Raw genomic sequence first — 138,856 nt, 5'->3', positions numbered from 1 at the left:
CTTAGCCTGCATCCCATCATGTGTCCCACACCCCTAGGCAATACCCCCCCACTTCCCTCACCCCAAGTCCAAAAGATGAACCAGAGAGCCACTTCCACTGCTGATGGGTCTCACCCCCAACCCATGAGAATAATAGCCGTCCTTTGACAACCCTGGGAGGACGTGGGTCAGGGGTTTATTCTCCTGACAGGTTTACTGGGGTTCCCTCATGTGCCATTGTGCCTCTGTGTTCCTTCCTGTGTGTGGACATGATCTTTTTACGGCCTGATTGCTCTGCTGTGATGGCCTGTCGTGGTCCTTGGAGGAGCTGTGTCAGGATATTATTCACATTCTGCCACCTGCCACTGTTCTCCGTGTATGTGAAAATGAGCTTCTTATCACCTAAACTAACAATTGTTATCCAGAAATTACATAGAATGATTGCTTGTTCACTATTCTCCAGCTATGTTATTTATACTGCTTTTTCCTCAATTGTTTTGTTCAGGGCCATAAACATGATTAACGGTTTGGAGTACATGTCATATAGGGAGAGGCCAAATGAGCTGGGACTATTCGGCCTAGAGAAGAGAAGGTTCAAGGGGATCTTAGCAATGTGTATAAATACCTAATGGGGGAGAGTGTGTGTGTGTCAAAAACACAGCCACACTGAGTACAAGAGGCAACGGACACAAATTTGAAGACAACAGAGTTTGTCTGCATTTTAACTTTTTTGCCTCAGGTAAAAACTGACCAGTGCATCCCATATGTTTTCTTTCCACTCATCAGTGGTTAGGGCTTGCTTAGAATCATACAGCAACTTTCTCAATCCCCAGGAATCAAAATGTCTTCAAAAACATACAACTGAAACAAATTAATTTCAGTGTTTTCTATGGAGAACACTTTGGGATGACATTCCAAAAAAAAAAATTTTTTTCAGTGTAAATGCAAACCATTTTGAATATTGTATGCTTCAAAGAGAATACAGTAACTCTGTTTTTTTATATGTCCTTTCAGTTACCCACTTCTGACCTGTATTTCCTGACTGCAGACCTTAAGCAAGGGAGAACATATGGTAGATATTTGCTTCACTGTAATTATCTTCCAGGGAAGTTCTCCTCAAAAAAACTTCTTCCTTTGTTTTTCCCTGTAGAACAAGGATGGGTGGACCCAAGTGAACAATTTGTTTCTGTTTACCTCTGTACAGACATAGCAGCAACTCTCTATAGGAGATTGACAGTATGGTAACTTTTGCTGAAAAGCATAATTCAGAGAGGGAAACTACTTCTGTAATATTTCTTGTATATAACATCAGCTGGCCATAATAACAAAGTAGGTCATTACCCCAAGGTCAAGTCTTTTTTCCAACCCCAGCCACCCATTTGGGAAGAACACGATTCAACATTGCAAACTTTATTCTTAACTTGGAATGGCCCTTTGGACATAAAGGCCCAGAAGTTCACAAATCTTTATATATGGATCAATGTGTCCTCCTCCCCAACATAAGTTTTGAGACAAAGAAAGGCCATGAATCCATCTTGAAACACAGGACTTATTCAGTCACAACAATATGCAAGTATTAAATACACAGGCTTTGCTCATGATGAACTTCCCTCTTTAGGTCTGCATAAGTACATGCTTAAGTACAAACACAGGGCTTTTGTCTTATACAATCAAAGAACAACACTACCGGACGTTTTTTTTTCTTTTCTTCAGATGCATGCAAGCTTATTTCTGATAAAGTCTAGTAATTATCTTTAGCAGCAAAAATGTTTTTTTTAAGAGCTTTTGCCAACTTACATGATTTTGCATTATGCTGAACCTAGAACAAGGCTGGTACTTTTAATTTAAGAAGGTGAAATGTTCAAATTTTCCATGAGAATATTTAGGACTTACTTAGGATTCTTCAAATTTCCTTTCACATGTTCTGTCTTGAAATACATCTGATTGATTGTTTCTTTTTATAAAGGTTATCAAACCACAACAAAGGATGAGTATGTCATCCCGCTTGGGTATGTGAATATTATTACTTTATTTTATGTAATTTAGCATCAAACTGTCATCTCATAAGACTGTATTTTTCCTTCAAGTGCAATTATATTTCACAGTATGTCTGCTTGTTAGGCAGAAATAGAAATAATTAATCAGAAAATTACAAAAATAATTAATCAGCACCAACATCTAGAATAAAAATTACAATATTCAGCAGACGCTAAATAATTAAACACATTATTTTGCAAATGTATTCACCAAAGCTTAACAGCAAGCAAGGAAGTAAGCACCAATAAAGAACAGAGATCATGTAATCACTCATTCAGGGTTTCAATATTGAATTGTGCAAGAAAGATGCGTAATTTTTTGCTTGTTTCTTTAAAAGTGTTTTAATTGATGGTGTAGAAGACAGCCTTCTGTAATATAAATTTGTTTCTTAATGTAAACTCTGTCTCAGCTCACAATACTAAAATTCTAAAATGGAAAAATTAAGACAGTATTAAAACACAGATGACTCTTCTTACAGCCTCTGTAACAGATCCATAGAACAGCAGAGTTTCAAACAATTCTTCAGAAGCTGAAGGCCTGATCTTGCAAGCATATGCACATATACACATATGTACTAGCTCCCATTACACTGCTCAGTGTGTGAAGTTAATCATACACAGAGACATCTGCAGGATTTAGGTCTAAAGCCTAAAGGCTCCAGGTCATCATGTCACTTAGATGCTAAAAAGACTGCACTCACAGCAAAGGGTCTATAAATTAGGGGATGACGTCCCTATTAGAAAGGGCAAAGAAAAACTACCACTGCAAGACACTGAAGAGTTCATTTAGCTTTCTAAATAAATGTCAGATTCCTAACAGTTTGATAAGATTCATTTCAACATACATAAGTTTAAATGTCTTCAGGCATCCAGAGGTTCATCACAGGTGTGATTCAGTTGCTCTACAGTAACTTAGATATCCACAGAAGATTGGCAAATGAGACTCAGGAACTCCACAAGGTATCTACATAGATATCCTCACAGAACTGGCTTAGGACAAAAGGACCTTGTTCTTCTGCATCTCTAACTGGAGGGTAGGTAAAATATCCTGGAGAATTTCAACTGACACTAGATTCACATTTACAAAAGTGAATCAGCTTTGGTACATGAGCTGCTGTTAACAGTCAGCAGCTGTTAAAAGTAAGTAAACCTACTGACTGAATGTCCACTGAAAATAATTGAACTTGAATAGCTACTGGACAAATAGTTACCTACATGTATACACATATATTTAGGTGATGCTTAGTGCTGAATTATGGCTCAATATATAGTTCAGCACCAAAATGCTAATGCTCAGCACCATGTCAGCTGTGCCTTCCATTCAAGAATCTCAGGGTAATTTTGCACACACACTGGTATTATCTTTATACCTTTTGCAGGTGAGTGAAGGAATGCAAATGAAGTCGGGAGTTGAACCAAAAGTTGAAACCAAATCTCTAGAGTTCCGATTCCCAATACTTATCACTAAGCACTGCTTACTGTAATCATGTCTCAAGGTATCTAGGAGTACATAGCTATGAAAAAGTTCACATCACCCTCTTATTCATATCAGCAGAATATCATCTTATATGCTGCAACATGAAGTATCGCAGGCAGATACAAGTAATCTTTTTAAAAAAAAAGTCATGTAAGTTTAAATAGATGACGACTATTATCCATAAAAGGTATAAAGCTAGCTTTCAAATTCTATGTGAATTCTGAATATTAGAAGATTAGCAAAAAGCATCAAGACCAGAATGCTTTAAAACTACCATGAAATATTTTAGTAGAATTATGTGTATTTTTCTATCTCATCCCTAGGTACAGCATTAGAGAACCATTCACGTGGCTCATGCCATTGGCTCTGTTTCAACAGGGAAAGTGGGTTTTGTTTTGACTAATTTTCACCCATTTAAATATTTAACATTTGTTCATCTAAGCTTTTTCTAGACTTAATTAGAGAGAGGCATTTCCAGAAACAGATTTGCCCCATTTTAATGTGGGAATCTAAAAGAGATAGGATTTAGTGTCTACACAGAGAATGTAGGAAACAAGCTTAAGTCAATACTTAGCCTAGAGACTATCAATTCTCTCCGTATCAGAGACAAATTCCAGGCATTTTCTGTTTTGCTTGTTTTGTTTTGTAGTAGAGAGACACAGTATTTTTCCTTTTAAAATCCAAGCTGTCACCCAAATCCAGGTTATCTTACAAACAGGAAAGAAGAAACATAGAGGAAAAAAAATGTATTCATCAACATCCAGTCCTACCTGTATAGTAAAGGAAGACACAGAATTTGACATCACTTTAGCTGTCTTCTTCATCTTCAGGTTCTTGTTCTTTTTTTTTCAGTTTGACCTTTGTCATTTGACAGAAAAGCTGTAAAATAAGTCTCTCTCATGCCTTTTTATAGTAGAGCGATTTTAATATAGCAAGCCATTTTCTCCCTGTTCATGGTTCTCCTTATTCATATTCATCCATATGCATAGTATTCACAAATTATTATCTAAAATAAATTTGGGTTTGTGATGTTTTTTGAAGTATTACCTCTTATTTCATTTTAAGTTAGTAAACAGCTTTACTAAAAGCAAAAACTGGAGATAAAAAAAAAGGAGCATTAGGTTTCACTGAGACTACACATATAGTAAGAGTGGAAAACACGACTGGGAAAACTTCTTTTTACTTCTGTTCCTCTCAGAGTAGGAGGGAAGTATGAGCTGGGAAAAAAAGGCTGGCTCTAGCCCATTCTCCTGCAGTTAACTAAAAAGCATTTGAAACTTCTTCAGAAAAGCCAGTCATAAATCAGTATGCTGCAGGATCTCTGTGCTTCCAAAAATGAGAGGGTACCTGGGTCTCCACAGCTCTCCAAGACTGGTAATGCCTAAGCACATATTCCACAGAGCAATATGCAAAGTCAATAAAACTGTGAGTCCAAATTTCAGTAATATATAAATAACTTAGAAGTTAGAGTTATGAAGCACCATTGTGATCTCATTATAGCTGTCTGTTCCCTTTCCTTTGTATTACATTTCTGTAACTCCAAGGACAATTAGCTGTCCTCAGATTCAATAAAAGCTCTGTTAGAATATTGTATAGAACCAGAATATATGCAACCATTTACAGAATGGGTGACCTTCTGCAGGTCTGTGACCTTCTGAAGGCCTTCTGTCTTCTGTCTCTGTTCAAGGGATTTTTCCTGTAAGCTACTTCTCCATTAAATAGTAGAGAGAATTTGTGTGTTCTGTGCTATGACAAAATGGTAGAAGTATTTTTCTTCCCTACAACAAAAGAGTTGTTAAGTCAACAACTAAGAATATTCAACACAATTAATACCCATTAAAATGATTCATTTGGGTGCTTGGACTGTAGGTAATTTCAGTGAACAAACAAAAAAAAAAAGGCATGCCAGGTAACAGCTGTTAAAAACACTCTCAATATAAAGATAAACTAAATGAGAAATTTAAAAATATACAATCATAATTGATACAAATCACAGGCAGTGGTTTGCATACAGAGTTTTTATGCATAAATACATGTATATATAGTCTGGTCATATTCTGCTTGGTTATATGACTCTGCTTCCTTGGTAAGAAATCAATGAAAATGCACTATTACTATCTTCTTGGCATGATTCTCTCATCAGTTTTTTATCTACAACCAAACACTGAAGATCTATGAAATCTACATTTGAGAAGAACAGCACAGACTGGCAGATATAGGTAAGGCAAACAATATCCTTAGAAACTCTAATGCAAATGTTCACTAGTGACATTGGATGTCCTGAGCATACAAAAGCTGCTTCTCTGAGTGCCTGTTCAGACTCCAGAGGAGAAAATAGCAATGAAGACATAGTGATAATTGAAATTCCCATCACAACTTACTGATACTGCAATATAAATGAAAGGTACAAATGAATTATGTCAAATACCTAAATTAAGTCATTTCCATGTCTAACCTCATTTACAGTACTACTGGTATGAACTATGAATTTCTTCCTTTTGAATAATCTCAGCTGGAAACTGCATATACAAAAACCAAATTAGTTCTTCCTAATTTACAGAGTTCATATACATTAAAACTTCCCTTATACTAGTTTCATTCTAACATTTACCATTATTTTAATCTTAACTTTTGCTTGCTTACTTTTAACTAATATTCAGTGCTAACATACAAGGAACTAAATGCTGATTTTTAATTTGTGCATCAAAAAATACAAAATAAACATTTACATATATATTAAGTAACAGAAGGTCTGATCTGAAGACATTACTCACATCAAAACTTTTGCTTCAGGTATAAGTATGCACTTCGGCAAAGTTTCTGCTTATGCAAGGGCGGGAGAATTTGGCTTAAAGTAGTAAAATAATGAAATATCCTAATTTTATATGGTTGTGGGTTAAGCCTGGCAGGCAGCTAAGCACCACACAGCTGCTCACTCACTTCCCACTCTGTGTAAATGTAAATTTGTACAAGGGTGGAGGCGAGAATCGGAAGGCTAGAAGTGAGAAAACTTCTGGATTGTCAAAAAGACAGTTTATTAAGTAAAACAAAAGCTGCATGTACAAGCAAAGCAAAACAAGGAATTCATTCACTACTTCCCATCAGTAGTCAGGTGTTTAGCCAGGAACAGGAAAGCAGGGCTTCATCACGCATAATCATTACAAGGCAAATGGCATAACTCTGAATGTCCCCCCCTTCCTTCTTCTCCCAGCTTTTATTGGTGAGCATGATGTCATATGGTATGGAATATCCCTTTGGTCAGTTGGGGGTCAGCTGTCCTGGCTGTGTTCCCTCACAACTTCTTGTGCACACCCAGCCTGCTCACTGTCAGGGAAGTGTGAGAAACAGAAAAAGCCTTCATGCCGTGCAAATACTTCTCAGTGGTCACAAACTGAAAATACAGTAACACACAGGCTGCTACTAAGAAAATTCACTCAATCCCAGCCAAAGCCAATACATATATTCACAAACAAATTAAACTCTTAATAACTTAACCAAATCAAAATTAATGATAGTGCATGGAAGTTATTAGAACTATAGGGAACAAAAGTGTCACAATACTAAAGCCATTATGACTTTATACTGGTAAATTGAAAAGGCTAATATTTACCCTACTCTTATTTTAAAGAAGCAAGTAATTTGAATACTTTTTTTTGATCTTGCTCAAATTTTCATTAATTTAAAAACACATTGTCTTGGATTTATGATATTTTTACTGATGAAAAAACAGACATATTTTCTCCATTTTTTTTTGTCACTTGTTGTTCTTGTGACACATAGACTAAATATGCTGAGCCACAATCAGTTCATACTTTTAACATGCAGTCAGTGTGACTTCACTGCAACTAGCAGAATAAAATCATCAGGAGCCTTTGGTCTGTTGTCCAAATACTTAATTTCCTTTTCAGTATTGTAATAAATTTTTGGGAACTTTTCAAAGACAAATACAGATATGCTGGATTTTATCAAGAGGGATTACACACAAACATCCATGGAACACACTCTGTAAAAGAAATAAACGGCATAGAAGAAAGAACTAGCTAGAAGGCTTTGTTAGGAAGGGATGTTGCAATGCTTACAGAAAATTACAGGAATCTTACTAGGTGAATATATAAATTTGTGGAAACTACCCAACTAAATGCATTCCAAGGAAAGTATAATTAAAAGCAAAGGTGTTATGTTCTAGCAATGCAAAATAGCTCTTCCAGAAGATTGGCCTTATCCGTGATGATTCACCAAGCAAAGAAAAATATTGATACAGACCCACAGCTGCTTACATTGTAACAAAGAAAAATGAGTCATGATTTTGTATAACAAGTGCATAGCTTCATCCAACAAAAGGAATATTTCAAGAACTTGTTGCTTCTCTAAGTATTATCAGAAAAAAGAAAATAAGGGTTAGTATATAAAATAGGCTTTTCATGACTAAAAGTTAGTCTTCAAGCATTTAATATTAAAACCAATGCTTCTGTCTTCCACAAGGGAACTGAATTTATTGTATTTTGGCTGGAAAATTTACAGATTAAGCTGAAAGTTTCAGGTAATTTACATATAAAATAGAGTGCTTGTCACTCTTTAAATGTATGTTTTGCTTTTTGAAATGTCAGAAACAGCTTAGGTTAATAATAAACTTCAAAGGAGCATTAATTAACAGGGGAAGGTATTAGTTTTAAGATACATCTATCTAAGAGCAATTAAGCAGGCATGGAAGCTGCTGTGATTCAATAATCCTGATTTTGCTACAGCTTCGAGCTCATGAAAACAGAGAAAAGGAGCCTTTGAAACAACTGAACAGATGGATCTATAATCTACAGTTAAAAACATAGTGAATTCCATATGGTAATCTTTATGAAAATGACTTTGCAAAGAGAGCACTGTTTATTGTTTGCTACGGATGGGGAATTTGATGCAGGGTTTTAAAGGGCATTCTGGATAGATACCAGCCCAGTATTCTTCATGAGTAACCTTCTTTTTATCAGTAATATGACTTGGATAAACAAGAATGTAATATATAGTTCTACTTTATGGTCATGTTGGTACATTTCTTGACTCTGGAGTGCCTTGAATTTGAGAGACTGAGGTTTGGTTTAACCTTATTGAATATTTTTATCTGTGTTCCAGATGGTGTTATAAACTTCGATGGCAAAATTTGTAGGAAGCACAAACCTTACTTGAATAGCAACTATGAGGAGGACAGGATACTGTTTCAGAATAGCTGCAGTTAATTTAAGTGTCATGAGGTACGTTTTAATACAGCCAAATTTGATTAAATATAACGCTGAACAAAGAGTTTTGTCTAAAAATAAAGACATTCTTGATTAGAAAGACGTAAATACAAGGAGGAAATTACTGTAGTTACCCACCTCATTAAAAGCTCTCAATTCTCTAGTGGCAAATATAGTTAAATATTGAAACAGACAAAGCAAGATCTCTTTCTAAAAGTTTCTAGTGAAAAATGTACTGTATGTATGCACTGTAAATCAGATGGAATGACCAAGGATTAACAGAATTCTTTATAAAGTATGGGAAGGAAATGGACACAACATCTATCACTTTCTCCAAGCAGATTCAACCCTAACAAAATATTTGCTGACAGATAGCTGTGAGGTTCTGATTTATAAAATGTCTAAAGACGTTAACGTGCAACTTTCTCCATAATCTGTTCCAGGATTTAGTTATCCTTACAGCCAGACAGTCTGTCTTTCTCTGAAAGTTGATCTAAGTATTTCCTAGTAAATTTACTACTTTGTAGATCCTTATCCTTCTGAATATGAAGAATTTACCTTCCTACTTCTTTGCACCTTCACATAATTTGTCTTATTAACTTTACAATATAAGAATAATTATAATTGCCTCATTATTATTAACACCTGAAGCATTGTAGGTACTTCCCAGGCATTTAATCAGCTGATCTCATTAGTTATTATTTGTATCATGACAATATCAACAAATTAATCGATATACATTGTGTGTTTCACAATCTAACCCAAAGACAGAAAGATCTGTGTGTTGCTTACATTCAAAGCCTAAAGAAATGTGTTTTGGTTTAGCCCCAGTCAGCAACCAAGCACCACAGAGTTGCTCACTCATTCCCTCCCAGTGGGATGGGGGAAGAGAACCTGAAGAGCAAAAGTAAGAAGACTAGTGGTTTGAGATAAGAACAGTTTAATAATTGAAATAAAAGAAAATAAAGTAATAATAATAAATTTTAATAAAAATTAAAGCAATGAGAGAGAGAGGAAAAAAAAAAACCAGGAAAAAACAAGTGATACGACCGCTCACCACCCACCAACTGATGCCCAGCCAGTCCCCAAGCAGTATTAACAATATGGTGCTAATTCATACCATAGAAGCAATGCAACAGTGTGCAAATAATAATAATAACACTTCTGCAAAAGCATGTTGCTCTGCACAAACTAAAAACTGACCTGAAAAAAAATAAGCATAAGTCTTAATCTTCTAGAAAAATATTGTCTGAATCATAGAATCATAGAATGTCCTGAGTTGGAAGGGACACACAAGGATCATCAAGTCCAACTCCTGTCCCTACACAGGACAACCCCAAAAATCATACCATATGTCTGAGGGCATTGTCCAAATGCTTCTTGAATGTTGTCAGGCTTGGTGCCGTGACTACCTCCCAGGGGAGCCTGTTCCAGTGCTCCACCACCCTTTGGGTGAAGAACCTTTTCCTAATATCCAACCTAAACGTCCCCTGGCATATCTTCCTGCCATTCCCTCGGGTCCTGTCATTGGTCATCAGGGAGAAGAGATTGTAATATGACATATTGTAATATGACATCTGAATAATACTTACAGCAGCCAAAGCAACTAGTTTTAGAACTGTCAGCCTGACCTGAACACGCTTCTGGAATAACCTACCAAAAGCACAACTAAGTGCAATCATGCCTGATCCAAGACATCTACAGTATCTAGTAGATCCATTCTCATTTGATTGGAATCACATATTTTTCTTTAGTTGATTTTATTTATTTTATTTCAAGGTGCTGAAATCCCAGATTGGATTCATATGCAATGTATGGGTTATGGCAGTAGATTCTCCAGTTTCTTTTCTAATCTACCTCAATTCCTATCACAAGTGTAGGGTCACGTCTAACTGGATAACCCCATATATATTCCTGCACTTCAAACTGCAGGAAACCAAAACTAGCAGTGGCAGCAGGGGCAGCAGCAGTTCCTGCATGCTGAGAGGAGTGTGAGGCTTGTGACATCCCCAGCGTTGTCTGATGGGGTTTCTGGGCCCCTGGCAACCTTGGGCTGTGTGTGTTGAGGTAGCCTTGAGCTGATTGACACAAGTAACTCACTAGATGGAAGAGACTGGACCCTTGTCTCTGTGCAGTGCAGAAGAAGGAACCTTGCCCCTTGCAGTGACCTTGCAGTGACCTTATGTAAGAAACACAGTGCTTTGGGGTTGCAGAATGAAGAGCACATGAGTAATGGACAGGATCCAGGAAAAGCCAACCATTCAAAGCTAATCCGACCACCTGCATTAGAAGGAGTGCCACCAGAAAAGCATGTGAAGTGTTAGTAATTGGAGATTACTGACTGAGAGGCATCGAAGTACTCATTTGCCCAATGAGACAATTTCTTTAGAGAAGTTTGCTGCCTACCAGGAGCTCACATTCCCAACATCACTGAGAGGCTGCTGAGCCTAGTGAACCCTACAGATTATCATCTGCTCCTACTACTCCACATAGTGTCTAATGATACTGCAACAAGGCAACTTAGAACAAACAAAAGAGACTGTATGTCCCTCAAAGCAATATTAAAGGATCTGGAGCACAGGTGGTGTTCTCCTCTGTCCTTCCAGTCAGAGGAAGGCATTCAGGAAGGAGGAGACAAATTGAACAGGTGAATGGTTGGCTCTGTGGCTGGTGCCATACTCAAGGTATTGGCTTCTACAACCATGAATTTACCTTTGAGAAGCCGGGTGTGTTATGAGCTTATGGGACTCACCTGCCCAAGTGGGGCAAGATGGTCTTTGCTAACAGGAGCTAGACTAGACTTAGCGGGGAAGGGCCATGGAGTTTTGACCAACAGAGAAGAGCCAGGGGCTGTTGATGTATTTGGAACCAACTGGGAAACACCTGTGAAGTGCTTCAAAGGAATTAGGGCGTCTTCATCTAAAAAGGTAAAATGGTTGATAGCCCAGGTGAAGTGCCACTGTACCAATGCACATAGCATGCATAACAAACAGGAAGAGCTGGAAGCCACTGTGCAGCTAGAAGACTGGTTATCAACACCACAAGTTCAGGGCCCTGAGAGCACTATTAAGCCTTAATTGTCCCAAGTGGCCTCCAAGGGGAACTTCAGTCATGCACCCTCTGTCCAGGGGCCCCATTTAAGCTCAGCCCTGAACACCCAGTCCTGCCCTGAGTTATGGAGAAGGTATGCCTGTCTCCAGTCCTGTTGCCTGCTGTTCCTGATTGGATGTGCTGGATGGACCTTGCACCTGACCCCTTAGCTTGCTTTGTCTGGGGCTGTCAATGGACGCACCAACGCTGCCCTGCTCAGGTGCTATGGCACTGCCCTTTGCAGGAAATGGTGCTGCCTGTGCTGTGGTCACCCTTGGCTCCCAGTTTGTTGCCCCTTGTAGAGCAGCCCTGTTCTTGCTACTCCCTGATGGCCAATTGCTCCTTTCTTGCCATTTGTACTTTATATTTTACATTTGCTTTGTTCTCTCTTTGTTATCATGGAATCATAGAATCGATAAGGTTGGAAAAGACCCTTAAGATCATCGAGTCCAACCATTAACCTATCACTGCCAAGTCCATCACTATACTATGTCCTCAACCACCACGTCTATCCATTCTTTCAATACCTCCAGGGATCGAGACTCAACCACGTCCCTGGGCAGCCTGTTCCAATGCTTGACTACTCTGTCGGTGAAGAATTTTTTTCTACTATCCAACCTAAACTTCCCCTGGTGCAGCTTGAAGCTGTTTCCTCTCGTCCTATCACTTGTTACTAGGGAGAAGAGACCGACCCCCACCTCGCTACAACCTCCTTGCGGGTAGTTGTACAGAGCAATAAGGTCTCCCCTCAGCCTCCTCTTCTCCAGGCTAAACAACCCCAGTTCCCTCAGCCTCTCCTCATAAGACTTGTGCTCCAGACCCTTCACCAACTTTGTTGCCCTCCTCTGGACACGCTCCAGCACCTCAATGTCCTTGTTGTAGTGAGGGGCCCAAAACTGAACACAGTACTCAAGGTGCAGCCTCACCAGTGCTGAGTACAGGGACACTACCACCTCCCTGGTCCTGCTGGCCACACTATTCTTGATACAAGCCAGGATGCCATTGGCCCTCTTGGCCACCTGAGCACACTGCTGGTTCATGTTCAGGCGGCTGTCAACCAACACCCCCAGGTCCCTTTCCGCCAGGCAGTTCTCCAGCCACTCCTCCCCCAGCCTGTAGCGTTGCATGGGGTTGTTGTGACCCAAGTGCAGGACTCGGCACTTAGCCTTGTTGAACCTCATGCAGTTGTCCCCGGCCCAACGATCCAGCCTGTCCAGGTCCCTCTGCAGGGCCTTCCTACCCTCCAGCAGATTGACACTTCCACCCAACTTGGTGTCATTTGCAAACTTACTGAGGGTGTACTCGGTCCCCTCAGCCAGATCATCAGTGAAGATGTTGAACAGGACCGGTCCCAGTACTGAGCCCTGGGGAACACCACTCGAGACCAGCCGCCAACTGGATTTGACTCCATTTACCACCACTCTCTGGGCTCGGCCGTCCAGCCAGTTTTTAACCCAGCGTAGAGTGCACCCATCCAAGCTGTGTGCAGCCAGCTTCTCCAGGAGAATGCTGTGGGAGACTGTGTCAAAGGCCTTACTAAAGTCCAAGTAGATAACATCCACAGCCTTCCCCTCTTCCACCAAGCGGGTCACCTTGTCATAGAAGGAGACTGGGTTAGTGAAACAGGACCTCCCTTTCATAAACCCATGCTGGCTGGGCCTGATCCCTTGGTTGTCCCGCACTTGCTGCATAATGGCACTCAAGATGATCTGCTCCATGACCTTCGCCGGCACCGAGGTCAGGCTGACAGGCCTGTAGTTCCCCGGGTCCTCCTTCCAACCCTTCTTGTAGAGGGGCGTTATATCCCACTGTTGGTCATAAGGGTCTAAGAATTGATGTGATGCTCTTCAGTGGCTGTTCTTCTAGCAAAATCCCAGAGCAGAGTTTCACATGACTGCAAGCATTTTGGGAATGTGGGTAAATAGCAAGGTGGGGTGCAGGAAATATTTTTTTTAATAAGTCTTGCTGTCCATGCAGGATATTCAATGTATTGCTGGATAGCCTTTGTTGGAGATAGGTATTTTGCAGAAAGAAGCTCAGGCTTTTAACACTTGTTAAAAGTATTAAAACTTGGGAAGAGGACAGATTTGGTTTCCATCCTCTTTTCTTCTCTCTGGAGTTGGGACTCTGGGTAAAGGTGTAGAGCGGTCCAAACAATGCATAGAAGCTGTGCCTTCTAAAAGTCAGTAGCCCTGTGTTGTGTACTGCATTAGTTTTGCACACTAGCAAGTTTCTGGGGATCTTTCAGCTGCCCCAGTTCTTTGGCACTGTAAGAAGAATTGTAGAATCAATGGTATGTTCTTAATGGATTTTTTTTTTCCTTTTCTTGGAAAAGTCCATGCAAACCATCATAGGTGGCCTCCAAGGAGCTTTCTGTGCACACCAGAGGCCTCCATTAAATTTTTTTCGTGCCCCAGGGCTCTCTGAATGCCTTTATTTGTGGCCAAGGAGCATCTGAGTGCCTTTCTACTTGACCCAGGGGCCTCTGACGGCCTTTCTTTGCAGCTGGTGTCCTCCAAAGGCATTTCTGTGTGCCCTGGGTGGCTCTGAGGGCTGTCCAGTGCATCCCAGAGTCCTTGGAGTGCCTTTCTGTGCTCCAGGGGCCTCCTTGTGCTTTTCTGTGCACACCACACACTACCAAGTGCCTCCAGGTGAGCCCCAGGGGGATTCCAGGTGCTTTCTCTGAGGCCCCTGGGCCTCAGACATCATTTTGGCAAGGCCACAGCACCTTCTGGCAAGCTTTCTGTGTGTGTGCGCCTATGTGTCCCTAAGGGTGAAACCACAGCAGGGAGTTGGCTATTGGAGGGAGCAGCGGAATCCTGGTCAGGGCTGTATGTGCACGCACACGCACGTGTGCGTGTGTGTGTCTGTGTGTGCGCGAGCGGGCGCACAAATGAGGGGGTCTGTACCAGCAGCTGGAGTGGCACAGCAGGTCACTTGGGTGGGCTCATATATCCAGGTACCAGCAACTGGGAAGACCGGGATCTGGAGGCCACCTACAGGGCAGACCGAGTGCAGCAAGAATCAGCTAAAGAACAAAAAGCCCTGGACAGTAGTGTCAAGGGTGTTTCCTTTCTTTATTACAGACCTGAATGATTGCTACTGCTGGAATGACTGCTCAGGCAAGAAGAGGCACAACCACATGTCATTGCTTGCTTTCACCTGCTGGTCTAGCATGGAACAAATTCATATGTCCAATAGTATCAGAGAAGTGCAACTTTACAGACTGTCTTCTAAGCTTACATAAAACTTGTCAGCTACTATGGCCTTGGTGTTTCTTGGAACTGTCTGTAGTGTCAGTGAGAAAAAGAAATAGGAATACAGAAGCCTACATTCCTTTGTCTCTGGATCAATGGCAGGGGGTGGAAACCTTTCAAAACTACAAAGAGCCTCTGGAAAAATCCAACACAAATCAAAACCATCTCAGAACTCACTGTCATCAGAGCTAACACCGGAAAATGTTGAGGCTGATAGAGTTAATGCATTTCTAATGCAACTGCTACACTGTAAGAAAAAGTTTACCTTATGTTGACCAAAGAACATGCCATTATTCATGCCTTCATTATCTTCCACTCCTCCCCAAGTTTTATTAGACAGTTTCACTATTTTTTTCAGCTTCAGAAGTACACAGCAGTGCCTGTTACAAACAAAACTATGGACAGACAAAAAAAAAAAAAAAAGTCTTACAGAAAGAAGAAATGGGTTATAAATTCAATATGTGCTTGAAGTTAGTTTCCCAGGCTACTGAGCTGACTAGGACACAAGCATCTTTGGAGTCAGCCATAACCTCTAATTGCTGGAAACCAAGAAAGTTGGTCAAGGAAAAAAAAAGACTCTGTATGAGCTCATCTTCTTTTACAGGTTCCCTAACCCTTGTATATAGGGTGCTATTGAAGCCAGGACACTGGAGCAGTGGATCCACGATGGCTGTCATGTGCTACAGGAACTGTCTTGTGCACACCTTCAGACCCTTCTCAGGAAGGACTTTACACCCTCCTTTACAGACCGTGGTGAGGAGTCATGTGCCAGATGGAGATAGGTCTCTATAGGACAGATGATCCAAAACATTTGGGCTCTTTGTAGTAGTGGGAATGCAACAAGCCTGGAGAAAGCACTGGGGTGTGGGATGGGAGATCCTGGCCACCTGGTTTCTCTGAGAAGTGGAGGACACAAGGGTTGAGGACTTCCAAAAGAGGGTGGTGTTGCTGGACACTGTGGTTTCTTTCCTGGCAGGAATATTAAGGAATAAGAGTTTGGGGGAAGGGCATCCCAGCACTTGAGTTCTCTCCCAGTGCTAGGTGGGCAGCAGGGTCTAGGGCTGGTGCCAATTATTTGGCACTCATATTTGAGCTTTTCCTGTTGGTGGCAAAAGGTGGAGGAATGGGAAATTAAGGTGAAGGAAAGGAGAAATGCAGCTGGAGAGACAAACTGCAAAAACTGAAATGACCACAAGCAGGCTAAACACAGTTTTCGTTTTCCTTGTTGCTCTTGTTGAAATAATCAAAATGCTAGGATTCGGTAACAAGAAAACTCAATAGGAAGAAAAAACTGGAATATGATGAACATTAAGTTAACATTAAGCTTAAATTAAAAAAAAAAAATCGCAATAGTCCCCACTATAATTGCTCTGGGCTTGGTTATTGGGGCTTTTCTTTAAAAGCAGGGAAACTTCGTTTTGCACATGAACCAGCCGCTGGGCGGCACACGGCTTTAAATGGAAGAAATGCAAACAGTGAAGAAAGGATGCACACATGAGCAGCCAGCGGCTCCACGTTGAAAAAAACACAGCAGCTCCGCAGCTTTGGCGATCCCAGAATGGCGTCACAATGTGCATTTTCAGGCAGGCTTTGGGCTTTGCAGAATGTTAAGAAAATGAAGGTAGCTAGAGCTGCGTCTAGAACACCATGAACCAGTTTGCAGCATGTCTGATGGTGTGAGGAACTGCTTTGTCCTGCAGCTGAGATGGTGATTGATGCTGCCCCACCATGGCAGAGGATTGTGGTGACCAAGAGGGAGAACATCCACAGGCCATTCATTTCTCTTGCTCTTTCACGCCAGTCTTTCTTCCACATCTGCTACAGCAGCACGTGATATGTCATGTGTCACACTGCTGTGACAAGCAGTAAATTAATAGCAAACCAAGAATATTCTCCATGTGTGGACACAATAGACAGATGGGAAAATCTTACACACTACCTTACAGGTAGCAAAAACTATAGTCTTGGATCTTCTGGTAGCATTCTTATTGTTACTAAGTTTGTAAATCAGATCTTGACCAGAAATGTGTTTGGAAAGCCACTTAAGTTCAATTTAATAGCAAAGGCATTCCTTCTTAAGATTCACATTGGCCACAAAGTGGTAACTAGTGACTGTGGCTGTAGGGCTAGAGCCTTCCTATAGCAAAGACAAGCACTTTCATATTTTTAACCCCTGTTTTGACAGATTCTGTGTTTGTTTTGCTGCTTTGGTCTATTAAGCTAGAGCTATTGTTTTGCTCTGCTTGCCTTAGTGTGCTGCAAAGGAGTGAAAGCATACATAAGAATCTCTTCTAACAGCTGCTCCTCTGTTAAACATAAAATTTGGATGTAGTTGGGAACATGTTCACCTGGATAAAGCACAAATCTGTAGTTTGTACAGAACATGTCTTTCAGCTTTGTCCTATTACAGGTAGTCTCATAGGCTTGTCTACAGCTCTATATCCAAGCACCTGTAGAGCTATCCCAGTGGCAATATAGAGGGTGATATGGATAGGGAGGACTGTAGTGACTGTGGCATGCCCTGAATTCCAAGATCTTGTTATGTGTACCAGAACATGGTAGTTCTACTTCATCTTGAAAATGTGTTACACATAGACTTTGCTGAGGAAGGGTCCTCTCCTTTTTCAGAAAACCTTTGTGTTCTGTTTTAATTTGGGGAAGCATATAACTGTGGTACAGAAGATGAAGCCAATTCACTTCCCAGTGAAATGTGTTCACATTAATGATGTTTATTTTCTTTATTTTCTAGTGTAAGAGCAGATAACCAGTTTTGTTTATTTACTTTCCATATGCTTACTTAAGTATTTCAGTTTTTTCTTCAGCTATTATGGAACTAACTAAAATTTTTTAGCAGATAGGTGTGTCCTTTCTCACTCCAGTGTCTGTTAGCAGACACTGTCTGCTAATATAATCTGAAAATAAATGGAAATGTTGAGTAAAACAAATGTTTTGTTTTGCATTCCTCTCAGTATGATTATTACCTCAGTGAACACTCGATGTTTCCAAGAAAATGAACAGTATAACCAAATCACCACCAGCAGCAGAGAAAAGAAAGAGTTAATTGCATCCTTTGTTGTTTTGTTGGCTTGTGACAGACACACTCCGTGCCCCCCCACCCCCCACCCCCGGGCCTCTACCCCGCCCCCGATGAAGATCGAGGCTTTTAACATGGCGAGCACCGGCTTTTTGCGCCTCATTTTCGCGCCTTTTGTGCTCTGCCGTACCTGCGGGCACGTGGTCAAGCGCCGACCATCAGGCACCCCCCAGGGCGCCGTGCCGCGTCGTCGGCAGAGGGAGCAGGAGGGGCGGGGCCTCCCGGTCACCAGGCAGGGCCCACAGCCAATGAGGCGCCTTGGCTCGGGGAAGCTTCTGGGTCACGACCAGTGATGGCCACAGCTCAGATCCGAGCCAAGGTATAAACGGGGCACCGCCGGAGACCCCCTTTGAGCGGTCTGCTCAGGGTGGTGGGTCTGTGTTTGAAATGTCCCCCCCTCAGGATGCGATGCCACGCCACCTGAGGAAACTTCCTGGGATTGAGTGCCCTCACCTCCTTTGGGTGAGTGATTTCTTCTGAATATCCTTGAGTGAGCCCTCACCCCCCCTGCCCTTGGTGAGCAGTTGCATCTTCTGGCTACCCACAAGAAAGAGGGTTTCCCCACCTTGTGAGTGAGCATGTGTGCACTTTGGATCACCATTCTTGTGTGTATTGATGTGCCGTAACAATACCCTGACTGACACTTTGAACCTGTTACGTGTCACGTGTTGTTGGAGTGTTGATTGATTTCAGTTTACCCCTGTTTCTCATTGTTTTCTGTGGTGTGGTTTTGGCTGTTTTGTGAAATAAAGTTGTTTGAGCCTTGTCCTTCATTTGAGTTAGTTTTAGCATACCTCCATGACAGGCTCTGTCATTGACCTGCTATATGACTTTAGGTCAAATAATTTCTTCATTTGTCTCTCTCCAAGCCTTCCTATCTCCTTCTGCTGAGATTTCACAATCTATTTAAGTTTTCTCTTGAAGGCTTTCTATGCAATGGTTGTCTAAAATGGACTCTTCTCTCAGCAGTAGCCTGAAAATTTCCCTAAAATTAATAATGTGAGAAAACTGGGAGAAGAGTATACTGTTTTTAACTCTTTTCCTACATGGTAGATTCTTAATTCAGCTTCTTCCCTAGCTGAATGTACAGTGTATTTTCTCCCTTTGTTAATTTAGAATTTTCAAAATAGTTAAAGCACTAATAGGTAAGATAAACAATGTACAGCATCGCACCCTGTTTTGCCCCACTCCCATTTCCCCAGATCAGTGAGCAGTATGTAAAAGCACAAAAAGGCAGCTGGCTCATTCAAGATCCCGTAGCACAGCATTCTAGAGTGCTTTCATGGGTATGTTGCTTTAAAGGCATTTAGCCAACAAAATACACTATATAAGCAATTCAAATTAGTCAGGAGTTACAATGCTTTGACTCTTAGTTTTAAGATTGCTAGAAATTAATATATTGAGGCTTTTAATAGAAATTTATTCCTGTGAAAGCATACCCTTATGAAGCATACAGCTACCTCACACAATGGAATGATAAGACTGTGCAGCTAGGTTTTCAAAATTTTCTTAAGGACTTTACATGCTTCAGTCTGGATGCCCAACTTGAAACATCCTTTTGGCCAAGTCATGAGCACTACAGCACACTCCAGAGTTTCTAGGAGCTGTGAGATGCTGTATTTATCACCTGATCACACTGTTACTCCTAGCTGGTTTTTACATCGTTATATATGGTTCATGATAGGCTTTGGCTAAATGCTTTCCTTCTTTAAGATCCTATTTGCCAGTTCATCTGCTTTTAGCTTATCTATTACTTCCAGCATCAGCTGGGAAGAGGTGAGAATCAGCTATCCTTCAGTGTCTGCATGCAATCACAGTCACTCTCTTCTGGTGGAGAAGTGGTCTGCCACTAACAAGTAAAGGTAGGTAGCCAGTACAGAAACTTACAGCCAGTCATAGCCAGTTCTTATTTGTATGCCCTGGAGAAAGAAAATTGCTAACAATTAAGGAGAAGTGAGGAACTGCTCCTTGACAGTATCTGATACCTGGCACTTCCTATGAAGTTCAGGGTCCCAGAGTTTGAGAAATACTACTGTACACAGCAATATCTTTCTTTACATTTAATAAGATGAAAATTTTACAGCCAATTAAACCTCCTAATAGTACTTTATGGGAGGACTAGAAAATATATTACTCACTGTCTGTACAAATAGGCCTGTTGACAGCTGTTGTTTCTGCTTGGCCATTGGCAATTTGGTCTGCCAATTCTGAATGAATACCATTGCCAAAGTGCTTAATGCAGCTTAGGTGCCACATTAGTGCTGTAGAGCTGACTGTCTTGAGGCAGTATTCTCCCACTGCTTCCCAGCCCCAGCCTGACTTATTTAGGATCAGCTCAGATTTCTCTGCATGTAAATGCCTTGCGCTATGTGGGTGTGCTCAGAAGCCTTTGCTATAGAAAGAGTCTGTGTGAGGTAATGCTGTTATTATATACTAGCGTCCTTTGGGAACACACTCACCTTGCACAATTTTTTTGTTAAAATATGGAAGCAACACCTTGTCTGTGGCTTATGGAGATAATTTTTCTTTTAGTAGCCTTCTCAAGTTAATGTGGCTGGTTTTGTTTGTAGTTTGGCTTCTCACTTGGCAGTCTTAAAGCATTATCTATGCTTGAAACATACTGCTGTGTATGAGTACTTAGTGAGTCAAGGCAGTTGTTGAATGTGCAGTTGACTACCTCTGACATTGTTACGTGGTGATTATATTACATCTTTCTAGTATTATATCACCTCACAGCACACTGATGTTTCAAAATACATACTCTGCATTCCAGCCAGACACCCTACCAAGCATTGCTCTGTTCCAATACTGTGTGCAGCTGGTGATACTTATTGTTTTGTAAGATCCCCTCTGGACGTGAAAAGTACTTAAAAAGTTTCAGCTACAACATAGTGTTATCAGCCTTCTTTAGCCTATACTCTGTTTTTCTTCGAGAGTGCCATTTTTCAATGCCCAGACAAGGTAGCACTGGTGAGTGCTAAAGTTCTCATAACAGTGAGTACAAACGGGCTGCTGCACACACAACCAAAGTCATGTGAATTCTTCAGAAACAGGATAAGACTCTTAAATGTTATTCACAACCTTACATTTTATTTTAAATAGATATGCACTTCCTAAGACTGTTGAAGTAACTGTAATGTTCCTGGCATCATGCTATTTTGTCATTGTTGCTGATGTGTCACTGAAGAAAACTAGAGGTTAGTGTGGAAAGTGCAAAGCTGTGTGCTTCAGGTGAGCTCTTTTCCATTCCCCATTCTCAGGAGCTTGGTCCAAGGCTTCTGAACTATCCCTTAGGTTCTCTGCCTAGGTTTCTTACACTAACAAGGGTAATGAGGGTGGAGAGAGTAGGATAAAAAGAATGGCATTTTAATTATGATGGGGACTGATAAGTGCCAGACATGCTGTGGGTATTGTGGGAAGCTAGCTAGGATGTTGCAACAACAGGCCAGTAATTGCATATGCATACTTGCAGTTGGTTATTCCAGAGAGTATTTTTTTCCTCCCCCCCCTGCCCCCTTCTGGAAACTGAGTTGGAAATGTGCTGTTGCAGTGGGGTACCCTTGTTCACCAAATCATGACAACTAAAATTACTGTGAAATACAGAGCTCTGTTTCTCTTCTGCCTAGCTGGCAACTGTCATATGTGATGGAGAGATTTTATTGCATCATAATGGTGATGATTCTACACTTGGCTAGAAATCACCAGTGTGAGAACAGAACACATTCTTGCGATTAGTGTGCAGGTATGTGTATATCATTTCCATGGTTTCATTTCCAGCGAAGATAGCAATTTTTTTATTTATCCATACCAGTCTATGGGAAAATTAATCTTCAGTCTAGAAACTACAGATGTAAATCCTTAGCTTTTGTAACTCATTGTAAAACTACTAAAGTCCAATAGAACTATGTCAGTCTAACCATTCATATCAGCAGGGTGGCCCATTAACACAATATATAGTATTCAGAGAGTCTTGAAAATGGGGGGCTATCTAAAAAGTTTTTGAAAATTGGTGCATTTAAAACATTGCAATAAAAGAATAAAAATAGAACTGGTTAACTCTGAGCCGTTGGAACTGACATTTTATGTTATTTGATTCTCAAATAAGTTACACTTTCTTTCTCGTTGAGTCCTGTGACAATATCTTGTTTCGCTATATGACTCAGTCTTGAAGGAACTACTAGAATGGAAAGTGCCAAGACAAAAATGGAGCACGAGCCATTTTATAGGAGCATGAGATCTTCAGATAAATCAGCTCAGGAAAGCTGAACCACAAAATGACTTGGCTTTTAGTGCAAGGGTTTGTCAATACATCATACAATCTTATCCCCAATTGAGAACCATTTGTGTCTGGAAGAAGGAAGAATATAGATCAGATAATCCCCACATAGCAGACCCCTGAGCAATGGGCTGGCAGCTGTTTGTAGGCGGTATGTCCACAGATCCAATAATGGCCCTTTTTGGCTTTAGCACTGGTGGCAAATGACCCTGCTGCACTCTTTGGGAATTGGAAATACATTGTATTGTCATCACCCAGTGGGCTAAAAAAGGTGGTTGGGTTATTTGTTCGGCTGGTGCAATACCAGGCACCAAAATTGTTCTTCCATTCACAGGTTTGATTATAGATGTGGTCCCCCAATCGTCGGAAAATTAATGTTTCATTCTTGTTTCACCAATACCCCTTAAACCCTCAACTGTGCCTGGCATTATCCAGCCCTATCCGTATGTGGACTCCCCTGTTTTTGTCTACCAACTTATTTGTAAGTGTCCACTGATATTTGCTTTCCCCTACATAAACCCCTCCCCCCGGGTGCGATTTAGACAGTATCGCCCCACAGTAGGAAACTGAATTGGCCATGTTCCACTATCATCCCAAGTTATGTTGGCAGTTTCACTGTAGTTGCTTACAACTTGTGCAGGAGTGAGGGGTGTAGAGGTCCATGGCCGGCTTGGCAGCCCTAGAGGTCCCCCACAAACCCAACAGTGGTTCAGGTTAAAAGCTTGACTCACAGCTTTTGCTAATAATACGAATTCATTATCTTTAAAAGGATCATATGGGTCGGGAGGTGGTGGGGGAATTGTTTTCCCGTCGCCCTTATAGATGAGTCCCCAAAATAGCATAATTAAAAATGGCATATACATTTAAATTATGTTAAAACTGGCATCTGCTTCACCTCTTCTGGGGGCATGTCTGGGTCGGTTGCTCCTCTCCCCCTGGAAAATAAAATGAAAGACAAACTTCCTTCTCGAGTTAGATAGGGGGAGCCATTCATTTAGTGCGGGTCTCATGAGTTTTCCCCTTTTTTGGTTAACATTCAGGGAGCCGAAGCTTCTCCAGGGACTAAGGGTGAGGAGAATGGTTGCCCAAAGCAATTTCTTCGATGGTATGCTATGCATCCTAGGAAGATTAATAAGCTAATAAGCATCAGTATTATACAAAAAATCAGAATCCACATGAGGGTCCTCAGTTGTGGTTCAGAGTACTATTATTCTTTTTTTTCCAAGGTTTGCCTACGAAAAAAAAGAAAACATCCTCGGTTCGGTCAGGGAACCAGAGGTAAAAGTTACTATTAAAAAGATGGGACAATCCATTGTGTATTGATTTTATGCTCCTTTCCGTGAGCATCCTTTGCCTTCCAGGTATATTTGTTCAACGGGGTTTCAAGCACTAATGGGACATTTCCCACAGTGGGAAGGTCCACTAAAACAGGTTGGCTGGGAAGATGGGATGAGTTTTTAGGGTAATCAGGATTATGTGGGGCTGGTACGGTCGTGGGAGCTTTTGGACAAAATGCTGTGATTTTTGGACACCTGTTTGTTCCCCAGTGGTTGTTAACGCTGGTCACTGCATCCCACACCTGCTTAGCTCACCCTGGCTTGTGTGGTTTGAGCAATTGTTTTAGTAGGCCATTTGTTCTTTCTACAATTCCGTTTGCTTGTGGGCAATATGGAGTGTGGAACACCCACAAAATTTCCTCTTGGGCTGCCCACTCTTGGACCACCTTGGCTGTGAAATGTGACCTGTTGTCTGATTGAATTGATCGTGATTTGGGGAAGATTCCAAACCATTCTTTCAGAGCTTTTACTGTGTTTTCTCCCGTTGCCTTCGCACACGCTTTAGCTTGCATTAGTCCGGATACTATTCCCATGCCTACTAATATGTAACTTTTCCCCTTTGACCTTTGAAAAGGACCAATATAATCAACTTGCCAGGCCTCCCATAGGAGGCCTCTCTTAAATGCAAGGGGTTACTCCCTAGGGGGTGCCTGTCCAGGTGGACACAGCACTGCTCACAGGCTGAAAAGCAAGTTTTGCAGTTTTCTTGGGTAACTGGCCAGCTTCTGGCCTGAGCCTCTTGGTAGAGGTCTTGGGCTCCAGTGTGCCCTCTCTTAAGGTGCAACCATTCCAGGAGTCGTTCCCAATCCTCTGCTACTGGATTGCTTTGGAAGGGGGCGAGGTGAGCCAGCTCGTCAACCCTATTGTTCCAATGACCGGACGGATTTTCCTCTGTCTGATGGGAGGCTACCCACCCTACCGCAAAGTTCCCCTGTTTGGCAATGGTTAAAATATCTTGCCACTTTTTGTTTTGCCATATGGGTGTTCTGTTAACCTCCCACCCATTTGGTTCCTAAAAGGGGAGCCACTCTTACACTCTTTAAAGACAGCAAAGGAGTTGGTGTAGATATAGATTGGAGAGGCAGATTGGGCTTCATGTTGAAAAACACTCCATATAGCCGCTAATTTCCCTACTTGTACGCTGCCTTCCCTTTCGATAATTATTTTTTGGTCAGTCCTTATCTGTAGGGCAACAGCACGGTATTTCCAAGTTCTGCCCTCTCGTTTAGCGGAGATGTCAGTGAACCAAGTGTTCTGTAATTATTCTGAAAATGTTGGGGCTATTTGCACAGCAGAAGGGGGCGCTTCACCTTCCTGGTCTGGGGCCACTCCCTCTTGGATTACTAAATTTTTGGTAGCACCCTCAGAAACTTCAAAGATACCACAATAATGTTCTATTTGCGCGTACCATTTCCGTACCGAGGCTCTTTGTGCCACCCTGTCAGGGGGAGGTGTCCCAGTTAAAACTGGTTTAATAACTTTGAAAGGACCTCTGAGCACTATTGGTTGCTGGCGAAAGGTGCACTCTGCTTCTCATAAGGCCAGGCTGACTACAAACAGCCCCTTCTCCCACATGGTGTACCATTTTTCTGCGTCCTTGAAACTATGGGAATAAAAACCAATGGGCCGGATGGGCCCTGCTGGCCCCCTTTGCCACAAATGAATTGACAGCCCAGTCGCGGCAAACCCCTACTCGATCTGTACCGGGTCTGTCGGGTGAATGGCCCCAAGGGTTTGGTAAGCATTTGCTTCAAATACCAGAAGCTGCAAAGCTTCATCATGGACCTGGGTCCATTCCTACTGAGCCCTCTTTCATAGTAGATCGTACAGGGGCCTGGCAATAATTGAGAAGTCAGGGATGTGCTTCCTCCAGAACACGAGTAGCCCTAACGCATGCTGTAAGTCTTTCTCTGATTCTGGTATCTTAATTTGGTCGAGGGAGGAAAGGGTGCCCGGTGGGATACATGTCATTCCTCCCACCAAATTCCTAAAAATTTCACCTCGCTTGAAGGGGTTTGTATTTTCTCTGGTGGGATTGTCAATCCTATACTTTCTAAATGAGTGATATGTCCTTCTGGACTTCCTCAACCTCTTCCACCTGATTCCCCCCTATGAGCATGTCATCTATGTATTGGTAAATTTTCACCCTCACCCTTATGGGAATTGCTTCCAGCTCCTGCGCTAGAGCGTGGTGGGCTAAAGTGGGGGAGTGCTTGTATCCCTGAGGGAGCCGTGTAAATTGTGTACTGTTGCCTCCCCCCCCCCCCAAATGAAGGTGAAGCGGTCCTGGTCCTGCGGCTGCAGGGGGACCATAAAGAACATGTCTTTAACATCAATAGTTGCCATAATAGGGTGTGCTTGCTCTTGAATGGCGGCTATAAGTTCGGCAGTGTTTGGAACAGTGGCTATTAATGGGCCGGTGTTGGCTCCGGTAATCTGTTGTTAACCTCCATTTGCTGTTTGGTTTTCGGACTTGGCCATACCGGGGAGTTAAAGGGGGAGTGAGTGGGAACTATAATTCCCTGCCCTTTTAAGTCCTCCAGCACTGGTGTGATCCCTGACTCCCATGGGTAGCGGGTAGGGTTTTACAGTTGTCAGTTTGGAAGGGGGGAGGGCAGGCGCTGTTTGCAACAGGCACACCCCCGCGCCGGGGCCTTTGGCCAACCACCTGATCTGCGGGACGCCAAAAGACCACGAGTTTCCCTGGACGTTGCGCCACTGTCTACCCTTTAAAACGTCTATGCCAAAGAGATTCACTTGAAAAGATCCTATGGCCACCATAGTATTAACAGGGCCATCCTCCCCTGGTAACCATAGTGGGGTCATAGGCAGCGATTGTATCTTTCCCAGAGCGTTTAAAACAATCAAGTTCAAGATCCCACATCGTTCCACTTCTGTTTGCCTTAGTGCAGTAATTTGCACCCCCGTGTCGATTAAAAAGGTTACCGGTCTTTTCTTTGGTCCTACTGCTACTGTAAGCAGCAAGTCTCCCTCTGCATGGCAGGTGAGTTGTCTTATGAACATCCACCCTCCGCCCTCCCCCTCACCTTCAGGGGGCAGAGGTTTTGTTTTCCGCTGTCTTTCCTTCCCTGGCTGGTTTCTTCTCAAAGTTTATCAGGGGTGGGGTGCTAGGAATTGGCCTCGAAATGGCCCCTTGCTCTGATCATCTCTGCACAAGCTGCTCTGATTTCTTGGTTGGGAGCCTGTCCATTAAATCTCGGGGAATGCCTTTCTGGAGCCCCAACTGCCACAGTCCCTGCCGACTCAGGGGTTTCCCTTTCCCGGTGGAGTCCCAGCCCCTCCCAAGGGCTGATTGCCGCTCACAAACTCGTTCTGCTGCCCGCACAGCCCTGATCTCGGTTCTTTGGGGTGGTCCACTAACAGGGCTGTATTTACTCCCAAAATCAATTAACTCCTGAGCTACCTCCCACCATGTCCCTACTTTCTTCCCTGGCTGCCAGTAGTCAGGGGTCATTATCCCCTCCTGAGCGGCTGCAATCCTTTCTTCCCCGGGGGTGTTATAAATCCTTCCTTGCAATTGGATCCCAATAGGTTTCAGGGAGTCGGGAAGTCCCCGTATCAGGGGAGTCATTCTCTCCAGGTCTACAGGCATTAACATTGGGGAGCCCAGGTTGGGCTTGAGCTCCCGGTCATACATCATCTGAAGGCACATCGCCTTTTGCACACTCTCTACTAATTCTACTGTGCCCATTATAGCTAAGGGGTCTCCCCTTTCTAGGGGCTCAACCCCTGACCCAATATGCAGCTCTCTGGGTCAACAACCATGGGACATGGCAATTGCCCTTAGCTAAAAACACACCTGGACCCCAATACCCTTCCGCCTCCTTTTCCGACAGTAAGATCCCATTTTCCCCCCCCCCGCCGCCCCCCAACAAAGACACTCTCCACATGTACTCGGTCTCCGATTCCTTTGTAGTCCTCACAAAGTCCTTTCTCAGCTTTGCTAATTCAGTTGCGGTAAACGGGACCTCCTTAGGGGGGATGATTGTCACCCTCGTCCTCATACACATACTCTGTTTTGATCAGCGGATACATGTGGGGGGGGGGCTCTCTACAGCCTCTTTGGCTCTTTGTAAATCCCCCTGGGGGCAGATCTACCATATCCCTTTCTCCACGAGTGTTGTTCCTACCCCTCACGGTGTAGCCGCTTCCCTTAAAATTTGATTTCTTAACTCATTTTTTGATATTGCGTTTTGGCGCCTTTCCTCCTCCGACTGTTCCTGCAGCGTTTTTATTACCACCTGCAGGGAGTTCACCATCATATCTGTCCGACAGGACCTCTGCTTTTTCTCCTCTGCTGCGGTGGCCAAACTCGCTCTTAACACTGCACAAATTATAGCCTTTCCCTTCCCCCTCTTAACCTTAGCCTCCTTCTGCAATATTCTTATTCTATCCACCACACTCTGTAACTGAAACCAGTGTTCCCTTGTCCAGTCTTCTCCCTGGGGCGAGACTGGTGTGCCTCCAAAAGGTCATACAATTTCTCTGTCCCTTCATCCTGCAAAAGTGCATAATCACAAACATCGGCTGCCTTTCGGGCGGTCATCACCTACAAAAGGGATATCATCCTGAGAGGGTCACACTTCAGTATCCAAGTTTCCCCTATGTGTTCCCAGGAGGCCAAACCGTGTGCTAAGGCAAAGGTTTCCACAACGGGGCAGTACGGCACTCTCCTCTCTGAGGATCCTGTCTGTGACGCCAATTAAATGTCCTGATCTAATGTCTGGGGAGGTTTCAATATGATCCCAAGGACGAGATTAAGACGCAAACGAGGTCAGATGCTGTACAGCCCTTTCAACTTTATTCTCTCAGACAATGGGACAGTGATAGGACAGAGAGAAGGAGGAAGGGGAGAGTCAGAATGCCTAACCAAGCAGAGGAGGAGATGCGATAGGGATAGCTACCACTACCATCGATCCAGCGATGTTCCGTGGGTTCATGCCCCGTGCGGGCAAGTAGCCAATGTCCTCAGAGGGAAAGGGAGGAGTGAGGGCCAACCAGCAGCCCCCAGGGAGGAGCACGCAGTCCTTTTATACGGGGGTTCGCCCATGCGCAGTGCCTGTTTTTGTACGTGTGGTACGTGTTGTCTGTGCTACGCGTGGTGGTCTCCTTTCCTGCCAACTCACATGCAAGCGCAGTTTGGTCCAGCAACTCCTCCAAAAACAGGGTGTCGAGGTCAGGAAGTGGGGAGGTGATGCAACAGTGATGTCGAGACAGACACAGTCCAAAGCAGTCCCGTACAAGCACCCAGAACTCTTTTCCAATTGCCACTAGCTTGTTCACATACCTGTGTGTGAACATGTAGCTTATCCATGACTATTTACTGCACTATTTTGTGACTCTGACTTTCTCTGCAGAAATCTTGTTATTACACTGCTACTCTAATAACAAGAATCACATGAAATCAGTGTCTCTCATGAGTGTGGTTGTGAAACAAATGTATGGACAGAGACTTTCCAATGGACTATAATTTTGATACCAGTAACAATTCTGTAACTAGTTTCTCACAACACAAGCATAACTAGCATCAAGCACCAGCACACAAGACCCATTAAGTCCAATCTATTGCTTAAAATGTGTAACAGGAATAAAGAAGGGTTAAAAGCATTAAGTATTCCCTGAAATAGAGAAAATAAGAGGGGTTATATTAACCTCTGAATTTGTTTTCACTTTTTATTTAAAAACATAGCAAAATAATTACAATGTTTGATTAGAAACAATGATACATCTCTTCAGTATAGTGTTATCAGGTTATTTGTCACCTGCCTTTTTCAAAGATTTGTTTTTAAAGGAACACTGCCAACATATGATGGATGGACTTTAAGTGAAATAAATAAAACACCAGAAAATTCACCACAGGCAAGTGGAAAGAACACTAGCTGCTGAATATATAAATATATCAGAGCTCAAAAACATGGGCAATACTTGATGCTTTCTTGTTGCCTTGAGATGCTGTAAGTTATCATGGTTTAAAAGATGCCACTGACATGTGCATCTTGTTTACCATATACTGTGATCTCTATCCTGTTACATATGTTATCTGACCAAAGGCTACATTTCCATAGCAAGTAAAAGCTCTACAGTCTGCTACATAATTTAGACTATGAGAGAGCATCACTAAAGAACATTATTTTGCTACGAAGTATTGTTCACACTGTTTCCTTACAATTTTCTTTTATAATCTTCTTCAGATGATTGCAAGGGGTTTTGCACTCATGAAAGCCTTGTGCAACTGAAATCAAATTTGGGATGTCAACACTGAACATTTCAGAGAAGTATGTGCAATAACATGCATGTGTTCTGTAGCAGTACCCTGACCCTTCTACTATGCCTTGTGCTCTATGGAAGACAAAGAACACATCAGCCAGTATAGTACCCTATGGTATTCTGTGCTCTGTAAACATGCCTATCAGAAGCCAAGTTACCTACTTTGGATGATTCAACAGTCTCATATTTCCTAATTCAATACTTCCATGATTCACATCACTTAACTTTGTGATACTAGCACAAAAATGAATAAATACATGACATTAAGACCCCTGGTGCTAGATTTGCACTGCTTCTGATAAGTGGCTGATAATTTCAGTTATAGTTCTTTTGCAGTTTTCCAGTTTGCAAAAGGAGAAAATAATACTAATCAGTTGCCTAATGGGGTACTTCAGAGACGACCTGTGAGCATGGGTGACTTCTTAAATTCCACAGTGTTATTATGGCTATAAAAATAGGATACTTATGCATCCTCTCTATAACATTACTCATTAAGCACAGTAGTTGAAGTTCTCAAAATTCATGACTGTTGCTGTGGCTTTTACTGCTGTTGATGTCATTTAATGTTGGCTTCAATAAGAAAAAAGTCCTGCCAACACTGAGTGCTTTGGAAATGCTCAGCATGGATTTATTCTGACTAGATTTCCTACTTTATAAAGCTTCCGCCTTAGCGAATCAGTTTACTACCATTTTTCCCAATACAAGAATAGTTATTTTCAATCCTATAAAGTTTCAATTATTGGTAGATAAGAGGAACTCACTGCTTGCTGAGCTGAGCTGAGCATGGAATCACTGGAAAGAGAGGGCCAAATCCATATATGTAGAACTGAACCCTAAGGAGGAGATTGCTGTAGACAGCTCAACACTGGAAACAAAGTAGAATCTTCGCCTCTCGCTCTGAGCTGAGGTTGCTTAGCTGCATGTTTATGAGCCCTCCTTTTACTGATGTTATCCAGATCCTTTGCAGATTCTGATAAAACTCTGTAACCCAGAATTAAATTATCCATTGTTTTGCTGAATTAGTTTTCTGCCAGATTAGGCAGTTGAAGAGTTGAATCACCCTGCAGAGGAATATAACAAGCATCAGAGTTGGTGAAGGTAAGTAGTAAGAGCATGAGGCAAGTGTAGGCAGAGAGGAAGAGCTGAGCAGGGAAAAGGACATTGCCATTTTGGCAGCTTTAGAGCTGTCTAAATCGTTGTGCTTAACTGTATTCTAACTTCATCTAAGGAAAAAGCAACTTTTGAATCATGCCCTGTAGCATTCTGACCACAAAAGCTAGCAAGTTACTTCTGTGCTGCCTGGGGGATGCATTAATAGTACATGATAATTTCTAGCTAGTACATGCTTTAAAAAAGAAAAACAAACAAACAAACAAACAAACAAACAAACAAAACCCCCAGCCCCCCCACCCCAATTAGATGTGAGTCTTTACGGTCTAGAGATGAGATACAAACATACTAGAAATATTCCAAGGAAAAGAGAAAAATACATTGGTTTAATTTCAGGACCTTACAGCAGTTTATTTATTTTTATAACTTAGACAAAGACAGCAAAGCTGGAAGGGCATTTACAGGCAAAGTGCCTATACTACAAAAAAATGTTCTAATGTTCTAATCCTGTCATGAGTCTTCCTCCTTAGAACACATCTGAGCTTGTTTTTTTATCTGTAATGTAGCACTGTAATCCATCTAGAAGCTCATGTGCCACTGTTGTTTATTTCTATTGCGAATGGGACTGCAATTGGCATCCTGCCAGATCCTTGTTCTAGTCCATAGAGACTAAAATATTTGCTGGATTCTAAGAAAATACATAGTTAAACAATTAGAGTAAATAATTTTGAGAGCAATGGAGTTAAATGAGACATGGTTGTCTTTGCATATCTTAACTCATTGCAAATTCTTGATAGAAACTTTTCTTGCATTAGCATCCTCAAATGCTCCCTCTCTTATGTACCTCTACATGCACAAGTGTTCCTATGCAAGGGTTCTCTGGTGTATAGTTCATATGGGAAATATTTTTCTTGTTGAGGCACTTATGGTACCTGTCCTCTCAAATCTGTTTTCATTTAACTGGTAGATATTTTATTGCCCTTGAGATGTTTTCCCTAAGATAAATGCAAGTGGTCTTGAAGTCTTCTGAAAGACACACAGAGAGGCAAGGTAACAGTGTAAACTTAACTACAATCTATTCAAAAAGGAATGTAGATCCAGGAAGTGTTGCTGAAAGATATGTAGTGTGACAACACAAAATACATAGTCGTGACTATTCTGTGGAAGCAGCTGCTTCTCTTAGGTATGGATACACCTGTAGAAATAGACAGATACATAGACAGATAAGGGTATTTATTTTGTAAACACAATGCTGTGGATTGCTTGGGATAATACTCTGATCAGAAAGTGGTTACCAACAGCTGTAGTTCCTGCTGTCAGGGGATGAGGGTGTCAGATTTATGCAGAGTAGTATGCACAGCAATGAAACAATTTTAGCTTTAAATACAAAAGCTTACATTAAGGAGGAAATTAACATATTAATCAGTAGTATTAACTACTTCAGTCAAGGAATAAAGAGAACTTCCCCATTCCTTATCTCTGCTCAAGATTTAGGCACAAGTATTTGTTGGGGCAATTTTTTCATCTCCGTTTAAGGTTGTTGGCCACATAATTCACCAGTCCCACACCTGATTCTGAGCTACCTCTGACATGTTTTAGCAAGACTGATGAAGTAACTCCCTTGTCTTCAAAACCTTGTCTACCTGACACTTGTAATGTTCATGTGGCCAAATCTCTGTTCCTCTCACCAGAAAAATAAACTAGAACAAAGAAGGTCTGAGTCATGTTCCCTGCTGTTTGAAGCTGAAATATCTCAAGCATTCTTTAGGGAAAACAGGTCTTCAAAGACGAGAAAGAGGCAGGCTTTCTAAAAATTGTATTTTACCCCATAGAAAAGGCTCAGTTAAGATATTGCTGATTGGAGGCAGCCGAACAAAGGTGAAATATAAGCCATTGCATATGCTTTAAGGATATATTTAGGACTTTGAGCAATTAAAGAAATCTTTTGTTCTGCATCTTAAAAAGAAAAAAAAGATATTGTGGTAATAGTTGACTTAAGGCCTGAAAAAAGAACCAATTTAACATTTTCCATTTTTATCAATCACTCATACCACTGAACTATAACTAAAATGTATTTTATAGTGAAAAGGATCTGTAACTTTTGGACACAAATTTTTTTTTTTTATCATGTTGTAGCAATCCAGCAAAGCTAGAGCATCAATTCTGTTCTAAATGATGTTATACAAAATTACACTGAAACCCTTATTCTTCTGATATTGGACAGATGCAAATAGTTGCTACTGTGAAATGACCTCTGTACCTAACTTCATCTCTATTAGTTCCCATTGTATTCTCCCAAAACTTGATTTTAGTGGAAAATCCAGATATGGAAATTTCTGCATATGTAAGGAAGCATGATCTTATTTTAGCTCTTCTGCTTCACAGAGCTGCATCAATGCTAATTAAAGATTTTTGGATGAGTGAAAATGAAGAACGGTGAAAGCAAGTGATGAGGAGCTCAAAAAAAAGTTATTCGGGCCTCTCTGCAGTCTCTGCATGACACTGTGTAGGATCCCAGCACTGCAGAGTCAGCTACATGGTTATTAATGTTTCTTGAATATATTTAAATACAGGCCAGGCAGGGTCAGTGCTTAGAAAAGAAAGCTCTCAGGATATCTCATGCTATTAAAAGAAATACTTTGCTGATTTAATAATTAAATTATATAAGTTTTTCTTGTAAGGATGGGGTGTTGGTATATGTTAAGGAGTGTCTAAGGACATGTTGGTGAGTAAATGGTCATTAAAACTCATATAGCTCTGTGCCTGACATTAGGGCTAGTATTAAACTCCAAGAACTTAGTGTGAAACATAACTACAACCTAGTTTCTGTTACAGGGTTGTCAATGTAACTAAGTGTATGAAACACTAACACAAAGGTGTGAAAATGTGCACTGCTAGGTTTATGAAACAGTGAGAAGAGGTACAGGTCTGGGACTGGCGCCTGAGCTCTTGCGGACCTGTAGCCCTCCTCCCTCCCCCAAAGAACAGTTAAACTTAGATTTCTTCTCTTTTTTTTTTTTTTGGCAAGATAATTATAGGGCCTTTAGATTTTGAGTTCTTCAGGATTAATCAACTCCCATTTTCTTCTTTTCAAACAATCAGAAGTTTAAAATTTCCTATGTTAAAAAAGAAAGGTAGTTAGTCACGTGATAGCAGAAGTGTAGTGGTCAGGGAGGAGGGGGCAGGTAAGGCAGTAATAAGGCTAAAAATAAAAATTAAGGGTAAATCGCGACAGACGGAGCACGGCGGTGAGATGCAGGCAAAGCTGGCCTGGCGCGGCGGCAGTGCCAGGGCCGTCAGACGCCTGCGGGGCCTCTGTGCAGCGGCCTGGGGCATCCGAGAGCCACACGGAGGCCTGCGAGGCAGCGCCCGGATCCCACCGCGGCCGAGTCATTCCGCCTCCGCAGCGACAAGGGCGGCGGCCGGCATGCGGCTGACGCCCGAAGTAGCCCAGGCGAGCAGAGGGCAGCGGACCGACATCCCGACGCTCGTTCCCCCGGTTCGGAGAGCCGCGCAGGGCGCTGCGGCTGGGCGAGAGCCTGCCCTGGCCTCCCCGGGCGTGAGGCGGACGGGGAGGCGGGTCTGTGTCAGGAGTGGGCGGTGCAGCGTGGCCCAGCCCCGGGGTGAGAGGGAAGCAGGCGCCGAGGCTGGGGCAGAAGATGTCTGGGGCGAGCTCGCGCCCCTGAAAAAGCTGCTGAGCAGGGAGCCGCGGGCTGAGCCTGCTGTGCCCTCGGCCGCTGGAGGGGCGGTGTAGGGTCGGGGGGCAGCGACTGCGGCGCGAGGGGCCGCAGCAGCCCGGCGGAGCCCGAGGCAGCGCCAGTCCTGGGAGCATGCGGCGGCTGGAGGAGGAGTGAAGAGTCGTGGCTGCGCCTCCGCGTCGTCTTCCTCTTCGCTCGCCAGAGCTTCGCTGTCGCGGGCTGAGGGCGGACTCCGGGAGGAAAATGGAGCCGTTTCCCAGCGGTGAGTGCCGCGGCAGCGCCGCGCTGCCAGCGGGCGCACCCCGAGCCGGCGGCGGAGCCCCGGCCGGGGACGCGCGGCCTCCCCGCGGGAGGCCTGCATTGCCTCCTGGCAGAGGCGCTCCCGGATGGGCCCCTGTGCCGCAGGGCCGGGGCGCAGCTGGGGCTCCCGGCGGGAGCTGCTTGCCCAGAGGCGTAGGGGAGGCTTTTTAGTCCTGCAGCCCCATGGTCCGCGGCTTGGAAATTATCTCGGGTGTTGTTTTATTTGGGTTAATTAGCCACACGTGTCTTTAACTAGGAAAGTGAGAGGACGGTCGTCTCTTTTTCGGTACTGTTGCGCTTTTTATTGTTTGGCCATAGTTTCACGGTGGCAGATAACGGACACTACGAAGCCGGGGCAACTTCTACACCAAGGTGTGTTCTCGCTATGTTTTGCTCTGACGAAGCAGCCTTATGTGCGTCCGGAGTGCCAAAGCCATCGTGACTCTCTGATGGGAAGGAGGAACCAGACCCTCTGTTTATGCCGGTTTTACTCTAAACAGTGTCTGTCCTCCCAGTGAGGGAAAGGAGAAATAAAATACAGAAGGCTCTAGGGTATCTGAAACAATTTCTCAGGGTGTTCCTGGAAGCCAGAAACCTTTCAGAATTGTCCGTGTACTTCAAGACTGAAGTGCTTGAAATAACGATGTGGTTGCAGCTTTGAGAGAAGCATACAGAAGCGTTTGTTGACGTTGTAATACAACAGTGTGTGTGCATTGTCCACTTGCGACTGAAATGAAGCCATATGAAGTCCATGTTACCACTGCCGCTGCATTAGTAACACGTTCTACCGGTCCAGGACAGGGGAGGAAATGAAACTCTTAGATCAAACTGAAACTAAAATATGTTTGGTTACACACAAGACAATAGCCAAATATGGAATTAGGACAAGACACTGGGTAAAACAACAGCCTTCCTGTTGAAAATGCAGTGCTTTTATTACAGGTGGGATTTGGTCTGTTAAATGACAAGCATGCTGGGTAGCCATAGCTAAAGCACAAGGTAGTTTGCTGCATTATCTTTTAACTCATTAGTGACCCGCCAATTCAGAGTACAAAACTTCTGCCAAATTCAGAAAAACCCCAGGCAGTAAAAGTAAATTTTCTGTTTCACCTCAGAAATATACTGTCATTGCCTTGTGCTTCCTTCTTCTCAAATACACTAAAAATTCCATATCCTTTATATGCTGCTGGTTTTAGAATCCAAAGGTTATGAGCTCTGTGCATATTCTGTTGATTTAACTAGCAAGATGGACCTTTTCCTTCATTCCTTTTTTTTTTTTTTTTTAATTACACTTCTATGGAGGTGGTTTTTTTTTTGTCATGTTAAAATTACAGTTTGTACAAGCAGTTGATATTTTGGTTTTGTACTTAATCCTGGCCTTAGTAGAAAATTTTTCAGCTACAGCTTATTACAGTCACAGGAATGTAATCTTCATTCCTGTATGCATGGTAAAAACACCTTGTCTTTAATAGTAATGCAGTTTTGGGGAGAATTTTTTTTTAAGTCATCTTGCTAAGTCCATTCCCTTTGACAGAGACAGCCATCATGTTGCTATCATGAGTCTGTTTGACATAATACTGTTACTACATTGTGCAACAAAACATTTAAAAAATTCTGCTCTTCATCCACGCAACTAGAAGAAATGGTGGTTTGGGCCTGAGCATACAGCTCAAAGGTACTTTGTGCTACTACTGAGAAGCAATGTTCATGCACAGAGCTTCCTAATTTTGCTCCCTGAAATGAAAAGCCCAGAGATGATGGTGAGACTGTTTGGAAGAAAATTTGGAGCTGAAGCTAGTCAATAAATTTCCTCCAGAAAACTGGCTTTGCTGGAAGGGACACTAAAGAGAATGTGCAAATATTAGGGCAGAGATGTTGCTCATTATTTTTATGATTTTGAGGCATGTTTGGTGCTCAATAGGAGCTGTTAAAATCCAAAATGAAGAGGATGCTTACACTATTGGCTTTTTTAATAGAGTTTTCATTTCCATGGCTGGTGATCTGGAAGCTTTTGTGGGCATCAAATCTTTCAAAGAAACTGTGATTCGTGGTAACTGAAAGGTTTTTTGTTTTGTCTTATACAGTAGTAATGAGTTTTGTTTGTGAGTCTGGATGCTGTTTTCCTGTGCAGAGTGCTGTGTAAATTCAGAGGAAAAGATGGCCATCACAGGAAGCTTACAGTATTATATTTGTATCTCTGAGTTCTTTGGGGCTTGTAAAACAGATGGAACAGCCTGAATCTTAAGATTTTTCCAAAAGCATTTCAGTTGGATTCAGAACTCTGATGTCCGTTTGTCAAAGTGACAAGACAACAATTTCTTGGTTTACTTTACTGATACAGAGCTGTGTCAGAATGGGTATTTGTCTTAAAATAGTCTTTAAGGCAGCAAATGCACTAAAGTGGATATAGAAGATCACTGTTTTTCTAATTCAATACTTGATATTCTTTTCTTTTCTTTAAATAAAAGCAAAACCACAGCCTTAATTCATTTCAAAGAATGTCAAGAAAGAAAGTCAAAGAAACCCTTATCCTTGCCTTGAAATATTAGTGGGTGTGCTGAAGTCTTTGTTGTTTGAATAGTTTCTCCAGTGGAAATACTCAGATAAAAGTATTTAAGATTTCTTTTCTGACTTCACCCTCCCCACCCTCCACCCCTGTACTGGGAACTTAGGTCCAATCCTCTTTGGAGGGATCTTTGTTATGTCTTCCCTCCTGCCCAGGAGTTTAGTTAGAGACAATGTGTGAGGTCTGTAGCTCTGAAATAAATTAATTGCAGTTAATTGCAAGAAGTTAATTGCAGATCTGTTTTTAAGGCCTGGAATAGCCGGGTTAATCATGGAATAGATGGAGTTGGAAGGGACCCATAAGGATCATTGAGTCTAACTCCCTGCTCCTCACAGGACTACCTAAAACTAAACCATATGACTAAGAGTGTCGTCCAGATGCTTCTTGAACTCTGACAGGCTTGGTGCTGTGACCGCTTCTCTGGGGATCCTGTTTTAGTGACCCACCATCCTCTCAGTGAGGAACCTTTTCCTAATGTTCAGTCTGAACTTCCTCTGAAACACTATAAATGTTATAAATTAATAAATATTTTAGAAATGGTTACTGGCAAGATTTTTTTTTTTTTTGAGACAAATTCCTCTATTTTACATGACTATACTTAATTTGAGACCTTTACAGAAATATGAATAATCAAGGTGTAATTAAAAGTGCATGGAAGACCCTTGTTGTTGCACATAATTTTTTTTCTAAGTTGTATGATCTGAAACTCTTCTGAATTTTGAACTGCAAATTAATGAGCAGAATTTATTAATTCTGACTAGTCAATTGTTACCTAAACAGTTTCACTAAAAAAAAAAAAAAGGAAATACTGGCTAAAGGGGGTATGTCACGTAATTTGGGGCATCTCTCTTTTGGACAATATTACAAAACATTTCGCAAGCCTTTTGCTTTTATTTTTAGATTATGTGTGTTTCTGAAAGATCATTTCACCATTTCCTGTTTAATACATTAAACATGCAACTTTTCCATTTGAAATGAAAGAAAAGGGTAGAAGTGAGCTATTAGTGTTTCTCATTTAGGACAGGTGACATGCATAAACAAGTAACTGCAGGAGGGATAACATGATGATCTACTGAAATGCAAATAACATTCACTTTTGATGACATTTTTGAATTATTTTTATCCTTCTTTTTTACACAGCAAATGGAAACATTGAAATTAATTACATAACTAAACTGATGAACAAAATAAAAAGGCTTTCATGGGAAGAAGTGGGTTTTTTTGTAGAAGGTAGAAATAAACCAAGTTAGGTAATGTCATTTACAAAATGAAAAATGTCATTTGCAAAATGAGTTATTTCAGCTAGTTCCTGTCAATTCTGAAATGTTTTCTTTCTTTGTGTTAGTTTTGTTCAGTGTATAAATGTATGCGTAGCCTAAGTCTGTTGGGGGCAACAGGCATACCCTTAACTGTCAATATGGTATACTATTGCGTCATGGAGCAGAAGGGTTCCTGTTTGTTTTAAACTGTATTATTCAGTCCTAAACAACAGACTGAGTAATCTGTTTTGGTAAGATAGTAGATTAAAAAAATCTAAGAGGTCTGTTCTCAGTGTCTTTTCCTCCCCGCTCCATGTTTTGCATATCCCAGCATTTTACTTTAGTCAAATATTACTGACAGAAAAAAATGCTGGTGGCATCTGCTTCTAAATGTGAGTTTTATATTGTTGAAGTGTGTGTTGCTGGATAGTATTTTTCCACAAAGCTGTGTTGTAGCACCTGTATGTTGTGTTCCTGTGTCAGCTAAGCTAAACAGGAACATGTTTTCTCAATTACTTGGATATGTATTTGCTTTTACTGCATTTCTATGAACTCCCTATCTAGCAATGGTGCTCAGAAATGCATTCAGTAATTCAGTCTATGTAAGCTGAGAGAGCGATCATCCCTCTCTGGGCTCCGTTCATGTATATGCACAGAAAGACTTACATGCTTTCTTTTGCCGGCACTTTACAGTACAAGCTGGGATGTGGGTGTATTAGCCACGTATCTGGAACAGAGTACTCCAGCACCTGTTATAAAGTGAAAAGCAATTTGTTGATCAGAATAATGAAGGAAGCAGATGAACATATAAAGAGAGAAGAGAGAAATATCTGCTTGAAATGTTTTCTTTTGGCAAGACCAAGCACTGTGAGTTGGAAAGAGACTGAAAATGTCTTTCCCTGCTAAAACAATGTCTGAAGATCAGAGTATAGATACTCACCATGGATTTTTTTGTTAGTATTTTTCCACTAAGGAGATGGTATTCCAGTTGTAGAATGAATGACTATCTGTATATCCCATGAGTCAAAAATGTTGAAAGCTTATGCTGACCTCAGTATCCACCTGTGAAAGTATTCCAGGACTGTCTTGTCATCTTTTTTGGGAAGATGATGCAAAGTGCAGCAACCATGTTTGACATTGTGAGGCTATGTGCACATGTGCTGAATAAAGCCCCATAGGACTGCTGTAGAAAAATGTTGAAAACTAATAAAAGCTAGGATAAAAACACTTCTGTTTGTTTAACTAATCAGAATATTTTTTTTTCATATTTGATGGGCATTGATATAATAATTACCTACGAAGAAGCTGATTTTACCTTTATGTGTCTGATTTCAGTAGTGATGAATTCAGCTGCATTCAGAGAATTGAAGTTTTCCTTCACCCAGTGATTTGAGTGAAGGAAGTTCAGTGAATTTCCAACTTTACTGGACGATATTTTTTTTTCATTAAGTACAAAAGCAAAGATCATGTAGAAGAGCAAAAGCATTAAGTTTTCTTTATGAGTGAGAGCAGTATTATTCCTTTGTCTATCAGAGAAATTTGTATGCACAGCAGCTACTGCTTAGACTTCTGTCCAACACCACCTTAAAATAACATTAAATTAACTTTTAAAATATATGCTAGCATTTTTTGTGAGGTGGGTTTTAAGTGTCTGTAAGTGTTTTAAAGAGTACATATGTACCTTCTAATAGCTGTATTTTGACTATTTTTGGTACTGATTTAAATAGTGGAAGTATATTAACCTAAAATTGTAAGAATAACAAAAATATTGTGTACCTTGTAGCCAGGAAGAAAGAGAGAGAACAGATAGAGGAAATGGGGAAATGGGGAGGAAGGAGAGGAGGGAACAGCTCCGCAAAACTCATCCAGTTGATTAGAGACAGCAATTTCAGAGTAATATGGTATGTTGGATTCCGCTCAGTTTGCCTCCTGGGGTAGAGGTGATGTTTTATTCCATTGTGAGGGTTGTCTCACAAAGGGTGTTCAAAGAAGATCTCGGTGCTCAGTTCTTCTATTGGATTATTCAAGGTGTGTAGTAATGTATTGCAGCAGTGGTCTTCTTTACTACAGCTAGCGAAGACTGAGAGAGAGGAATCCTAATTCCACTGAAATGTGAGACACTTCTGGTGTTTTGGTTGTTTGTGTGGAGATAAGGTGGTTTTTGATTTGGGGATTTTTTTTCCCATCAAAGCTCCCATCGAGCTGTTGGGAGAGGTCTGTTTTACTGTGCTTTAGTAAGCGTAGCAAAGTAAATTAGGCACATTCTTAGTTTTAAACACAGTTTAGAGCTTTTCTTGGGTTGTTATCACTCTTTGACATTGAAGGAATTGATTCTGCAAATACTGGAATTCTTGTGTAACACTTCTGACACAGTGCCATTGACATTTATGGGGAACCAACTGTGTTTAAAACTAAGAATGTGCCTAATTTACTTACCACTTCAGAGCCTAACACTGTTTTTTATTTAAGCCTTTCTTTTCTATAAAATCTGACCATTTCTTCTGCAGTATTAATGAACTGTTAACACATCAATGGAATCACTTGTAACTGTTTTTCATGCATGTAAACCAATCTTTCTGGAAACAGGCAGGCTTGTATTTGTGGGATTCCAAAAAGCTTCAGAATACTTTAGAAGCTTCATTACTTCTGAGCTGTAAACCATTATAAGAGAAAGACAAAGAGCAGGGTTTCAGAAAATGAAACTATGAATACAGCATGCATAAGCTGTCACTTTTGTTATCTAGATTTGTGCTTTTTATCATTGATGGAGATATTTAATGAGGCCTCGGTGTCTCTTTTGACACAACTGAGTTGAGGCCTCAGTGTCTCTTTTGACACAACTGAGTATTCATAAGTGCGAATACTTGTATGTAAAGTACTATTCTACAAACAACTGGAAAATAATTAAAGAAGCCATTACAAAATATGCACTTTAGCAATTAAAAATACAAATGAGAAGAAAATAAGAACTAATAATATTTAAAAGCATGCAACCTGTTAAATTTTGCACAAATGAAAAACAAAACCAAAGGAAACAGATTAAATCTTCCTTCATATCTGTCTTCTGTGATTATAATACGGTGATGCTACTATGATGGTGGTCTGCATTGCAGTGGTAGGAATACTGTGTTTGTCCTGCATTATATACACTGATTAGGCTAGCAAGCTCCATCACAGCAACTGACTTGCTGGCAACTCTGTTGATTGATTTGGCAAAATTTCAGGCTAGTGCTGTGCTGAGGGATGGTGCCTGGAACAGAAAAGGCTATACTAGATGTTAAAATGCAGGAGGGTCAATATCCTTTATACTTAGAAGTTCTTTGTGATTGTTTCTCCGCATCCCCCCTGCCCCCCTGCAGCCATATATACCTAAAGCAGTGAAAGCCATTCGTGTGGAGTTATCGAAAAGAACAATATGTAGATTCTAAATCTTGTCTATGCCAAACTTGGGTGCTTTTCACAGAAAGAGTAGGCCGTATTGTGGTAACTTTTCATCTGTAAAAATTATTATTGTGGGATTAAGATCAATGAAGGCAAAAAAACCTCATGTGTGGAGCAGAACGGAACTGTTATATGAGGGGTTGTATCATTGGCAGGGCTATGATCTACAGAAATTCTTCCCTTCTAAATAAAAATTGGTGATTAAAAATAGGCTTCACCTAGAGTGGAAACAAGGGTTGTCTTTTTTATTTCTGTTGTATCTTTTTCTCTCATTTTGATATTTTCTTTCTTTTCCTGGTAGCAGCATATGTGTTCTGAAGTGTGTATCCATTCTAATAACAGTTATGTCACCGAGGATATGTACATTGCTGGGCAAAGCAACCCAGAGTACTCACAAGATCAAAATAGCTGCCTGTATGCACAGGTTGTTGATTGGAGCTCCCTCAGCGTTGGCTCTAGAGTGACCCTGCTGGTATTTCTGCAGAAACCTTTCACAAACCCTGCAGGGCATGTTCATCTGCTGTATAGATCGGTCTGGCACTCTGTGCAGTCTGCAGCTGTCCCACTTGCTTTTTCCATGGTGAGAATGAGTGAAAGAGATGATCCCAGGGCACCTCCTGAAAAGTGTCTGGTATCTGACCTGCCCTCACCCCCATGGTGGTGGTTGTAATGAGGCTGATTTCAAAGCTGATATATGATACCTGGCTAGGGTTTTGGAGCAATTTAGATATCACAGTTTCTTGAGCTACTGTGCAGGCACACTACCACTTCTTTCTCTGTCAAAGTCCTTTGTCTTGTTATGTAATGAAACTGACAAAAATTTAGGAAGATTTATTGTTGCCCTATTAAGACCATATAAAATTTACTGTGTTGCGAATCATAGGCGGTAATTTTTAGACGTTATTGCTTCTGTAAGCTGAAATACCAGTTATGAAGCAGTGAACATGAATTATCTGCTTGTGACCTACAAATGGTTTTGTATAGTATTATGACTGGAGTTTTCAAATGTGTATTAAGTAACAATAGTAATCCAGAAGACACGTTGGGTTGGTTTTTAGAAACTTCAAGATGAGAGGGTATGATACTTCAAATTTACTGCGTTGAAAAAAAAAAAAAGACTAAGCAAGCATCAGGTTGTATGCAGTCTGTCAGATTGTATGCCTGACAGTCTGTTAGATGTTTTGCAAAGTTCTCTAAAAATTTTTCCTCAGAATGACTGATACCAGCCAAGAAGTCTTTTCCACTGTGATGAGCCTGGTATTTATCAGCCATGAAACTGATGGACAAATGTAGTGAAGAAGATAGTCAGCAGTCCTGAATATGGGAGTTCAGTAGCTCAAGAAGTTTGAGACACAACTTCATGCATGTCTCCAAGACTCAGGACCTTTTCATTAGACCCCTGTGGTTAAACATCTTCTATCATTTTAATTGCAAAATATACCCTTGATCATATTGGAAACAGGAAACTAAACCCCCATGTTCTAAAATTAAAGTTCAGAGCCCTCTTTCCCATCCTGTGTTTTGTTTGACCAGTGGCTGAGGATGAAACATTGTCTCAATGTTGTTGGGACTCGTAGGTGGTTTTCTCTCTCAGTAGTGCCCAAAGATCGAAGCGTTATTCAAAATGACCCCCTCCTCTTCCCTTCCCTCCACTTCCCCCCATTTCACTGTGGAAACCTAAGTTGTACCAGGCCGAAATTTGAAAATATTTGGTAAGATGTGAATGGACATGAGACTGGATCTGTGTTGGATATCAAAATCCAGACTAAGCTTGTATCGGTTAGCCTTAAATTCTCCAGTTATCTCCATTGACCTCCAGAGAAATAGTTATGAAAAAAGATACTTACATTTTTTGCCAGTTGAATAGTTTGAGTACTCAGTAAATGAACCACACTCTTTTTTCCCCTTCTGTGATGTTTCCTTTTTGTTGATGACATGAAAGTAAAGAATTGAAAAGATGTATCAGTAATAGTCTGGCTATCTACTTATAAATTTAATTGGTAAATGTTGAAATGTAATTCTTCCATGTGATTCTTCAGCCTGAGGTCCTGCCAAAGAAAATGCAATTGTGCTTTTCTTAAAAATCAGGAAGAGACTTTCAGAAAACCTTTTATAAGCACCCAAGACTAATAAACAGTGCCTTACATGAGATTACATTCTTAGCTCCTGTTTCTTATGGCAACTTAAGATAAGAGAAGGCCTTAAAATACATAATCATGTATTGTTTAATTTCCATGATACAGCCCAGTTGGCAGAATTTTGCTCCAGTGTGTATGTGCAGAAGCTTGCTATTGCAATATTCGATCTCACATTCATTAAAAAACCAACCAAACAAACAGCAAAAGTAGACCTTCCAGTACAGGCTGAAGAGAGGAAGCAGAGTAGAGAGTGACCTTGTATGGCTTGGAACTTATGTTCCCTTGCTTATTTTGGATTGGAAAGCAGTGTTTATCCTACTTTGCAATACAGGAAAAACTATTCATTTTCAGGTTAGGATGGTATAAAAATTGTGAAAAAAGTTTTTGTTTTTTTTTCTCCAAACCAGCATCTGTTTTGTGCATTTTTTGTCTGACTGTCATGACTTAATTGTGGAAGCCACGGTATGTGCTTAACTAGACAGATCTTGTAGACCTCTACCAGTTAGATTACATTTAGCTTTATAGCCTTGTCTCCTGAAATAAAAGTGCCTTGCAAAGTGGCATTTGTCACTAGGATGTACTTCAAATCATGGACAGACTTCATGTAGTGCCTGCCTTTTGATAAGAGCTTACAGTAAAATTGTACAGAGAGTCATCATATATGTTTGCATGTAAGTAATGACACTGCAAAAAGCAATGGAGCCTGTCTTGGTTTTTACTACCACACCAAATGGAAGTGCCATTATCTGTACTAGTGAAGGAGGGTGACATCTTAGCTGAAACAGAAAAGCTCAAACTTTAGTTCAGTGAGGTGGTTGTTTTATGTGAGGTTTTTGGGGGTTTGTTCTGTCTGAGTCAATGTGTGCTCTTCTCTGTTGTTTTTTTTTTTTTGTACTTAAGTAATATCAAAAGGACTAGAAAATGCTTGTTTAGGATCTTTATCAACAGGAAGCACAAGTGGCTTTAAAGTTTCTGTTTTTTTTTTTTAAATTATTGCATTCAGCATATAAAAGTATATATGCATATATGTCTCTGGTTTTGATCTATTAAAAAGGTGCATATGTAGTCTTGCAGCATCATGGGAATTAAGGACATGCTGTTAGCCTACCTATTGCTTCTGTTCTGTTTCTAAAAACCAGGCGAGGCACATGTATGATAAACAGATTTTCGTAGCAATACTTCACCTATCCTAATTTTTCTTGGCTGTGCTTTTTTCTATTGGATTATTCCCTTTTGTCTTCTGAATTCATTAATTTAAGTGAGAAAGTCATGACATCTGTCTTGTAGCAGCACTAACTTGTTTTTTTGCACCCCCAGCCTGCTTGCTGGCAGGACAGTGTGAGAAGCAGAAAAGGCCTTGACACTGTGTAAGCGCTGCTCAGCAACAGCTAAAAAATTGGTGTGTTATCAACAGTTTTGTTTACAAATCCAAAACATAGCACTATGGGAGCTACTAAGAAGAAAATTAACTCTATCCCAGCCAAAACCAGTACATTGCTGAAGGGTGAAACTTAGTTGAAAACAGAGCAATAGGAAACAGTGGACTGTAAAAAGAGACAGTTAAAATTTTGCAGTGAACAGCAATTGCCTTTTTGGTGTAAACAAGGACTAATTATTGTATAGAGATATATACGCTTCATATGCCTTAGCAGTGATCAATGTACTCCCTCTGACATGGGGCTCTCAATAAATGGACTTTATGTAGGTACATACTAATATAAGTAAAAGCTTCTTAAGGGGGTAAAATATGTTCTGGATATTGATTAAAACCTCCCTCTATGAACCTCAAATTCAGATTTGATCTGATTGACATAGTAAGGTGATCACTTTTAAGTCTGTCCTTTGGTGTTCCTGCTTTTTTTTTTTTTTTAATAATTAAGATATCTGTGATACTTATGTGATGCTCAGAGTTAATGCTGAAGTGGTTTACATGTATATTGCTGCTGTATATGCTTCCATCATCCCTTCATTTGTGTATGGTTTTGTATTGTACCATATTGTGTTATGATGAAAAACCAGTTACAAGCATATATAAAAAATGCAGCACTAGCATTTCTCTAAGAGCTGTCTCACTTAGTTTGGTTTAATGCACTTGAAATGTTGTCCTTAGGACTGTACTAGCCTGCCCTTTTGCAAATTTCTTAAAATGGTAAAGGGAGCACATGGTCATAATGATGGAGAGGTTTGCAGTAGGTCTGAAGCTATGTAATGCCAGTAAGGAGGGGCAAGGGGAAGGAGGAAGCATGTGCTTCTTGGCTTTCTCATCTCTCCTTGTTACGTCCTTGCAGGAAATTTTTTTTTTTTTTTGCTATTCCCAACTTCTAGCTATAGTGTTCATGACTTTTTAATTGTTTTCTTTGGTGCTAAAAGGATTATGAAGCAAATCTGAGTTTCCCACATACTGTTGCAAGAGTGTCACTGTTAGGCCACTAGGAAACATAGTGAGGAACATATATATAATCCACAGACAGGTGGCAATTTAGCTGCACAGCTCTCATTGGTCATAAGGAGAAGTGAACCAAAATCTGTGCACTGCTTTGACAAGGTCTAAAACTGTGAAATTCTTTCCTTTCAAATTAAGACACTTCAAATCCAAAATGGTGAAAGTACAAAAACATCAGTTACAATTTTGGAAGGCTGAAACTGAAGTATATTGTATTTAATTTGATTTTTTTTTTTTTTTTTTTAAACTTTCAGCACTCTTGCAAAATGTCCTGGCATAACTACTGGATACTCTTGGTCATTTTTCCCAACATGAGAGTCACTCATACTAAATTGGCTTTTGGGGGACTTCATTGGATATTCACAAATCAGGGGGGACATATGCAGACTGAGTCTGTTCTTCTGAGACTGGATTCCTGTGGGTCTGTCTTGTATGACTGTTTTCAGGATGTACTTGCATATCTGCTTTGTTATTTGAATGTTAACTTTGCACCATAACCGAAGTGGTATTTTTTTGTTGTCCTATGAGCTGCTGTATCAACAGCCTTTGATTGTAGGTATTAATTCCTGTGGATCCAACTAAAATACTTGTAAGAGGGTATGGAATACATATAGGCCACTATTGTGAATGAGTAAAATCCCTAAATTTTTTTGAAATTATTCAAGCTCACTCTCTTCTGTACAGTTCTCAATGTTTCCTGTGTCTCCTGCTTCTCTGCATAGTGATTGAAAATCACATACAGCTTGAAAATTCATAATAGTGCACATAATGTTTCCATGGATGTTTCCATCCAAAGCAAATATTTACAGCCATGCCTTAGTCCTATTTATGATGAAAAAGTTGGCACACACTTTTAATGAGCCCATGGAATCTCATGTACAGCTCTAATTTTGATCATATTTCTGTCTGGGTAAAAACAATAATTCTTAAAAGATTCTGTTGGTTCAAGATTTTCCTTCCACAAGTGAAAGATGTGGGCATGACCTTGCATTCATATGAAGGAGTAATAGAAAAGCCACAGAGCTGGGAAATCTGTCAGGCTTTTGTTAGCCCTTTATGAAGGCAATATGTTTTCTTTTGTTGGATCCTGCTTGTCTGGAGAGGAGTGCTTCAGCTACAGCCACTGAACCTTTAGTTTTACCAGTGGAAGTCTCATAGAAACTGGGGACTTTAACCAATTTGTTGCATGTGAGTGCGTTTGGAACCTCTGCATCTGTTTGCATGTACAGCTAATAGTGCTGGGAACTGCAATTTGCTGGTAGATTGGATTTTTTTAAGATGACAAGTAACTTTTGGAGTTGTGGATTCCAAGGTTTTTCTCAGGTGTTCTGTGCTTCACTTGATTTTTGTTATGAGGACTTTTAATTCCCTCTGCCCATCCCTATGCCACAGCTCCAAGGTGGTAGGTGAAATCATGGTGAAATGAAGGCAAAATGCTCTCAAGTAGGACTTCTGATTTCCCTGAAATTCCACTGGCTAGTTATCCTTGTTTCTAAGCTCAGTGAAGGTTATAAGTGTATGTTTTCTTACTGTGGGTAGAAACTGATTCTAAATTACATGAATGGCATTGTGTACTCTCCTTCTTTAGTAACAGCAAATACATTTTCTGTATAGAATTGGATTATTTTCTTGCTCAGAAGGAATTCGAAATGCATGGAAAGATTAGGGAGACATAGTAGAAAAGAATAAAACCTTTAGTCAGAATCTTAGCATAACTAACATGTTTGCTGATGTAGACTTTGTTTGCTGAACAAGCTTGTTAGAAAAGATGAGCTTTTTTCTTCCCCTGCCCCTCCAAACAAGTAATAAATTTTTTTATGGACGAGTTGGAGACAGCCAAAGCATAACAGTGCAGGCAGTATAGAAGGAAGAACTAAATTGATATGACAAGAAATAATGATCATAAACCAGGAAGTACCTGGTTTAGAGCAAGCTGAAAAGATTTTAAAATTAAAAGCCTGCCTTTTTAAAAATCACTGCGTTGTTGAATTCTGTAATTTTTAATGTTTGATGTACCTGTTGATACCTATCCACAAGGAGAAATAGTGTAATGCAATACTGAAGTGATGATAAAGCATGACCTTAATTACTGTTCCAGCAACATGCAATTTTGCAGCAAGAGTTTTGAAAATACGGAGATTTATTTTTTTACTTACACAGTGTTCTACTAATGAAGTGTAGTATCTTTCAAATATCAGATTTCATAAGTAAGTTTTCAGTTTCTTTTTTTTTTTTCCTGAAAATGTGTGCATTCAGAGATCTGAGCATGTCTTGAATTTAAGAAGTTATGCTTGTCTTCTTTAGGATCCATGCGTGGTATCACTGCATAGAGTTTCTGTAAGCTTCGGGGCCAAAAATCCTTTAAGATGAGTAATTTGCTTTCATGAAGACTAAATGAAGCTTTTTGTTTGAGGTTCCCCCTCCCACTTCCTTTCCTCTGTTGGGAGGAAAACCAGAAACACCACTGCTTGCCTGACCCACTGAAGCATGAGGTTTTGGTTAGGATTTTGCATGGGTTTCCCAATATATTCAGGGGTTTTGCATGTAATCATCAAGAGTCTGTGCCCATGACCTTCTACTCTTTCTGAAAGTGACTTTCTGTGTCCCAGAAAGCTGAATCTATGTACTGCACATGAAAATAGCAACAGAGATTATTTACTGACTATGCTGTAAATCAATTGTCCATGGGCAAAATTTAAGAAATCCTATATAACTTCTGTTGGGTGGTATTTTAGAGGAGCAACAAAGCGATTTTTAAAAATAATGTTTGTTATTTAATTTAGTTTGTTGTTATTACCTTTTTACACTTTAAAGTTTTTTATTGCTTCCCCCAAAGTTTTGAGGCATTTATTTCCAAGCTATGACAAGACAAGACATACTGTAACAGAGAGGGAGAGCTGACAGTTAGAGAGGGGAGGATTTAGAAATTAAGTGAATCCTGTCCCTTTGCTTGGAAACTAAAGTAAGGCAAGAGCTAGTTAAGAATTTGTGACCATCCCAGGCTCCAAAGTAAGGAACCACAAGTTAATTCCTGTGTTAACTGCTCCTGGATATAGGTGTACACTCCTTGTAGTGCATCTGTGGACATAGAGCTCAGAGGAGAAGTAGGAAGAGCCTGCTCATGTTTTTAATCATTTCATCTTCTGCTGAGTAGCAGCAGTAGGAAGCCCAAGAGCTGCTACTCTGAAAGGAGCAGAGGAACAAAGAGGAGGATGGAAAACAGAACTGTCTCTGCATTATCTTGGACATCAGGAGAATGGCAGGATGTGGTAAGAGGATGATGTATCTTTCTCTTAGAGGTGAAAGTGGTGAGTTAGGAGAAGGAATAGGCAGAATGATGTTTACTATGTGCAGTTCTACCAGTTTTAATAGCTGGGAATACGGTATGCCATCAGCAAATAAATTGAGAAAGTCTGTGCAAATTGAGCAATTTACTTGATTAGGTCAGATTTATAAGACTTATACCTAATGTTAAAAATCCCTATGGTAAGCAATTCATTTATAGAATCATAGAATCATTTAGGTTGGAAAAGACCTTTAAGATCATCGAGCCCAACCATTAACCTAACGCTGCCAAGTCCACCACTAAACCATGTCCCTAAGTGCCACATGTACATGTCTTTTAAATACCTCTAGGAATGGTGACTCAACCACTTCCTGGGCAGCTTGTTCCAATGCTTGACAACCCTTTTGGTGAATAAATTTTTCCTAATATCCAATCTAAACCTCCCCTGGCGCAACTTGAGGCTGTTTCATCTCATCCTCCCACTTGTTACTTGGGAAAAGAGACTGACATCCACCTCACTCCAGTTTCCTTTCAGGTAGTTGTACAGAACAATAAGGTCTCCCCTGAGCCTCCTTTTCTCCAGGTTAAACCACCCCAGTTCCCTCAGCCACTCCTCATATGACCTGTTTTCGAGACCCTTCAGTAGCTTCATTTGGATCGTTCTTTGTAGTAGTTCTTTGGATGCACTCCAGCACCTCAATATCTTTCTTGTAGTGAGGGACCCAAAATGGAACGTAGTATTCAAGGTGCAGAGTCACCAGTGCCAAGTACAGGGGGACGATCACTTCCTTAGTCCTGCTGGCCACACTATTCCTGATACAAGCCGGGATGCTATTGGCCTTCTTACCCACCTGGGCACACTGCTGGTTCATATTCAGGTAGCTGTGGACCAACACCCCCAGGTCCTTTTCTGCCAGGCAGGTTTCCAGTCACTCTTTCTCAGGCCTAGAGCACTGCATGGGGTGGTTGTGACCCAAGTGCAAGACCCAGCACTTAGCCTTGTTGAATCTCATACAGTTGGCCTTGGCCCATCAGTCTAGCCTGTCCAGATCCCTCTGTAGTGCCTTCCTACCCTCCAGCCGATCAACTCTCCTGCCGAGCTTGGTGTCATCTGCAAACTTACTGAGGGTGCACTTGATCCCCTGGTCTAGATCATTGATAAAGACATTAAACAGAACTGGCCCTAATGTAAACAATGAATGAAGAATTTAAAACAATGTTCTCTCACATATAAATACCTCTCAGAGGGAATCATATAACACTTCTCTTCACTGTTTATAAACACAGGTCTGATCAACTGCTCTTATTATAATTTTCTGCTAAATGTATAAAATTGCTGGGTTTTTTTTGTCCAATTTCTACTTTTTTTTTTTTTAGTGATTTTTAAAGCAATCTGCAAAAACCACTGTGTACGGATTTTGACTATCCTAATGTATACAATTCATCAAGAAAAGATATGACTGTAGATCACAACAATCAACAGTTTGATACAAATGGCAAACCTCATCCTTGAAGGGTGATTACTAGGTAGTAGCAGGAAACCTGCAGTTCTGGGAATAATTCCATGCCAAGCACGGAATATTGCTAGAAAATCAACTAGAGAAACTTTCCAAGAGTGTGTTTTGCATTACTGAGTATTTCATTTCCACAGCATGGATTTTTTTTTTTTTTTTTTTTATGATGAGGACTTTTTCCTTAAGGTAGTGAGTAATCAGTGAAATAGACAGAAGGTAGCACTAAGGTAAGATAAAGGAGTTGTAGGACTTCAGGCTCATATTTCTGCAGATTTTTTGGGGGAATAGAATTGCATGTAAAGTCTGTCTGGATTGACCATCAGTTGTTTTGGTTGCCTGTGACAGCAAGAACTGGACTGCATAGCTCCATTGGCTCCAGTCAGTTCTGTGTTCCTACTGTTTAGTTCTCTGATTCAGCAGAGATGGAAGGGAATTCTGCTTTACAAGTAACTTTAGAGGCAGTCTCCTTTTGAGCATGTCACAAGGTGATGAAGCTACTATGTACTAGTCAAAATGTTCAGGTAGACTGAGAGGCTCCATCCCATTCTCTGGACTGGCTGTAAACATTAGGATGACAAGCAGTTCTGCAGATGAGTGGGTCCATTTATCTGTTTGCTCTAGCTAACTGTTTAAAAGCTAGACTCTACTTCATATCTATGCTCCGTGCTCAGATAGCATGGCTTTCCTTTCATAGCTGCTTATGCTGCATCAACAGGGAATTACAGTTTAAATCAAAGTAAAGGTTAACTACCAGTACAGTTGCTTTTAGCCAGTTGATTTAAGTGTCTCTTGTATAATCCTTTGTTCAGATCAGGAAGCAAAAATGATTTGCCTAAGCAAGCAACCAGTCGTAAGGCTGGAGATGTGTGGAAACTTAATAGAACTACTGCTGGTTTATCTATCTAGTGCATTTTTTGCTACAGGGTACTACACAGTTGAGCATTTGAGGGCACTTTTCATGTACATGTTTGCTGACATCAATAATTTTATCTAAGGGATCATGTTCTGGGTTTCTTAGAGAAGTAAGGTTATTTCTGATTTGACCAGCAGGTTTTGAAATTGCAGGAACACAGAAGGCAACTCTGAAGCTGCATCCAAACATTCTAAAGAAGGCTTTAGATAGGAGGAGCTTTGTTACTCATAAGCTCTTATAGACTGAGCAGTTACTGGCACATGCAGCCAGGAATTAATCAATGGTAATTATTTGTATTCTTTGATAATTTTGTGAGGAAAAAATTGGATGTCACCTAGTGGTGAGATAATGTCATCTGTGTGTTCAAATCCTGTGTCAAAGATCTTAAGATACAGCGTATAAATAGGACATAATAGATAGACATGGATTTGAATGATGCCTAAATAAAAAGGGAAGGAGGAATATCAAAAAAACCCAACCAATCATTGCCACAGTATCCATCTTGTTCAAGGATTCTTAAAATCTTTATTTACTTATCTTTCATTAAACTATTGTTATAAAATATTGTAGATTTTTCTAAGTTGTCACTTCTGTTTCTTGAGCTTTTTTGTCTTATTTAATTTGCTGAAGTGGTTAAGTGGGGTGGCGTGTAACAGCATTTGAGTCACTTCCTTCCCTGCTGGATTTTTGAAACTCCTTTCTGACTTATTAGATTATGCAGTTCATAAATAACATTAACAAAAGTTTCTAGCCTTATTTTATCTTTAAATTTAGAAAAATTTCAAGTTTCTTTCTAAGCAAATGTTAACAATGAAAGTTTTAAGTGTGCATTTTCAAAGGCTACCAATTCAGATGTTTAGTTGTCAGCTAAACCTTAAATTCTTTGCAAGTCAAGGCCGTTTTATTCCTCACCTGTTGAAAAAAAATATTGGATAACAAGTTGTACTTATCTATACCGGGTATTCTTATTTCTGTTGACTTAAACTCTAATGCTTATTTGCCGTGATAAAAATTCTAACTAGTGGTGTTTGGAATTAGTATTTTTAATTGGCAGGCTCCACCAAGGAAGTGATTGTACTTTGTGAAATACTTACCTTTTGGATTTCCAATGCAGTATTTAGAATCTCAGTTTTCTTCAAAGTGCCCCTATGCCAGTTTCAGCACCTGTGAAAATGAATCTGTGCTTTGGAACTCATCTTTGGGCTGCCGGTGTCCCTTCTTTACCCTCAGCCAAGGCAGAAACAATAACCACAACAACAGTTTTGGCTGAGAGTAAGATCAAGATCTGGAGCAAGACTCAAGCAATGAGTCCAACATGGGGTCCACAAATATGAGTGAATGTTCCCCCCTTTCTTCTATGAAAACTTTAATGTTTTGCAGTTTGGAATTGTGGAGACTGATTCATTCCCTGCTAAGCAGAATTGGTAAACTAACATTAGTAGGAGCAGAGTCTGGGTATATAGTTTTAATTTTTACAATTCTGTTAAAATTATGTTTTTACTAAGTAACTCATCATAAACTAAGAGATTTATGGCTTTGATTAGGTAAATGTGGAAGATGGGTCTATGCCAAATTGAATTAACAGAAAAACTTAGAAAAGGGTGGTTGAAAACCATATACTATGTTGCTTTTCCATAGTAACACTTCTGAAATTTGAGTCAGGACAATTCAGAGATATCTGGAGCATTAAGAGAACATTTGTCTCTCCCTAGCCTCCTTTTATTTGAGGTTGAAGATGCAGATTTAGGGACAGACAGTTCAGGAGAAAAAGTGTAACTCTTTAGTAGTCTTTCAAAATCCTCAGTGTCTCAAATGTCCTCATACATGTTTCAGATAACTATTTAATGTGAAAAACTACATTTTTCTTTCTACAGTCAAGTCTAGCCTTTCTCTCCTGCCATGCAGTAAGAATAATTTTTTTCTAATGACAGGCTTAGTGGTTTGTACATTTAAAATGTAGACTTATTTTACATTTAAAATAAAAAACTAGTATTTTTTAATATGTTGGTTTAATCTTAACAAACCCATAACATTTCTGAGGCTTGCTGAATATTACTTGTGCTGTTTTCCTGTAGATTGTTTTCCTTCTTCCTGCATTCAAACTATACAACACAAGTTCCTCTGTTTTTTATTGGCTCTCACATTTCATGTTGTTCTTGTCTCTAGCTTGGAAGGACTGATGAGATATGTGTGAGAAGTTTCACTATGTAAGTCTGAAGTAGGTATATTTTTGTTTTCCTCTCTCATAAATACAAATGAATACTGTACTGTGAGTAACATGTTCATCTTTTTCTTAAAATAACAGGTTCTATAGAAAGTACACCTATTACAAAATTTCTAGTGTCATGTCTGCATAGGCAACTGCACAGATCATATTACTTCTTAAAGACACTGCAAGTGTAGCAGAAAAATTTTATACATTTGTCTTGGCTTTTTAAAGGTTCTTTTTAAATTGTGGAGTGCTTCCAATTAATTTTTTCGGATATGATGAGAAACTTACTTCGCTGAGCAAAATACGAATTTTAAGTTTTAATGCAAACATTCTTCTGATACCTGATTTTCAACCTTTTTTTTTTCTTTTGCTGGGAACATGGTTGTACTGAATATACTGCTTTTGATATAAGACAGTGCAGTGACTTCATGTGCCGTTATTTCTGCAGAGGTTCTTCATTGCCTCTTCCATGTTACATAATGTTAGTTACCGAGAAGGATTAAATGACTTAAAGACAAGTAGCATTTGTACAGTCTTTGTATCCGTGGCTATGTATCAGTGACCTGCTTTAGCCTTCACTATCGCATTCCTTTCCTTTGTTACTAGTTCCAAAGTCCAAATAAAGGAGAGAAGATCAGGTTCCATGTGCTATAACCAGTCTTACTATTTTTATGACAATACATCTGTCCGCTTGAAGTATGCTTACCTGCCATACACAGTGTATTTGCAAGTGCTTATAAGTGCTTCAGATCTTTTCTTGGAGTCCTGTAAACAAATAGCTTTATGCTGTTTGCCAAAACTTAAGAGCGTAAAACTAATTTTCCAATGCTTAAGGAACAGTGGAGTCTTTGTTCTTTTGACGTTAGACTGTGTGGCACAGAATTTGTTCCTGCTGGTATCTTTTTCTCAAACTCACTTTACCATTGTGGTAGCAGGTTCATTCATGTATTAGGAACAACATCTTCGGAGCTTACTACCTCTGCCAAAATCTTGCAAGTGTTTCACCACTGCTTCTAGAAAAGGTGGCGTTTAGACAGGTGCATGAACATAAAATAGATATTTGAAAGGAAAAAAACAGCTCCAAGTTGCTTTTTGCCCCGTTAGATGGTCTTGGCAAATGCAACCAGTCTTTAATAGGAACACAATCCATGTGGTTTATCTATGGAATTTGCTGTTTGAGCTTCTGCTAAGAAAAGGCCAATGGTTTCAAAGCTGGACGTAAAAATTAGGTATGTAAAACAGTATTATGGCCCTGAATAATTAACCCCATTGTTAAACACCTGTAGCTACTCCTGAAATCATTAGACAGAATTATTTTTTGACATAATATCAGTGAGTTGCTTGGTAGCAAGTCAGGTAGCAAAACAACTACTTTGTTAATAGTTTTTCTGTGTTCTTACCTGATAGACCTGGCACAGAACACATCAACACATTAGTAGATGTCTATTTTTGGGCAGCAGTAACTCCACACCCTCTTCCCCATTACTTAAATGCATCTGAAGTAGTTCTCATTCTGTGGGAATCAGTTTTTATTCCACTTTATTCATGGCCATTTGGTCTGGTCTTAGGTTTTGCTACATACACTGGTCTGTGACAACATGCTGCCCAATAGTTGTTTGGCTTCTACGTTATTCCAGGCTAACAGAAAGTATCTTCTGTTTATCTCTGCAGTAGGGGTTTGGTTGCTACAAAATGCTAGGTGTTACTGTAATTCTTCTAACATTTCTTTCAGTAAAAATACTGTGCGATACCTGCTCATTGTTTAAAGATGATAACGTGATGAACTTAAGTCTCAGAAAGTGGCGACAGTCTGTCTGACTCTACCGATGGGATTTGTTGGGTTTAAATTGTGCAGCTTTTTAATTTTAACCTCTTAATTAGAATATGGAAAGTTGAAAAAAGAACAGTTGCCTTTGAGCATTTTCTGCATATATTTTAAAAAAAGAATGAACTTGAGGAATGGGCTGCTTAGATTCATGTAAGAATTTTGAATGTTGAGATTTCAGTTCTGAGATAGAATACCCCGACATGAATCCTGATAGCTAATAGATCACTGTTTTGTTTTTTAAGGGATATACATAATTATGTAATTCTAGCATTATAAATATATAATTACATAATTCTAGCATTATAAAGAGATATCAATAGCATTATAGGAAGACACTGACTCTGAAAAATAAAGGAATAATGACTCTTTGTATTCTACAGAATATTTATAATGGATTTCAAAAGCCAAAACATCATAAGATACTTCATTGTTGCACATACTGAGATTCATTACATGGTGTTGCTTGAGGTTTTTACACTTCAGGGAAAGCTTACATTCTCCTCGTTAATGGGAATGGAGCTCTTCAGACAAAATAAATACTTGGAGCAAATGCTAGACAGTTTTACTGCAGCCACAGATTGACCCTGCATGATCATGTTTTATACTGAACTTGAGTATTGTAGTGAAGTTGCTTTCTAAGTTAAAAGACTAATTTAGGAAAGGCTATAGGAGTGAAAGAAGTATGTCTTGTAGGAACAGGATAAAGGACCTCCCTCTGTTTAGGTTTAAGCTCTTTAGCTTAGCTTTTAGCTGTGATTAATTACTCACTGTTGTGTCCTTAAGTCATGCTACTTTTTATGACCTAGATAAGACTGTGCTGTTCACATTAGCAAAGGATGCAGTACATATAGCAAGTTTATTGTACTGTTGGCTTGTCCTGTTGTAAACTGCATTTAAATTTCATGTCTCAGCATTCTGTCCTCTTTTCAGAAAACAACAGACTGGACTTGTTATGGTCCCCTGAATATTGTAATGAGGAGATATGTTGCAATGGGTTTTTGGGCATCTGCGTTGCAGGAGGCAGCTCTAAAGAAACTTTTTCAAAACCATCGATTTTGAGAAAAATGTCTGCCTTCCTTCAGCTTTGCAGTATTAGGAGGATTAGCTTTCTGGATTAGTCTTATCACATTTAGGTTTTTAACTTCTCATCTCTTCTCGGGATTGTTTCTAAACTGTGAGTATTCACATTGTTCTCTGCTAGATGTGATAACAGATCACGTATTGAGGAAGATATTGAAAATCTCTAATTTTCAGATTACAAATTTGTGGAAGAATTGTGTAAAATTGCTTTTACTTGGGTGCGTATAAGCTTTTACCTACTAATTCATTAGTGCTAATTAGGGAGGAACAAGACTCAGCCCCGTGGCTTTTTTTACCTTCTTGTTCACTCTCACTCTAAGCTTATGTTTAGTAAAGATTTAGATTAAAATTGCCATGCCTGATGACAGATAATTTTTGTAGTTCATTTTAGCATCTCAGATGAGTACTTCCTTAATTGTGGACTAGCATGACCACAAATGCCTCTAGTGCACCTGCAGCCTCTGGCATGGCAGTGGTAGTTCACTGGAACCATGTAGCTTCTTTACAGGTTAAAGTTTCCTAGTCTTGCAGGTATACTAATTTTTCCTGCGTCATATTTGGAATCTGAATTAATCTGCTTGAATATCTGAATTAATGTACTTTTAGTATGTTTTCCAGTGCGAGTGTTTACCTCTTGGCCATACTTGGTGCGAAAGATGACAGTGAAATATCATGGTTGCAGTCATGTTCCTCAGGCTACTGCTTATTCCTTATGGCTTGTTTCAGTTTAAGAATACTTTTTTTTGTCCTTCCTATGGGCTTTTTAGCTCATATTGTAGCAGCTCATGCATTAAAACTGAAAGGTCATAAGAGTTCAATTCACATGAGTGATGACTCACACTGTTATGTTATAAATTCTAGTGAACCATTAGGAAGCAAACAGTCCAGAGTTTATCTGAGTGTAAAAGCTTTAAACATGTTTACCATGGTTCCTCTCCAAAAAGTAGCCTGATTTCTATGCTTCTGTGAATGCATATGTCAGCATGAATAACTCCAGTAACCTTTTCATACTTTGTCTATGTGCTTTCCAGTGGAGAATAGTAGCCTGGTGATGCCCTTGGTCTTCAGTAGAGTTCTGATCATACAGTTTTTCAGCACTACAGAACAACCAAGACTTTGATTGCTTCCAATTTTTGCAAATACTTCCGTAGAAATTGGTTTTAACTGTTGTTTTCCTAGAAATGAATATCTCTTAGGTATTAAAACTATGAATTGCCTGGAAACTAACTTTTGTTTTAGCTTTTCTATCTTGGTTTCAGTTTGAGATTTTTTGTATAATTCTTTTTGACTAAAAGAGTTATCACTGCCTGCATGCAACTTTAAAAATATTAAGGTAGTTGGCTTTAGAAGAAACTTGTTGGAGAACAAGCTCTTCAAAACACAGAATGTTCTATGAGCAGCAGAGCTGATGAAGCTTACTTTCTGCCAGATTTATGCTCTTTATCTTTCTCCTCCTTCCCTCTGCAGTGCCTCCCCTGTCTTCTACCTCTTTTGCTGGCCATGCAGCAGCACATGCCATGGCTGGGGTTGGAGCTGTGTACTGATTGGCTGCTACCTTTTGGAGTGGTTAAGATGTGAGTCTTAATACCTGCCTTTTCTACATAGCAGATATTGATTTGGGTGTCTTCCACCAGCAGCTGGTTGTTCTGGGGTGGGATTGTGTTGGGACTTGAAGAAACTTGGCCTTGACTCTGTTTTCAAATTTGATTGAAGCTAGCCAGCAGATTTGAAAAGCAGCCAGCTGCGGGAGTAATCAACAAGAATCTCTGCTAGAAGTAGTTTAGTGGATTCTTGATAAAATAATCTTGAGTAGAGGAATTGTAAAAGAGCTTCCGTTGCACAATACTTTGTCTTTCCACTTTTTTTTCTCCACTGGTTTGTCCATGTGTTTTCACTTGGAACTTAGCTTTCTGTCCTCTTTCTTTACTCTGTGAGGATGCCAATCTGATATATGAGTGCTCATGCTCCAATGTAGAGACCATAGTGCTGAACCAGTGAACTGCAACCACAGCCCACAGGCTGGAACATGAGCACTGTGCTGGGAAATGCTATAAGGATAGAAACTTTTAGAAGCTGCTTTTGCCTGGAGGTTGGTGTAGATGACCTCCTGAAGTCATTTCCAACCTCAGGTGTCCTGTGACCCTATGATCCTATTCCTAGTCAGAGCAGCGTGTTTACAATGGGACAAAGGATGAGCAGGTAGAGCCAAATTCCAGCAAACTCCCTGCTTTCATCCATCTCCATATTGCTTGTTCAGATTGACCAGTGCACCTTCCTCTTGCTGACTTCTGTGGGGTATGATTTTTTATTTTCTTTTTTCTTATTTTAAGGCCTTTGCAGAGAAATGTTCAAGGTTGACGTTTTTTAAAGTAATGCAGTAGTTTTTTTTCTTTGAGGTGCAAGGTGCTGATTCATGAAGCTATTATTTGTTTTGAAGGTATCTGAATAGTCTGTCAGTCTAACTGAAATAAGTGGCAGGCAAGTACCATTAGAGGTTTGATACACAGATATCACACAAAGAGAAAGGCATGGTAGAATGTGGGCTTGCTCCATCCTTTTCAGTGTTACGGCTACTGACACAATAGTTTTCTAAGTCTGTGGCCTTGAAACAGGAAGTCTTGATATATTTTAGAGTAAATGTTGAGGAGTTTGATATATCTGGTTTGAAAAGATTCTTGCCATCTTTTCTTTAAGATGTTTAATTTTCATCTTTGAGAATTTCAGCCATATGGAAACCTGACTTTAAAAAAAAGGGGGGCGGGGGGGGGGGGAAGGCTACTACCAAACTATAAATCTTCACCCTCCCAATATCTTCCATCAGTCGTTTCAACATTTTAAGTCCTATCAAGCAGCTATATATAGTTATATTCCTGAAATTATTCATGTAATTTATTTCTGTATAATATTATCCTCAATTATTGAATGGGAGCTTAGCAATATAGATAAAATCAGCAATATATTATAGGAACACTGATATTCTAGGCAGTATATAGATTGGCAAAATGTACCTTCTTGGCAGAAATTAATAAAAGTCACCCTACTTTTCAGTATGTTTAGATCCAAAGAAAAATTTATCTTTCTCATTCTGAAAACACAGAATGTGGAGGATAGAGGCATGATGTGATTATTGTTCAGTTAGCAGTAGACCTTCATGTCTGAAAGAGATTAGTTTCATTGCTAAAGCCTTGCAGTTGGACAAAAGTTTTGTCTAGTCCCTTAGACAGAAGCTGTGACAGGGGACTAATTCAAATTAGTGTAATTTAATTTCAAGGCCCTAAAAAGTTGGTAATGGGATTTCTTGGGCATTTGGGGAGAGAAGTCTCCATACAGATGTCTTTTCCATTTGAGTTGTTTTGCTTTCTAGGCAGCTCTGTGGTGCCTTGACAAAAGCCAATCAATATCCTTTCTATGTTGTTTATAGTGCTTTGGATGAAATACAGTATGAAAAAAAGTTCCTTGCTCCTAAGTTAGCTACTTTTGGGTGTCCATGTCCCATTCCCTGTATATATTTTTTCCAACGGTATTTTTAATTTTTTCCACTTTCCACTGAGCAGGTTAGCTGAAAGATAACCTTTTACATAAATAGTCATAGACATGACCAGAGGTTTGATTAAAATATAACTGCATGTAGGTTATGAGAATATGCTTTTAAAACTTGATATTAATTTCAATTCTTCTTTTACGTTCGGTGATCTGTTATCTGTAAAGGACAAATTTTATGGAGACAGACGGTCTGACTGGCACTGATTTAACTTCTTACCTGTATGGATTGTTTCAAGGGTTGTATGATCTAGATCTTAAATGAAGATGTCAATTGGAACTGTAATTTTTATACTGCCATTTTATGTGAGAAATATTTTTTATCTTTTTCAGGGTGTGTGTGAAAAATGAGGTTTAAAAATGTCAAATGGATATTTTATATGTGTAGCTGCAAGCACATTGGCAGATTTTCTCCCTTATTAAAGAACTCAGTAACTAGCATATTCAGAAACACCTCTAAAACTGTATTGGCTGCCTGTACTTTACCCTGCAATGTAAAGAATATTCCATGTTAACTAATTTCGTTGAATACAAATATAGTTTACTGGGCTAGAGGAAATGTAGCCAAGGTACTGACATCAACGAACTGGAAATGCTATGCAGTGATATATCTGGTCCCCAGTTACGGTGCAAGACATGTGATTGAGTATGTGCAACGGAAGCATCCTTTTGAAGATACAGAATGAAAAATTACAGTAGGCAGAAAAGCACAGAAATGTTTTCTGGAAACAAACCTGAGAGAGAAAATTGAAGAGCTCTTGATCATATGTGCTGTAAAAGTGTTTCCTATTCTGTAATTCAGTAAACTATCTTTGAGGTATTATAATCATGCCTTTCGTTTATCATGTAACATATGGTCTTTTCGTTTTCAGATCGAATTCAGTTACCCAGGAATATGATCGAAAACAGTATGTTTGAAGAAGAGCCCGATGTGGTTGACTTGGCAAAAGAGCCTTGTTTACATCCCCTGGAGCCTGATGAAGTGGAATACGAACCAAGGAGCTCCCGGCTCTTGGTGCGTGGCCTTGGAGAGCATGAAATGGATGATGATGAAGAGGATTATGAGTCATCAGCAAAATTGCTGGGGATGTCCTTCATGAACAGAAGTTCGGGTCTCCGGAATAACATGTCTATCTATAGACAAAATCCAAATGGATCATGTTCAGTGCCCTCTACGAGGACCATGGTGGTTTGCACAGTTGTACTTGTGATTGCAGTTTCATTAATAATGGTGATTTACCTTCTTCCCAAATGTACCTTTACCAAAGAAGGCTGCCATAAAAAAAATCATACAATGGAAATAATATACCCTTTGGCAACCAATGGAAAAATATTTCCATGGGCAAAAATTAGACTTCCTCCTGATGTTGTACCACTGCATTATGATCTTGTCTTGCAGCCAAACCTAACTACTCTGAAATTTGCAGGCTCTGTAAAGATAGTGGTTAACATCATCCAGGTAACTTGGAAGATCATACTTCACAGCTCAGGACTTAATATCACCAAGGCAACGATTACTTCGGCAGGAGGGCATCAAGCAAAACCAGTTGAATTCCTGGAATATCCATTGCATGACCAGATTGCAGTTATGGCTCCTGAGGCTCTCCTTGTAGGACAGAATTATACTGTCAACATAGAATATTCATCTAATTTATCAGATACCTATTATGGCTTTTACAAAATTTCTTACAAGGATGAGAATTCTAAGCAAAGGTATGCCCACAAATGCAGCTTCTCTCTTATGTCACTTCTAGATTGTCCTTTGATAATAGAAATAACAAGGGTTGTTTTGTTTTTTTTTTCTATTGGATGTTTCATATAACTGATTGCAACTGATCAAAATCGATCTTTAATCTCCTGATTAATGTACCTGAAAAATGTCTTTCATGGATGAGTTCATTAAGTCAGGGCCATCTCTCCATCTGTTGACTGTAATGCAGTATAGTGGTTGTAGATAGCTATAGTGTGGCTTTTTGTTTGTTTAATTTTTAGTTTTTCTCTTTGGAATTCTTTCCATGTCTCTCAAGTCCCTGAGTCTCAAGGCAGGGGCTGGGGGAACAAAACCCCATCATCACAGGAGAAGATCAGGTTCAAAACCATCTGAGGAACATGAACATACACAAGCCCATGGGACCCAATGAGATGCATCCCACAGTCCTAAGGGAACTGGCAGATGCACTTGTCAAGCCAGTCTCAATCATATTTGAAAAGTCATGACAGTCAGGCCAGTGACTGGAGGAAAGGGAAATATCACACTCATTTTTAAGAAGGGTAAATCAGTGCTTTTTACCAAGAAGATTAATGAAATCGCTGCCCACTACCACCCACTTCAAATGGGTGTTACCTTGGTCATGTACTTAAGAGTGTTCATGCCTTTGTTGGCATGTAATTGTCCATGCAGATTTTCTAGAAACAGAGTGGTGCAATAAAAGAAAGATGGAAAGAGCAGTATGGGTCAGTCCAGGACCAGCTGACTGGAAAGTAATTTTGAAGGGCCCACAAAACAACTGCTAAATAAAGACATAAAACACTTACCAGCTTGTGCTAAGAAATGCTAAGATCTAAAGCTTAAAAAAAAAAAAGGTTAAATGGAATGTAAAGGAAAAATCAATGTTATCAGTGTTACAAATCTTTGCAACAACAGAGAGTTTGTATGGAAATTCCACAATATTAATAAGTAGATTTTTGCTTCCTGAAAGAGGAAGACAGAACTCACAATTAGTGCCACCAACCCAACCTTTTACAAACTGGCAATATAGACTTATTCTCTGGGAAGAGGATCATGCTGAGATTGTATTTGTTTTCAGTTACTTAAAACAAGACCCTTCATTGAGCTGTTGCAAACTTTTTCAGTGAGACTCCTTGAAGAATAAAACAGACGTGTGGCAAACTTCGTCATAATTTTTCTCTCTCCAGTAAGATATGATAACTATACACTGCTAATTTTTGAATTATTTAAGTCCCTCAATGATAGCTCATCTTTAAAAAAATAAACAAAACAAGATACTCAGTGTAAAGATGACTTCAGACTGTTAGGAAGCTGCATAACATAAGAAGGATGTATTTCTCTAAACAAAAAACCCAAGATGTTTTGCTTCAGATTCAGCAGGCCTCTTGTAAGAATTGACAACAGGCATTTAAACAAAAACTAATTTATTTTTCTAAAATTTACTCACAGTTTGCCTTTAAAACTCCCTTTATCTAGATCCTAGTGTGTCTATGACAGTGCTGAATTGTACAAGAAAATAAGTCAGCTGCAACAGTTGGTTTCAAATATATGCAAAACCTGGTGCATTCAGATAAACTGTGGAGTATTAAGTGGGTTCTTGAATGGGTCAGCAACTGAGATAAGGCAGAAACTCTCTTCTCTTTACTCCCATGTGTTCCTCTTGGTCCTCACATGAAGTAGTCTCAGGGGCTTTCTTTAAGAGATCAAGAATTTTAAGAAATACATTTGGGTTAAAGGATTGCTGATCTATTTCAGTTTGCCTGCATCTCTGATGAAGGTGGGTGTGCTTTACTGAGATACAAACATAGATGACTGTTCAGATCCCCCAGGTAAAGTGCTGCTGATAAACCTCTTATGAAAGGACCATTCCTGAGCATATACTAAAACATTATAGTGTGTGTATGATCATTAGAAAGAATCTGCTGCCACTTGAGAAACTGCTGATAGGCTTCAGAATTCCATCATTATAACAAAAATGCCACAAGTTGTCTCTCACATTGCAGAATGTGTTTGATAATAAAGAACCACAAAGGGTGTAGGTTGCATCAGAAGAACATAACCACAAGATGAAATGAAATAGAGCTAAGTAGTTTATCACAAATGTTAAAGACATGCATTACCATGAAGTAAGTGGGAGTAAGAATACAGTAAGTGTAGAAGGCAAAAATCACTTGAATGATTAGCCTCTTTTTGAATTTCCATGTTTTTCCTATTCTGATGTAGCTAAAGCTTTGTATTCTCCTTGTATTTACTGTAGTAGAAAGACAAAATTTAGGTGTTTGCAGAGGAAAAAGATGATCTGTCAGGAAGTTCTTGAGTTTTTGTCCCTCTTCAGTCCAGTGGTACCTGCTTGTGTTCAGGAACAGGATGTAGCACATGCTTTAACTTGTATGCTTTTCAGTAAATCCTTTTGAGATAACTCTTTGCTGATATTGTTTCCATTGCCTTGCCTGCCTCTTCTATTTCCAGGGTCTTTGTCCCTGTATGCTTAATGTCAGTGGTTTTACAAATGCAGGCCACTTTGACAACTTCTGTTGTTATTGCATTTTCTGTATAAAACTCAAGCTATCAAGTTGCTTTTGCAAGAAAGTTACTTTTCTCCTGATTTAGTTTTATTTTCTTTTGAAGATTTTGTTGTATTGCCACAAAAACATTAAAATTATCAGATGGCAAAATAACTCATTGTTGCCAGATGCAAATTTAATAAAAAAAAAAAAAGTGGGGCCTTATTTATATTTTTATGCGGAATGGTTCTTTATTGTTTGTTTTTATTCTGTAAAATCTTGGGGTGAAGGAAAAAAGATAAAGAAACTGCACCAACATCAAGGTTGTCACTGAAGGGGAAAAGAAGAGTAAGAAGTTGAAAGCAGGCATAGAGATTAATCTTATGAATTGTCAGCAGTGTGCCTCCTCAGAAAAGTTGTAGGTCCAAAAATGTTGGAGTCATCGTACAGAAGAAAAGAAAAACCCCCAAAATTTGAGGGTAGCTTGGCAGTAGTTGGGAAAAAAAAAAAAAAAAAAAAAAAGAAACCAAAAGAAAAAAGCAATGTGAACCACTGTTTTCTCCACTGTTTAGCTCCCATAAATACAAGACTTACATCTGCAAACTTCTTGTTGAGCTCCCAGGGTTGTCTTGCAGGAGCAGAATACAAGTCAGAGATGCTCTCTAGGAAAAGCTGTAATTTCTGCAGCTAGTTAGTATCAAAATACTGGAGAAGGAACACAGACTTCTGAGAAGTTCTCTTGTGATATGTCTAGCTGTTGGATTAGAGACAAGACAGTGCATGAACTTACACAGAATCCATCTACTAGCCAGCAAAGGGAGCAGGCATACAGTTATATGACCTGTGGCAGCATCTGCAGGAGAATGCATGACAATTAGATGAAAAAGCTTCCTTGTAGTCCGATCTGCTGCTGAGGTTTCAAAACTTTCATTTAGTGGGTGTGCTCACTAATTTAATTTTTCAATCTTCTTTTTGTTCCCTCTTAGTGGAAAGCAGCTGGCTTATATTTTGGTGATTGTTCTGTAACTGTGTTATTCCAGGTGTATTCTTCTTTGTTAAGTATGCAAAAAACCCAAGCAGATTAGTCGTCAAATAAATGCATTTTTTGAGTTTTAAAAAAAACCTTTGTTAATGAAACATTTATTCTGACTGGACCAACCCTGTCATCTACCATTCTCCCATAATAAGCTGTTACAAGGTTTGGGGGAAAATGACTGTTCTGTCATAAATAAACTAACATTTATCCTTTTCATAGTTCTTAATTTGCTCTTCTCTGCTCTTCCCATTAGGTGGTTTGCAGCAACTCAATTTGAACCTCTGGCAGCAAGGTCTGCTTTTCCATGCTTTGACGAACCAGCATTTAAAGCTACTTTTTTAATCAAGATCAAAAGAGATGAGAAACTTTGCACTCTGTCAAATATGCCAAAGGTACCTGCTTTTGTAGAGGAATTTTAGTAGAGCTGCTGCCTAGGTAATCTGTTTAAGTGCTTTGCATTGTGTTTTTGTTGCATTAATGTCCAGGGGATTGACTTGAGCAGATAAGCTATAAACTGCATGACTTTATAAACAACTCTCTCTTCCTCAAAGACTTGAACTAAGTAACTTTGTAGAGAAAACAACTGTTCAGTGCACTGCACAGTGTAGGATGTTATTGTAGGAACAATTAAATGGGTATGGGAGGGATTTCTGTTGAATTTAAATGAATCATTATTTTGCAGGAGTTCTGTTGTTGGCTACATCAGTCTCAACAGCCCTTAAGATTATCTTTTGAATTTTCTATTTTTGCTGATATTGCACATGTGCAGAATACTGGAATATCTTAATAGTTTGTGTAACTAGCAATAGTCTCTATTGTGTAAATAGCAATAGTGAAAGATATGCCTGATCTTGAAGGATGTGCTTTTGAGCCTAAATGAGGGGAAGTAGGGTGTGAATACACAGTCAACCCCAGAATATGAATGAGGGATCTGAAATTCCTTCAGCTACGTGTTTTCAGGCAAAATCTAGCAAGAGCATATCTGAATTTTATGGTGATGCTTTATGCCTTTAAGTCTTTGGAGGAACCTTTATAGAAGCCTAATTCATTTAGACAGGCCAGCAAGACCAACTTATTACCTAGTCTGTGTCTGAACTAGGATGTCTCTTATCAAAACATTACCACCATTTATCACCCAACTGAAACCCATTGACATTGTCCTAACTACTAATGAAAAAGATTACACCCTTGATGTTGGTGGAACAGCAACACTGTGCAGTTTGGGTTCCGGAAGGTTGTCAAAAGCTCAGGTGCTGATGTAGCTACCCTGTTTTTGAAAACCAAGCTAGTAACTGCAACCTTGTAAAATAATGTTTTTCACCATGCATGAATGTTTATGTTTCTGGATTTGTGGTGATTCTCAACCACTACTGTAACAGGATTGCAGCACTTTAGTTTACGTCCAGGCCTAAGAGCACTTTGTTTGCTGCTCTTTTCTTCACTGAAAGAAGAAACAGACTTTGGTGGACAACTCTCCTGTTTTATGTAAACAAGAAAGGGTGCTCACTCACTTTCCGCTGCTGGGAGTTGGACAAGTGGCTAAGACAACTTTCAATAGCTTCCATAGTTCTTCACGTACAAAAAGTAAACTATGGTTTACCGTTACTGCACGTGTTCAGCAGACATTGCTGAGCTAATTGCACATAGTTCCTAAAAGTCTATCCTGTTCTTCAGTGTACCTTCCACAGATGATGGGTACTCTGAAAGACACTGATGGGTCTCTGAAAGAACAGGATTATTTTTGTTTTCAGCTGTTCTACTGCACCACACTACCACAGAATGTTTGCTGCTATCCTAATCTTGATATATTCTGTATGTTCTCTTGCTCATCTTTGATGACATTGTTATCGAGAAGATGAGAAAGGATATTCTGTGACAATTTTCGTCCCTATTAGTTGAGACAGAATTATCTCGTGTACCTCTGGCATCTAGCACCTTGGTTGCCAGCTTGACTGATAATGATTGGCAGATGGAGTGGAAACAAAATAACCATCAACTCTTCTTCACTGTCATTTGTGGTTGGCTATTGAAGGAAAATGGTTGGCGACAATTCAAGAGCAAGGAGGTGTGTCCTGGGGTTGCTAGGTGCTACTATTTCGGTAGCAATTACCTGCCTGCTATCCTTCAGTATGTCTGCTAAAGCCCGTTGTGGTAATAGACTTCTCTAGAAGAATAAGCAAGGGCCCTCACAGTAGCAGCAGGCATATCTACTTCCTTTGTTTTTTCCCACCCTACGTGGTTGTGCAGCACGTCCAAGCTGCCTTCTATAGTAAATGCTTTGTTAAGTCATTTAATCTAGCCCCTCCATCACCTTCCTTAATTTCTCATATGATTTCACTCAGATTTTATGTCTTTTGTGCAAGGTGTTTATGCAACTTTGCATGGACAGGAAGAAGTTGTCTGGGAAACTGCTGCATGTGTTTGTGGCATTGGGCAAGACTGTGAGATTTCAGATTGTGTCTTCCTGCAAACTATGCAAGTGAGTCACTTGATGCAGTGAACAGTGAGTGTCACTAGATATGAGCAGGCTTTTCAGCTTTCCTGAGAGAATCTGCAGAGAAGCTACTTGGAGTCCAAGCTCTGTGTTGCCAAGAATTGTGACTTGAGTTAACTGGTCCAACCAACATGCCTGAAAGGGCAAGTCTGTATTTCTTGTTTAGTGAGTTATTTTTGTTGCCAGAGAATCTTCCTCTAATTAGTCTGGAAATATCTGACTTTCATGCCTCAGGGTGTGTGAATTAAATCTGGAAAAGACAGATTTTTGCTTGCCTTAGTCTTGCATCCTCCCATAACTTCTGCCTTGCATTGGCAGTCCTGCAAAGCATGTACCTGTGGGGTTCTGTGGCTAGGAAGGAGCTGCTCCCCATCTCGTCCATCCCTGTTCAAGTGCTGTTACAAAGCATCCAGTAGCTCTTTTGGTGCTGTCTGTGGATACTAATGTTGCATACTTGGCATGTATGCACAATGAGGAATCATCCACATGGCAAAAACATACTGATGAGCTGCCTTTACTGTAAGGTCATTAATGAATCTCTTTCTTCCTCCTTACTTCAAGACCCATTTACATTTAAGTTTCTATAGGTGCCATAGGCAGGAAGGTCCTGTGCTTCCTTCAGACTGAGAATTCTCCTTCCTTCCCATCTTGTCAGGCTTTTCTATCATCTGATTCTCTGCTTTTTAACCCACCTTCTCTGTCTTGCTGCATTTGTTGTTGGTATCAGACTCTTTTCACTGAACTTCCTGTTTGTCTAGTCTTTTTCTCTTTGTAACATTTACTGAGCTTGTTATAGTGAGAATGTGCTTAAGAGCATATTCAAAATTTCATCTGCATTTTCTTCTGTTGTTTCCATCTCTGTTTTAAAACTTGGCTTTTACACCATCTGTATGATTGATAAAGATTTGAGAAAGCTTCCAGATGTGGAACAAAGATAACACAAAAAAAAGACATTAAAAGCAACGAAGTTGTATGTTTAGTGCTGGGGACAAAATGCGAGTTCTTGTGTCAGAAGAATAGGTCAGGTTTAACTAGAATTTATCAAGATGATATAAGAACATTCAGAGCAAGTGAATTGATAGTTTTGCTAATGGACTGTATCTCCAAGATAATTACTCATTTGTGTTTATACTGCAAACGATATTATTTTCTTTTGTTTTGTCCCCTAACTTTATGCCCTGATAATTTGATACTGTGAAATTCCTCTTTTATTATTATATGAGATCCAAACATGCAGTCTGTTAATGGTTTCAGAAGTGGTTCCTTTGGGTTTTGTAATTTGTCAAGACAACTTGCATGTGTGAGTTACAATAAAATCCTTATTTTTGTGACTGTACAAATAAAGAAATTAAACACGTGCATTTCTGTGAGATACAACAGTGAACTACCTCAACAGTATTTCTTGTATCAGTGAGTTCTCTTGTAATGGTACCCATTTTTATATGCAAACCTTCTTTAAATTGGCATGTTTTTGTGATTTATTTCATGCTTTTGTCCCTGATCTCACAAGTGCTCTAGCACATGCTGAATTCTTACGTTTTAGACTTAGCCTGGATTAGGTATTCTGTTAGGTAGTGTGGGCTCACAATGCATTAAGTACATGCGAGTGAGTTGATTCTTGTATGCATAAAGAAAGAAGTGTGAAAAAAAGAGTAAGAAGATCATGTTGTACAGAAGTAGTTTACGTTTGTGAGATCATTACTAGAATAGGCTCGCTTCTGAAAATAAACACTTAAACTCCTGTTAGGAAAAAAAGTGGTGCAGATTCTTCTGTAATAACTGCAGGTCTTGGTAACAAGCTATGCTGGATGGACAGACTTTTTAGTTTATCCAAGAGAAGGTTAAATGTGAACTTCATCATTTTCTATAAATACGCACATGAGCAAGATATCTCAGAAGCAGGCCTTCTCAGCTAGCATGTACATCACTAATATGGCAATATGTAGTGGCTGACACACATTAAGGCTAGAAGCAAACTGTGTGAGTTTTGGGCTTATGGTGTTTTCTTTTGTGGTTTTTGGTTTGGTTTGGTTTGTTTTTTTTTACATGAGGATAACTGATTTTTGAACCAGTTTATCTGCAGCCACAGTAGATTTTCTTAAAAAAGGTGTCACCTCTTTATGAAGATGAACCTGTAGTAAAGGCAGAAATTTATGAATTTGCTGAAGGAATTAAACGATGGCATTCTGTTCATACAGAGTGCTCAGACTAGGTGATTATATTGATTCTGTCTTCAGGCTTAATAATCTATTCCTCTTTAAGACTGACAGTTAAATTTGCAGTGGCAGTTAAATCATTGTTCAGTTTAAAATGATTTTGTCTAAAACTAAGGTGGTTGTTGTTGTTTTTTAAATGTTTGTGGTTTCTGGAAACAAACTTACTTATGAAGTTTCAGATGGCACATGAACTGCCATCCCTGTCTCCAGACCCTTACTATTCTGCACTACAGTGGTTTATAAGCATTTTGCTTTATTCTTTATGTAATTTATGTTTGTGAAGGACTATACAGAAAAGTACATGCATGTAGCATGCCTTTTGAGGACTAATATTAAAGAAAAACTTCTGCACTAAAAGTAGTTTAGGATACACCATGGTATCTTACTTCAGAAGACTGAGCAGACAGCTACTTTTGGCAGTGTGTGTTTAAGGTGGGTGCATTTTTGCTCTGAACTAACTGAAACCTTAGGTTTTCTTCACTTTTTCAAATGCAATCTCTTTTGATTTGCAAGGGGGTGTGTGACGGGTATTTTTGTTCTGTTGTTTTAAAATAATGAGTATGTCTGCTTACCTAGTTTTGAAGAGGCTTCTGGAAAGACACAAACGTTTAACTCATGCAATACCAGTAGTTTTAGTAGGCTGTCCTGAACTGTGTCTCTGATCTAGCCTAAAGCTCTCTTGAATTAATGCTAATCTTTATGTAGACTTTGGATTATACTGGGGGTTTAAGTGTGAACACAGTTAGATTAATGATTTCTCCAACGATGCACTTGTCTGGTAATACTGCATAAGAAAAGCTTGACAAATAATTTTTGGATATATAGGCTTAAATGTTCCATGTCTCCTTAAGTTTTGTTACACCTTGAGTAGGTTGTGAGTATCATCTATCCCACTGAAAGGTAACCAAAATATAAAGATGTTCTGCAAGTTTGCTTATAAACTGTTCCTAGTGTAAAGTAATTCTTTGATTTAACATTGATTCCTTGCATGTCTTAGTGTTCTTTTGTCTATATTAATAACAATGTTTTCCGTTCATCTGCAGAAAGCCACTACTCCTGTGACAAATGGAATTGTTCAAGATGAGTTTTCTGTGAGTTTGAAGATGAGTACCTACCTAGTAGCCTTTGTTGTTGCAGACTTGAAAAACATCAGTAAGGAAACTAATGGGAGTCTGGTATGTTTGTTCCACTTTAAGTTCTCCCTCACTCTTCACAAGCCAACCAAAACAAAACAAAAAAATCCCCAGACCAACAAGCAAACTCTGTCTCTTTTAAATTCATTTATTTTCTTAGTTTTATTGTACTCATCATAGGTAGCAGACAAAAAACATATGCTATAGGTTGGACTGACTTCAGGGCATATACCAGATTGAGAAGACTTCTACGGCAAATGACACAGCATCAGGTCTTGTTAACACTGGAAATTTACAAACTGTAAAATTTCTAGGAGCTTTCAGAGCTGGAAGCTTTAATCTTTTAGTTTTAACGCTTCATCTGTGAGGGAGTAATGTCATGCAAACTAAGAGCTCTTTCAAATGATGTACAGAAACATTACAGTTCCCAGGGAAGCCTACATAGTGTTTCAGGCAGTGCTGCAAATATGTTCTATACCTGCAAAGATAGCCTACCTAAAAAAAACCCTTGCCCTGCATTAAAACAAATTTAGACTAACTTTAAATCTGCATTTAGTCACTTGAATACAGTTATTTCATTGTGGGATTTTTGTTTTTCCAAAGGTTCCAAAAAATCAAACAGTTGGTCCTGTTTAATCTTTGTCCTTCACAGGGATATGGCCTGCAGGGTCAGTGAGCAGTTCCTACAATGTGTGAAAGGTGTAACTAAAGAAAAAACATGGTAATACTAGGAGATGCTCCTTAATCTTATTTTAGGAGGTGGAGGAGTTTCATGTGAGCAATGATTTTTGTGACTCTAGCAGGAACTGCCCCTTTGTGGTGAAATGTCAGAATTGCCAGTACCTACCTAGAAAGAGACAGAGGAAATAGTGCGAGTAGCACTGCAGAAGAAGAAGCAACCCTCTCTTCAATCTATTACACAGAAGTGAAGATACTGGTCAATAGGCTTTGATTCTGACTTGGACAAGTATTTCTAATTATAGCTGAATAGGACAGACTATTTGGTCTAACCTGAAAAGTTAGACCACTACTTTTTTTTTTTTTTTTTTTTTTTTTCCCCCCCTCCCTTGTGACCACTATTCAGGTCTGTATTTGAACTGTATTGTGATAAAACCATATAGCTAGTTCATTTTCAGGCAGAAAATTGATCAGTATACTAAATGTTTTGTGTTTGCAGAGAGCCTAAAACAACTATGTGGTGTGCTTTGCTTTATTCATAATACTGAGACTAACTTGTGTGGATTGTCGGTACTTCGGAAGTGTTTTATGGCAGAGGCATGTAGGAGAGGAGAAACAGACTAAGTGATGTATTCTAACTAAGGGAAGTGATTCTTAACTGTGGTTCTCCTTCATTCTGACCACCAAGCAAGATTTGGCCAAGCTAGGGAAGTCCAGCAGACCTTTAGAAGGTACCAGACACAAGGGATCTAGCAATGTATAAGAGTACTTGCCAGCTTAAAGGGAGAAAGCATAAGAATGGTCATACCAAATAAGGCTGGAGTCTGGTAGTGGCTTGTTCTGGTGCAAACAGTGTCTAGTAGGCCAAGGGAGACTGTAAGAAGGAAGCATATAATGACATTTTCCATTAAATATGTTCTCAAAATGCTTCCAGCAATTTGTGGCTGGGAGATTCAAAGCATTTGAGCTAGCCAGTTCAAACAGAATAACTTCATTGTCATGAATGTTATAAGATAGCTTAGAGTTGAAGTAAAGTTGCTTTGTGTTCATAATGTAATGAGATTTTTCTCAACTCCAGAAGATCCTGAGGGGCTTTTATGTTTTGTTTTTCAGCTTAAAATTTGCAGTTGATAATACTTTTGTACTTTCAGAAACACTAGATTAGATCCTTACTGGTATGTGCTTGGTTCAAACTCAAAAATTAAAAGGTCACCCTATCCATCTATTTGAAATGTCATTTTTTTGCTGATTTGTAGCATAGTAAGAGGGAATTTTTTTTTTTTTTTTTTTTTTTTAAATAGAACAGGAAGATTAGTCTCAACATATTTTGTGTTTGTGTATGCAAGGGCGTCCTAAATCCAAATCAACCTGTAACCTAATCAAAGTTATTTTCTTGATATGGCATCCTGGCCTGTATCAAGAATAGTGTGGCCAGCAGGACCAGGGAGGTGATAGTGTCCCTGTACTCGGCACTGGTGAGGCCGCACCTCGAGTACTGTGTTCAGTTTTGGGCCCCTCACTATAAGAAGGACATCGAGGTGCTGGAGCGCGTCCAGAGGAGGGCAACGAAGTTGGTGAAGGGTCTGGAGCACACGTCTTATGAGGAGTGGCTGAGGGAGCTGGGGTTGTTTAGTCTAGAGAAGAGGAGGCTGAGGGGAGACCTTATTGCTCTGTACAACTACCTGCAAGGAGGTTGTAGCGAGGTGGGGGTTGGTCTCTTCTCCCTAGTAACAAGTGACAGGACGAGAGGAATCGGCCTCAAGCTGCGCCAGGGGAAGTTTAGGTTAAATATTAGGAAAAACTTCTTCATTGAAAGGGTGGTCAAGCATTGGAACAGGCTACCCAGGGAAGTGGTTACCTGGAGGTACTGAAAGAATGGATAGACGTGGTGGTTGAGGACATGGTGTAGTGATGGACTTGGCAGTGATAGGTTAATGGTTGGACTCGATGATCTTAAGGGTCTTTTCCAACCTTAATGATTCTATGATTCTATATAGCCACTTCAACAGGAATAGAGGGAGACTAACCTCTTGATTTTTATGAATGCTGCTTACACCAGGTCTAATGTGGCCCTGCCTTAGATAGGGGAATGGATGAACTTCATGCCAATCATTATTTCTTGAGAGAATTTCTTGCAGATGATACTAGTGTTATCATACTGATAACCTAAACTTACAGATTAATTCAGGTATGCTGGGAGGGTCGCTTAATAACTCATGAGGGAGTAAAAAAGGAAATGGATCAATTTCTGCTCATGTAGACCCTTCTTGAACACCTTCCTTAAAAGTGTCAGCCTTGAGTTGTTCCTGCATACACATTGGTCAATTGTATGGTCTGTCTGTATTTTGACTAGTAAATAAGCTCTGATAAAAAACTTAACTCTTTATTGACAACTTCATAACTTGTGTTTGTAACTTACGTGTATACTCCCAAAACCATGTCCTGTCTGTTTCAGGAGCTTCTGCCGGCTCCTCTTTTACTTCTAAAGCTTTTGTAGCTATAAGTTTCAAAATCTTTTCTCTGTTTGCACTAGGTATCTGTCTATGCCATACCACAGCATCTAAACCAAGTTGGGTATGCCCTAAACACAGCAGTGAAACTTCTGGAATTTTATCAAAAATACTTTTTAATAAACTACCCTCTTGAAAAATTAGGTAAGTTCTTTTGAACTTTTTTTTAAACAGAAGAAGCAGCCCTAATTAGTTCTGAGAAATGCAGGGGAACTTTCATTCTGAAAAGGTGTGCTTAAAAAAAAAAAAAGATAGCATAAAACATCTGTGAAATAAGGTTCCCCCAAAATTATTTAAAAAAAATATTAAATGTTTGACTGAGTACTAGTGTTTAGTGATTCCCAAGCTGGAAAATTTTTGTGAGCCTTTAACACCAGATTGCTTATACTTGTACATCAAAGAAATAATTACGTGTAAATTTAATGTGATGCGCCTTGGTAGAGAGATACAGAATTCTCAGTCTGTGAACAATGTTCACCAGTGCAAAATCTGCAGCCTGACTTCTCTGCATGTACTAGTTCGACTGGAAAGATAATGAAATGTAGTCTTCTAAGACATTACTTTCAGTAGGTGCAGCCCCATTTCCTCTTTTCTTGTGTGTATGCAAGATCTATCGGCAGTGTCTGTGTAGAGCTTTAAATTGTTTGTGTCATAGTACTGCTAGAGAAACATGGCTATAAATCTATGGGGCTTCTGTGCTTGAAATGTGAGCACATGTCCACACCACAGGATTTAAATAATGAGGCTTTTAGGGATTATGTAGTAGAATAGGTAGACTTGAAATACAGATTTGCTTTACCTAGCAGTAAGCCTTTCAGAAGCTTCTTTCAAATCTTTTCCAGATCTGGTAGCAATTCCTGATTTTCAGTCCGGTGCAATGGAAAACTGGGGCTTGATCACTTTCCGAGAAACAACACTCTTGTTTGACAGTAATACTTCTTCAGCAAGGGACAAAAAGTTAATAACTGCATTGATAGCACATGAGCTTGCCCATCAGGTACTATTTTGGGGAGGTCATTGTTTCAATGTGGTGGGTTCTTCTTTTTAAAATGCAATTCTGTCCTTAAATTCACCCCAGCCCTCTCTGTGACTGGGTTGTGCATTGAATCAGTTCAGAATAACTGCAAGTGTATTTTCTCCCCTACAACAGGCAGAGTGCGACTCTGCCATGAGGTACTTAGGGAGTTGTTCATGCAAAAGCATTACTCTGGTTTTGACTGAGCTTGATTTTGCCACAAGATAAAGCTGAGGATGGATGGAGTGTTACTGTATTCATTTGATTTTATTTCTGCAAAAGAATGATGTTTTTGGTCTTTCATAGTGGTTTGGCAATCTAGTAACTATGGAATGGTGGAATGATCTCTGGCTGAATGAGGGATTTGCCACTTTCATGGAGTACTTTGCCATGGAAGAGATTTTTCCAGAATTACATTCAGTAAGTATTTTCTGTAACTACACTTACTGTACCTTCAGTAAGATCTATTTTTTAATGCTGACCATAAAGGACTGATACTTATAAACTTACATTGAAATTCACTTTGGGCACCATTGAGATTATACTATATCTGCTCTGCATTGGCACTTGCATTATATTGGAAGTGGTTTTGGGGGGGGGTCTTTGGGGAGGGTACATTAGTTTCGTGGGTTTTTTTTGTTTTTTTTTTTTTATTTTGGTAGTAGTCTACATGCAGTCTTTGTGTTTTGTGTAGGTTAAAGCATTCTTTGCAAAATAGCAGGTGTTAAAAGGTGTAGGTGTCTATATATCAAATTATAACTTAAAATCTTTATACAGAAAGTCCAGGCATGTTGTTGACCAAGTTTGCCTGTCCCTACTTTTCCTAATAGACTTAGGAAGCACCAGAGCTTTAGGTTACTAAATATGCCTGGAATAACCCCTGTCTTTCCATCATTGTGGTACTTGCTTGTGTCTGGATCAGTTTGGGATTCACAAGTCAGGGGACCTGGTATAAAAGTGTCATATGGTTCCACCCCATGGATTCTGACAGTGCTGAGTTACACTAATAGTACAAAGCACTGCTCCTACAGGCACTTCTGTTTACACAGAAGGATAGAACCTTTTTTTATATAATAACCTAGTGATCATTTAAAAACTCACTCAGGTACTAAGTGACCTAGATTCTCAGACTCTGGAAAACAGGAATGATGGAAACTTGATCTTTCCTCCCCAAGGAAGGGATACCAATTACTGCTGTAAAACATCCCTTTCACTGAATGCAGACAGAGAAACAAAGATTAGTGGAACTAAATGGAGGTGGCAGTGGAGATACTAACTTTGCATCCTGGGTAAAGGATGGCTCTGGAACCAGCTTCCAGGAGCATTTATGTGATTTGCATTAGTCATGGGATTAAAAACCTGATGCATACTTACTGTTTCCTGCTTGCTGGATAGAGATGTTCTCAGCATTCTGACTGAGTGTAAGTTTTGAGTTCTTAATTCACCTTTGTTAGTGCATTAAGAAACTTGGGTTGCTAACTTGGTTCAGTAGAATTCTTTCTGGGTGTTTAGAAAGTTTTTCATTTGGCCTAGCTTGGTTGTTGAGTTTGATGGCCGCTGAAAATATAGTGTAGCCATTCTGCTTGTTGGGTGCATATGTGGCGAGGGGAGGACACACAACAAGTCTAATGTTTTAACAAGGACACATCTAACACTTGTATACTTCATTCTGAAAGGTGCCTGACAAGGTGCCTTCACCAGCATCTCATTTCACCACTTGGTGGTGCCAAAATGTGTTTTGGTAAAAATAAAAAAATCACTCCAGACTTCTGCATTCAAGAAGAACAGCTTTAAAATGTTAAACTTTAAAGGGTATCTTTATTGTATCATACACAGGTCTTACTTTTTTTTTTAATTCTCTACTGTATAGAGGAAACTGTATAAAGAATTGCTTGCTCAAGTCTTGATGAAATAATGTGTACATTCACACAAACATCACTGTAGTAATTTCCCTAGATTTCATGCTTTAATATTAAAGCATACTGAAGGAGTTGTGCTTTTGTATTCCCTGCTTCCTGTAAATGAACTGAAAACACTGGTGAGCCAAATCCAAAGTTGGGCACATACTTCCTTAGTAGGCATGTTTATTTTCTCTAGTGCCCATGATGCATTTACCTGAGACAGGAGCTTAAGGGTCTGGATAATGATGTAAACTGACAGTGAGATTCCACTGCTAAAATGTGGCAGGGAAAGAGTAGATTTTACAGATGCTATCCTGACAATTGTTTTTCTGCCTCCATTGACAGGAAGGTGAGCAATGGCATGTTAGATCAATGGAAGAGCAAAGCAGAGACAACTTTTACTGTTCTGCATACCATGTATGTTGTAGCTTCTCAGACACTTATGAATGTTTCTCTTCTAGGATGAAGATTTTCTTAATTTGATTTTCAAGGCTATGATGAAGGATTCCTTGAATTCTTCACGTCCAGTCTCTTCTGCTGTTCAGTCTTCAGAGCAAATTGAAGAAATGTTTGATGCACTTTCTTATATCAAGGTAACTTTAAAAATATTTGGAGATACTTGGAAAATTATACATTAGCTATTGAAAACATGAATGTCAAATCATGAGTAAGTAGGCATGTACTGACAATTGTTTGGGGGTAATTTACACCTAGCACAAACAATGCAGGATCTCTCAGTAGTGTTTCTGAGCGTCTGCATAGCTTTCAATTAGGAAATTATTATGTATGTGTATTTTTGTCCTTACTTAACATCCTTCTGTTTGGTGCATGTTTCAGCACAAAATAAAATACTCATGAAGATGTAAGAGGGGACCCAGCAGGCAAAACAAAATATGCAGTTAGGCATATATTCTTTTTCTGATAGCAGACTGTAACAAGTGCTTAAGAAAAGAGTAACAACAAGGCACTTATTGAAGCAAGTGCTCCTTTTTATATTCTCTCTGCTTTTAAAAAACAGTATTTTAGAGAATTCCTGAGCTGGAGGCTTGCATCTGGAATGTAAAATTATTTCACTGCATATCCTGGTTGCCTGCCACTTCATTATTTCTAATGTCTAGTGAGGGTTGTGTGTGAGGTTTATCTTTTTAAAGCTTCACAGTTCCTCACTTGAAAATGCGGGACAGTGCAAATATCTGTATTTGCCAAATTTTTACTCACATTGTCCCAGGTTTTAGATAATGTGTCCTATGAGTTTGGTAGTATTGGATGAAAGCCTTTTATATCATTTAGATTAGCTGTCATTTTTTCCCCCACTGTCTGTGTATGCTTGTACTTTCATCTAAGAAACCACGGGGACAGCTAGTGCTTACTAGAAAACAGTCAAATACTATGTCTTCCTTGTCTCAGTGGAGTGCAGCTCCCACAGCTGTCTTGGTTTGTCTCCTCTGATTTCTTTTTGCAAGTCTCAACTGGTCAACACATGTTGTCTGGCATCCTTGAGTAGTCTAAGATGCCAAACGGACCTACAATAGTGATGTGCTTCTGTTTATTTTGGTCTGTGTTTTCTGAACTACAAGAACAGAGATGTGTGATTTTCAGCTTCCCTTTGTTGTGAAATGGATTTGGTTTCTCTCCCTAAGCTATGTATCAAAAGGCATGGCTGTTGTTTCATGCTTCAGTGTTGCTGTCTCAAGTAGTTCCCTTTTTCGTGAGCTTCTGGAAGCTATGCATAATGCACAATCATGTCTGTAGCCAACTAACTTCAGAGATAACAATTTTGTCACTCTTTGCTGGATCAAAACTCTATGTAATTTTAATGGAAACATTCCATAAGTGATTGCGCTGGAGTTTCAATTAGTAAAGCGTTATATTTGGAGGATTACTTTATTACTTTGTTGCTACTAATAAGTAAGTGCACCTTCTGAGTAGAAATGTAGCAACCTGCACCTCTGAGTTTAGGATCTAACCAAAAGAAGTTTTGCCCTTGCATTGTCAGAAACAGGTTTTTCATGGCTGCTTTCTATGTTTCAGAGGCTTTCACTGCATAGCTCTTCATTCATGCATGCAGTCTTTGTATTCCACTACTGTTGGCTCTATACCTTAGCTAATGCTCTTGGCAATTTGCATGGGAAGACACTTGCAACATGGTCCCTAATCAGCCTAAGGGGGTCTGTTATTGAATTGTACAACTTCCTTTGGTTTAGTATACCACCAACTGACACAGATTAGTAGTTGGCCTCTACATTTTACTGTCTGTAATAGGAATTATTGTACAAAATTATTTTTAGCCTGGTGGTTTTGCAGTCTATCAGTAAAACTAATACTCAGGGGTGCGGCAAGAATCCACCTGCAACAACAGAGCATTTGGGAGGACAGAACAGTACGAAGAACAAAGTAGTAGAGCTATAGGTTAAGTAAGGATGCATGCAAGAGAGGAAATTATGACCATGTTATTAAAAACTATAGTAAAGGGTATTCCTGCAGTTTCATGAATAATTAGATTAACCAGGCAGCCTTCAGTTTCAGGCAAGATGTTGGAATGTGTAAGAACCATATATGCTCTCATTGAAATCTTCCTTTTAATTTTTTTCTTGATCCTTTCTCAGAAATACTACCAAAAATTTAAAGCGCACCTTTAAACTTTTCATGATCTATGGCTGCTCATCTGCATGCAGTTGTACAAAATCCTCAGGCAAATTACTTATTAGTGGCTGTGACATAGAAGTATTTCTATGGGAAGAAAATGGCTTTCAGCTATGTTTAAAAAAAGCAAAAAAACAGCACCTTTCTGTCTACGCATTCATGGCCGGCCACTTTGTACAAGAACTACTCAGTTACTGCTTTTTTTAACAAAACATGGCTGTATTTGAACACTGTCAGAATGTACTTTTTCTGTACCACACAGAAGAGTATTGCTAATGAAATACGGCAGCCAGTAGAGACTTACCAGTAAGAAGGCAATATTTTTGAGATGAAGTTAACTGGAAAAGATGTCAAGCTCTATTAGCCTATTTTGTAACTGTATTTTGAGCCTTTGAAATATTAAAAAATATTTTTTTCCCAAAGGAACTGGGAAGAAAATTCAAGCTGTATTAGCCTTTTTTGTAACTGTATTTGGAGTTTATGAAATGTTAAAAAAATGTTTTTCCAGGGCAACTGAGTGTTAAGGTAATTATTCAAATGGTATCATTTGGGATAAAATCTGCCAGCTTCCGAGTCATTCTTGTACTGTGAAAGAGCTATAATATGCATATATTAGTTCTATAACTTTAAGTTGCCAATTCTTCCTCTTTTCTTTCTCCCTAAAGGGAGCTTCACTTCTTCTGATGCTGAAGCACTACCTCACTAAGGATGTTTTCCAAGCTGGCATTGAGGTATACTTGCATAATCACAACTATGGATCTGCCCAGAGTGATGATTTGTGGGACAGCATGAATGAGGTATCAATCTTTGTTATGCTGTTCTTGTTTTTTCACTTCTCTAAATATGTTGTATATTTTGATTTATTTCCTTGTTTATGAAAGAAATAAGGTAATACACTGCTGGTAAATACTCTGAAGTTCTTGTGCATTGTAGTCCAAAGTTCTGTCATACAGATATGGAGAGTCCTGTAGCTTCTAGGACTCCCTTGCGTATCATCCTACAAATCGCTGGAAGTGGGTATGCACTACCATGCATATCCACGTGTGGACATGTCAGTATGTACATGTCCTCTCTAGAGTTGCATTGTTAGTGTGTTAAGACCAGAATAAAAATAGTCATCTTAAATGCAGGACAAAATTTTACTTTCAAGGAATAGCTGAATCCAAGTACTGTAGAGGTCTTCGAATACTCTACTAGTGTAACTTTGTTTCAGTGATAGCTTCTGCTTCAACAAGCGGTGCTGGAATTGTAGGAAAACAGATTGTAGGGCACAATTTAGTTCAGCAGCTCTCAAACAGTAAGGCAGGCATTAGGCTGTGTCTAAAGTGGGTGGGGGGGGAGAGAGCGAGGGTGCAAGAAAGCAAGGACACAGGAAGGAGAGAGCAAGGGTGAGGGACTGCAAGCCTATGGGAGCCAGGGAGGGCAGGGGAGAGAGGGTGCATGTGAAGGAGGCAGGAGAAATGGCAGCAGGGAGAGGGAGAGGGAGAGTGGGTGAAGGAGGGAGAGAGAGAGAGTAAGAAAGGAGTGGGCGTGTGAGAGTGCAAGGGAGAGAGCACATGAGGGGGAGAGAGTGGGAGGGAAGAGTGCAAGGGGAGAGTGTACAAAAGGGAGAGAGTATGTGCAAGAGAGAGTGAGAGTGATCACAACAAGAAAGATCTGCTGAGTATCCCCAGGGAATGTCAAGGTAGTTGTATAAAGGAAGGGAACAGATTTCCCTGTGAATGTGTGTACTGCATAGTATGTATTAAAGTCTCTGAAATACATGTAAGGTTCCCTCACAGAAGCTGAGTGCTAGACAGGATACTAACTTAATATTTAGTTTTGGCTCTTGGCATCTTTGAACTTCTGCAGAACTGGAGCCTCTGTTAGTTACTGTTAGCTGTCACAGGTGGCTGTAAATTTGTGTGTTTAGTCATACACAGTCACTAGTTTGCCAGCTAGTGATGGGTTATTACTGATATCAGACCATGGCTCTCTTATGACAGAGAACTCTTCTGGTTTGCATAGTGATTTTAATAGTGCAAAACAGACTTTCCTCTCCTCAACCTCTGCAAAATGGAGCCTCCTGACCAACCATCTTCAGTCATGCACACATAGAGAACATACCACAGGGAGATTGTAGTATCCACATAGGGTGGCTGGAGAAACTACACAGATGCCTCACATTTAATTAATGTAAGGGCTTAGCTGTTACTAGATGCAAGGTTTAACTGTTACTAGAGCATGGGAAAAGAGTCGTTCTCAAAACTTTAGATTACTTGCTTAGTCTGTCTCCCTGGCTCAGAAAAGAACTCTTTTTTTTTTATTATAACCGTAGTGTTTGTACATGGGGCAAGTTCAGCTTTTCTGGAAACTCAGTAGGCCTCTTTCTCCAGTCTTTTGGAACCTCAGTCATCATCTTTTAAGAGTCAAAAGTAATTGTTAGCAACTCTGGGATTGCTTCACCCACCTGTATTAGTATTGTTAAGTGAACTGCATCCAACCAACTTAGTAACATCTGATGTCAGAACTCAGTGTGTATTTCCTATTTTAAGGAGAAACAACCCTTTGTATTTGGTGCTAATTTAATAGTTACCAAATTCCTGCTGACACCAGGTATTTAACAGCATTATCTGCCAGAAGTTGCCCTTCTGTGTGGAGGAACCCACCAACTGGTTCTTTAGATGTTTTCTGATGCTGCTTACGATGTTTGCCTTTTCCTTTGTGTCCATTTCTGGCTGCACCTCATTTTGTGCCCAGGTCTTTGGTTCGTTTTGTGGTTTTTTCATGTAAGTGTTAATTTTGTGTTTTCACATAGCCTGCATATTTGTACGCTTTCATATTCCCTGTTTCCAAAGACTCATGGTTTAGCTGGACTGGTCTGGTATTGCAGTGAGTTAGTTTACATTTGGGCTTTTATTATTTTGCTTCCCTGAGAAGGTACCACATTTTTTTTGCACTACTTACTTTCCACTGATTTTCACCTATTGCCTCTCCGAGTTTAGTGAAATGTACTGCCGCTATGTCCATTTTTCTTTGTTTTGGTATTCTTTCTGTCATAGTATTTTTCTTTTTGTATCTTGAATTCTTAGTTTCTCTTGCTTTCTCATGGTCTTTCACCTTCAGATTCTCAGACAGACTCTGTTGGTTAACAGTCAAATCTTGACAGGCTGCATCTCTGATTACTTTCTCTGCCCTTGGTATCAAAAGTTCACCCATTCTACAAAATTAATGGAAAGTCTTTGCTCAATAATATTTTCCCCCAATAGGTGACTAAATAATTAAAATGATATGAACTAGATGAATCTGAGTAGCTCACACAAATTATTGTGTACCTATCTGATCTTTCAGTTGACTGATACCATTATTAGTGGCCTCGGATTCCAGCCAGTGCCTAGGTCTGCTAGTGGGCAGTAAGTTGCTGATGAGGTAAACTAGAGGAAGACACAGTATAGGTTGGTAAAAGTTAAATGTAGTTTGAGTAATGATATATTAATTTCCTTATGTTCCTGATGGCTCAACCTAAAAAATATTTTCATAAGTTAGGGGACATAATGTCTTTTTCAGGTTGGATGGTCATCTCTGCTAATAAAGAGGCAGTCATATGTAGACATTATAAAGTACTTGTCTCTTAGTGGGGATGTTGTAGTACAAACAGTCCCTGAAAGATTAGAAGAGGCTGGAGGTGAAACTGTGCAAAGGCTGGTAAGTGGGAGGGGTGGTGGAAAAAAAAATAGAGAGTTCTTACTATAAAGGATATGTTCTTTTTGTTGTACAAAGACTGTTGCTTTAATTCAATTTCTAATAGTAATTTTAGAATTGAAGATCTTTTAACCTGAAACACCCACATAATATCAGAATACCAATAAGGAAAGAGAAAGCGTAGGGGGGAGCTTGGGAGCTACCATAACTTGCTTTTCTGTAACATTGTCTTCTCTGTTTTCATGACATACCAGTTCAATCTACCTGATGTTTCCAATTTGTCTTTCCACTACTTGGCTGGGATTCCCTCAACTTAAGAAAATAAAAACTGCTTGCTCCCCTAAATTGTTGCTTACGAAATTTACAAGCTCAAAGTGATTGTTTACAGATGCAGAATCATGCTTCTACTTACTTTGTAAGTTAAGGAGGAAGGTTTAAAAACGTTGTCTATTTGCCATTTTCTTGTTATGTTATGATTGTTTTTTACAGATTACCAATGGAACACTAGATGTAAAAAAGTTGATGAAAACTTGGATTCTGCATAAAGGATTTCCTTTAGTCACTGTTGTCCGAAAGGGAAAGATTATTTCTGTGCAACAAGAGAAATTTTTGTATCGTGCGGAGCCAGAAAATTGGACAACAGATGCAAGGTTACTACCTCCTTAGTACTTTTTATCCATTAAAATCTACCTGCAGATATCTTTCTTGTATCTCGTACATATTTCTCACTTGTATTCAGGGGTTCTAGTATTTTCTTTCAAGGCACGTAGTGATAGAGAATTTGGCACAGAAGTTCACACATCTAGTATCTGCCTGAAGATCCATGTCTATTTCCACCCAAGCAACTGGTAAAAATCTGTGGCATCCTTTGTAAACTGAGTTTCTTGTTTGCATCCTTTCCTGAAGCTTTTAAGCTTGAGATGATGAGTTGTGGTAAATAGTAACATGGATTTTTCAGGTTTTTAATACAAAAGGAAGATCTCCCAGGTAAAGTTTTCTTTTAATTTCAGAAAGTTTTGTGTGTTTAATGAGAAGCTTTAGAAAGGCAGGTTGCAGAAGTTTGCAAAAGTTACAGATGCATACGTCTTACGTTAGAGCCTCTGCTTCTTCTTGCCAAAATTCAGTGTACATCTTGGGCTTTGTTAGAAGAAAGTAGAGAAGCTAGAATCAAAGTCTTCTTGGCTTAAAAATTTTAAGATGGCAGTAATGCATGACACCAAATGGCTGAATATATGAGAGAGGCAATATCCATAGTACCAAAGGAAAGATGTGGCAGTTGCTAATTGTAAAAATGAATTTACTGCAAATATGTCTTACGTTATGAACCTTACTGTATTTTGTAACAAACCAAAATATGTAGGTTTGAATCCTTTTGAGATTTTGGTGGTTTTATCCAATTGTTTGAAGTCTTAACAGGAACTGAGTCCTTTGCATCATCTTGCAGAATCAGGCCTGTGAAAGCAATTTGTCTCTTGAAATGTTAGAAGTTACAGGGCTTTGTTTTATTTTTGTTATGTGGAGGAAGGCAAGTAATCTGTGGTTGAAAGGTAAGGGAAGAAGGGAAGGATTGTTAGGCTTAATTATTCTTCTGTTTCTAGTTGGTCAACTTGGGGAGTGCATGAAAAGCTTTTGAAGAAAAGTGCTCTGTGCAAGTCATACACAGCAGGGGTTCCTGTCAAAATTGGAATGAATATGGGAAAATTGTTTAATCTCGCTCAAGCTGTGTTTTCTCTAAATAGTCAAGTCCTTATCATCATTATGAGCCACCTTAGTATTTATTCTTCCAGCTTGCAGTTCACCTGAGATAGTCTTCGTGGTATGTAATCAATTATGGTTTCTATTACCATGATTTGGAATTTGAGTCTTGTACTTGAATCAACATAAATTGTTTTTAAAAAAAAAATAATAAAACTTGTAAAATTTCAGGAAGACAGAACATTGGACTGAGGTGAAAATAATACTCGCAGAATTTCTGATACAGCCAGAGATCTCCTGTCCATATAATTTGGGACAAGATACTTAGCATGCTGGAACTGAGGAAGTAGTACTAGGAAGTGTAGTGTCCCTCAGGGGACAGTGTTGGGACCAGTGCTGTTTAATGTCTTCATCAATGACATAGTGGGATCGAGTGCACCCTCAGCACATTTGCAGGTGACACCAAGCCAAGTGGTGTGGTTGACACACCTGAGGGACAGGATGACATTCAGAAGGACCTGGAAACCTCAAGAAGTGGGCCCATGTGAACCTCATGAGGTTCAACAAGGACAAGTACAAGGCCTGCACCTGGGTCGGGGCAATTCCCAATATCAATACAGGCAGGGGGATGAAGGGATTGAGAGCAGCCCTGCAGAGAAGGACTTGGGGGTATTGGTTGATGAAAAGCTGGACGTGAGTCGGCAATGTGCTCTCGGAGCCCAGAAAGCCAACCATATCCTGGGCTGCATCAAAAGAAGCATGGCCAGCAGGTCGAGGGAGGTGATTCTGCCCCTCTACTCTGCTCTGGTGAGACCCCACCTAGAGTACTGCATCCAGCTCTGGAGTCCTCAGCACAGGAAAGACATGGACCTGTTGGAGCAGGTCCAGAGGAGGGCCACAAAAATGATTAGAGGGAGGGAACACCTCTCCTATGAGGTCAGGCTGAGAGAGTTGGGGTTGTTCGGCTTGGAGAACAGAAGGCGGTGGGGAGACCTTATTGTGGCCTTTCAATACTTAAAGGAAAGATGGGGACAGACTTTTTAGCAGGGCCTGTAGTGATAAGGCAAGGGGTAATGGTTTTAAACTAAAAGAGGGTAGATTCAGACTAGATATAAGGAAGAAATTTTTTGTGATGAGGGTGGTGAAACACTGGAAAGGGTTGCCCAGAGATGTTGTGGATGCCCCATCCCTGGAAACATTCAAGGTCAGGTTGGACGGGGGTCTGAGCAACTTCAAGTTGAAAATGTCCCTGCCCATTGCAGGGGAGTTGGACTAGATGACCTTTAAAGGTCCCTTCCAATCCAAACCATTCTGTGATTCTATGATTCTCAACACAGTGGAAATAAAAAAAATAATTACTGTACATGCTGTACATGTATTCTTTTATCATATTCTGATTATATGAGTGAGATTTATACTTTTATTATTTTACACAGCATACAGTGGTTCTACTACTACTAATATATTAAAGTGTTTAAATTAAAAAACAAAACAAAACAAACCCTTCAAGACAAATAGTACGTGTATAATATGTCAGTAAACATTTGCTTTCCTTTGCAGTTATCTGTGGCATATTCCTCTCACCTACATAACTAGTAGCTGCAACTTTACCCATTGTACTAATGCATATTTACTGGACCAAAAGTCAGGTATGTGACTCAAAATTTTGGTAGCAAGTTACTTAAGTGTTATAGATTACTGATCTTTCCAAGCACACACGTAAGATGTGAAGATGAAGGCATATGTAGTACAAAATAATTACAGAGCCAAGTACTACTGGTGGTGTCATCATTAGAGAGTCAGTTCCCTATAGCATTGTATGTACAAGTAAATGGCAGGAGCTGGGGCAGAAGCACAGATTTGGAATTTGTAAAAACCTGTACTCTTTTCATCCCAGTGCATGCACAAGATCTCTCAAACTGCATGTCCTTTATAGAGTGAGTAATGGGAGAGTTGCTCTGCCAGTGTACTAAAATGTGAGGAAGTCACTTTCCACTGGAATATTATTTATTTTCTTAAAATGGTATAAGAAAATATTGCATCTGGAACAGATTAAGTTTTTGAGAATGCTGTTGTAGAACTTAAAACCCTTAGATCTTTTCACAGAAACTCTCTGCTTTTGCTGCAGTGGCTAGTTTGAATCCTAAATTGCTAGTCTACATTCTGTTTTGGTGTCTTGGGGTTTTTTTTGTGGTTTGGTTTGAGTTTTGGTTTTTGTTTGTTTGTTTGTTTTTAATTAAGCCCTGTTTTTTTCCTTACCAAGTGAATAGTCACTGTACACTTTTGTGTAATATTGTGCTAAAATCACTGGCTACCTCTGTCCACCGACATGAATAGGTTTTTTGCATTTTATTGAAACTGGTCTGACTCATCATCTTATGTCTACTGATGCATTTTCTTCTCCCTGTTAAAGTTACTATTTGGTGCATTTAACTGGCAATTATTTTTAATTCATGAACCTATCTTGCACCTCTACTTTTTGAAATAAAACTATACAAATTTAAAATAAAATTCTTAGAGCTGATCTTGACATTTTTACTGTTTACTGATTTTTACAAACTGCCAGCCCTCTAAAATGACTTTAGAAGTACTATAATTAAAGTAAATCATTTTGATTTATGTAATTCTGACATTGGTTTTACAAAGCTTTCAAGTTATTCATGGCCTTTTTCATTTGAGATGGAGTCTTATAAAAAAATATTATGAATTATCAGAATGGAAAAACAAAGCTGTTTAATTGAATGTGTTCTTGATCTTACTAGAACTAATAAGTATGTAGCCTGATTTCATCATTTTTGTTTCACATAAATGGCCCTGTTGGTGGTCCCATGTTTGACGTACTAATTCCTCACTCACTGTAGAAACTTGGATGTGGAGGATATGAAAGTACATGATATGATATGATATGATATGTACAAAAGAGTTTGGGGTAGAGTATTTACTAAATTTCAAAGGCATTGCAGGTGCTGTGCAAATTGATGTTTTTGGCAGTAGCTATAGAAGCAACTGAAATGAAGAACTTTTTCCCAAAGCCTCTCTTCTTGTACCTAGTTCACTTTGAAACTAGAGTATGGGCTTTCATCTACTTAATGCTGTCTCTATTTCTCTATTTCTTTATATGATGTGTGTAGCTGCTTCTTATATGTATATATGTATATGTATATTCATATATATATATATATATATAATGAAAGTGGGCAGAGAGGAGGTGGGGTTGTCTGAAAGGAGGACTGCAGAGAAGGAGAAAAATTACTGCACTAAGTAATTAACTGCATAGATACAACTCCAGGCAGATTGTGATACTGTTCATTCAATCAGATGTAGGAAGAATGAGGAAGAAGTACAACCTGGAATTTTGGAGCCCTCTTGTTGAACATTTGTACTGCCTATTCCTTCTTCATAGTAGGGGAAACTAGCGGGTGGAAAAGGCTTTATTGACTTTCTGTAACTAGTCTGCTTCATAGATCTGGATTTCAATGAAGAGTTGCCAAAAGTTTGTTTCTGCTGCTAACTGATTGTTTGTCCATTAGCTGTCATTGAACTTCCAGAAGAGGTGGAATGGGTAAAGTTCAATGTGGGTATGAATGGTTATTACATAGTGCACTATGCTGAAGACTGGAAAACGCTGATTGATCTGTTGAAAAAAAACCACGCTGCTCTGAGTCCTAAAGACAGAGCCAATTTGATCAACAATATCTTCAACCTTGCAAGGTAAGACTTTTAAAATTGGAAAACATAGTTAATATGTGTTTAAAGAAGATCAGACTTAGATTCTAGAGAAGACTGCTTCAGAGAAGTTTTATATCACTCTTCATTAGCCTATTGAAAGTGTTCACCATTCCCTAATAGATTTTTTTTTTAAGTTATTTCACTGATGCTTCAATATTGGTGTTAGATGTTATAGAATCATAGAATCGTCAAGGTTGGAAAAGACCCTTAAGATCATCGAGTCCAACCGTTAACCTATCACTGCCAAGTCCATCACTATACCATGTCCTCAACCACCACGTCTACCCTTCTTTTAAATACCTCCAGGGATCGAGACTGAACCGCCTCCCTGGGTAGCCTGTTCCAATGCTTGACCACCCTTTTGATGAAGAAATTTTTCCTGATATCCAACCTAAACCTCCCCTGGCGCAGCTTGAAGCTGTTTCCTCTCGTCCTATCACTTGTTACTAGGGAGAAGAGACCAACCCCCACCTCACTACAACCTCCTTGCAGGTAGTTGTACAGGGCAATAAGGTCTCCCCTCAGCCTCCTCTTCTCCAGACTAAACAACCCCAGCTCCCTCAGCCACTCCTCATAAGACGTGTGCTCTAGACCCTTCACCAACTTCGTTGCCCTCCTCTGGACACGCTCCAGCACCTCGATGTCCTTCTTGTAGTGAGGGGCCCAAGACTGAACACAGTACTCGAGGTGCGGCCTCACCAGTGCCGAGTACAGGGACACTATCACCTCCGTGGTCCTGCTGGCCACACTATTCTTGATACAGGCCAGGATGCCATTGGCCCTCTTGGCCACCTGAGCACACTGCTGGTTCATGTTCAGGCGGCTGTCGACCAACACCCCCAGGTCCTTTTCCGCCAGGCAGCTCTCCAGCCACTCCTCCCCCAGCCTGTAGCGTTGCATGGGGTTGTTGTGACCCAAGTGCAGGACTCGGCACTTAGCCTTGTTGAACCTCATGCAGTTGTCCCCGGCCCAACGATCCAGCCTGTCCAGGTCCCTCTGCAGGGCCTTCCTACCCTCCAGCAGATTGACACTTCCACCCAACTTGGTGTCATCTGCAAACTTACTGAGGGTGTACTCGGTCCCCTCAGCCAGATCATCAGTGAAGATGTTGAACAGGACCGGCCCCAGTACTGAGCCCTGGGGAACACCACTGGAGACCAGCCGCCAACTGGATTTGACTCCATACACCACCACTCTCTGGGCTCGGCCGTCCAGCCAGTTTTTAACCCAGCGTAGAGTGCACCCATCCAAGCTGTGTGCAGCCAGCTTCTCCAGGAGAATGCTGTGGGAGACTGTGTCAAAGGCCTTACTAAAGTCCAAGTAGATAACATCCACAGCCTTCCCCTCATCCACCAAGCGGGTCACCTTGTCATAGAAGCAGACTGGGTTAGTGAAACAGGATCTCCCTTTCATAAACCCATGCTGGCTGGGCCAGATCCCTTGGTTGTCCCGCACTTGCTGCATAATGGCACTCAAGATGATCTGCTCCATGACCTTTGCCGGCACTGAAGTCAGGCTGACAGGCCTGTAGTTTCCTGGTTATCTCCCTGTTCTTTATACCAGCATCCATTTATTTGCATAACAAAGAGCCACATGATAGCTTATATTTCTGGAAGACACTGTTTTCTTTTGTGTCTGATAATCTGCCTAGGGGACTGTTTTTGTGTACTCTGGCAATGAGTGCTCCAGTTTAGAGAAGTAAGCTATTTGCCTCTCAAATTTTTGTGGGCTCCCTCTCTTGTCTTTCACCATTGCCATCAGAGCAGGTGAAGCTGAGCATTCTGGATGGCTTCTTTGACAGCTCTTTCCTATATCTGAGTACCCTCATTTATGATAAATATTTTCAGACATCATTGTCACACTTCCTTATCTATTTTCATTTTTGTTAATTGAAGGCATGTTAGTGGCCTTGTTGCTTTGTTGCTATCTTACTAATGTCAAAACAGAAAAATCTCTACGTCTAAAGTGTTTCTTATGTTACTCCCTCTATTCACGTATTCCTCTGTTAATGTAATGGAGAGCATCACTTCTGATCTTGTTTCAGGGAGTCTTTTTGTTCTGGAAGCCATTTTAATGTTTGTGTTCATTGACCTATAGTCTAGGAAAAGAGTCTCTGGAAAAGGCCTTTGAGCTGATCGATTACCTTAACAAAGAGAGCAGCACTGCACCACTCACTCAAGCTTTGTTTCAGCTGAGTCTTATATACAGCCTTTTAGAGAAAAAAGGTGAACAACAACTGGCAGCACGAGTCATGGTATGTCTTAGTTTTCTGTAAATTATAATTTGAAATAATTAGCTGTAATGTTCTTTATAGTTATTTTGTCTTTTTAAGTGTTGACTGTTGAACATACTCGGTAATCTCACTAAGTTGGATGGGGATTCTAGATAGTCGCCAGTCTTGCCTGCTTTTGTTAAGTAGTAATGATCTCTTACAGAAATTCTAAATTTTTTGGATTGACTTCCACGCCCTGCCCTCAATGTTCTGTAGGGAATGTAACGCGGTGGGAACACAATGGTGTCTGGGGATTTGCTACAGTGGCTATAAACGTCAATGTAGACAGATACGTAATTAAACAGAGTCCATGACATTTTTCAAGTACAGAAAAGTTATTTCTAAAATTATTAGAGTGGCTGGAGATCATAGATCCAATTGCTTTGTATAGAGGCAGAGGAAAAAACCAAAACCGTTTTCTGTAAAAAAAGGAACATATTGAATGGTTGCTATTGTCCCATTCCAGCTGTGCAATAGATTAACATGATACAGTGCTACAGACTTAGCAATGAAATCAACATTAGCCTCGGTTCTTGCTGAGGAAATGTCTTTCATTTCTCTGTTTACCTTCTTATTATGTAGCCTCCTCTCTGTTCATCTACAGGTTTAAAAAGATTCTTGCATTCTTTACATTGTAGAATGGCATCCAAGGGATTTATTCTAGAAGGAAAATTATTAAATGATTATGTAAAATAGCAGATGTTTTTCTTTATGCTAGGTAAGGTAATTAGTGACTGCTTAAGGAAACTTGTAAGAAACAAAAAACACTGCCGCCATAATTTTCCTTATTTAGTATTTATTCAAAGGTTTTACAGATCTGCTGTGATAAACAGCCCAAGCTATGGTTTTCAATGCAGTGTCTATGAGGTTATATTTAAGGTCAAGTGTTTCAGCTAAGACGTGGTAGCTGGTCAGGCACATAGCTGTGGTTTTGGCAAGCTACAAAATTATAAACAGGAAGGGTGTTCAGCCTATAGACAAAGGTCAGTTTGTTTGTTTGTGCTAAACTAATGTGGATTAACTGTCACCTGATGGAGTTAAAAATGGTTAAACATACAGGAGTTGTAGTTAGTTGAGATAGTAAGCTGACTACATAGAAGTCTGAACTGTAGCTTGAAGAGTAGTCTTCAGTTTCCATGTGCAATTTAAGATGTAGACCTGGCCCATCTTTCAGATCTATATGGTAACTGATATTTATTCGTACATATAAGATATAGTATATGTAAATTGGAAGAGGTAGATGAAAAACTACTATTTTTAACTTTCACAGCTCTAAAACTTAACTTTTTTTTCTTTTTTTAAACTAATTTTGCATACAGAAAGTCCTCTTGGGAAGAATTAACTATTGCTAATAATTTTTCCTCCTTTAGCATAGAATAGAACACCTGCTTGGAGATAAAATTGATCAACAGCGTTGGACAGATGATGGGACCCTGTCTGAACGAGAGCTTCGGTCAACGCTGCTAGCTTTTGCCTGCACCCATGATATGAGAAACTGTAGAAGAACTGCCACTGAGATGTTTGAGAAGTGGATGTACTCTAATGGAACAATGAGGTACCACAAAAACTGGGCTTCCACTTCTTTCATTTACCTGTTTTCCTGTTACCTTGCCACCATTGTTTTGTGAAAAAAAAAAAAACACACACAAAAAAAAGCCCCCCAAAAAACCCCAATCAAACCAAAAAAACCCCACACCACCAGCACCACCAACTGGATATTGATAAAGCACTTCATTCTGTCTTTTGCTGTTCCTCATGTAGAAGTAATTGCTGTTTTAAGTTGAGAGGGAGAACTGTGCTAGAATTTAAGACAGTCTGCAATCTCATTAAGTGTGACTGCAAAACCAGCCGCAAATTGCTTCCATCTGTATTTCCTAAGCTGCATGCTCAAGGAGAATCACTTAGTAGCAACATCAAAGCATACTTTTTTATCTTGCAGAATTCATTCTGCTCTGGATTCACATGCATTTTGAGCCACAGAAAATTACTCAGATTTTTGTACAATTTACTGTGCTTTCATGTGATTAATATGATTTGCTTTTTCCCAGTGACTTAAAGTATTAGGCTGGAATTAATTCAGTCCAGCAAACTTACAATTGCTACAGAATTAAATTGCTCAAGAGAGGCATCTCTTTCAAGCTAATCTTTTCATTTTGTGACTTTTCTTCCTTCTTTTCTCAGATGAGCATTTTTTATGTCCCCCCTTTTTTTTGTTTGTTTGTTTTGTTGTTGTTTTTTTGTTTTGTTATTGGGTTTGTTTTTCCCTGTAGTCTGCCCAGTGATGTTATGAAAGCCATATTTACAGCTGGAGCCAAATCTAGTGAGGGCTGGGAATTCCTCCTAAAGATGTACTCCTCTTCAGTTTCTGAAGCAGAGAAGAGCAAAATGATTGAAGCCTTGGCCAGCACAGAAGATGTCAGAAAGCTGATCTGGTATGAAGGAGCCAAAAAATGTTATGCTGTGTATATTAAAAGTGTTAAAATCTTCTTTGAAAAAATGTATTGTCTTTTTTCTATTGTTGAAAAAATTTCTGATTGCTAAGGAAAATCTATGCACATTTGGTACAGACTTCCATAAATGTGAAGAACCTGATATTTTTCACTTAAAAATAATTTATGTAACCAAGTAGCTCAAAAGGCCGAATACTGAGTATGCATAAAGAGAAAAAAAATTGAACTTAAAGGCTTTGCACTACTGGTAACACAGAATTGCAGATTTTGTGGTAAAGGTAACAAAATTGCAGATTGTTCTATGGAGTCTTAAAAGATTCATATATCTTTATAACCAAGATAATAACTAGTTGCGATTTTTTTTTTTCTTTTATTTCTTTGGCTGAAATTTTGACCTTATGTTATACTCCAAATCTCAGTAATGCGTGGAGGACACCAAGGTTGTCCTGCTACGTGATTCTTGTTAGAGCTTTCCTCTCTTAACTTTTCTATGTACTATGTTTTCTTTTACAAGTTGCTAGAATTTACTTCATCTTTTCCAACAACAATGAAAATTCAGATACTTGGTTTAGAGTTAAGGTCACTCTGATACTTGGAAACTAAAGCTAAATAAGTACAGTGGTTATAAAATGGAGCATCGGTATGGTCCAGGTGCCAGAAGTTGCTTCTTGTTTGAGCTAATTCAGGAGTATCAGGAGAATCATGTGAAGATATGAATAGATGTTTTTTCCTGTCCCTTTTCATATGCTTTGTCTTTTAGGTTAATGAAGAACAGCCTTGAAGGAGAAGTCATCAGGGCACAGGAGCTTTCACATATCATAGCAACTGTTAGCCAGAGTTTGCCTGGGTATTTGCTGGCCTGGGACTTTGTCAAAGAGAACTGGGAAAAGCTTACACGCAAGTAAGGCTTTTGATGTAGCTGAAACTTCACACTCACAATGGCAAAAGCACCTGTTTGTTTCTTTCAAGCACAAAATAATAAATAGCTGGATTCATGTAAGAAGATTTGTATTAAAATTGTAAAGCCTGTTTTAAAATCTGATTTTACAAAACTAACTTGGAACATAAACTTTAAAATCTCACCAATGGTTAATGAGAATTTGGAGCCTCTTAGAGCCTCATAGTAATTTAAAAAAAGTCTTGATTTGAATTTCTGTTAAAAGGATGCTCTCTCTAAGATGATTGCTGCAGATGCAGGATATTTATGTGGATCAAATGCATTCAAAAGCAGACCCAGGGAATTCATTCAGCATTTATTTTTTCTGTCTTTTTACAGCAATCCCAAAACCTAATAACCAAAAAATCCCACTTGCTTTAGAAATACATACTCTCCTTAACTGGCCTTGAAGGGTACCCAGCAGGAGAGCTGGCCTGCAAGTCTTCAAAAAGCTAACAGTACATGGAAAACTGTATTTCTAAATCCTAGTTTTGATTTGGAACAGTTTCACATTGCTAAAAAAGCTTCTCCTGGATGAAAATTTCTGCTCTAGCAAGCTCTCAATAACCAATATTACAAAACTACTTTACTTGAAATGAAATCTGATTGCAAATTCAATTACTGTAGAGTTTTGGAATACATACCACAAATACAGGTCTTGGTATTCACTGTGTTGTATCCTTAGTTCTTTACTATTTGAGCTGTAATAGAAGAAAATTTTCCATGTATTTTGCTCTGAAGTTCAGTTTTTAGAGGGATTAGGGAACTAGAGGCTTGGACTTCTAGGACCTTGTATCTCTTTTGAAAAATGAGATATGTAAACTTGAATTTAAGTGCTTTTAATGATTTCCAACTACTAAAACAAAAAAGTAGAACTAAGAGCACATACCTATACTGAATCTGCATCTTAAAGTGGCTGCTAGTTAAAAATAACTTCTTTGTTTGTATTTCAGATTTCACCTAGGCTCATATACTATCCAGAATATCATTAGTTCATCAACTTCTCAGTTTGCAACAAAGGCACATCTGCTTGAGGTTGGTGGCTTAATCTACCAGAAAGGGATATTTTCTAGTGCCAATGTTGTCCCAAAAAGCAGGGTTCTTTTACCCGGTGTGCAAAAAGCTGAATAACACACACAGTTGAGATATTTGTTTATTTCATGTCTGCGCAGAGATGGGTGCTAGGTGGTAACTCCACAAAGCTAGCACACCTTGGTTAACATGCAGTGACATTTTATATATTCTGAATAGCTGTTAGCAGTTATTTTCACAATTCCACTTATCCATCCTTGCTTCTATTGGTTCTCACAAGCCTTGTCCCCACTTAGAAGTACAGCATGTTTTAAATTTACAGCTCATGCTCAGTGGGTAGGGGTCTTTGGTTGGGCCCGGGGCTTCATTGCTGGAGGTGTGGTTTTTACTATGTTAATTAGGATAGTTCAGTCATGGTTCAAGCGATTCTCACTTTGGCTTTATCAGCAGCCTTGTTTTCTCGTGCTTATCTGGGTATTTCATTGCTAGACTGTTTTGCAGTGTCCTCCGGTTTCTGCTCTCAGGGCAGGTCTTGTTATCTGTTTACAGAGGCTGATTAATGTCCTCTGCCTTAACATCCTTTGTCTTATTTCTCGCATATCTCCAACACCAATGCTGTTTTCATTTAATTAAGGGATGTTATTTCTGTCCTTAAGGCCCTTTGGCAAGGATATTCAGCTATTGCTTTCCCTATATCACACACGGGAAATACATATAAAGATGTTGAAGATTACGTACTGAGTCTATGGCAGAATTATGTATAGAGTTAAACCCAGTTATCTGTTTATACTGTTTTGTTTTCCTATTCACTGGAATATGCTGTCTCCCAAAATAATGTTTTGGTATAGATTTTGGAAAGAGGCTATGCTTTCTGCATCTCCGGAATGTGATAGAGTGCCATTAAAATGGCTTTGTTATTTTTGCTGTCAGCAATCCCAAGGAGCTATTGTGGAGGCTGAATATCAGTTAAGATCCAGTTAATAGCCATTAGAAATCTCTGTTTTCTTCCCTAACAAGGCCTTTAAGTTAATGTGTCAAGAATGGTTTATGGTTTAGTCTAATGTTTTCATTCAGATAATTTGATAGAGATAGTTGCTTATGGTTTGATCTCTAGTATTTTAAGTGTTAGCATTGACAATTATAATGATGAGTGGGTGTGAGGGTCATTCCAGAGCGCTGAAGAGGGTTGCTTATCAGTTCTTTGTCACAGAATGAGACTTCTTTTCAAGAACTTTGAGTGCTCTGTGATTGTTCTGTTATGAATATGGTAAGTGAATGTCTGTTTACTAGGGAAATAATTTACTGAAACCAAATAAGTTATTGCTGCAGTTCCTATGAAAAATGCTTTCCTTGCATTTCGGGAACTCCTTTGAGAGGCTTGCTTACTGATACAAATGATTCTTGGGAATGGATTTCCTGCAAGATATGTGTAGCCTTTGCTTCTGAACCTATTTGTGTGACCAGTGTTGATTTTAATTAAAATTTTCTTTTTCTTTCTTTTCTCTTGCTGTGCAGGTGAAGTCATTTTTTGAGTCAAAATCAGAAGAGAGTTCTCAACTGCGTTGTGTAAAAGAGGCAATTGACACAATTCAGCTCAATATCCAGTGGATGGAAAAGAACTTAGCAAAGCTACAAGAACTGCTGTAGTGCCCATAATGCTCTGGTGTGTCAGCCATTTAGGAGCTCTGTGGGCAGTGGCTGTGTTTCTTTTGCAAAAGCCAGGGTGAAACCAGGCATCACTGCAACGTTGATTGCACTATTAAGGAGTCTAGATAGCTCAGGGCATGTCTCAGATAAATTTTTATTTTCCTTGGAGCATTTATGAGCAAGATGTAAGTATTTATTCTGAAACTGTTTTCATCTATAGACCAAACATCTGCACAAATGATTAAATATCATTTTATATTTGAAATATATGCCCTTTCATTTGGAGTTGTGTTGTAGTTTCTTAGCAGTGGGTTAATATTGACAGGATCAGAAAGAAAGAAAGCATACCATGAACTGTTACTTCTTTGCAGACTGCTTGTTGAGCAGTAGATTTTTTAATGCAAAACTGCAGGTGGTTTCCACATTCGTAGATATAGAAGCTGTTGTGAAACAAAATCATATTCCAGATACGGAAGTAGTAGTGGATCTCATAAAGCACACCAGTTTGAGGTAAAATAAATAAGGTTTCACTTTTTTCGATTTTTTTTTTATTTTCACAGTATTCTTTAGGAATTACACAAAAAAATTAAGAATAATATCTTATGCTACTAGTATACAGTTTGATGTATAAAGTGGCTGGATAGTAATATGGAAAAGAAAAACCAGATAGCAAAACCAAGTGTTTTAGAGTTGGGATTTCCAGAAACACTGATGTAACCTTGGAACTTTTACTCTGAATTTGTTAGACATTTTTGAGAATCTCACCATTATTCATTGGACTTTAACTGATTTTGCTGTATTGATCTCTGAGGAACTGCACAAAATTGCATTTTTACAGGTTGGTTCTTCGTTAGACTGACTACTGATTTGTGCCCTTTTGACTACTGATTTTTTTATTTCACTACTTGTTGCAGAGGGTCTGCAATTAATAGATACATCAGCCACTTCATTTGGGTAAACTTCTGTTTTTTCCTTGCCTGATAACTTGTATGTCACAGTTTAATTTGTGAATATTGCTCACTCTTTATAACATAAGCTTTAGAAAAGCTTCTCATTTACATTTTAATGATTTCTTCTTCTACTGTTGTGATAAACCTTGTGAGATAAATCTTCAAAGTCTTTTAAAGAAAAGGATCTAAAACCCTAATGTGCTACATTAGAAAGCTGAAATACCTACTGTACAATCTGCATCTCTTTCAAAAGCAGTGAAAAAGGCCATTTTTGAGGTATAGCATATATATAAAACACATGCAAGAGTAAACATACCTTTTTATCTGGAGATCTGTTCTATTCATTTCACTACCAATACACCTTTTGCAGATTCATGCAAGCAGGTTCAGACCTGTTGTTGTCTGATCATCATTCAATTATGTGGTCAGTTATAAAATATGATGAAAGCACTAACAATTAAAAGTTGTACTATTTGAATTAAATTAATTTAATTTCAGCTACAGTAAATTCTGAAGGAGATAATTGTTTGAATTAGAGTTAATGGACTTAAAAATTTGTCACAGGGTAATTCAAATGGAATGCTTTATGGAACTGCAGCATTGGCTGTTCATTTGGTTAGCAAAAATTATAAGCTATGATTGCTTAAGCCATACCGTACTTTTCCCATCTTTTCAGAATATCTGTCAAAACTCCTGGAAAAGAAATTGCTCATTTTCCACCTCACATTAGAATCGCAGATGTCATTTTTAACCTTAAAATTATCAAAAAGAATGTTAAACCTTAAGAGTGTGCAAACACTTGTTTGCCCAAAAGGCCCAGAAATGAATAATTTTTACATGCACTGAAGAAGGAACTGGCAGCATGAACATTGAAAATAATTCCTTATAAGTTATGGAATTAGAATTTTAATTAAATATGTTCTTGGAATTTTTGTACTGTCATGCATTATGACTTCATTTCCTGCTTTATTTTAAACCTTTGGAATCTCTACAGAAATATTAGTTCCATCTTTGCATGTTTGTGTGTGTGTGTATATATATATATTTTTTTTGTGTGTGTCATTTATTTTTCTTTCTAGTCACTTCTTCATATTAAATGAGAAGTCAGTAGTAAGCTTTCACTTTTCTATTTGGTCTATCCCCTCACATATGTTTTACCTCATCCCTGGCTGCAGTATTGAGTATGATAAAATTTAAAATGGGAACTGTGGGAGAAGATCCCATCTTCCTCCTGATTTCTGCTGTGGAATTTAAAAAAATTACTATTTTATTCAACTGCTTTAATGACCATTATGAGGAAATAGCATGGAGCTGAGTTTTAGACAGCAAACTATACTAAGAAAATCTGGAAAGTTGGGGAGGTTGTGGAGGGATTATTGAATAATTTTTCATTTTACTATTTGTTGCATATGGATACTTTTGGTATGTCAGTTGTACATGTTTTAAAACTATTTTTCTGTCATGGAGTGTCTGACCTTATTAAAAATTGTGCTGGAGTCCTTCTGTGAGAAATGCTTAAATATACTCCTCCCTGTTTGAGTATATTGGGAACTGATGAAGATTGGAATGGCTAAGACCTGTGCAGGACAGACAACCATTGCTGACAAGGCTCCATTTTGGATATGGGCTTAGGGTAGGGTGAAGGTCAGGAAAAGTGTTAGGGTTTGGTGCAAGACAAAGTATATAGCCCTAGCACTAGGGGAGCCATGGAAAGGCTGCCAAGGGAAGGTGAGGGCTGCCAAAGCTTTCAGTTCTGGGTACTTTTTATTGGGAGCTATAGCTGGCGGTGTCTGGGGTCCTGGACCTGGGGTCTGGCTAGGGTTAGGGTGAGTCTTAGACATTTGTGCAGGACGAAGAGCAGAGCCCCATTGTTCGTGCGGCTACAAAGGTGCTGCCAAAGGAAGGGTTGAGCTGCCAAAGCTTTCAGTCCTGGCCACTTTTGCCTAGGACCGTAAAGTGTGGGGTGTCACAATTTACATGGGTTCTGGTTAGGATTAGTGCGAGAGTAAAGCTTAGCCATAGGTGCAGGACAAAGAGCAGAGCACCAGTCTTTGTGGGGCTGTGAAGAAACAGTCAAGGGAGCACGAGGGCAGTCAAAACACTTTGGTCACAACAACCCCATGCAACGCTACAGGCTGGGGGAGGAGTGGCTGGAGAGCTGCCTGGCGGAAAGGGACCTGGGGGTGTTGGTCGACAGCCGCCTGAACATGAACCAGCAGTGTGCTCAGGTGGCCAAGAGGGCCAATGGCATCCTGGCCTGTATCAAGAATAGTGTGGCCAGCAGGACCACGGAGGTGATAGTGTCCCTGTACTCAGCACTGGTGAGGCCGCACCTCCAGTACTGTGTTCAGTTTTGGGCCCCTCACTACAAGAAGGACATCGAGGTGCTGGAGCGTGTCCAGAGGAGGGCAACGAAGTTGGTGAAGGGTCTAGAGCACACGTCTTATGAGGAGTGGCTGAGGGAGCTGGGGTTGTTTAGTCTGGAGAAGAGGAGGCTGAGGGGAGACCTTATTGCTCTGTACAACTACCCGCAAGGAGGTTGTAGCGAGGTGGGGGTCGGTCTCTTCTCCCTAGTAACAAATGATAGGACAAGAGGAAACAGCTTCAAGCTGCGCCAGGGGAGGTTTAGGTTGGATATCAGGAAAAACTTCTTCATCGAAAGGGTGGCCAAGCATTGGAACAGGCTACCCAGGGAAGTGGTTGAGTCTCCATCCCTGGAGGTATTGAAAGAATGGATAGACGTGGTGGTTGAGGACATGGTATAGTGATGGACTTGGCAGTGATAGGTTAATGGTTGGACTCGATGATCTTAAGGGTCTTTTCCAACCTTAATGATTCTATGATTCTATGAAAAGCTTTCAGTTTAGGGCACTTTTTCAGGGAGCTATAGCTGGTAGCATCCCTGTTAGAGCCGGGGTCTGTTAAGGGTTAGGGCGAGGGTGAGAATTAGCCATAGGTGCAAGAGAGAGAGCAGAGCCCCAGTATTTGTGGGGCTGCGAAGGAGCTGACGAAGGAAGGTGAGGGCTTCCAAAGCTTTCAGACCTGGCCACTTTTTCTAGGGAGCCATTGCTGGCAGAGTTTGTGATGGACCTGTACTCTGCCTAGAGTTGTGATCATGGTGTAGGTGATGGTTATGTGCAAGAGCAAACTCAGAGCCCCAGTGTTTGACAGTGAAGGGGCTGCCAAGGGAAGGTGAAGGCTGCCAAAAGTCTGGCCTTTTCTGTATGGGAGACATCACTAGCAGCTGTCAGTTTTCCTCGGCTCTTGCTAGGGTGTGAGTGTAGTTGAGAGTAAGGGTAAGGTAGTAGAGAGCATGTTCAGAGTTGCAGTGTTTATACGATGCAAAGGGGCTGTCACATGAAGGTGAGGATGCAAACAGCCCCACAAACAGAGCCTAGGTTCCAAACACAAAGAAGTGGCCAGGACTGAAAGCTGTTAGCAGCCCTTACCTTCCTTTGGCAGACCCTTCACAACACCACAAACACTGGAGATCTGTGCTTGCTCTACCACTTAATCCCCGCTTATGCATTCACCCTTCTCAGAGCCCTGCTCCAAAACGGACAGCCACCACCTAGAGTTCCCACACAGAAGTGGCCAGGACTGGAAGCCGTTGGTGGCCCTCACCTTCCCTTGGCAGCTCCTTCACTGTCAAACACTGGGGCTCTGCACTTGCTCTACCACTTAAACCTCATCTACCCTGTCAGGCTCACCAGAGCCTAGCTCCAAAACAGACACCTACCACCTAAGGTTCCCACATAGGTGTGGCCAGGTGTCGTGGTTTAACCCTGGCCGGCAACTGAACACCATGCACCTGCTCGCTCACTCCCCTGTGCTGGGATAGGGGGAGAACAGGAAGGCTAAAAGTGAGAAACTCATGAGTTGAGGTAAAAGCAGTTTAATAACTAAAAAGAAATAATAATTTTCAAAAAGCAATTTTAAGAAGAAGGGAAAAAATAAAAGAAGAAATTTAAAAGGCAAGAAAGACAAGCAATGCAAATGAAACCAGTTGCTCACCAGCAACTGACCGATGCCCAGCCAGTCCCCAAAAAGTGAGCTTCACCCCACTAACACTGCACATGCCCCCCGCCCCCCGCCGCCCCAGTTTTACTGCTGAGCATGATGCCATACGGTGTGGAATATCACTTTGATCAGCTAGTCCAACAGTGTTCCCTCCCAACTTTTTGTGCACCTCCAACCTATGCGCTGGCAGGGCAGTGTGAGGAGTAGAAAAGACCTTGACATTGTGTAAGCACTGCTCAGCAGTAACTAAAACATCAGCATGTTACCAACATATAGCCCTATGTTTCAACCTGCTATTAAGAAATTTAACTCTATCACAGCCAAAGCCAGTACATTCTCCACCCCTTATTCCCTACCGTTTATGTCATGTTCAAGTTCCACACTATTGCAATACATCCTCATTAACCACCCCTTCCGCCGTAAAATGTCCATACATATCCATAAAGTGTTCATTGAGTTCATTTGGTCTATGACTTTGGGCTTCATCTGTTATGGTATTCACTCAGGGCAGGAGAGGTAGTGCATTGCATGGAGTTACTGGGCATGAAAACCAGCTCAAGTAGGGTCACTGCTGCACTTGCACTGCTTCTTGTGAGGTTCATTCTTCATTGGTCCAGGTGGTTTCTGCTGTAGTACTTCCTATAACATGCAACTCAAATCACAGGTTACAACAGTGTAAAGGTATATGCATTACAGTCTCCACCCCAGTCCTTTTGGACTAAGGTTTAACATTGCAGGAGGTCATAAGGTTTAACGTTGCAATGAATTCCTCCTCTTGCCTCTGGCCTGGCTAGCAGCAAGAGGTTCCTGCTATAATACCTTTGACATATAGCAGCCACAGCAGTGTTGACATCCAGCATCATGTGACACTGTCATCACACAACTCAAATCATGGATTATTTTCATCCAGGATTGAATCACGTTGAGGTACATAATGGACTTTCCTATCACTCCATATTACCCACCAAGTGCACCTAGGTCCTTGAGCAAAAACGAGCCTGTGAATAGGGTTGCCCTTTCCTGAGGAAGGAATAACGCAGATTGTTTTTCCCAACAAGTTCCTTGTATGTACTGTGGGGACCTTGTCTCCTTCCACAGTGCTCAGGGATTTTGATTGAGCAGGGCCAGGTTGACTGGCAGATCCTCTAGTGTTAACTAGCCAAGTGGCTTCTGCTAAATTTGTATCCCAGTGCTTCAATGTCCCAGCACTCATTGCTCTCAGTGTAGTTTTTAACAGTCCATTGTATCGTTTAGTTTTCCCGGAGGCTGGTGCATGATAGGGGATGTGATACACCCAGTCAATGTCATGCTTATTGGCCGAGGTGTTTATGAGGTTGTTTTGGAAATGAGTCCCATTATCTGATTCAATTCTTTCAGGGATGCCATGTTGCCATAAAACTTGCTTTCCAAGGCCCAACATAGTACTCCGGGCAGTGTCATGGGTCACAGGTTACATTTCCAACCATCCAGTAGTTGCTTCCACCATTGTAAGCACATGGTGCTTCCCATGGTGGGTTCATAGTTGTGTGATATAATCAATCTGCTTGATTGATGTTATTTATATTTCAGCCATTTCCCCCTATACCAAAAAGACTTCAGCTGCTTTGCGTGTTTGATTGTAGTGCACATTTTATATTCATGGATAAACTGTGCAGTGGCATCAATGGTCAAGTCCACCCCTTGATCATGAGCCCAGTTGTATGTTGCAGCACTTCCTGGATGTCCTGATGTGTCATGGGCCCATTGAGCTCTAACTAGTTCACCCTTATGTTCCCAGTCCAGATCCACCTGAGCCACTTCAGTTCTAGAAGCCTTGTCCAGCTGTCGTTTTGATGTTCTTCAGTATTCAGACTCTTGAGTATGTGAGCATCTACATGATGTACTTTTACAACCAGATTCTCTATCCAGGCAGCAATATCTTGCCACAGCTCAGCAGCCCGGATGGGTTTACCTCTGCGCTGCCAGTCGGTCCGCTTCCATTGCTGTAGCCACCCCTATAAGGCATTTGCCAGAATCCATGAGTCAGTGTAGAGATAAAGTACTGGCCATTTTTCTTGTTCAGCAATATCTAAAGCCAGCTGGATGGCTTTCACTTCTGCAGAGTGACTCAATTCACCTTTTCCTTCAGCAGTTTCTGTGACTTGCTGCCAGTGCACTGCACACGGTAGCCTTCCACCTTTGATGTTTTACCACAATACAACACAGTCCATCTATAAACAGGGCATACTGCTTTTCATTTTCTGGTCATTTATTATACAGAGCGGCCTCTTCAGCATGAGTCACCTCCTCTGGTGACATGTCAAAGATGTGGCCCTGTCCCGATCCAATGTCGGGGGAGGTTTCGATACGATCCCAAGGACGAGATTAAGACGCTGGAATCGGTCAAATGTCATACAACCTTTTACTTTTATTCGAGGGGAGAAGAGAACGGAGGGAGGAGGGAGGGCAAGGGAGGAGGGGAAAAGAATAGGGGAGAGAGAAAGAGAAAGAAAGAGAAGGAAAAGGAGTTCATCGCCACCACCTCGAGTCCTGACGATCTTCTGCTGGATCTCCGGTGGCCTTGGGCGTCGTCGGGGACCGAAGCGGGGGGGTGGGCAGGCTTAAGGGTGCAGGAACAGAAGGAGTAGTCTCCCACGCGCTGCCGCTGCCGCCCCGCCCGAGGGGCACATGTGCTCCTTATATAGGGGCTCACGCATGCGCAGATCACAAATGCGTACGTGCAGCTCGCCACAGATGTGCCGTCCCCGCCTCTGCTCTTTTCACGCCTTTTTGTCCCTGCCTCGGCTCTTTTCGCGCCTTTAGTCTGTGCGCAGGCGCATGAGGTTGTTTTTCTTAAAGCTGTGGAGAAGGTGGTCTTTTCGAAGCGTGACGCTGGATGGCGCTACGGCGGCAATGTCGAGACAAAAGCCACGTTTTTCTATCGGTCCTTTACACCACCCCGTGGCTCGACATTGCAGCTTGGCGGCATAGGAGGAAGAGAAAGAAAGAGAGAGGAAAGAAGGGGGAAAGGAAGAAAACGGGAGTTGAGGGAGTTGGGGATAAGGGTGGAGGAAAATTGTGGGAAGGAGGAAGGGAACAGCATTGTTTTAGGTGAAGGAACGTCTTAACACAGAAGAACTGGGGTACTGCTTAATGCAAACTCGTTCTCGAACAACTTTAACAATTCTTCAACTTTGGAGGACAAACATTAGGAATGGGGTTAACAGTGACTGGCAATATGCAATTTCTTCCTTCAGGAGGAATTGGGAATGAGTTTAAATGATTGGTACGGAGGTAGGTTGTGGCTGAGAGATGGTACGGATTTTTGTTGCACCATCAGGTGGAAGGCTGGGAACAAATTGCATATTTGACACAACATGTCAAATTAATTGAATAAAACAGGGAATTATGCAGGGTAGGAACAGTAAGGTGGCGGTTGCACATAATAGATACAATATTAATTGTTTCACCCAGGGTGCCCCTGGTAACCAGGACCACAAGTCGCCGTTCCAACCACTCCAGGTTTGAACAGGGACATGGGCTATTTTCCTGATATCTTGGGTCAACTGGAGAACTACTTCTCCCACATCATCAATTTCTAGGCAGCAGTTAGAGATATTTAATTTTCCACACACCCCTCCCTCCTCAGCCAATAAATAATCTAAAACCATACGGTGTTGAAGGATTGCCGTGCGCATTTGTTGCGATTGTCGAGTTAATAGGTCTATGGCATCAGCAGTTTTGTTGGTGATAATTTCTAGGGCTGCTTGTAGTCTAATTATTCGATTTAGGTTATAAATTGGTTCTCTTGCCCCTGCAATGGGCTCGTTAGGATTCCAGGTTGCTGGCCCATAGTGTTCAATTATTCGCTCAGGGGGCCATTCCCCATTTCTGTGTCCCACCTAAATTTATCTTGGTAGATCGCGTCTTACGGGCAATCCTTCTATCCCCGAGGTTATCATACACTTTTATGCCTAGTTGGGGTCCACCAGTTTCTGGCAGGAGAAAAAAGAGGGGCCTTATAATCCCTATATAACAAACTCCTGACCACCCCGCGGATAAGAACTTATATGCTGTGTTCCCACAAATCCAATAATGCCCCTTTTTGGCTTTATTTCCCTGAGCAAATGGCCCATCTTTCCCCGGTGGAAACTGAAAATAAGTTGTGTCTTTGTCACCCAGAGGGCTGAAAAAGGTGGTTGCCCCATCCCTTATTCGGCCAGTACAACACCAAGCCCCATAAGTACCCCTCCATTTACAAGTTTGTTTGTAATGCTGGAGAATCAAGGTTTCATTTTTGCTTGACCAATATCCCTTAAACCCCTGGTTACACCCTGTTTCATTAAGCCACACCCACAGGTCCTTTTCCTTGTCGAGGGGCTTACGTGTGAGAGTCCATTGACATTTGCTTTCTCCCACTTCGACCCCTCCTTTCTGGGTGCGATTCAAACAATATTGCCCCTTCGTTGGAAACTGAATTGGCCAGGTGCCACTGTCATCCCATGGATCGTCTGCGGCTTCACTATATTTGCTTACAATTTGGTCTGGGGTGAGAGGTGCGGATGTCCACGGCCAACTTGATAGCCCTAGGGGTCCGCCGCAAACCCAACAGTGGCTCAGATTGAAAGTTTGACTCACGGCTTTTGCTAATAGCACAAATTCATTGTTCTCGAAGGGGTTGTATGGAGGAGGGGAAGGTAGAGGGAGTGGTCGTTCATCACTTTCATGGAAGTGTCCCTGAGCTAAAATGATCCAAAGTAGCAGGTGCATCGTGATCACATCGCCGCCCTTAAAAACAGAAACAGGAACAAAACTCGCTCCTTGGGTTAGAAGGAGGGAATAATCCATCTGGTGTGGATTTTGTTGGTTCTCCCACAGGTACCTTTTGCTCTCCATGTATGTTTGTTTAGGGGGGTATCTAATACCAGAGGCACAGCCCCCATGGTGGGAAGCTCAACCAGGACCGGCTGGCCACGGGAGTAAGACGATGCACTGGGGGAATTAGAGTTTTGAGAGACGGGTACCATGGTTGGGGCTTGTGGACAAAAATGCTGCAATTTTCGGCCACCCGTTTGTACCCCAGTGGTTACTGACATTGGCCACTGCCTCCCCCACCCGCTCAGCCCATCCCGGTTGGTGGGGTTTAGTAGGTCTCCTTTATTATTGCAGGTGAGTTGTCTGATGAACATCCACCCTCCGCCTCCCTCCTCACCCTGAGGGGGCGGAGGTTTTAGTTTCCCGCCACTCTTTTTGTCCTTCTTAAACCCTTCCTCCCTGTCCAACGCTGGCACAGAAGGCGGGTTCAGTTTGGGAGGGGGTCCTTGCCTGGACCGCCTCTGCACCAGGAGCTTTAACTTTTTGGTGGGGAGCCCATCCATTAGGTCTCGGGGCACACCCTTTTACAGTCCCTTCTGCCACAATTCTTGTCGGAATGGGGGTTTCTCCCTTTTTGTTAGGTCAGGGCTTCTCCCTGAAAAAGCCAGCGATTTACTTGCCGGCCTGGCTGCCCGCTCGGCCCTGGTTTCTACCTGTTGGTAAGTCCTGCCTACTGGCCCATATTTCCTCCCATAGTTTATCAGTTCCTGGGCTATCTCCCCCCAGGTCCACACCTTCCTCCCCCACTGCCGCTGTTCGGGGGTTACCGTTCCCTCCAGGGCAGCTGCGATTCGCTCCTCGCAGGGCACGTTTTGAATTCTCCCCTGTAACTGGATCCCGATAGGTTTTAGCGAGTCAGGGAGTCCTCTTATTAGCGGCGTCAGCCGCTCGGGGTCTACAGGTAGCAACATTGGAGAGCTTAGATTTGGTTTCAGCTCCCGGTCGTACATCATTTGTAGGCAGCCTAAGCCACCTTTTGTACGTTTTCTAGTAGTTGCTCGACCGAGCCAGTTATAGCTAGGGGATCCCCCCTCTCCAATGGGTTCAGCCCCCCCGCCCAATATGCAGCCCTCTGGGTCAGAGACCATGGGGCTCGGCGATCGCCCGTTGTGAGAAAGACGCCAGGGCCCCAATACCCCTCTGCTTCCTTTTCCGATAGCATGATCCCGTCCCCCCCCGACAGGGATACCCTCCACACGTATTCGGTTTCGGACTCCCTTGCTGTTCTAGCAAAGTCCTTTCGGAGCTTAGCCAATTCGGTGGCGGTAAAAGGGATTTCTTTCGTTACAACTTGGGGACGGCTGTCACTATCGTCCTCGTATATGTATTCCGTCTTTACCAGCGGGCACATATGGGGGCGGTTATCCACAGTCTCCCTTAATCGCTTTAGATCTTTCTGGGGGTAAATTTGGCGTACCCCTTTCTCTTCCAGCATTACCTCTGCCTCAGCGGGGGTGTCTGCCTCCCTCAGGAGCTGAACCCTCAGCTCCTCCTTCAGAATCATATTCTGGCGCTTCTCCTCCTCTAGCGCCCGTTTGGTCTCTAGTAGTTGCTCTCGCAGCGGTGTTATTGCTGCTTGCAACGAAGCGGCCAGAGCCTCCGATGGACAGGGCGCTCGCTTCTTATCCTCCACCGCCGCTGCCAGACACGCTCCTAACACAGCACATACGATGGCTTTCCCTTTCCCTTTCTTTACTCTAGCTTCTCTATGCAAGACCGCTATTCGGTCCATAACACTTTGCAGTTGGAACCAGTGGTCCCGAGCCCAATCTTGTCCTGGGGGTGAGGGGCGAGAGCGGTACGTTTCTAAAAACTCATATAATCTCTCTGTCTCTTCACAAAAATCGCCTGCCTTTTGGGCGGCCATGTCCTACAAAGGGGAATTCGTCTCAGGAGGGTCAAACCTTAAAAAGACCAAATTTCCCCTATACGCTCCCAGGAGGCCAATCCGCACACTATTACGAGACAAAGACAAGCCTACAAAGGGGATATCATCCTGAGGGAGTCACAACATGAAATTCAAGTTTCCCCTATCCTCCCTCAGGAGCTCAAATCACAAAGTAGTGCGCGCGCTTCAGTGCAAAGGTCTCAACACCCACTCCTTCCTTACGCTTCGTTCGTCTCCGGCTGCTTCCCTCGCGGGAGAGCAGAACCGCGGATCGGAACTCCGCACTCGCTTCGTAATTATTCGTACGTCTCGTTCACACACAATCACTCAGCACACCATAACGTTGTATGTCACTCTCATCTCAAGGGATCCTGTCCGTGATGCCAATTAGATGTCCCGATCCAATGTCGGGGGAGGTTTCGATACGATCCCAAGGACGAGATTAAGACGCTGGAATCGGTCAAATGTCATACAACCTTTTACTTTTATTCGAGGGGAGAAGAGAACGGAGGGAGGAGGGAGGGCAAGGGAGGAGGGGAAAAGAATAGGAGAGAGAGAAAGAGAAAGAAAGAGAAGGAAAAGGAGTTCATCGCCACCACCTCGAGTCCTGACGATCTTCTGCTGGGTCTCCGGTGGCCTTGGGCGTCGTCGGGGACCGAAGCGGGGGGGGGGGGGCGGGGGGCAGGCTTAAGGGTGCAGGAACAGAAGCAGTAGCCTCCCACGCGCCGCCGCTGCCGCCCCGCCCGAGGGCCACGTGTGCTCCTTATATAGGGGCTCACGCATGCGCGGATCACAAATGCGTACGTGCAGCTCGCCACGGATGTGCCGTCCCCGCCTCTGCTCTTTTCGCGCCTTTTTGTCCCCGCCTCGGCTCTTTTCGCGCCTTTAGTCTGTGCGCAGGCGCACGAGGTTGTTCTTCTTAAAGCTGTGGAGAAGGTGGTCTTTTCGAAGCGCGACGCTGGATGGCGCTACGGCGGCAATGTCGAGACAAAAACCACATTTTTCTATCGGTCCTTTACAGGCCCTCTGGCCAGTCCATGATCATGTCCAAGATTCCTGAGTGGTCAGGTTTTCTCATTCAAGCCTGTTGTGTTGTCAGTACGACCTACTTTACTCCACGTAGCCTCAGTTGCATGATGTGTAGAGGGGACCTTCCTTTTGAACATCCAGCCAGCACAGGCCATCAAGTTGCCAAAAGGAGGTGTGCTTCAGTACCAGCTACTTCTGAAGCAGCTCGAACTCCTTCATATGCTGCTAATATTGCTTTCTCAGTTGGAGTGTAATGATGGGCTTCAGATCCTATATATCCCCGGCTCCAAAACCCTAGAGGCAGGCCTTGAGTCTCTCGAGGTGCTTTCTGCCAGAGGCTCCAGGTGGGAGTGTGGTCCCTGGCTACGGTGTAAAGCACATTTTTCACATCTTGTCCTGTCTGGACTGGCCCAAGTGCTACTGTACTAACTATCCCCCATTTAATTTGTTCAAAGGCTTGCTGCTGCTCAGGGCCCTATTCAAAATTGATCTTTGTCCAGATCACTTGATGTAGAGTGTTTATGATCAGACTATAACCTGGAATATGCATTCTCCAAAAACCCAAGACACTCAAGAAAGCTTGTGTTTATTTTTGTTAGTTGGTGGAGACATTGCTGTTACTTTATTGATCACATCCATTGGGTTATGGACAACACCCGTTTTGCCATTTTATTCCTAAAAACTGGATCTCCTGTGCAGGTCCCTTGACCTTACTTCCTTTTATGGCAAAAACAGGTTTCAAAAGAATTCGGATGATTATTCTCCCTTTCTCAAATGCTTCCTCTGCTGTGTTGTCCCACACAATGATGTCATCAATATACTGCAGGTGTTCAGGAGCTTCACCTTGTTCCAATGCAGTCTGTATCAATCCATGACAAATGGTAGGACAGTGTTTCCACCCCTAGGGTGGTCAGTTCCAGGTGTACTAGATACCACTCTACGTGAAAGCAAACTGTAGCCTGCACTCTGCTGCCAAAGGGGTCGAGAATAATGTGTTAGAGATATCAATTGTCACAATACAATTTGGCTACTTTTGACTCCAGTTCATACTGGAGTTCTAGCGTGTCTGGTACAGCAGCACTCAGCAGCAGCGTGACTGTCCAGGCCATGATAGTACACTGTCAGCCTCCACTCACTGTTAGATTTTTGCACTGGCCATATGGGAGTATTAAAGGGTGAATGAGTCTTACTGATCACTCCTTGACTCTCCAGTTGCCGAATCAGCTTATGGATGGAAACCAGGGAGTCTGGATTGGTGGGTTATTGCTGCCAGTGCACTGTCATGGTAGCAACTGACAGCTGCTGTTCTTTAATACACAGCAGTCCTGTAACAGAAGGACTCTCTGAGAGATCAAGCAAACTAGACAGCTGTTTAGTCTTCTTCGTACTCAAGGCAGCTATACCAAAAGCCCACAAGATCCTTTTGGATCTTTGAAGTACCTCTCCTGAGGCAGTCTACGCTAAGGACACATGAAGACTCCAGACCAGTCACAATAGGATGCTTTTGCTACCCATTCCCAGTTAGCTTACCTCAGCCTCCAACACAGACAGTTCTTGGGAGTCTCCTGTCACTCCAGAAATACAGATGGATTCTGCCCCTTTATAATCTGATGGTATTGGAGTACACTGTGCACCAGTGTCCACAAGAGCTTTATACTCCCATGGGGCTGATGTGCCAGGCCATCGAACCTACACAGTCCAGTAAAACCTGTTGTCCCTTTCCTCTGCCCGGCAAAAGTCAGGACGTCTCTATGCCTAGTCAGAATATTCATTACTTGATTTTTTGTAACTGCAAACCAGAAGTCCCTTCATCAGGGTCAAAAGTATGATCCGCCCTTCTACTCTGCCCAACAGACACTGGAGGAGTAATTTTTCCTTTTGGCTGTTGTTTTTTCTTGCAGTTCCTGTACTTGAGCATCTAGTTTCCAGGTAGGTTCACCATCCCACTTCCTCATGTCCTCGCCCTGGTCACACCAGATAGAACCACAGGGTTGCAAGAGGTGTGTGCCACTGGTACCCTCTCCCTTGAACAGAAAAAGGCTGATTCTTTAATAAGTTCAGAGACATTGGTTGATGTGGGTGAGGAAGGCATACCCTTCTGGGATTGCTGGGACAGTTTTTGGGTCAGTTTTTCCACAGCAGGCCCGCAGGGAGGAAGTGAGATTATCTTCGTATTCTCAGAGTTGTCTGGCCAATCCATCCATAGGTAATGCCTTGTGTCTGTCCAGCTCATTATTGCCGGGGTGTGGGTATATGATGTTGGTGCATTTCATATAAACTTTTGCCATGTGTTTCTGTGCAACAGATTTCAACAGATTTCCTCTTTCATTGTTCTTTGGATACCAGGTCATCATCCTGGTTGTTATAGATCACCTCCACCATGACTAATTCCCTCAGATACTGGCTACCTCCCTCAATGGGTGGTCCAATTGCTTTGGGAATTTGCAAGATCTTCCTTGAAGGGATACCTGTCCTTCACACTGGACAGGAGTCACGCCAAAGACTGAGGACTCCTGCTCCTTTTCCAACAGCTTTGTCAAAGGCCTTATTCCTAGCAAGGGATCCCAGCTGCTGGGCTTCCTTACTGTCTAATTCCTGACTTTTGGCTCCAATATCCCGGCATTGGAGTAACCAGCTGAGAATTTGCTCACCTGGTTGATGGCTGAAATCTTTTCGCTTACCTTGCAGCTCACTTAGGGATACGGATCGGTTAGTTTCTGTCTCGTTTATGATTTCAGTCCCTTCCTCCTCCTGTTCCTATAACTGCTCTGCTGCAGAACCCACTGCCTCTTCTGATTCTCTCTTGTGGTTTAATCCCAGCCAGCAACTAAGCACCACTCGCTCAGTTCCCACCCTGCCAACCCAGTGGGATGGGGGGACAAATCAGAAGAGTAAAAGTGAGAAAACTTGTGGGTTGAGATAAAGACAATTTAATAAGTAAAGCAAAAGCCACACACACAAGCAAAGCAAAACAAGGAATTCATTCACTACTTCCCATCAGCAGGCAGGTGTTCAGCCAGGAACAGGAAAGCAGGGCTCCATCACACATAACGGTTACTTGGGACAACAAAACTCTGAATGTCCCCCCCCTTCCTTCTTCTTCCCCCAGCTTTATATGCTGAGCATGATGTTGTATGGTATGGAATATCCCTTTGGTCAGTTTGGGTCAGCTGCCCTGGCTGTGCCCCCTCCCAACTTCTTGTATATCTCCAGCCTTCTCAGCCAGTAGAATATGAGAAGCTGAAAAGTCCTTGACTTAGCGTAAGCACTACTTAGCAACAACTAAAATATCTGTTACCAACATTATTCTCATATTAAATCCAAAACATAGCACTATACCAGCTAGTAGGAAGAAAATTAACTCTATCCCACCTGAAACCAGGACATCTCTCCTGCTCCCTCTTAGGAGAAGCTTCTTCATCCCTTACTAAATTAGTTGACTTCTGCTTGCATTTTTTCAATTATAGGGGCGACTGACATATTTGAGGGCCAGGTCTCTGGTTTACCCATAGTGTCTATTGGTACATTTTCAGAATCAGAAGCTCTCAGAGAACCTCTCTTCTCCTTGAGGGTGCTCAATAGTCTTGAGCTGGTTTTGGTAGGGGCAGGCCAGGCCCCAGCACAGTGCAATAAGTTGTACCTCTTTGAAATAGCCAGGGCATCTTGTTTTTCAAACATTCTAGCACTTTATCAGAATCCTGCACTGGTTCAGGAATGAAGTTCCAGACCATCAGAGGTGACAAGCTTTCTAGGTACCTGACCATATTCTTCCACATGCCATGCCACCCATAACCACACTGCTGTGGGGCCTAGGTCATATTTCTAAATAGCTTTCTAACCTTAAAAAAGCTGAAACAATGTTTCTACGAAATACCAATAGAAGTATTTTGATTACCAAAGGATGTTCAAGATACTGAAGAGTTATTGTAATGAGGGAGAAAACATCACAGCAGAAGGTGGTGAAGGATCCCTTCCGTATTTCCACAGAAAAACTCTCAGAGGAAGAAGTGTAATTGTTAATTGACTCCAATATACCTCAGTATTGGTATTCAGTATACCTGATTTGGTACTCAGTATTGGTGTATTCCTCTTAAGGGCAGGAAAGGTGACAGCCAGCAACAACTTTTACACCTAATATACCTTCTGTGTGGGAGCCTTCACTGGAGGATTTCTCTTTTGGACCTGGACTCTGCATAGTATGAAGGAACAGATGGCAGAGCAAGCCCAGAGCAGCAGTGTTGGTGGGGTTGTGAAGCAGTTGCTTTCAGTCCTGGACACTCCTATGTGGGAGCCCCAGCTGGCACGTGTCCATTTTGGACCTGGGCACCCCCTAGGGTAAGGTCACATACATCCTCACCCCAGCCAGAGCTCAGGTTCAGAACAGACATCCGCCAGCACGAGCTCCCATACAGAAGTGGCCAGGACTGAAAGCTGTTGGTGGCCCTCACCTTCCCTTGGCAACCCCTTCGCAGCCCCACCAACACTGGGGCTATGGGCTTGCTCTACCACCTAACCCTTACCATCACCTACACTTCTGTAGCTGGTTGACTTTTGCATGCTCCTGTGCTTTTAAAAGGTTGTACTTAAAAACTAATGAGCACTAAGCCTTCAAATGCAGATTCCCAGGGGACTCTCATAACCAGATCCCTGAGTAGCTTAATGTTTGCTCTCTTGATATCTAGGGCAGCAACTCTGCTGACATTTTTCTTATTACACAGAAAATTTTAAATGCGACCATTTTGTGACCACTGTGGCCAAAATAGCCAACACATCTCCCATGAGCCCTTCTCTAGTCACAAACAACAAGTCTAGGAAGACACCTTTCCTAGTTGGCTCACTGAGTCCTTGTGACAAGAAATCAGCTTTAACAAAATTCAGGAATTTCCCAGGCTTGCTTGTCACAGCAGTATGGTATTCCCAGTTGATGTCTGGGAAGCCGAAATCTCCCATAATGACAAGGGCTACCAATCCAGAGATTTCTTCTAGTTGTGTATAGAATAACTCATCAGTGCCAACCATCCTGGCAGCAAACAAAGTTGTGAGGCATTGTGAGGTAACTCTGTCAGTCTTCCAGTATATCACCAGCTGGAAAATTTTAACAATTACCTTCTAATAATTTGCGTTTTGATTGAAAGATGTTTTTTCTCTTTCTAGAAAGTTGGCCAGCCGCTCTTTGCAGCCAGCTAAAGAGTTTTCTTCTTTCTTAAGAGTTTGTTCCAGTGGCGAGTCTGCTGTTAGATTTAGCATCTAAATAATGTGTTTTCTTCTTCAAGATTTTCTGGCTACAGCTTCCAGGCCTAGTCTGAATTTCCTTCATTCCTACTTTGTAATTACTTCTACAATCTAAACCGTATTACTCCAGCTCCTCTACACTAGAACTGTACACATAAATTCCACAGAAATCCCACCACTGTCCAATTAAAAGATAAAAGCCATTATTTGACTACATATATGCTCAGTCAAAAAAATGGTAATGATCAAAGATTTTAATAGGAACTTGAAGTGCTTGAACAATGGGCTACTTTGACAGTTCACTGATTCCCAGTATAATGCTCTCACTCCTTGATCTCATGGTAGTTCTTGGCATGTGTGTTTAAAACACATAGTTGTGTGAGATAATCAGTTGACTGTGTCATCTAGAGTTTTTTCATTTATGCAGGTGAAAAATCAGAACTGCTGAGGTTTTTGGAAAATTATTTGACTTAGTTGATTGGGTCACTGGTTCTTAGTTAAGTTGTAGCAGAAACCACAGCCATTATATCTATAATAATAAATATTATAGATATATAATATATGGTATATAAAAGATGTTGTATTTATATGAATATATATTTTATATATTTTAAGATATCCCACATATATGTCTATGTATATACGTAAATACATTTTTATGTGTGTGTGTGTATTTATATATGGGAGAGATGCAAAGCAAAGGTAGAATAAACTACATGCTAGGAGAGCAGCAGTAATAAATTTAAAAAATGCTGACATCGCCAAAAAGAGGTAGAAGGCCAGGAGGAGCTGGGAGCTGGGAGAAGTATAAGTATGTACTGTTAAATTTTCCCAGGAGGCAGCAGTAGAGAGCAGAGAAAGCTCTTTGTCAAGAATAGAACAGTTTGATCTGCTTAGGAAGATGTGAAAAATTTCATGGGTCTGTGATGAGAAAAAAAGATGTAGTGAGCTGGTAAAAGCCTGGGAGAGATTAGGAACTGAATCCTGTGAGAGGCAGACATATAATTAAGTAAGTTTTGAAAAACATGGTCTTTTTGGAAGGATGGTATAATCTGTTCTTATCAATGTATTAATTTTTGGTATTGGCTAGGAGAGTATATTTTTGTGCTTTCATTCTATTTAGCATGAGAAAGTAGGTAAAAATACATAGAAAAGGGGAAATTGGTTTGAGTATTTGGATTTGCACATGAATAGTGGTGGTTTTGAAGCATAATATACTCCGGTTGAAGCCTTGGTTGCACTGAAATTCATAGGAAGGGTCAGGATTTCATCCCTCCTGTGCTGCAGTAGACTGAACTTGAAGTTGGAAAATTTTAATTCTTTTCTTAGGGTTGGGAGGAGTTGAGACACTGACCTAAGCAGGAGTCTGAGACTTTCTTCTCCTGATTCTGTATAGCACAAACTGGCTTTCCTGTTATATTCTGGCTTACTATCGAAACTCTTAAACAGAGAGCATTGAAGCTGTACATTAACTTTCTGGTTTTCATAGTCAAAACCCAATGTTCCTATGACAAAGGAGGCCTATTTAAAAGAAGGATTTCTAGTCTAGAAGACTGTAGGTTTTCAAGTCCCTTTGGTAAATTAGGAGTTTGTACCCTAGCAAAAGCAAGAAAGACATTTACATCCTGGCTACAGAGATCTGTACTCTGATGTTCTTTAAATCAGCTGTTCGTAATAACCTAGGCTTGTGGCAATTTGTTGTGTTGCTTTATGCATTATACAGCACTTAAAATATTTAAAAATAGAAAATAAAAAATCCATAGAATAGTTAAATATCATCCTCATTTGGGCAGGGTTTGTAGCACAGTGATGGTCCATGGGGGCCAGTATTTTACATTGTAGTGAAAAATGTCAAAGTGCAGCTCACCTGAGAACACCTGAGGTTCTGCTACAGGCCCAGATGTATCTATCTCAGCACTATTGAAATAAACTGGGAGCTTACAAGGCCTGATAGCCATCCTTGTGCCAGACAAAAAATCTCCCTGATCTAGAGGCATACTGGAATACCTGTCCAGCTTAAAGTACCATAAAGGCATGTATGTCTTGAGAGATCAGAGAGAAATCAGTGGCAGGTAGTTTCATTTGCAGGCTTTGTGACAAATTTTGATGGCAAATGCTTTGAGTTATAATAAAGTGCAGTATCTTTAACACTTAGATGCAGATGTTACCTCGTCTGGGAGTTTACAGGACCCTTTTGATTTTCCTAGCCAATACAAACCAGGTTTTAGGCATGTTCAAGTATTTCTGCTTTTGGCTTCACCTCACTTATTACTAACCAGAATGCCAGTTAACACTTAAGTGTAGTGTAAAACAACTCTCCTCAGCTTCTGTCCTGTCTTTTGGAGAGACTTGTGTAACACTCAGGTTCTGGATGAAGACGTCTGAGACCTCCTGCTTATCAAAATACAGAATAAGACAAGCAGCAGCAAAACCGGGGTGTTTCAGTTTGCCTCAGGGTAAAAGGTTCAGGGAACAAGGAGGAGGGAGTTCCATTAGCTAATACGATTAAACATCTTGCTCTGCTTCTGTATGCTTTTGTAAAAATCCAGTGGTTTAGCTGTTGTGTTCTGGTTTCTTACAAAAAAAACCAAACCCAGAAAACACAAAAAAAACCATAAATAAACGAGTTTTGTTCTTGTTCTTCTGTCCAGCGGGCAACTTTCATTTGATTATTCCCCTCCTCTATGCTTCCTCAGTAAAACAGGAAAGAGATTTAATTTTGATGTGCACTGAGGTCTTCAGATGAGGTATCTCTTGGTATCATTGTGTCTCTATTATATATTAATGTATGTTTAGTAAAGTGCCATGACCCTTCTGAGTTGCATCTCTTTTTCACTTCTGTCACTGGTGGAGCTGAGATACATGAAGTCATTGGAAACATCTTTCTTTATTTACCTGAGGGCTCACTCTGTTTCTTAGTACTAAGAGGTGTAACAAGGAGTTTTGGTGTCTGCGTATCTGATTATCTTGCCATAGCTAACACTTTAATGGCAGTTCTCTCCTTGCACTGTAATTAACATGTTTTGGTCTTCTCGACTCTAAATTCTGCTTATTACTCTCCTCCAGTTGATGTGGGTTTATAAAGAAGAGCTATCTCATCTAGGGGCTGTGACTTACCTCAGTGTACACAGGAAGGTGGAAAGTGTGGCTGCTTATAATGCAGCCTAAAAGAAAATCATTGCAGAGCTTCCCAAAAACAAAAGGCACATTAAACACTGAAGCATTGTACCCTTTTATGTAGTTAAAATGACTAGAAGAACTGATTGTTCAAAGCAATAGATTTCAGAGAAGCTCAAGGGTGGACTGAGTAGTTTTTCAAGATGCAAAATTCAGGGGCTGTGTATTGCAGATTTTCTCAAGACAGGAAGCAGGAATGGAGTGATGCACCTTAACTACAGAGCTCACTGGAGTGGTAGCAAGGGTGGTTGTAGAGAACTGGGCTGGGAGAGATTGGGGCATGTTCTCTTGGAAGATGCTTAAGATCATGCATGATATATTTGTTTATTTTGTGACAAACATGTTTATGTTGAATGTAACTAACTGACTCATATGGCTGATTTATCACTTGTGTTTCAGTCCATTCTGCACCACCATGGATCCTGGTGTGTTCACTGAACAGAAGGGTCACTGTTAAACAAACAGGCGAACATCATACTGTGGTCCTTCACTTAAACCTGACGCTTCCTTCCTCAGGATTAATATCACAAACCGTAGTTAAAACTGAAGGTTGGGTTTTTTTGTCATTTGTTTTAAGCTTGTTCTGATGGATTTATTTCTCTGACATCTCACAGCAGTCACAACCTGCTTTGTATTTTTGAATAGCTAATAGGGATGGTGCCAATGAATATTGCTCAGGGCTGTTTGGCATCATTCCTAAGTTATTAGGACCAATTACATTTGTTCTAGACACCAGAAAGCTTCTTTTTCCTTTAAATATGTACTTTCTTGATCCTTTTTAATTATTCATGAGGTGATTTGCAGAAAAACTGAGGATCCTTGTCATCAAAACTACCTTGGACAGGTACAGACACTTCTGCTCAGATTCTGTCAATATACATGGAAATTAAAGACTTACTGTTCATTAAAGGGCTTGAAAAATTAAATCAGGATTCCCTCATGAGCTGCAAGATTAGCAAGCTGATACATTAATACATTATTTGTGTCGTGGTTGAACCCCAGCTAGCAACTGAGCACCACCCAGCGGCTTGCTCACTCCCCACCGGTGGGATGGGGGAGAGAATCAGAACAGTAAAAGTGAGCACACTCGTGGGTTGAGATAAAGGCAGTTTAATAGGTAAAGCAAAAGTCACACGCATGAGCAAAGCAGAGCAAAGCAAGGAATTAATTCACTACTTCCCATTGGCAGGCAGGTGTTCAGCCAGGAACAGGAAAGCAGGGCTCCATTGCATGTAATGGTTACTTGAGAAGACAAACGTCATCACGTCGAATGCCCCCCCCTTCCTTCTTCTTCCCCCAGCTTATATACTGAGTATGGCGTCATATGGTATGGAATAGCCCTTTGGTCAGTTGGGTCAGCTGTCCTGGCTCTGCTTCTTCCCAGCTTCTTGTGCACCTGGCAGAGCATGGGAAGCTGAAAAGTCCTTGGCTAGTGTAAGCACTACATAGCAACAACTAAAACATCAGTGTGTTATCTACATTATTCTCATGCTAAATCCAAAACACAGCCCTATACCAGCTACTAAGAAGAAAATTAACTCTATCGCAGCTGAAACCAGGACAATTTGCTAGTTCTTGAGCCTGGGCTATAATGTGATTACAGGAAGAAACGAGAAAATCGTTGAATGTCAAAGGCTGTTCTTTAGCAAATTTCCCCACCTCTGTAGGGGTGGGGAAACTTACAGTTTGCCCTGGATGTCATAGTGTACTGAATATTGCATTAATTGCATTGACATTCATGCCAGAGGCTTATCCTTTCTACCCTGTACTTCTAGCTTCCTTTCTTCTTTTTATGTAGATGAAGTTTGGCATACTGTGTTCTGAATTCCAGGAGATGGTATAAAGGTTGTGTGATTCTTAATTGCAGAGCTAAGAAGTATATAATTTCTATCTTAACCAGGAACCTATTGCAGAGAGAAAGCAAGAACCTGCTTCAGAGGAATGGTGGTAGGTTTAAGAGCAAATCCCTATGGCTTAGACAGGAACAGGTGCTGGAATGAAGGAAATAAATTTGATTATACATGTGAAAAAGTTTGTGCTGGAAAACAGAAAAATATGTTTGAGTATTTGTACCTTGCAGGCAAAGTCAAGCTCCTTACATAAACTCTCATACTGTTACCGCAAACCAGTCCAAAAACCTTTCTAACGCCAATTTGGCATTTAGGAAGTAGCCATTCTTTATTGCAGCGCTCGATGCATGGGGGATATCTCCACCTAGCGTGCATACCATCCTACAAAACTACAGCATATTTATCAGGTTACATGATTAGTATAAACCCGCCTAGATTTACGCTTATTGGTTAGTGATTAACATTGCATACACTATTGGTGTACTGTATTTAAATTAGCCTCTCTTGCTATGTAAATTAACATGCATGCTCCTTTCAGGTCTGGGGGGGGAGGGGAAATCTTTTTGGTCCTGAATTGAGTAAGTGGTTGTGATCTCCCCTTGCCACATTTACCTTTCACCCAGTTTCTGCAGTTTTATCAAACTTCATGCTTCTCTGGCCACCATCCAGTCTTTGGTGCCAAGATGTTCCCTTTTATCGATTCGTTAGCTCTTCTTCAAAGCTAGAGCTGTTAGTTTTCCACAGTTCGTTACTTATACAAACACTTTCTATCATCTTTTAACTCCCTCCCAAATTCCTTTCCCAAGGCACAAGTGGTTAGTAGTTTTGCTAATTGGAAAATTACTGTTTCTGCTTAGAAACTATTTACAACAGCATGTCGGTTTGCATGGTACATTCTGTGTATGCATGCACCATGTGTGCCATATGTGTGGGTGCACGCAGTGTCTGTGAGCACTCTACATCTATGTACGATACCCTAGCTAGCATATCTCAATACAGTCTGTTGTCAACAGACACAGATTGAAACAGCTGGACTTGATGATCTTAAATATCTTTTCCAACCTAAACGGTTCCATGATTCTCGGATTCTATGAAACGGTGCAATGTTGTTTGCTCTAACAAGTAAACACCATGCTACTGAACTATATTGGCACAGTGTTAAACAAAAACCCTACTTTCTCTAAAAAAAATGGATTTTTCCAATACTGGAAGATGTTACATTTCATCACATTCTGAAATTTCAAACAATGTTGTCTCATTAATGTCCCGATCTAGTATCGGGAAGGTTTCGTTATGATCCCAAGGCCGAGATTAAGACGCTGAAACCGGTCACATGTCGTACAACCTGTACGAGAGAGAGAGAGCGAGCGCGGAGTCTGTACCACCACTTCGAGTCTGATGATCCTCTACTGGCTCTGTCCCAGGTCTTTAATTGTCACATGCTTTGTCGAGGCTGGGGTCCGCAAAGGCACGCAGCACAGACAAATCATGGGTGCAGAACAAGTCGTCTTTCTCGATGAGGAGCGTGTGCTCCTTATATAGGGGTTCTCACGCATGCGCAGATCGCAAATGTGTACGTGCGGTTTGTCACGGACGTGCTGTCCGTGCCTCTGCTCTTTTCGCGCCTTTAGTCCCTGTGCAGGCGCACAAGGTTGTTTTTCTCAAAACTGTGGAGAAGATGGTTTTCTCGAAGCGTGAGGCTGGATGGCGCTACAGTGGTAATGTCGAGACAAAACCATATTTGGTACCGGTTCTCTACAATTAACCATACATTTTTGTATGCTTTTTGTGCATCCGGACTTGTTTGCTAGATTTCAGGCTTCCTGTATCATGTTTCACCCAGTTACTTCACACCACCACATGGTAAACGTTGCTGTTCCACACCTGACTGTATTCTGGGGAAAGACTTAATGTTTGTAATTACTCTTATATTACACTGTTGTTTGTAGTTATTGATATTTATGGGGATGCTACTCAGATGCTTGAAGGAAGGGGTGGAAAACACGATTTACAGTACTTTTGAGGAGATCTAGAAGATCTGTCCCTAGGGGGAAGGATTTAAATGCATCTTTACTGCTGCTTAAATCTGCTGATGGTGTAGAAATCCAGATAGTTGTGTGCCAGCTCAGCTCTGTGAGAAAAATGTGGTAATTTATTCATCTTGTGGTGATGTTTGTTAAATTTCTCCACAACAATGAATAACTTTGCCAGTATGGTACTGTGCAGTAAATTCTCTTTAACACAGTAATTTCTTTTCAATATCTTAGTTCTGTTGTTCTTTTCTCTTGGCATGGGGGTTGGATTTGGATTAAGTGTTGCTGGTTAGAGTGTGCCTTTCTTTCTTTCTCTCAATCCATATTCTTTTCTATATGGAAAAGGAGAAAAATAGATTTTTCTTCAAGCAAACTGCACTAAAGCCCAATTCATCAAATTAATCGTACATACATCTAAGTTTCATGAAATGCGCATGCCGTCACTCTTCTAGACACTTAAGCACATGTTTAAATTCCACTGACTGGTTTTGGAAGTGGGAAAATCTTAGTTCATGATAATGATTATCATATATCATGATACAGTGAAAAAAATTTTGAGACAAAATAGCTATCGAGTACAGAGTCTAAGAAAAAATGAATGCAATAGCTGGGCCTTGCTTTTTCCATTATGGTAAGAGGAAAGTTCCAACGTGAAGATAAGCACCTACTGTGCTTGCAAAAAGCTGGTTTCACCAAGAACAGTTTTCTGCCACTTAAATGAGCACAGCATTTCCCCTGCTGCTCAGTTATGGGCTCAGGTCACCACAGGCTACTAGTGAAAAGTGGTAAGGTCAAGTGTGTGAGCTGACACAGGCAGGACACAGGAACAACCACAGATGAAGTGCAAAGAGTAAATTTATTTTCTTTACCTCAGCAATCAGGGGATCCCTGAAGCAGCACCCTGGCAGAGGCACAAAAGTGGGGACGCAGGCACCACGGAGCTAGGTCCATGCTAGAGGATCACCGAACCTCTTGTTTTTCCTTGTTTTTCAGAGATTCACGCAGGCATAATTTACGACTGTGCTTTGATCTTTCCCGTAGCAGGGCAGGAATCTCAACCATGTTTGATAGGGTCCCTCTAAGTCTATCACAGACCTATGTTATCTAAGCACAGATGTTCTACTTGTCCAACACACAAGGCCAAACAACAATTAGTATGATATACATCTTTTTCCACACCCCAGCTGCAAGTCACTTGAGCATGTTTACAATGTGCCTCGACAATCTTCTGTTATTTTCCCACGTCAAGTTTTTCTGTGTTTCATTGCCTGAAGTGGCATGTGCATGCATGCATGCATCCTGGCAGCAAAGAATAAAGTCAGCTTTTCTGCCTCAGAGCTGCCCAGCTAACTCAGCTGAAAGAAAACCAAGCTGCAGTAGACAGAAATGTAGTGCATACCGGAGGAAGGTGAAATTGGGAAGCTGCTGACAAAATGCACATGGACATTTTTCGGAGCTCGTCCTGAGCTCTAAAGAGAGAGGGGGGGTGGGGGGTGGGGGGCTGCTGCGGTGTCTCTTTGGCAGCAGTGTTTCCGATCCGCTCATGGCTTTACATCCCGACACATGTACAAGGCCCTGGGTGTGAGCCCAGCAGAAGAAAGGAGGTGTTTTGCCCCACAGTCATGTGGCTCTGTCAGGAGGCAGGGCTGCACCTATGAAGAGTGGAGAAGGAGCCCCGGGCTGCAGTAGGACTGTGCCAGCCCCAGCTGTCCCCAGCAGTGGCCCCAGCCGTGTGCCTGTGCCCATGGAAATCCTCCCAAGCGTTACTGGTGATCATTTTTTTCTGATAGTAAGCACTTTACCACTCAGGACTGCTTCTGAAACAAATGAACTATTGCAGTTACCAAAAGGTAGCTTCTCTTACTGACTGCTGTCACCTCACCAACTTCAAGAAAGAAATATCCTTTCAAAATTTCAATCTTCTTTTTCAGAAACTCAACTGTGTCCTCAGCAAGACCTTCTTTTGGGCCATTGTTTTCTGTTCAAACACTTTCAGGGTCCTCTAAAGCAAGCAGTTCAACCTCATACAAAGGCGTTGCCTCCTAAAAACAGAGGAGGCCAAACTCTTGTTAATTATCAACACACCTCTCCCACCCTTTCTCATCTATAGCTTCTTTCTTTACATATAATCCATTTGTAATATACAGTTTCTGGCTTGCGGAACGAGCAACACTCTGGTATTTAGTTTAATTTCATGTTACTGGTGTTTATGATTATTACATTGGGTGTTACCGTGGAGATGCCTTCAGAATGCTTTCAATGAGGCAGAGGGCAGAAAACATTCAATTGATCAATCGGTCTTTGTGCTTACTCTGCCACCTAATAACCACTCCCCCCCGCCGCTCTATCCAGCGACCAGGTCCAAAAGAGCATCTCCAGTGACATCTTCCACACAGAAGGTGCTAGTACTAAAAGCTGTTGGTGGCTGTCGCCTTTCCCTGGCATCCCCTTACTTGCCCCACCAACACCAGGGCTCTGCCCTTCCTCCACCACCTAACCCTCAACCTTGCCTGAGCAACCGAAGAAACCCACAGCTGCCAGCTACAGCTTCCACTCAGAAGAGGCCAGGAATGAATGCTGTTTGTGCCTTGCAGTTTCCCATGGCAGCCCCTTCAACAACCCCACCTACACTGCAGCTCTGCGCTTGCTCTACTACCTTACTGACTAGCTCTATCCAGGGACTAGGTCAAAAAGTGAAACACTTCCAGCGAAGGCTCTCACATAGAAGTGGTCAGGACTGAAAGCTGTTGCTGGCCCTCACCTTCCCTTGGCAGTGCTTTCACAGCCCCAGTAATACCAAATATTTGCACTTCCTTTGCCACCTAATGATTCCCCTCATCTACTCCCTCACACTAGGAGACACCAAGTCAAAAAAGAGAAACTCTCCAGCAAAGGCTCCCACTCAGAACTGGTCAGGACTTAAAGCTGTTGGTGGCCCTCACTTTCCCTTGGCAGCCTGTTCACACTCTCACCAACACTGGCACTCTGTGCTTGCTCGGCCTACTCCCTCACCACAGACAGAGCCCTGGTTCAAAAGAGAAGTCCCCCAGCTAGGGATCTTACTCAGAAGTGGGCCTGCTCTCTGGCTAGAGTGAAGTAGTAAAGCAAACGCAGAGCTGCAGTGTTTGTGGGGCTCTAAAGAGGCTTCCAAGGCAATGTTTATAGACAATGGTGGTGAAGATGCTGGTGAAAAAGTTGAGTGTTGAATAGTATGGAGTCTACTTGCAGTAAAGCTATTGATGCTTTATTGCTTATAGTGGAGATTCTGAGAAATAACAGACCACGCGTTATCTAAAAAGCAAGCTTGTTCCTTAAAAGAACACAGCATAGATGGTCAGAACAAACGTTTGTTTATTCGGTTTCCCTGAATGTCTATCTTAGTGTCCTGTCAATGACAGTGACCTGATGCCTGGGGAAGCATGTGAAGAAGGGGAAGGCATATATAGCAGTTCCCAAAGTGCTTTTCTGGCCTCCAAACACACATTGTTCCAAGACTGTGCAAATTGGGTGTAGTTTCAAGGTACTTAGTACCCCCAAGTAACCTATCTGGTCCCCCTCTTGAAACTGTGTCATCTCTGACCATCCATAGGATACAGGGCGAGAGTGCCACAGCTCTGCTGCCCCTTGTGTGATGAGCTAGCTCCTCTTGTTTGTTTTGAACCCAATTTTTGATCTTGCATGATGCCCCCCGCCACAACACAGTTTTGTGTTAAGTAGATGCATGAGTATGAGGTGCCCAGATGAAGAACTTCCCACTTTTCCTTGTTGAAGTGAATGAGTTTCCTGTCGGTCCATTTCTCCAACCTGTTGAGGTCCCTCTGGATGGCATCATGACGTATCAGCCACTCCTCCCACCTTTGGTGTCATCTGCAAACTTGCTGAGGTACACTTTGCTCATCATCTAGACTGTTAATGAGGATGTTGAACTGGACTGAATCCAGTATTGAACCCTGGGGTCAGTAACTGCTAGCTGCTGGCCTCCAACTATATTTTGCAACACTGATCACCACCACCCTTTGGGCATGAACATTCAGCTGGTTTTCAGACCACCTCACTGTCTGCTCACCCAGCCCAGACTTCAGAGCTTCTCTAGAAGGATCTTATGGGAGATGTTGTCAAAGGCCTTCCTGAAGTTCAGGTAGACACTGCTCTCCCCTTGTCTACCAGGCCAATGATTGCATTCCAGACATTTATCACATTGGTCAAGCATGATGTCCCCCTGTGGAAGCCATGCTGACTACCTCTGATGATTGTCTTGTCCTTCATGTGCCTGGAAATCGTTTCCAGGATCAGCTGCCCCATCACTTCAATGAAGGATGACCAACCTGTAGCTCCCTGAGTCCTCCTTCTTGCCTGTCTTGAAGATGGGGGTGACATTTGCTTTCCTGCAGGCTTTGGGTACTTCTACCTATGACCAGCATGGATCAAAGATTATCGAGAGTGGCCTCACAATGACATCAGCCAGTTGCCTCAGCACTCGTGAGTGCATCCCATCAGGCCCCATATGTCTAGTTTGCTGAAGTATTCCATGACCTAATGTACTGAGTTTATATGGCAATGTTTGTATAGTGGCAGGGGGGATGGCTGCAAGGGTGGCCCTTGTGAGGGGCTGCCCCCATGTCAGACAGCAACACTTCCAGCCAGCTCCAAAACAGACCCACCACTGACAAAAGTTGAGTCCATAAGCGAAGCTGGTGGCGCTTCTGGGATAACTTTTTCCCCTCTACTCATCACTGGTGTGGCCACGCCTGGAGTACTGTGTCCAGTTCTGGGCTCCCCAGCACAAGAGAGACACGGGCATACTGGAGAGAGTCCAGCAAAGAGCCACCAAGTTGATGAAGGGACTGGAGCATTCTGCTGTGAGGAAAGACTGAGAAAGATGAGACTGTTTAGCCTGGAGAAGAAGTGTCTTGCAGGGGATCTTATCAACATATATAGATACTTGAAGGAAGACTACAAAGAGGATGGAGCCAGGCACTTCCCAGTGGAGCCCAGTGACAGGATAAGAGGCAATGGGTGCACACTGAAACACGGGAGGCTCCCTCTGAACACCAAGAAACACTTTTTCACTGTGAGAGTCACTGAGCACTGGCACAGGTTGCCCACGGAGTTGTGGAGTCTCCATCCTTGGAGATATTCAAAAGCCATCTAGACAGGGTCCTGGGCAACTGGCTCTAGGTGGCTCTGCTTGAGCAGTAGTGGGGTTGGACCAAGTGACCTTCCAACCTCAACCAATCTCTGATTTCATGATCCCATGAGCTATCCCTTCCTTGGCTTCTGGACTTGGTGGATGTTGGGGAATGCTTGGTAGGGTTTTGTTGGCTCTATGGTGATCTGAACTTGGTTGGTTTTTAGACAGCTTGTTTTGGTTGATGAGACAGCCCAGAGGGCAGGATCTACTTTCAATATCGTTGGTTGTTCTGGCGTTAACATAAAGGGAGATTTCTGTTCAATCACTATTGCTGTCTAAAAGGTCTTGCACCATTTCTAAAAATGATGAGGGAAATTGGAGATATATTCTCTCTGAGGTACAAGAAATGGTGAACCTAGTTTACAAAACCAATCTCTCCTTAAAGAATAGGTTGGACAATTTTCAGAGAATAAAAAAGCCTGGTTAGTAGATGATGGCCCTAAAGTTACCATGAGGGCTGCTGTAACTGGAAGGGAATCTGGAGATCCTGTAGTACAAATGGCTTATGTTGGTTTACCGGAGAGGACAGGCTTTAGATAACTATTAAGGGTGACAGCTGGTCGAGCTGCCCTGTGTATTGATAAGAAAAGGTGTATTTCTTCCATAAGGAAGAAGGAAAGGGGGAGTCAGTCCCATCCCACCTGAGGCCATGAGTGGTCCTTGGAGCACACAGGAGATGCAGTGTGGGACTCTGGGGAACCCAAGGGCAGAAGGCAGGGTCCTGAAGGTTGGTGATGGGGGCCAGGATGGGTGGGACCAGAAGGGCTCTTTGTGACAGGCAACACAGGCCACAGGGGACAGTGATGGGACCCTGCAGGAGCGGGTCTGGCAAGGAGCCCCTGAGTGCAGCCACCTCTGTCCCACCACCCCTGGCAGGGCAGCCCCTGCCATCCCCAGCTGCAGGGCTGAGACATTTCCTGAGGGTTGGCTCTGAGAAGGGAGGAAGAAACCCAGGAAGTCATCCCAGCCTTGTCCAAAGGCAAAGCAAAGGTAGCCAGTCTGTAACCACTTCTATCTGGGCTGCTGCTGCGTCCCCATGCCCACAGGTCAGAATGAGGGGCTGGGTCTCCCCTCACCCCTTTCATCCCCCTGTTTCTGTAGGATTGCACAGAGATCCCCCAGCCATCTCAGATCAGGCTGGGACAGGGAGGCTAGAGCTGACCAGGCTTCCAGCTCTGGGCCACAGCCCAACAAGGTGTGCGAGGTCCAGCTGCTGCCAGCAGGTGAGTGAGTGGGCACTGCAGGATGGGCCAGGGGCTGCCAGCCCAGCTGCCCTGCCCTGCCGTGAGGTCCTGACTCCCAGCCAGGCTGGCTGGGGGCCCCTGGGGCACAGTGGGGAACCGGCTCCTGCTTCCTGGGACAGGGACCATCCTTGCCCCCTGAGTGCCAGCGCATTCCTCATCTGGGCACACTGGTGGCTCCCCACTGTGCTGTGTTCCAGCATCATGCCCTCGTTGCTGGCACTGCCAGCCCTGGGGCACCTGGGGGATGCCGGCTGTCAGTGTCCCATCCCAGAGCCAGGGCTTGTGGTGTCCCCGGGAGAGGGTAGGTGGCTGGGCAAAGGGCTTAGTTCTTTCCCCCATCCATCCTGCCAGCCCCTGCCTTCTCTCTTGGTCAGGTCCCAGCCATTCTGTTTTGGGTCTGCCAAGCAGAGAAGAGGAAACCCTAGATGTCATCCATACCTCTTCCAGAAGCAGACCAAAGGTGTCTGTAACTATTTCTACACAGGGTGTGCCTGCATCTCCCAGACAGTCTTTCCTCCCATGGCCAGTGTTCAGAAGGTGCTGGAGGGCTGCAGGCTGTGCCCCTTTGGTGCATCACACATGTCTGCCAGCCTTGCTGAGTCCCGCTTCCACAGCCCTGCCTCTCCCCTCTGACGTTGTCTGTCTCTCCCCTCCCCCACTTGCAGGAAGAGGCCCAGAAGCTGAGGTTTCTGGCCTCCATCTGCACCACCTGCAGTGCTGCCAGCATGGACACCACTGTGTGGGACACAGTGCATTTGTGCCAGCTGGAGATGACAGAGATGATTGAGGTGAGGGGATGCCCAGCCAGCCTGAGGGAGGGGCAGGAGCAGCTGGGCACCAGCATGGTAGTGATGGCAGGTGAAGGGTTGGCTGGGCATCAGGGGGTGAGGGACACACTCAAGGGCTGAGCACTGGCACATGTTGCCCAGAGAGGTCATGGAGTCTCCATCCTTGGGGACAGTCAAAAGCTGTCTGGATGTGCTCCTGGGCAGCCTGCTCTGGCTGGCCTGGCTGGAGCAGGAGGGGGTTGGACCCAGTGACTACCAGACATCCCTTGGCCATCCTGTGTCTGTGATTGGCACAGCCCTTCCCACCACAGGGCTCTGGGGGCCACTGGAAAGCCCTGTGAGCTGAGTGCTGGGCAGGGGAGGGGGGCTCTGGGTGTGGGTGCTGGGGCAGGGACACTGGGCTCTGCCAGCCCTGCAGACTGTTTGCTGGGTGAAGGAAATTGCCATGCACCATCCCACTGTGCTCTCCAGGTGCTGCTGCAAGAGGAGCCCCCGACCACCTGAGCACTGCGGTGCGGCAGCAAACCATGATCCCCATCACTTCCATGAGGTACTTGTCCCAGTCCCAGGTGTGATCTCCTCTGTGCCATACGGCCCAGACAGCACCAGTCCCAGCTGAGAGCCATTCCCTGTCCTGGAGGAATGTTCTGGGCTCCGCCCTGGTTCTGAGAGGGGGGTAGACAGCAGGGAGGGGGTGCTGTGGGGCTTTCCCCCACAAGCAGGGGCAGGAGATGGTGAGGGAGTCAAGCCCCATCAGCCAGGCCTGTCCTCTGCCCTGGGTCAACATCATGGAAGGTGGAGATGCCTCCCTGCAGGGCTGGTATCCCACCTGGTGTGGGGATAAGCCCAGGTCTCCCACCCTGGCATGTGCCTCCTCCTTCCCCAGGGGTGAGGGGTACCGCTGCAAGCTGCAGGGTCTGAAAAGCCCCTCTGTCTCCTTGCAGCAGAGCAGGGCTGCTTCTGCAGGACTGAAAGAACCGTCCCCTCCACACCTACTTCTGCAGCATCTTCTGCCTCCCTCCACAGGATGACATACAGGGTCTGGATGCTTTCCTCTGCACCAAGGTATGCATGGATGAGACACAGGGAGCCTGCCCCAAGGCACCACAGGGCCACGGGTGTCCCCCTCAGGCAGGACAAATTCATGTCAGTCTCCCACAAGTGAAAGCAGGGAGGGGGTGCCCCAACCCTCTGTCCTCCTTGCAGACCTTGGCTGACATGGACAGCATGTTGCAGGTGCTGGTAGGCAGCTCCAGCATCTGCAGCCTCATGGAACTGCAGAACATCTTGCAGTTCTGGCATTGCCGAAGAGTGGAATTCACAGAGTTGGCTCCGCACTGCAAAGGGAAATGGCCCCCACTGAAGTGGTCCCTCCCGCCGGCCCCATGCCAGGTGCAGGAAGGAGGGCAGGGAACATCTGTCAGGGAAGCAGGGCTTCCCTGCTGAGCTCCTCCTTGAGTCCTGTGTCTTCTGGCTGCAGGCAGAGCCCCTTCGCTTCCCACCCCATGCCACCTCAGCAGTGTAAGGGCAAAGCTGTGCCTGCTGCCCATCCTAGCCAGCACTTCCCCAGAGCCTTCCCTTGCACCAAGGCAGGGGGACCAGCAAGTTCCACGCAGCTTGCAGCTGGCACTGCAGTCCCCTGGGGCCGTCATGGTTTCCTCCACAGATGTGAGCAGTGCAGCGGCCCCCGCGACACTGGAGATTGGCTCCTCTGGCTTCACCATGGGCCCAGAGCCACCATTGCAGGTCCCCAGGGAGGTGGTCACCCCAGAGGCTTGAGGTGCTTGGCAGAGAGAAGGAAGGTTCGTTTTTCGGGGATCAACTGGAAGGGACTAGAGGCTTCAGCAGGAGCAGAATCTGGTGACATGCCTGGCCACAGCAGGTCCATTTGGGGGATTTGTCTCCAGTGCTACGAGGGACTCAAAAGGCACATGCCCCATCCCAGGCATTACCCCAGCATGAGCCTGGCTGGGTTGTGCTGAACTGCCTTCCTGGGAGCAGCTGCCAGGCTGCTGGGTGCAGGGCACACCAACAGCTTTTCTCCTCCCAGCTCCTGCTGCCCTTTACCAAGTCCCAGCCAGTGGTGGTGCAGGAGTGGGCCATGGTGCGGATTGCCAGGCTGACCGGCTCCATCACCACCTACCCCCTGCCTCAGATATGGAGCCCCTGTTCCAGGCAGCCCCCAGCTGTCCCAGCACCCCATCCCTGTGCCCCATAGCCCTGGCAGTTCCTGGCTGTTTGCAGGGAAGCCGGGCACAGGCTCTCACTCTCAGACAGGCCCTGCCTGTGAGCAGGGGTCTTTGTCCTGCCCCTGTGGGCCTCTCTGTCCTGGCCTTGCTCTCTCAGGAGCCAGTCCCGCCCCAGCGCAGGGCAGGGCCACTCTGGGCACCACCATGAACCCAGGACCAGCAGCTCACCCTGCTCTGGGCTGCACCCCCTCAGCCATGGTACCTGTGCTGCCTCTCTTTCCCAGGTCTGCCCCTGCTTTGCGGAAGCCACAGGGCCCAGACATCGATGCTGTAAGATGCTTAGTTTTGCCCTGCTGGGGAAGCTGGTGGGGCACCTCACCCTGTGCTGCACCTGCAATACTAGGGGACCTACTGCAAGGCTGCAGAAGCTGGCATCTGCACACGTTCATCCTACAGCGCAAAAGTAAGAGAAAGCTGTGTCAGGCTGGGTCCTTCCAGGCACAGGCAGTCAGGCAGGGCCAGGCAAGCACCCTGCCACCAGGGCCACTCTCCTTGGTGAGAAAAAGTGTGATCCAGCCTGCCTGCCTGCAGTCTGAAAAGCAATTTCCCCTTGCCCCTGCTCACAATACACCTGGACCCTCTCTGGGAATCCTGCTACCTGTACCTGTCTGGGTGCCCCCTTTCTTTGCCAATGAGAGTTCTGACCAATGCCTTCAGGCTGCACCTCTAGCTTTCCACCCTCTCTTCTGAGCACCCTGTTTCTGCTCCTTTGCAGGCAGGTGGCCGTGGGAGTACGACACAGGGCAACTGCAGCTCCAGGAGTTATAGGCAGCAAGACTGCCCTCACTGCCTTTGCAATCCAGCTCTGCCAGCAAAATCTTCATGGTAAAAAATGCCTTCCTTGCTGGGACTCCTGGTGGGGGACAAAGTGAACCTTGCATGAGCAAAGGGACACCTGATCCATGGGGCTGATGGGGGCTCGTGGTTGTCAGGAAGAGGGCTCACGTTCGTCCCTGAGTAGGGGCTAGGCAAAGGCTTCTTCCCTCCTGGCCCCTGCATGGCCACCACACAAGACCCTAATCCACCCTGTCCATCTCCTTCTCAGCACTATCACCCAGCACAGTTTTGGAACTTCATCCCTGACCAAATGCAGAATCCTGAAAAACTAGTAAAATATTTGGAAAGAGTATGCTGTCATCCTGCCAATTCCAGAAAGACACAAATCACTGCAATGTGCTGGGGCCTGGACCATGCCTACCAAGCCCTGCTCAACACTATTCAGTACATTCAAGGGGAAGAGAAGATCTCTGGATCTGACGACAAAATGACAGGCACTGCAGCTACTCCAACTCCCACGATAGGCACTCCAGCTGAACCAGAGAACCAACCCATGCCGGTACCAGTTGCCTCTATACACAAGAAGAAATACTGGAAGCAGAAGTCAGCTCATTTAGTAAGGAAGGAAGAAGTTGCTTCTAAGAGGGAGCAGGAGTGGACGAGGCAGACTACTCTGAAGCAAGGCCATCACAAGAATAGGAGGAGGAAGAGAGGCAGCCACTGCTTGGGGAGGAGGAAGAACTCATAAACAAGGTGGTAACCACCTGATCCCTATCCCTGAGTGAGCTGTGAGATATACGAAAAGATTTCAGCCATCATATAGGCGAGCACATCATCACCTGGCTGCTCCGATGCTGGGATAATGGGGCCAGTAGCCTGGAATTAGAGGGCAGGGAAGCCAAACAGATGGACAAGGGGGGCATTGACAAAGCAATTGGAAAAGGGGCATAAGTCATCAGCCTCTGGAGGCGACTCCTTTCAGGCATGAAGGAAAGGTATCCCTTCAAGGAAGATGTTATATGTCACCCAGGCAAGTGGACCACCATGGAGAGAGGTATCCAGTACCTGAGGAAGTTAGCTGTGCTGGAGGTGATTTATGATGACCTGAACAACAAGCAGCTATCCAAAGATCCAGATGAAGTCAAGGCGGAAGATTTTATGGAGTGCACCATCGTTGTATGCCCACTCATTGGCAGTAATGACCTGGAAAGATGGAGAGGGACAAACGGTGGATGAATTGGCTGGCCAACTCCAGCAATACAAAGAAAGTCTCTCTTCCTCCCTCATTTTGGCTGTGAAGAAACTGGTCCAGCAACTCAAAGAGGATAGATAGTACTCCCCACCTGTACGACCAGTATCTCAGCCATTAGAAATCTTTGAAGAATAACCAGCTCGATGAGTCTCTACACACAATTTGTACACATGCTTTCATGTCACCACGATAGCCATCAGACTGTTAGCAACAGGACCAAGTTTTGGTGTGGACAGTTACTGACTGAACTAATTGAGATGTTTTCTTTTCAACTTGCATGCTCTCTTGTGTTAAGAAGGGCCAATTACAGTGTGCCATTTGACACCTAGAACAGTAGTGCATTAGTACAAATATCAGCCACGATGCCAAATAAATAAATAAATAAATACATAAATACTAGTACATGTGACCAATACTTTGCTGTGAATTTTTATTTTCAAGTCATGCTACTTGATAAAATATTGAAAACTTGGCTAGGTTGAAGGATCTGGATAAGGGTAACCACTGTAGTCTAAGACAGCTCACTCCACCTCCGGATTATGAGTTTATCCAGAAAGTATTAGGAGACCCCTTTGAATTTCTACCTTGCCTGGTCTCTTGTAGGACTATTCTAATGTGGGGTTGCTGAGGGTTGAAGAACAACAAGTGCAGATCGCTACCACAATGGTGCACCGGCAGCAATACCGCACAAATCGAGACTCCCTGATTCCCATCTGTAAGCTGATTCATCGACTGGAGAGCCAAGGAGTGATCAGCAAGACTCGCTTACCTTTTAACAGTCGCATATGGCTAGTGCGAAAGCCTAATGGAGAGTGGACACTAACAGTAGACTATCGTGGCCTGAATAAAGTTATGCCACTGCTGAGTGCTGCTGTGCCAGACATGCTAGAACTTCAATACGAACTGGAGTCAAAGGCAGCCAAATGGTATGCTACAACTGATATTTCTAATGTGTTTTTCTCAATCCCTTTGGCGGCAGAGTACAGGCCACAGTTTGCTTTCACTTGGAGGGTTGTCCAGTACACCTGGAATCGAATGCCCCAGGGGTGGAAACAGAGTCTTACCATTTGCCATAGACTGATCCAGACTACACTGGAACAGGGTGGGGCTCCGGAACACCTGCAATGTATTGATGACATCATCATGTGGGACAACACAGCAGAAATTTTTGAGAACGGGAAGAAAATAGTCTAAATCCTTCTGAAAGCTGCTTTTGCCATAAACCGAAGTAAGGTCAAGGGACCTGCACAGGAGATCCACTTCTTAGGAATAAAATGGCAACATGGACATTGTCAGATCACAATGGGTGTGATCAACAAAATAACAGCCATGTCCACCAACTAGTAGAAAGGAAACACAAGCTTTCTTAGGTGTTCTGGGTTTTTGGAGAATGCATATTCCAAATTACAGTCTGATTGTAAGCCCTCTCTGTCAAGTGACCTGAAAAAAGAGATTTCAAATGGGGCCCTGAGCAGCAACAAGCCTTTGAACAAATTAAACAGGAGATATAGTTCACACTGTAGCCCTTGGGCCAGTCTGGGCAGGGCAAGATGTAAAAAAATGTGCTCTACACCACAGCCAGGGAGAATGGCCCTAATTGGAGCCTCTGGCAGAAAGCATCAGGGGAGACTTGTGGTCGACCCTTAGGGTTTTGGAGTCAGGAATACAGAGGATCTGAGGCCCGCCATACTCCAACTGAAAAAGAGATAGTGACAGCATATGAAGGAGTTTGAGCTGCTTCGGAAGTGATTGGTACTGACTCACAGCTCCTCTTGGCACCCCGACTGCAGGTGCTGGGCTGGATGTTCAAAGGAAGGGTCCCCTCTACGCATCACGCAGCTGATGCTATGTGGAGTAAGTGGGTCGTGCTGATCACGCAAAGGGCTTGAATAGAAAACCCCAGTCATCCAGGAATCTTGGAAGTGATCATGGACTGGCCAGAAGGCAAAGATTTTGGAATATCGCCAGAGGAGGTGATGCTTGCTGAGGAGGCCCCACTGTATAATAAACTGCTAGAAAATGAGAAGAAATATGCCCTGTTCACTGATGGGTCCTGTTGTCTTGTGGGGGAGCATCAGAGAAGGAAAGCTGCTGTACGGAGTCCTGTACGACAAGTTGTAGAAACTGCTGAAGGAGAAGGTGAATCAAGCCAATTTGCAGAAGTGAAGGCCATCCAGCTGGCTTTAGACATTGCTGACTGAGAAAAGTGGCAAGTGCTTTATCTCTGTACTGACTCATGGATGGTGGCAAATGCCCTGTGAGGGTGATTACAGCAGCGGAAGCAAAGCAACTTGCAGCACAGAGGCAAACCCATCTGGGCTGGCGCACTATGGCAAGGTATTGCTGCCCAGGTAGAGACCTGATTGTAAAAGTACGTCATGTAGATGCTCACGTACCCGAGTTGGGCCACTGAAGAACATCAAAACAACCAGCAGGTGGATCAGGCTGCCCAGATTAAAGTGGCTCAGGTGGATCTGGACTGGCAACATAAGGGTTAATTATTTCTAGCTCAGTGGGCCCATGACACCTCAGGTCATCAAGGAAGAGATGCAACATACAGATGGGCTCGTGATCGAGGGGTGGACTTGACCATGGACACTATTGCACAGATTATCCATGAATGTGAAACATGCTGCGATCAAACAAGCCAAGAGGTTAAAGCCTCTCTGGTATGGAGGACAATGGCTGAAATATAAATACGGGGAGGCCTGGCAGATTGATTATATCACACTCCCACAAACCTGCCAAGGCAAGCGCCATGTGCTTACAATGGTGGAAGCAACCACCGGATGGCTGGAAACATATCCTGTGCCCCATGCCACTGCCCAGAACACTATCTTGGGCCTTGATAAGCAAGTCTTACGGTGACATGGCACCCCAGAAAGAATTTAGTCAGACAACGGGACTCATTTCTGAAAAAAATCTCATAAACACCTGGGCCAAAGAGCATGGCATTGAGTGGGTATATCACATCATGCACCAGCCGCTGGGAAAATCGAATGATACAATGGACTGTTAAAGACTACGCTGAGAGCAACGGGTGGTGGGACATTCAGACATTGGGATATGCATTTAGCAAAAGCCACCTGGTTAGTTAACACTAGGGGATCTGCCAATCGAGCTGGCCCTGCCCAATCAAATCTTTTATGTACTGTAGAAGGGGATAAAGTCCCTGTAGTGCACATAAATAATATGATGGGGAAGGCAGTCTGGGTTACTCCCACCTCGGGCAAAGGCAAAAGCATTTGTGGGATTGCTTTTGCACAAAGACCTGGGTGCACTTGGTGGGTGATGTGAAAAGACGGGGAAGTCTGATGTGTACCTCATGGGGATTTGGATGAAAATAGCCAATGAACTGAATTGTATGATGTTAATTGCTATGTAATACTGTATGCCATCACTCCTATGGTTGCTATATGCCAGATCAAATGTATTACAGTAAGAATCACCCAGATGAATGAATTTCGATGAAACTGCGCAGAGTGCAGCACTAATAGAACCAGAACTCGTTTCAGCATGCAACAATCCAACACCACACACCATCTCTCCTGCCCTGAAAGACTGTTATGACAGATGGAGCCCAAATTCATGGACTAAATGAACTCAACGAACATTTTAGAGGGATGCCCCATG

At 41.8% G+C, this 138,856-nt stretch overlaps 2 protein-coding genes across 3 annotated transcripts; one reads left to right on the top strand and one right to left on the bottom strand.

Annotated features, from left to right (window-relative positions):
• Positions 1-34,679: 34,679 nt before the first annotated feature.
• On the top strand, positions 34,680-101,135 carry LNPEP (leucyl and cystinyl aminopeptidase). 2 transcript variants are annotated; one of them, XM_087742105.1, is made up of 19 exons: positions 34,941-35,129; positions 59,315-59,421; positions 62,260-63,100; positions 66,910-67,048; positions 72,410-72,541; positions 75,711-75,831; positions 76,530-76,684; positions 77,009-77,122; positions 79,065-79,196; positions 81,912-82,043; positions 85,417-85,577; positions 88,183-88,271; positions 90,153-90,333; positions 92,449-92,605; positions 93,994-94,178; positions 94,894-95,055; positions 95,834-95,974; positions 96,964-97,045; positions 98,558-101,135. In XM_087742105.1, exons 3-19 carry the CDS (start codon positions 62,283-62,285, stop codon positions 98,687-98,689), a joined length of 3,033 nt encoding a protein of 1,010 aa, XP_087598231.1. In that variant the 5' UTR covers positions 34,941-35,129; positions 59,315-59,421; positions 62,260-62,282; the 3' UTR covers positions 98,690-101,135. The 2 variants fall into 2 exon arrangements, with proteins under 2 accessions (XP_087598230.1, XP_087598231.1); XM_087742104.1 differs by lacking the exon at positions 59,315-59,421 and having other exon boundaries at positions 34,680-35,129.
• Positions 101,136-104,214: 3,079 nt separating this feature from the next.
• Positions 104,215-110,380, bottom strand: LOC148050475 (uncharacterized). Its single transcript, XM_087742269.1, is given in 4 exon segments — positions 104,215-104,298; positions 108,277-108,426; positions 108,564-109,478; positions 109,481-110,380. Coding segments are annotated over 4 exon segments (2,049 nt in total).
• Between the last annotated feature and the right edge of the window lie 28,476 nt (positions 110,381-138,856).

This window comes from Nipponia nippon, unplaced genomic scaffold (genome assembly GCF_047370975.1).
Source record: "Nipponia nippon isolate SJK-2023a ecotype South Korea unplaced genomic scaffold, ASM4737097v1 scaffold_8, whole genome shotgun sequence".
NCBI classification, from domain to species: Eukaryota; Metazoa; Chordata; class Aves; order Pelecaniformes; family Threskiornithidae; genus Nipponia; species Nipponia nippon.
This window is presented reverse-complemented; position numbering and strand designations above follow the sequence as displayed.

Excerpts from the sequence above, each read along its gene's own strand:
- LNPEP (XM_087742104.1), top strand. Across the intron at positions 63,101-66,909 it reads GATGAGAATTCTAAGCAAAG|GTGGTTTGCAGCAACTCAAT; the intron begins GTATGCCCACAA and ends TCTTCCCATTAG. Across the intron at positions 92,606-93,993 it reads AACTGGCAGCACGAGTCATG|CATAGAATAGAACACCTGCT; the intron begins GTATGTCTTAGT and ends TTCCTCCTTTAG.